The 144179-nt window shown below is 40.0% G+C and overlaps 5 protein-coding genes and 1 pseudogene across 5 annotated transcripts; 4 read left to right on the top strand and 2 right to left on the bottom strand.

The window, feature by feature from the left end:
• The first annotated feature begins 5278 nt into the window (after positions 1-5278).
• LOC138903053 (serine/threonine-protein phosphatase 7 long form homolog) lies at positions 5279-5731 on the top strand. The gene has a single exon (XM_070190966.1). The coding sequence runs from the start codon at positions 5279-5281 to the stop codon at positions 5729-5731; it is 453 nt and encodes a 150-aa protein (XP_070047067.1).
• A 71782-nt stretch (positions 5732-77513) lies between these two features.
• Positions 77514-80224, top strand: LOC138903052 (uncharacterized). Its single transcript, XM_070190965.1, has 3 exons — positions 77514-77666; positions 78472-78542; positions 79636-80224. The coding sequence occupies exons 1-3, from the start codon at positions 77514-77516 to the stop codon at positions 80222-80224; spliced, it is 813 nt and encodes a 270-aa protein (XP_070047066.1).
• A 7430-nt stretch (positions 80225-87654) lies between these two features.
• On the bottom strand, positions 87655-89729 carry LOC138903051 (uncharacterized). Its single transcript, XM_070190964.1, has 4 exons — positions 89588-89729; positions 88092-88178; positions 87928-88043; positions 87655-87837 (listed from the first exon to the last, which is right to left on the bottom strand). The coding sequence occupies exons 1-4, from the start codon at positions 89727-89729 to the stop codon at positions 87655-87657; spliced, it is 528 nt and encodes a 175-aa protein (XP_070047065.1).
• A 17278-nt stretch (positions 89730-107007) lies between these two features.
• On the bottom strand, positions 107008-111089 carry LOC104087203 (probable xyloglucan glycosyltransferase 12). Its single transcript, XM_009591614.4, has 5 exons — positions 109366-111089; positions 108839-109147; positions 108375-108665; positions 108159-108272; positions 107008-108060 (listed from the first exon to the last, which is right to left on the bottom strand). Exons 1-5 carry the CDS (start codon positions 110086-110088, stop codon positions 107428-107430), a joined length of 2070 nt encoding a protein of 689 aa, XP_009589909.1. The 5' UTR covers positions 110089-111089; the 3' UTR covers positions 107008-107427.
• Positions 111090-123077: 11988 nt separating this feature from the next.
• LOC104087210 (squalene epoxidase 1-like) lies at positions 123078-139746 on the top strand (annotated as a pseudogene).
• A 1437-nt stretch (positions 139747-141183) lies between these two features.
• Positions 141184-142225, top strand: LOC138903050 (uncharacterized). Its single transcript, XM_070190963.1, has 2 exons — positions 141184-141878; positions 141952-142225. The coding sequence occupies exons 1-2, from the start codon at positions 141184-141186 to the stop codon at positions 142223-142225; spliced, it is 969 nt and encodes a 322-aa protein (XP_070047064.1).
• The last annotated feature ends 1954 nt before the right edge of the window (positions 142226-144179 follow it).

Here is a 144179-nt window from a genome sequence, read left to right as displayed (position 1 = left end):
TCGGTATTTTTTCAGATTTTCTTTTATTATTTTATTATTTTTTAATTAAAAAGAATTCTCACTTCCCATTTTTCTTCTTTTTTAAAAAAATAAATAATTCCCCACTTTACTTTACTTTTCTTTTTTTAATTTCCCACCTTTTACTTTTCTTTTCTTTTTTTTTTTTAAATTTTTCACTTATTTTACTTTTCTTTTTTTTAATTTCCACTTATCTTACTTTTCTTTTTTTTAATTTCAACTTTCTTTTACTTTTTTATTAAACAAATTCAGCAACCTTTACTTTTATTTTTTAATTCCAACTTCTTTTACTTTTAATTTTTTAAATTTTTATATTCTTTTACTTTTATTTATTTAATTTTCCACTTTCTTTTACTTTTTTTAAAAAATAATTTCCACCTACTTTTAATTTTACTTTTTTTATTCCATACTTTTAATTTTTCTATTATTTTATTCCTATCCGAAAATTAAAATACATATTTAATTTTTTTCGTTTTTTTAAAAAAATAAAGATAAAAAAATAAAAATAATACTAATAATAATAATTTGACCTTTTAAATTATTTTTAATTCTTACCCTATATATAAAAAATGTAACAAAGCTAAAAATATATATATTAAATTTCTAAAAATAATTACATAGTAGAAGGTGGTAAAAATTTAAATATAGTCAAAACTTAGGTGCTCACAATGGTATAACTCAAAATAACAGGAAAACATGTTGCTGCTCGGTAAGAAAATCGGGTTTTACCACAACTAGCCCGTGTACGTACTCGTCACCTCACGTACACAGCGCTCACATAGCACAATAGTTGCAAATCTTAAGGGAATTTCCTCCACACAAAGTTAGACAAGCCACTTACCTCGAGTCAAGCTCAATTAATCGGTCACAATGTCGTTCCTACGAATATCCGGCTCTGAATGCCCCAAATCTAGCCAAAAGAAATTATGTATCATAAATATAACAATAATAGACTCATCTAGTTAACAAAATCAACATTTAATGAAAATTCCGAAATTTAACTCAAAAATTGCCCGTGGGGCCCACTTGTCGGAATCGGATAAAATTCATAAAATACGAAAGCTCATTCACTCACGAGTCTAACCATATCAAATTTACTAAAATCCGACACCAAAATCTCGATCAAAACCCCAAAATTTGGCCTAAGAAATTTTCTTAATTTTTCACCCCAAATCCAAATTTAAACGATGAATTCAAGCATAGATTAGTGTAATATAACCATAAGGGAGTTAAGAATCATTACCCAAAAACTTCCCCCAAAAATCTCTCCAAATTTCGCCTTCTACGGAGCTCTCAATCAAATTTGTGAAGTGAACTTCAAACCCTCGAATCTGCCCCTTTTCTGCCCAGTTATTCCGCATCTGCGGACCTTGGGTCTCACCTACGACGCCGCACATGCGGAATTTTCTTCGCAAGTGCGGAAATGACTTAAGGGCTGGGTCCGCTTCTGCGAAAAATGGGCCGCACCTGCGAGTACGCGCTGCAGACTATTGTCCGCTTCTGCGATCTCCTCCGAGCCTGCGGGTCCTTTAGCGCATCTGCGGGCATCGCAGATGCAGTATTTCCCTTTCGCACCTGCGACCCCTGACCACACATCCCAAATCCGCTTCTGCGCTTGCCTCTCTGCATGTGCGATCACGCACCTGCGGTCTCTCCACCGCAGGTGCGAAAATGACAGATGCCTGAAGACTTCAGCAGCAACACAAATCCAACTTTTGATCCGTTAAGCACTCGAAACTCATCCGAGCCCCCGGGACCTCAACCAAATATACCAACCAATCCTAAAACACCATACGAACTTAGTCGAGCCCTCAAATCACATTAACTAATGCTAAAATCACGAATCACCCTCCAATTCAAACTTAATGAACTTGAAACTTCAAATTCCTACAACCGATGCCGAAACCTATCAAACCACGTCCGAATGACCTCAAATTTTGCACACAAGTCATATTCAATATTACGGACCTACTCCAACTTCCAGAATCGGAGTCCGACCCCGACATCAAAATTTTTACTACCGGTCCAAATCTCCAAAAATTCGATTTTCGCCATTTCAAGTCTAAATGAGCTACGGGCCCCAAAAATATATTCCGGACACGTCCCTTAGTCCAAAATTATCTAACGGAGCTAACGGAACCAACGAAATTCCATTTCGGAACCATCTTCATACAGTTCCAACTACGATCCAAATTCTAAGGCTTAAGCCCTCGTTTAGGGACTAAGTGTCCCAAAACACTCCGAAACTCAAAACCAATCATCCCGGCAAGTCACAATAGCAGAAATAGATATGGGAAAAGCTGTTAATAGGGGTTCGGGGCTCTAATTCTCAAAACGACCGGCCGGTTCGTTACATTGCACTTCAGACCTTTTGGCCTTAAGTGCATCTGAAGTGCAATTTCTTACTTCAGACTTATTGGCCTTAAGTGTAGAAAAACCTTTGTTGCACTTCAGACCTTTTAGCCTTAAGTGCATCTGAAATGCAATTTTTTACTTCATACTTATTGGCCTTAAGTGTAGCAAAATATTTGTTGCACTTCAGACCTTTTGGCCTTAAGTGCATTTGAAGTGCAATATTTCACTTCAGACTTATTGGCCTTAAGTGCACAAAACCATTGGTTACAGTTCAGATCTATTTGGTCTTAAGTGCCTCTGAAGTGCAAATTTTTACTTCAGACGTATTGGCCTTAAGTGAATGAAAATGTTTGTGGCACTTTAGACTTTTTGGCCTTAAGTGCATCTGAAGTATAAATTTTTACTTCAGACTTATTGGCCTTAAGTGAATGAAAACATTTGTTGCACTTGAGGTGCAAATTTTCACTTCAGACTTATTGGCCTTAAGTACATCTGAAGTGTAATTTTTTACTTTAGACTTATTAGCCTTAAGTGCATGAAACCATTGGTTGCACTTCAGACCTATTTGGCCTTAAGTGTATTTGAAGTGCAATTTTTTCACTTCAGACTAATTTTTTTTTTAACTTCGGGCCCGATAAGTTCGAAGTTGATCGTAAAGTGGGTACGCTTGCAAACATTTTTGCAAAGTGGGTATAGGTTCAATTGTGACCCCAAAACCGAGTATAGATGCAAAAGCCCCTAATTAATAAGTCGAGCAAGCTTTGCTATTTGACAACTAAAACTATAATATTGTCAGATTTAGTCCATGTATTAATCTTATTATTTTACTAAGAAATTAATTAAGTTCCTTATAAAAAAATTATTATTGTTTATATAGATGTTCATCCAAATTAAACATAAAAAATATATTGACAATATGAAAGTAGTTACTTTTGTGAGTCTAAGCTGAAAATTTCCCAATCCCTTTACTAAAATGCTTGTTATGAAATTACATTAATTTTTTTCTTAGTTTAATTGGAACATTACTTTACAAAATTTACATTACAATAACTTTCTTAAGAACTACTAAAGCTTCAATAACCGAACGAACATTGTCTTAACCCTTTTTGTTAAAGAAAAAAAGAATGACACTAAATTTCTTTACTTTATTTACCTCAATTTGTCTGGCACTACAACTCCTTGCAAAATCAAAGCGTCGTACTTAACTACTTTTTCTTCTATTTCCAAATACTTTTAACTATAAATTTGTGATAAATTATTGTTTATTCAATTTATAAAGTTGTGTATATTTTATTTCAAAATGTTAAGAGCATACTGCGTGGAGTGTGGGCATATCATGCACAAGGAATAGTTGTACTATGCCGGTGATGACACATCAAATAAGGCACATGTATGAACAGTGGCGGAGCCACATGCACTTAAAGGGTGTCAACCGAGAGTCCAGAATCCATTTGTTGTTCTTTTTGACAAAAAATACGGAAATACTTGTAAAAAAAAAAAGAGTTACCTAACTATATATAACGCTCTTTTAAAGAGCACTGTACCTTAACGGGCGTTTTGGACGTTAAGGTATAGCGCTCTTTAAAAGAGCGTTATAAATATATAACGCCCTTATAAACCGCGTTATGCCTGGGCTGATAAGACAGATAACGTTGTTATATACCGTGCTATACATAGATAAAAACGACCCCCTTCCCTTCTTCCCCACGATTGAAACCAGTCCCCTTCCCCCCATTTTTTTAAAAATCTTCAGCCCCCCCTCCCATTCTGTCGATAAAAAATCCGAGTGGATCCCACCCGTCCCATAAAAAGACAAGATTGTTGGTCCCACATCCTAGCCATCAATTCCTATTGTTATGGTTTGCTTGTTTCAGACTCAAATATTCAATTCTTCAACTTTCTGAAAAAATAAATCGAGGTATTCCGATTTAGTTTATGTCGAAACTCATATAAATAATGCATATTAGGTGTTTTGAATATGTTCCATGTTGTTTTGTATTTTTTTGCGTTTAAACTGGTATGTTATTTTTATCCGGACTAAGATATTAGTGTTCTAAAAAAATATGTAAAAATTGAGAAATCATTATTATTTGTTAATAAAAATGTTAATAAATTACTTTTATTGTTTTATATGTATTTTCGTGAATGTTTTGTGATTAAAATGTATTTGTTGATTTTATCTAGTTTAGATTATTTATTTGTTTAAAGACTAGCAATATAGTGCCCTTTTAGCTTAGTAAAATGTAGAGCCTTTTAGTGTAGTATCTCTGTTGTTTAAGTATATCTTATACTGATAGATCAAACACAGACTCTGTCCAATATACAAAAATAAATTATTTAATTTACAAACAAACATATAAAATTATGAAACTAACATGTAAAATAATAAAATTGACACACATAAGAATTCAGGATAGCTTGGTGCTACTTGGCCTCAAATATCGAGCCTGGAACCCATATGTGAATACTTTGTCCAATTAAATATTGTATAATTATAAAAAATAATTATTTAATTTATAAATCAAACATACAAAATTATGAAACTAACATGTAAAATAATAAAATTGACACATACAAGAATTCAGGATAGCTTGGTGCTACTGGGCCTCAAATCGAGCATGGAACCCATATGTTAATACTCTGTCCAATTAAATATTGTATAATTATAAAAATTAATTATTTAATTTACACAACAAACATACAAAATTATGAAACTAACATGTAAAATAATAAAATTGACACATACAGGAATTCAGGATAGCTTGGTGCTACTGGGCCTCAAATATCGAGCCTGGAACCCATATGTTAATTCTCTATCCAATTAAATATTTTATAACTATAAAAATTAATTATCTAATTTACAGAACAACATACAATTAATGTTGTTTAATTTACAGTAGACGACATGGACGTGCCGCCTATGCATCCCGGACCTTTCTACGATGAGCTATTAGTGTTACAGGGCGATCATAAGTCCGCCCACGTATGGGAGGGAGAGTTATTGGCCCAGACTCTCCGCGCCAGGAGAGTGGACGACATGTGGGATTTTATGAAGGACAGAGATCTCCATCCCCGTGTAGTCCAGCGCCTGCAGGTTACGGGTTTCTACAGGATTTTGGAGATCGGGCGGCTGCAACTCGACTGGTCTTTGGTCATGGCCCTGATAGAGCGGTGGCGACCCGAGATGCACACATTCCACCTGCCCATTGGTGAGGCCACCATCACGCTGCAGGACGTGGAGGTTTTATATGGGCTACCCGTTGATGGACTGCCTGTTGCATTGCCTCAGGCCATGAGAGAGATGACGCGTGGGCAGTATTTGGACATGCTGCACCAGCTCACTGGTTTCAGGCCATAGGATGATATTGCACACTCAAGGGCCAGTCGCATGAGTTTGACAGCTATTCGACAGCATTTGGAGATATTGCACCCCGACATCACTAGCGAGACAGATGAGGCTTGGCATAATCTCCCCCTTTGCAGGGATTTGTGGGATATGCTGGAGGGCGTACAGGTAAATGTATACCTAAGTTTACTTGGTATAGCTTCACATGTGTTGCGCATACTCACATTTTCTGTTGTTATTTAATAGTTCATCTGGACGCCATACAACAACGACTTGATAGGTGGCCTGCCTGATTATTGCTCGGCCGACCGACTGATTTGGAGCACTTTCGTCCCGCCGATGTGCCTCGATATTGTGGAGCATCAAGACACGGAGCGGGTACTTCGCCAGTTTGGCCATCCGCAGCTTGTACCAAGAGGGCCCACATGGGAGCCCACACATTATCAACGGGATGATCGTTCCAGGGTGGATGACGCATATGTGGCATGGCTAGAGGCGCAGGTCGATACTTGGGATCGGCGAGCTGACCTGATTCAGCCCCCCTTCACAGAGCCGGACGGATACTACTCATGAGTATATGCCCTAGTACCGCCGCGTTACCCGATTTTTCGTCGGGAATCCCATTCATCGAGCTGGCGATCGGTACGTTCCATACGCTGGGCGGCACGAGGCCCTGATATATTTTCTGGTATTATTACTTATATAACTGTAACATAGTGTTCTGTAGTTTATATTTTATATGTTGTGCAGGCTATTGGCCTACATATAGTCTACCAGATGGGATTGCAGATGCAGCAGTATGCCGACGAGGGAGCGGCTGCTTTGTACGATTATGGCCTGCAGGTTGCAGAGGTGGCTGCCCGGACACTACAGCGAACCCGAGAGGATCAACACTTAGGACACGACCCTGCTTATGTGGCACCAGAGCAGTACCAGCGAGGTAGGGGTGTCCCACGAGGTAGGGGTGCCCCACGAGGCAGGGCTTCCCCACGGGGTCGTGGTGGGCGGCGACGAGGTGGTCCCCAGCAAGGGGGCGTTGAGGCCCCTGCTGATGATGTTGATGCTGATCTGCCGGGTGACCTTCATGAGCCGGACGAGTATCCCAACAGTATGTCGTCATACAACCTTGGGCTGCAGCTCACTCCATGGACTTTGCAGGTGACCCCGTCAGGTCCATTATTTATCATGGGCACGGACATTAACGGAGAGCATTGGGATGCATACTTCCCGCTCCCATCGACCGCTGCTGAGGATCGGCCGACCCGCGATGTGGATAGTGGGCGCCGACTGAGTTATGGCTCATCATCGAGGGGTGCTGGGGAACTTTCACATGCGCAAGTATGTTTTTATTAGTATTTACTTTAAATTTATTTTTTCTTTTCTCATTTATTTTCCATAAATAACTTTATTAATTTTCTTATTAAGGCTTCATCCTCGCCCGTCATGGAGGCCGCTTTGTGCGATGCTGACCTGGCTGCAACGGATGATTATATTCAGGAGCCCGACGAGATCGTGGTAAGACAATTTAAATTTTTGTGACTTAATATATATTTTCCTATACTGAGCTGACTTATTCTTCTGTAGGTTACTATTGGACCGACGACCCCTTCTACCGATCCTGCCAGCACTACCGATAATCATGCTGCAGCGCATCATGCTATAAAGAGGCGACGTAATGAGGATGATCCTGATAGCATAGCCGGGTAGGATGGGATGCGCCTCAGGCCAGCAGCTGCATTTAAGCACACAAGCTGTGGAACATATTGAATTTTTTTTTTTTGTATTTGATGTAAATATTATTTTATGTAAATAATAGCAACAATTTTTATTGTTTTCGTTATATGCGCATTATGTATATATTTCCCGAGTTCTTCGTTATTTTAATACTGCAACACAAACACAAACACAACAACTTAACATAATTTAAATTCGGCACACATAATGAAAATACATGACATAGAAAGCATAAAGATAAAATACAACACTAAACACATACATTGGTTTGTTTAGTCAACTATTCTCTTCTTCAACCACTCAAATTGATCCAACAACTTATTTTTTCTTCTTCCACCTCTTTTAGTTTCTCCTTCAACGCCGTAATTTCTCGTTTATACATAACCTCATCACGTTCGTATCTTTTGTTCAAATCATGAATATACTGCAAAGTTTGTTTGTAGCATTCCTTCTTACATGGTTCATTAATCCATACCTCAAAATTGCAAAAAGGTTCATCGGGAATCCCATAAAACTTGTTCACACACATCCAGTATCGGCGCCCAACTTCACCATCATCCCAACAGTCCGCCATCATATATTTTTTGCCGCATTGGCACCTTGGTACATAAAGGTGTTCAGACATTTGTTAAAGCGAAAAAAAACCCTGCTTTTATGGAGAGTTTTGCTATTGGTTATTGTTAAGCGCAGAAAATAACTAGAATGCGCCCGTTATTTATAGGCAAGACAATACACATAACGTAGTATTTAACAGCGCTATGCTTACATATAATATAGTATTTAACCGCGCTATGCTTCGCGTGTTAAATATTCTTTGAGATACAAAACATCTTTTTCGCAGGCGGGTAACTTTTCAGTTCGACAAGACAACACACATAATGTAGTATTTAACCGCGCTATGCTTCACGTGTTAAAGATTCTTTCGGATACAAAATAGCTTTTTCGCAGGCGGGCAACTTTTTAGTTCGACAAGATAACACACATAACGTAATATTTAACCGCGCTATGCTAACAAATAACGTAGTATTTAACCGCGCTATATATATTCACATATTTATCAAAAATCTTCCTCCTCTGACAGTGTAGTTTTCTAATAATAATTTTAGCGTGAAATTCGAAGGTCTACTAAAAACTTTACTATTTTTTAATCCAATACTATTTTTAATTACATGAACGGGAGGGAGAAATTCATTAATTTAGTCAACTGAAAAATGGACCATTATCAATAAGATTTAACAACAATGGAAACATAATTTTATATGATACATCTTGCAACATAAACAAGTACATACATTTATTACAACTACATTACAAAACCCAGTTACTACGTGTATCCTTGATAGTTGGGCACATTAGAAGAACTCCCACCAGGAGCTGGATTACCACCGCCACCCAAACCAGCCGAAGGAGATTTTCGATGGTCATGTCCTGTATGCGAGCATATACCACATTTGCGCGCATAAATGGTATCACTAACATCCATTTGGTTCCATATACGCGTTCTCTTCTGCACATGTATTCGACGCAAAAACTCCTTGTTACACACCATTTTAAATGGTTCTGGCGGCCAATAATGCTCAGCACTCACTAGCTGCAACTGCCCACTATAGGTGTTTAAGTATGCAGCAACACTATATTGCTTATCAACATAGTTGGTTGGCCCTAAACCAACATGTTGAAAGCACCTGATAGCATGTGAGCACGGCATGTGGTAGATGGACCATTTCCCACAAGAGCATAACCTTGTAGATTCATTTATGGTATGTACATTATTGTAACGACCCGACTTCTCATTTTAAGAATTAACGCCCCGTGAGGTCTCGAACAGTTTCGCAATATGTATTATGACCCGCCGGTATGGTCGAGTTTGATTTACTGAAGATTCAAAATTTTATTTAAAGAACAATTCTTATTTAGAAACTTAAATGAAAAGAGTTGACCAGAGAGTTGACTTTTGAGCAAACGACCCCGAAATAGAATTTTGATTATATCAATAGCTTCGTATGATGATTTCGGACTTAGGTGTATGTTCGGATTTGGATTTGGATGTCCGTAGGACAATTGGACGCATTTTGGCGAAAGTTGAAAAATAGAAGATTTTTGGAAAAAACAAATCCTATCGAAGGGTGAATTTTTGATAACGAAGTCGGATTTCAATTCCGGAAATGGGAATAGCTTCATTAAGTCAATTATGACTTGTGTGCAAAATCTGAAGTCATTCCAGATTGATTTGATACGTTTCGGCGTAAAACATAGAAGTTGGGAGATTCGAAAACTCATAACTCCATTCGAGGCGCAACTCGTAATTTTGACGTTGTTTGATGAGATTTGAAGCCTCCACTAAGTTCATATTGTATTATGGAACGTGTTGGTACATTTGGTTGAGGTTCCGGAGGCCTCGGGTGTGTTTCGGGTGAGTTTTGAGCGAGTCCGGGCATTACCGGAACTGAGGCATGGTTCTGGTGCTTAATTTTTCGCGGACGGCAGCAAAGTTTCGCTGAGAGCGGCAAAAATTCCGCTGAGGGCGAAGGAGGGGGCACGGACCACGTAAATTTGGTCGCAAAGGCACTCCAGGATGTTCTGCAGACCCGCTGGTTCGACTTCGGAAGCCTATATCTTTTGATCTACAAGGAATTTTGAGATGATTTAAAACTAAAAGTTGTAGCCCTTCGTGTCTAGTTTCCAGAAAAGTAAAGAAGTTATCATTTAGACATCTGTAGAGAAAGTTATGGCCAAAATACTAAAGCCTGGCAGTACTGCCCCAAGAATTTCGCTGCCGCATCATTTTTTCGTTACCGCGGGACCTGGGGTGCGGCCGCGGTTGGAATTTTGCGGACAACATAGGGGAGTTCAGAGGGTGCACTATAAAAATAGGGTTTAGGGCATTATTTCACATTTTGGACCTAGAGAGCTCGGTTTGTGGCGATTTTCGAGGGTTTTTCAAGAAATTCATCGGGGTAAGTGATTCTATCTCGGATTTGGTTAATATACATGAATATATCACTGATTTCATCATTTAATTAGTACTTTGAGATGAAAATTTAGGGGGAAATAGTAGAAATTTCGTAAACCACAAATTTAAGATTTGGAGGTCGGTTTGTTATTGGAATTCAATAAAATTGGTATGGTTGAACTCGTATCGGAATGGGTGTTTGGATTTCATGAAAATGATGTCGGGTTCTGAGGGACGAGCCCCATGTTGACTTTTGTTGACTTTTTGGAATAAATTTCTAAGTCGACATTTTATTATTCGGAATTGTTTTCGATGAATTTTAATGAAGTTATACAACTGATTTGAATAGATTTGAGTGGTCTGGAAGCCAATTCAAGTAAGAAGGCGATTTTGGAATATCGGCATAACTTCAAAAAGGTAAGTGTCTTGCTTAACCTCGAGTGGGGGAATTACTCCTTAGACATTGAGTCTTATGTGCCATTTGTGAAATGTGAAAAGCAGTGTACGTGAGGTGATGAGTACGTACTCGGACTTATACGTGCAAATTCATTGAATTAAAGTCTTAGGCATTATTGTGTAGTAAATTGGAAAATTGTGAAAAACTATTAAATCATTTGTCTGCCATGCCTAAATCCTTATTGTTGAATTTATTTTTATATGATAATTTGATGTGATTGTTACTTAAAATATTTATGAAATTTAGTGAGTTTTGTTGGTTTAATATTTCTTGGAAATAAATTCCAATATGAATTTTCTTATACAAATAATTAATTTAAGCGAGCTTAAGAAGAAGTGTTAATATAATTATCTAAATTTGCATTAATGAAGGTTTTTCTTTATGCCGAGTAATTTCTATCTATATTGATTATTTTTGGGTGTTATATACATTGTGTGGAGCCTTGGGCTATTTGTTGTGAAATTAATTGATTTTGTTATATCTTTGGAATTTGGTTGTGGTCATTGGGAAAATTGTGATATGAAATGATTTTATTATGTTGCCGTGTTAATTTTCGGTGTAAATTATTGTGTTGTGTGAGTTATTATTTTGGGGATATAAGGGTGGCATTTCACCGTTGATATTATGTGGGTATAAGGGTAGCATTTCACTATTGTTGTGTTTGTTGGAATATTGTCTGGGCAAAACGACAAGGGTGACTATAGGAGCGATAAGGGTGGAAATAGGAGTGATAAGGGTGGCTATTGATATTGTCTGGGTGGAGTGATAAGGGTGGCTATAGGAGCGATAAGGGCGGCAATAAGAGCGATAAAGGTGGTTATTGTCAGGGACGATATGTGACGATGTGGGGTTGTGGTGTTGATAATTTTTATGTGATGTTGTGATTTGTTTGTGTTTATTTTTATACCTTGTGTAATTTGTCTTGTTGTTGTTAAATTGATTACAATCTGATTTATGTTGAAATTGAGAGCCTGTGGCCATTGCCAGTGTAACGACCCGGCCGGTCATTTTAAGAATTAGAGCCCTGATCCCCTAATATCTGCTTTCCCCACATTTGTTTCTACTTTTGCGAATTTCCGGAGTGATTGGTTATGGAATTCGGGGAGTTTTGGGACACTTAGTCCCTAGTTGTGAGTTTAAGCCTTAGAAATTGGATCGTAGTCGGAACTGTGTGAAAACGGATTCGGAATAGAATTCCGTCAACTCCGTTAGCTCCGCTGAGTGATTTTGATCTTAGGAGCATGGCCGGAATGTGTTTTGGAGGTCTGTAGTAGATTTAGGCTTGAATTGACGACAGTTAGATTTTTCGGCGATTTCGGCCGATAGTGAAAATTTTGATATCAAGCTCGGAATGGATTTCCGAAAGTGGTTGTCGGTTCGTAGTGTCATTTGTGACCTATGTGTAAAATTTGAGGTAATTCGGACTAGATTTGACGTGGTTCGGCGTCGTTTGTAGAATTTGGAAAATTCTAAGTTCTTAGGTTTGAATCCGTGCTTAATTCATGATTTTTGGTGTTGTTAGATGTGGTTTGATGGCTCGACTAAGTTTTTATGGTGTTATAGGATTGTTTGGTAGGTTTGGTTGAGGTCCGGGGGGCCTCGGGTGTGTTTCGGATGCTTAACGGAATGAAATTGGACTTAGGAAAATCTGATGCTTTTGCTGGTTCTGCTGTAATCGCACTTGCGCAAGGCTGCCCGCAGGTGCGAGCAAATTGGCGCAGAAGCAGGAAAATGGAGGAGTACCAGGGATCGCATGTGCGAGGTGTTTTCCGCATCTGTGATGCCCGCAGATGCGTTAAGGGTCTCCGCAGGTGCGCAAGGTCCGCAGAAGCAGAAGGGAATTCCGCAGGCGCGCACGCGCAGATGCGGCCCTTTCATCACAGGTGTGAAGGCAGATGGGGCAAGTGAATTGCGCAGATGCACACAATTTCCGCACAAGCGCACTCGCAAGTACGAGCCCAGGTTCCGCAGGTGTGGAAATACCTGGGCAGTGGTTAAACCGAAAGGCTTCGTGATTTTTGTCATTTTTGACTTTGCAAACTCGGTTTAGGGCGATTTTTGAGAGCATTTTCGAGACATTTCTTGAGGTAAGTCCCTTATGCTTATTTTTTATCAATAATCATGCTTTTCCATGTATTTTCCCACCTAGTTAGTGTGTATTTAAGGTGGAAATTAAAAGTTGGAGGCTAGGGATTTGGAAGTTTGATTTGTGGATTTGGAGGACCATTCGGTATCGAAATTTAGTAATTTTGGTATGGTTAGACTCGTGGTGGAATGGGCATTCCTATTTTGTAACTTTTACCTGATTCTGAGACGTGGGCCCCATGGGCAATATTTGAGTTAATTTTTGGATTTTTGTTAAAGTATTGATTTCATTAATTAGATGAGTCTATTATTATTGTATTTATGATATGTAATTTCTTTTGGCTAGATTTGGGCCATTCGGAGCCGGATATTCGCGAAAAAGGCATTGTGACCGATTGATTGAGCTTGGTTTGAGGTAAGTGACTTGCCTAACTTTGTGTGGGGGAAATCCCCTAAAGATTTGGAACTATTGTGATATGTGAGTGCTGTGTACATGAGGTGACGAGTACGTACACAGGCTAGTTGTGGTAAAACCTAATTTTTCTTACTGAGCAGCAACATGTTTTCCTATTATTTTGAGTTATACCATTTTAATGAGTACTAATCTATTTTTATTCTTAATTGAGTTATTTCAATATGTGTAGCTATCATGTTTAGTCTAATACAACATGTCTACGTGTCTTAATTGTTTATGTGAATTATGTGCAACATGCTTAGTGAATTTTCTGCTTCTTCCCTGACTGGTTCTTAGTAAATTGATAACAATCTGATTTATGTTGAAATTGTGAGCCTGTGGCTATTGCCAGGCGGATTATAAAATAAAATGTGGGCACGAGGTGCCGTGAGTAAATAATGAGAATATTTGAGACGTGAATTGTCCGTGTAGTTGTGATATGAATTGTGGGTACGAGGTGCTGTGATGAAATGATAATGATAATTGGCATGTGAATTGTCCGTGCAGTTATGATATGAAATGAGGGCACGAGGTGCAGGGAAAATATGATGATTTAATTATGGGCACGAGATGCCGTGAAAATATGAAAATGGGTTGATACCCGTATTTTTATGATTTTGAAATAAGGTGTCTCATGGTGACTTTTAATTGAAAGAATTATATTCAAAAATATTTATTTGGAAGGATTTTTATTCAAAAAGAATTATATGAAAGAATTGTATTTGAAAGATACTTATTTAAGGAAATTATATTTGAAGATACTTATTGAAAGAATTTTATATTCGAAAGATGTTTATTTGAGCAAATTATATTTGAAAAAGAGTTTTATTTGTAAGAATTTTGTGTGAAAGATATGTAATTGAAGAACTTGAACTAACTGGGTGTAAATGTATTTATCAATTGTTGAGCGATATTAATGGTGATTTTATTGTCTTACTGTGCACATCACTAGTTGTTTTATGTTTCCTTTATTGTTATTCATTTCCTATTATTTTGTATATTATATTGCACAGGTTATTAGACTAGTGAGTGTCTTGACTGTACCTCGTCTCTACTCCATTGAGGTTAGTTTTGATACTTACTGGGTACCGACCGTGGCGTACTCATACTACACTACTGCACATTTTTGTGCAGAGCCAGGTATTAAAGATAACGGACTTGAGCAGAGTTAAAGCGGGATCGTAAGGATTCAAGGTAGAGCTACTTGGTCGTCGCAGTCCCTTGGAGTCTTTTCATTTCATTGTACTGTTAACTTGTAATCAAATAGTATTGTATATTCGGTCCTCGTGATCATTCTATGTATTCAGTTAGAGTTCGTGACTCAGTACTACCAGTCTTGGGAGGTTGTATATTCATATTTGTTCCGCTGTCAGTTTTGATTATTAATTTAATTAAAAAAGAATGGCTTCAAAAGGTAATTGAAATCGGCTTACTTAGTCTTAGAGACTAGGTGCCATCATGACGCATGTGGTGGGATTTTGGGTCGTGATAAGTTGGTATCAGAGCTCTATGTTCATAGGTTCTACGAGTCACGAACGAGTCTAGTAGAGTCTTGCGGATCGGTACGGAGACGTCTGTTCTTATCTTCGAGAGGCTACAGAACTGTTAGGAAATTTCCATTTCTTTCATTCCTGTCGTGCGGAATTTGTTGAATTTGGAATTTGAACCTTTGTATCTCTATTCCTTCACAGATGGTGAGAACACGTGCTACTAGGTTAGCTGAGAAGGCATCCTTACATACTGCTAGGGCTGCAAGAGGCCGGGGCCGAGGTAGAGGCCGAGGTAGAGGTCGAGGAAGGGCACGTGCTGCGACTAGAGCACCTGTCAGAACAATAGTTGAGGAGCCGCCAGTAGCTCTAGTTGGGGGACGGGTACCAGAAGCACCTGTTGTTACCCCCGGACTTCAGGAGACTTTAGCACAGTTCTTGAGTATGTTTGGTACATTAACTCAGGCGAGATTGATCTCTGTTACACCAAATATTCCGTAGATTGGGAGAGTAGCTCAGACTCATATCACAACTCCAGAGCAGCAGGTTCATGTTGGTCAGGTTCCGGGTATAGGACCGGTACAACCTGTTATTCCGGTTCGGCCTGAGGTCAGGCCCGAGGCATCAGAAAAAGAAAAAAAGAAACTAGAAAGGTTTAAGAAATATGATCCACCAACTTTCCGTGGCATAACTACAGAGGATGCCCAAGGATTTGTGAAAAATTGTCACAGTATTTTCCGCACCATGGGTATTGTGGAAGTGAGCGGAGTTGCCTTTACTACATTTCAACTGTCAGGCGCAGCGTATCGGTGGTGGCAAATCTATGAAGAAGGTAGACTAGCCAACGCCACACCACCAACTTGGGCTCAATTTTCGAAAATATTCTTGAAAGTGTTTGTTCCCCAGACTCTTAGAGATGCATGGCGCGCAGAATTTGAACGGTTGCGTCAGGGCACTATGACAATGTCAGAATATGCTATCAAGTTTAGTGAGTTAGCCCGTCATGCACCTATCTTGTTTCCTACAATCAGAGAGCGGGTCTGCAGATTCATTGAGGGGCTCGAATATGATATTAAAATATGCATGGCTCGAGAATTGCAAACTGCTACTCCATTTCAACAAGTAGTAGAGATTGCAAGGAAGATTGGGGGTGTTTTAGGCGAGGAAATGGAGCCTAAGGAGGCTAAAAAGTCTCGAAGATCTAGAGGGTTCAGTGGATTTTACTCTTCAGCTAGAACCCATTTTAGTGGAGGCTCGAGCAGTCGGTCAGCTCAGTTCACACATCAGATTACTCGGAGTGCTCCAATTTATAGTGCACCACCGACACGAGATTCTTATAGTGGTTATTCCAGTTATTTGGCACAGACTCAGTACGAGCAGCCGCGACCTCAGAGGGGTTGTTATGAGTGTGGTGATACTAGGCATATCATGAGAGATTGTCCCAGACTTGAGAGGGGTGGATTTCATCAGAACACTCCGGCTACAAGCTTTATTCTGGTCGATACTCCACGTGCATAGTCAGCTAGAGGTGGAGGACAAGCGGGTAGTGGGCGCCTAAGAGGTGGAGGCCCGACCCGTTGATTTAATCACTATGATTTGGCTGAGGCCAATACATCAGATGGTGTCGTTACTGGTACGATCCTGATTTTTATTATAAAAGGATATTTCCCTTAATTTGATTGGGTTCTGAATATTGAGGTGAGTCCTCCTATTATGCTCCACTTATGGGTGAGCTTCGTAAATTTGTGACCCACTTATATGTTTATCCCTGTTGGGAGATTTAAGGATGTGAACCCGTGTCTGTTATTTTATTTTTGTACACCTGTGAGGGATATAAGTCCAAAAGTAATTTTTATTATTCATTACTGTGGGTTTAATGTGTTTTGGAATAATTGATTCCAATTTTTATGAATTATATGCCCTACCGGTAGGAGGGTTCATTATATGTTGTGAAAATTGTTTATGAAATATATTGAAAAGAAGAAAGAAAGGAAATTGAAAATTTCAGTTGGCACAATGTGAAACATACTTGTGATTCGGAGTTGAGGATGAGATCCTCGCATATTTACATGATGTGAAATATTTAAACCGGGTTGCAAGCCATGGTGGAAGTTATGTAAGAGCGAGGTCCTTGTGGGGAAATATTTATGAGTTTAAAATTCTTCCTTTGTGAAATGTAATTTGTACAATAATATTAATAGGGAGTCATGCCTGTTAGGCTTATATGATAATTCTTGTATATTTTCTGTGCATATTCAGCCATTTTTGTGCTGTAAACATTGAGTTTTAACCTATAAGATGAATGTCCAGGTGACGTTAAATGTGACTCGTTAAATCGGGAAAATAGTTATGCGGTCTTTATGCCTCACATTCCGTTGTCAGTGTTGTGAAAATTCGAAATGAGGTGGTGGTTAATATGAGATTAATTGATGATGCTGAAATTAATTATGAACAGCTTTTAAGACCATAGATGTGGTGAGGAGCATGCATGTGATGTGCTTCATGTCCTGATATCATTATGATAATGTAGTACTTATAATGCTGAGATTGGTCTTATTGATATATACCTCGTGGTATTGTGTTGGGTTATGGATGTGTTGTTAGGAGTTATTTAGGTGTTACTTTGGCATGTGGATAGGCCTAATTATAGGGGAGACTCTGCCGAAATATTTTTTGAAAATTTTGGGAGTTAGAAAAAAATTTGAAGGATTGAGATTTGCAAAGGAAGAGATAAGTTATGTTATGTGTTTGAGGGCGAATGATCCTAAGCGGGGGAGAATGTAACACCCCAGAAAATTTGTGAAGTACTTCAACACTATCAAGAAAACAAAATTGTCTGAGCGGAGTGATAAGGGTGGCTATAGGAGCACTAAGGGTGGCAATAGGAGCGATAAGGGTGGCTATAGGATTGATAAGGATGGCAATAGGAGCGATAAGGGTGGCTATTCTCAGGGACGATATGTGATGATGTGGGGTTGTGGTGTTGATAATTTTCATGTGATGTTGTAATTTTCTTGTGTTTATTTCTATACCTTGCGCAACTTGTCTTGTTGTTAGTAAATTGATAACAATCTGATTTATGTTGAAATTGTGAGCCTGTGGCTATTGCCAGGCGGATTATAAAATGAAATGTGGGCAAGAAGTACCGTGAGTAAATAATGAGAATATTTGGCACGTGAATTGTCCGTGCAGTTGTGATATGAATTGTGGGCACGAGATGCTGTGATGAAATGATAATGATAATTGGCACGTGAATTATCCGTGCAGTTGTGATATGAAATGAGGGCACGAGGTGCCGGAAAAATATGATGATTTAATTATGGGCACGAGATGCCGTGGAAACATAAAAATGGGTTGAGACCCGTATTTTTATGATTTTGGAATAAGGTGTCTCATGGTGACTTTTAATTGAAAGAATTATATTCAAAAATATTTATTTGGAAGGATTTTTATTCAAAAAGAATTATATGAAAGAATTGTATTTGAAAGATACTTATTTAAGGAAATTATATTTGAAGATACTTATTGAAAGAATTTTATATTCGAAAGATGTTTATTTGAGGAAATTATATTTGAAAAAGAGTTTTATTTGTTAGAATTATGTGTGAAAGATATGTAATTGAAGAACTTGAATTAACTGGGCGTAAATGTATTTATCAATTGTTGAGCGATATTAATGGTGATTTTATTGTCTTACTGTGCACATCACTAGTTGTTTTATGTTGCCCTTATTGTTATTTGTTTTCTATTATTTTGTATATTATATTGCACAGGTTATTAGACTAGTGAGTGTCTTGATTGTACCTCGTCTCTACTCCATTGAGGTTAGTCTTGATACTTACTGGGTACTGACCGTGGCGTACTCATACTACACTTCTGCATATGTTTGTGCAGAGCCAGGTATTGAAGATAACGGACTTGAGCAGAGTTAAAGCGGGATCGTAAGGATTCAAGGTAGAGTTGCTTGGTCGTCGCAGTCCCTTGGAGTCTTTTCATTTCATTGTACTGTTAACTTGTAATCAAATAGTATTGTATATTCGGTCCTCGTGATCATTCTATGTATTCAGTTAGAGTTCGTGACTTAGTACTGCCAGTCTTGGGAGGTTGTATATTCATATTTGTTCCGTTGTCAGTTTTGATTATTTAATTAATTTTAAAAAAATGGCTTCAAAAGGTAATTTAAATCGGCTTACTTAGTTTTAGAGACTAGGTGCCATCACGACGCCTGTGGTGGGATTTTGGGTCGTGACAGATCCCCCTGCACATTTACGTTTGGGACTACGAGACGGTATCTCGGGAGATCCCATGTTGTGTTTCTGTGTACTAAGTTGTTACCTTCTATGATTTCATTGTTGTTAAATTTCAGCCTTTATTTTATTGCGGTATTACACTCTATATTGTTTTATTATATATTTACCAGTAGGGCCTTGACCTGACCTCGTTACTACTCGACCGAGGTTAGGCTTGGCACTTACTGGGTACCGATTGTGGTGTACTCATGCTATTCTCTGTGCATGTTTTTCGTGTGCAGATCCAGGTGTACCTTATCAGCCTCACTATTAGTGAGCCGGGACAGCATTGGAGACTTCAAGGTATATCTGCCACGTCCGCAGACCTTAGAGTCCCCTTCTACTCTTTCTCATGTCCATTATCTTCTGTATTTTTCCTTGTTAGATTCTAATGTATAGAGGCACTAGATTTTTTCTTCTATAGTTTGTGATTCACGAAGTTCCAGGTTTTGGGATTTGTTGTGTATTTTTGAATAATTAATTAAATTTATATTTTTATTTTAATATTCCGCAAAATGTTAGGCTTACCTAGTTGTAGAGACTAGGTGCCATCACGACGTCACACGGAGGGGAAATTGGGTCGTGACAACCGGGCGGATTATAAAATGAAATGTGGGCACGAGATGCCGTGAGTAAATAATGAGGGCACGTGAATTGTCCGTGCAGTTGTGATATGAAATGTGGGCACGAGGTGCTGTGATGAAATGATAATGATAATTTGCACGTGAATTGTCCATGCAGTTGTGATATGAAATGAGGGCAAGAGGTGCCGGGGAAATATGATGATTTAATTATGGGCACGAGGTGCCGTGAGAATATGAAAATGGGCTGAGACCCGTATTTTTATGATTATGAAATGAGGTGTCACATGGTGACTTTTTAATTGAAAGAATTATATTCAAAATATTTATTTGGAAGGATTGTTTTTCAAAACGAATTATATGAAAGAATTGTATTTGAAATATATTTATTTGAGAAAATTATATTTGGAAAGATTTATTGAAAGAATTACATTTGAAAAATAATTATTTGATAAAACTACATTTGAAAGAGAGTTAGTTGGAAGAATTATATGTGAAGGATATTTATTTGTAAAACTTGAATTAATTGGGCGTACATGTTGTCACGACCCAAATTTGCCCTCCGTAAGGTGTCGTGATGGCACCTAGTCTTTACGACTAGGTAAGCCTAATATTACGAAAAATATAAAGAAAATACAGCATTTTTAAAGATAAACAACATATTATGAATAGCCAAGAGTAGTACCACTCGGCATATACAAAATAATTTTCCAAGACCCGGAATATCACTAAGTCACAAGCTGCTATAATCTATGTAGCTCTATACAAAAGTCTGAAGATAATAAAGAAAGACTCTAGGCGAGGGAGTAGAAGTGGACTCCGAAGATCTGCGGACGCAAGTAGAAGTACCTTGAAGGCTCCTAGAATCAGCAGAACGTACTAACCCCGAGGCTGATAGCTCGCACCTGGATCTGCACACGAAAACATGTGCAGGAAAGGGCATGAGTACACCACAATGGTACCCAGTAAGTGCCAAGCCTAACTTCAGTCGAGTAGTGACGAGGTCAGGACAAGGCCCTACCAGAGTAAATATAATAAATTAGACAGTAAAAGATATAAGTAAAATTTATGGTAACACAATTAAAGAAATTCTCGAAAATTTAACAGTTAAGGGAGCCCTCGGCTTAGAATAAGGTAAACACAGTTGGAAATCTCTCGGGATACCGTCCCGTAGTTCCAAATGAATATGCAGTACAGGGGAATCTCCTGGAATACGTCTGTAGTCCCAAAGTAAATATACAGTGCTGGGGGATCTCTCGGAATACGTCCGTAGTCCCAAAATAAATATGCAAGACAGGGGGATCTCCCCAAATACGTCTGTAGTCCCAGTTAAAATATGCAACGCAAGATGAAATGGCAGGTATGGCATCGAGTTATACAATTTATACTGAACACAGATAAGGAAAATAGGGACTTAACTAAGCATGGCGCACAAAATGTGAAATAGGCAGTTAAAATACGTAAGCATGCTCCTCTAATCTAAGATAAACAATTAAACGTATTAGTGCAATTTAATAAGGGAAAACAGTTTATGATTTAGAAAGGAAAAATGGGATTTTTGCAATAATAGCCCATGTACGTACTCGTCACCTCACGTACATGGCGCCCGCACATCAATTAATATCAAACATCTTATGAGAAAAGTTTCCAACACAAGGTTAGGCAAGCCACTTACCTCGAACCAAGCTCAATCAATCAGTCACAATGCCCTTCCCATGAATATCCGGCTCCGAATGGCCCAAATCTAGCCAAAAGCAATTACATATCATAAATACAATAATAATAGACTCTTCTATCTAACGAAATCAACATTTTAACGAAAATTCCGAAATTAACTCAAAAAAATCGCTCGTGGGGCCCGTGTCTTGAAATCATATAAAAGTCACAAAATACGAACACCCATTCGCTCACGAGTCTAACCATATAAAATTTGCTCAAATCTGACAACAATTCCCTTTAAAACCCGAAATCTTTGTTGAAGAAGTTCTTCCAAATTTTTTCCAATTTCAACCCCAAAAATCAGAAATTAAAGAGAAAATTAATGATAGATTAGTGGGATATAACCATAAAGGAGTTAATATCGCTACCAAATCGATATCTCTGAAAATCCCTCAAAATCTCTTCCAAATCCGAGCTCCCTATCTCAAGTTTTTGGTAAAATGGCAAAACACCCGTTTTTGGAAACTTTAACACTCCCCACCGAGTCCTTAATCGCGATTGCGGAAATAGCCTCGCGATCGCGAAGAACAACTTTGCTGCCCCAGAAATTACTCTACGCGATTGCATAAAACACCACGCAAATGCGATGCTCTGGTTCCCCTAATCACGCGACCGCGAACATCCGCACGCGTTCGCGATGAGCAAAGCGCGTGGTCCAGCTTTGGTACACTTAACCCTACGCGATCACTATCTTGTCTCTGCATTCGCGAAGCACCACCTCACATCACTACGCGTTCGCATGTCCATGTCCGGGAATGCGAAGAAAAATTCCATCATCTGCCCATCTAAGCCTACGCGATCGCGGATCACCCCACGCGATCGCGTATAAGGAAACCAGAACTCAGACACCAGAAAACTTCAGCAACCTCCTAAGTCCAAAAATCGATCCGTTGGGCGCCCAAAACTCACCCGAGGCCCCCGGGACCTCGACCAAACATACCAACCAATCCTAAAACACCATACGAACTTAGTGGAGCTCTCTAATTACATCAAACAATGCGAAAATCATGAATCACCCTCCAATTCAAATTTAAAGAACTTGAATCTTCAAAATTCTATAACTGATGCTGAAACCTATCAAATCACGTCCGATTGACCTCTAATTTTGCGCAAAAGTCATAATCAACATTACGGACCTACTCCAACTTCCGAAATTGGAAAACGACCCGATATCAAAATTTCCACTACCGGCCCAAAACTCCAAAAAAATTGACTTTCGCCATTTCAAGCCTAAATGAGCTAACGGACCTCCAAAACACAATCTGGACATGCCCCTAAACCCAAAATCACCTAACGGAGCTAACGGAACCGACAGAATTCCATTCCGGAGTCGTCTTCATATAGTTCTGACTACAGTCCAAATCCTAAGGCTTAAGCTCTCATTTAGGTACTAAGTGTTCCAAAACACTCCGAAACTCAAAACCAATCATCCCGGCAAGTCACAATAGCATAAATAGATATGGGGAAAGCAGTTATTAGGGGATTGGGGCTCTAATTCTCAAAACGACCAGCTGGGTCGTTACATCCTCCCCCCTTAAAACAATCGTTCGTCCTCGAACGAGTATAAAGACATACCTGAAACTGTGAAAAGATGAGGGTACTGGCTGCGCACATCCTGCTCGGTCTCCCAAGTCACCTCCTCGACCGGCTGACCCCTCCACTGGACCTTTACTGAAGCAATATTCTTTGACCTGAGCTTTCTGACCGGCCTATCCAAAATGGCTACTGGCTCCTCAACATAAGATAGATCTTTGTCCAACTGGACTGAGCTGAAATCCAATACATGAGTAGGATCACCGTGATACTTCTGGAGCATAGACACGTGGCATACCGGGTGAACTCCTGCTAGGCTGGGAGGCAAGGCCAGCTCATAGCAACCTCCCCAACTCACCGCAATATCTCAGTAGGACCAATGAACCTCGGGCTCAGCTTGCCTTCTTCCCGAACCTCATGAGGCCCTTCATAGGCGATACCCGAAGCAAGACCCGCTCACCAACCATAAATTCCAAGTCATGAACCTTCCGGTCAGCATAACACTTCTGCCTAGACTGGGCTGTGCGAAGTCTCTCCTGAATCACCTTTACCTTATCCAGGGCATCCTGGACCAAATCTGTACCCAACAATCGAGCCTCACCCAACTCAAACCATCCCATTGGGGACCTGCACCGCATACCATACAAAGCCTCATACGGTGCCATCTGAATGTTGGATTGGTAACTGTTGTTGTAAGCGAACTCTGCAAGTGGCAAGTATTGGTCCCATGACAATCCGAACTCCATCACACAGGCACAGAGCATATCCTCAAGAATATGAATCGTGCGCTCTGACTGCCCGTCTGTCTGAGGGTGAAAGGCTGTGCTCAACTCAACCCTAGTACCCAACTCCTGCTGTACGGCTCTCCAAAACCGTGATGTGAACTGTGCACCTCTATCTGAAATGATGGATACTGGAATACCATGAAGGCAGACAATCTCTCTGATATAAATCTCAGCCAACCTCTTAGATGAATAAGTGGTCAACACTGGAATAAAATGAGCTGACTTGGTCAGCCGATCCATGATCACCCAAATAGCATCGAACCTCCTCAAAGTCTGTGGAAGTCCAACTACAAAGTCCATGGTGATCCGCTCCCACTTCCACTCTGCGATCGATAACCTCTGAAGAATCCACTCGGCTCTGGTGCTCATATTTGACCTACTGACAGTTGAGACACTTTGCCACAAACCCAACTATATCCTTCTTTATCCTCCTCCACCTATAGTGCTGTCTCAAATCCTGGTACATCTTCGCGGCACCGGGATGAATGGTGAACCGCGAGCTGTGGGCCTCCTCGAGAATCAACTCCCAAAGCCCATATACATTGGGAATAGAGATCCGGTCCTGCATCCTCATCACACCATCATCACCAATAGTCACATCTCTGGCATCGCCTCCCCGAACCCTGTCCTGAAGAACTAGAAGATGAGGATCATCATACTAGCGTTCCCTGATATGGTCATAAAGAGAAGACTGAGAAACCACACAAGCTAATACCCGACCAGGCTCTGAAATATCCAATCTCACGAATTGACTGGCTAAGGCCCGAACATCCAAGGCTCAGGGTCTCTCAGCTGCCGGAAGATATGCCAAACTTCCCAAACTCTCTGCCCGGCGACTCAAGGCGTCAGCCACTACATTGACCTTCCCCGGGTGGTATAATATAGTGATATCATAGTCTTTAAGTAGCTCCAACCACCTCCGTTGACGAAAATTAAGGTCCTTCTACATGAACAAGTGCTGCAAAATCCGTTGATCAGTGTAAATCTCACAGGGAACACCGTACAAATAATGACGCCAGATCTTCAGGGCGTGAACAATAGCCGCTAACTCGAGATCATGAACCGGATAATTCTTCTCATGCACCTTCAACTGTCTAGACGCGTAGGTAATCACCCTACCATCCTGCATCAATACCGGTCCAAGGCCAATTCTCGAGGTATCACAATAGACAGTGTAGGACCCCGAACCTGTAGGCAATACTAATATTGGGGCTGTAGTCAAAGCTGTCTTGAGCTTCTGAAAGCTCTCTTCACACTCCTCAGTCCACCTGAACGGAGCACCCTTCTGGATCATCTTGGTTATAGGTGCTGCAATGGATGAAAATCCCCCCACAAAGCGATGGTAAAATCCCGCCAAACCAAGGAAACTGTAGATCTCCGTAGCTGATGACGGTTTAGGCCAACTCTGCACTGCCTCCACCTTCTTCGGATCTACCTTGATCCCATAACAAGACACTATGTGGCCTAGGAATGACATTGAATCAAGCCAGAATTCACACTTAGAAAATTTTGCATACAATTTCTTCTCTCTCAAAGTCTGAAGCACGGTCCTCAGGTGTTGCTCATGATCTTCCCGAGACCGGGAATATACCAGGATGTCGTCAATAAACACAATAACGAACGAATCAAGATAAGGTCAGAACACACTGTGCATCAAATGCATAAAGGCTGTTGGGGCATTGGTCAGCCCAAATGACATGACAAGAAACTCATAGTGACCATATCTGGTCCTGAAAGCAGTCTTCGGGATATCCGACTCCCGAATCTTCAACTGATGATAACCTGAACGTAAGTCAATCTTGGAAAACACTCTGGCACCCTGTAACTGATCAAATAAGTCATCAATATGAGGCAATGGATACCTGTTCTTCATTGTGATTTTGTTCAACTGGCGGTAATCAATACACATCTGCATAGAACCATCCTTCTTCTTCATAAATAAGACAGGAGCACCCCAAGGTGACGCACTAGGCCGAATGAAGCCTTTATCAAGAAATTCTTGTAACTACTCTTTCAACTCCTTCAATTCAGGAGGAGCCATACGATATGGAGGAATAGAGATGGGCTGAGTGCCCGGCAACAAATTAATGCCAAAATTAATATCTCTGCCGGGCGGCATGCCCGGAAGATCAGCTGGAAACACATTTGAAAAGTCCCTCACTACTGGAACTGACTCAACTGTAGGGGTATCAATACTGACATCTCTCACATAAACTAGATACACGTCACACCCCTTCTCAACCATTCGTTGAGCTTTAACAAAAGAAATAACTTTGTTGGGAGTATACTCTAAGGTACCTCTCCACTCTAATCGCGGTAAACCTGGAATAGCCAGCATCACGATTTTAGTGAGACAATCAAGAATAACATAATGGGGCGACAACCAATCCATGCCCAAAATAATATCAAAGTCTACCATGCTAAGCAATAATAAATCGGCTCTGGTCTCAAAACCACTAAGAGCAATCAAACACGACCGATACACGCAGTCTACAATAAGAGAATCTCCCACATGAGTAGATACATAAATAGGGAAACTCAAAGAATCCCGAGATATCCCCAAATGTGGATCAAAATAAGAAGACACATATCAATACGTAGAGCCTGGGTCAAATAATACTGATGCATCCCTATGACAGACAAGGATGATACCTGTGATGACTGAATCTGAAGCAACGGCCTCTGAATGGGCTGGAAGGGCATAGTACCTGACCTGGCCTCCCCCTCTAGGGCGGCCTCGACCTCCCCGACCTCCACCTCGAGTTGGCTGAGGAGGTGGGGTGGCAGCTGGGGCTGGAAGAATGGCCGGAGGACCCGGTGGAGCATGTGGAGGCTGATAAGTCTGTGGAGGTGCACCCCTCCTGGCTCTGGGGCAATCTCTAACCATGTGACGAGCGTCACCACACTCAAATCAACCCCTCGGAGGACGCGGCGGCTGAGACTGACTCGGACATGGCCTGCTGGACGAGCAGGTAATAGCACCTCGCATAGGAGGCATACTGGATACTGGCGGTGCATAATAGGCTCCTGAGGTCTAGGAGGAGCTGGAACACCACTGGCTGCTGGAAGAGCTGAATGAACTGGGCGACTCATAAAAACCCTACCATAGCGTGCTGTTGGCGCACGAGCTCCTGAATAATGACCAGTCTCTCGAGACCTCTTGGCCTCTCTCTCCTCTCTATCCCGGGCGAACATGCCCTCCACTCTCCTGGCAATGCTCACTGCCTACTGATAAGTGATGTCCATCTCCAACTCCCTGCCCATATTGGTCCAAATACTGGGGTGGAGTCCCTCAATGAAGCAACGAACCTTCTCTCTGACTGTAGCAACCAGAGCCAGTGCATGGTGAGCTAACTCACTGAAACAGACTGCATACTCTGACACAGTCATAGCACCCTGACGTAGCTGCTCAAACTCTGCGCGCCAAGCATCCCTGAGGCTCTAGGGAACATACTCACGCAAGAACATCTTTGAAAACCGAGTCCAAGTGAGTGAGGCTGCCTCGTCTGGGCTACTCAGCTCATAGGTACGCCACTACTGATATGCTGCTCCCCTCAGCTGAAAAGCGGTGAAAGAAGCCCCACTCGTCTCCGCAATGCCCATAGTGCGGAGAATACGATGACACTCCTCAAGAAAGCCCAGAGCATCATCTAAAGCTAGTCCGCTGAAAGTAGGTGGGTGGTACTTCTTGTACCTCTCAAGTCTGAGTTGCTCTGCCTTAGAAGCAGCTACCCTGATCTCATGCAGAACCGGAGCCACTCGGGGCATAGGAATATACTATGGGGACTGATCAACCTGGACCCTCTACTCAGGAGTGTAGGTTGCGGGAGTCTGTGCCCCTCCCCTGGCCTGAGATGTAGCGGGAGATATCGGAAATAGTCCAGCCTGAGCCAGAGTGCTGAACATGCTCATGAACTGAGCTAAAGTCTCTTAGAGGGCTAGAGAAGCAATAGGGATCTCCGGTGCTGGCCCTCCAGCTGTAGCTGCTGGGGGCTCCTCTGACGCAGCTCTTGCAGGTGCTCGGGCTGCACCGCGTGGTCATCCTGTACCCCGACCCCGGCCTCTAATGGCTCTGACAGGGGGCTTGGGTGCCTGATCGTCGGTCCTCCCGGTACGGGTCCTCACCATCTGTGAGAAAGAATATAATAGAATCTTAATTTTTTTTGTGTCAATAACTCGCACGACAAGGAAATCAAAGAAATATGATCGTTCTTAACAGTTACATAGCCTCACGAAGATCGGTTACGGTAAAAGATATAAGTAAAATTTACGGTAATACAGTTAAAGAAATTCTCGAAAATTTAACAGTTAAGGGAGCCCTCGGCTCAGAATAAGGTAAACACAGTGGAAAATCTCCCGGGATACCGTCCCGTAGTTCCAAATGAATATGCAGTACAAGGGGATCTCCCGGAATACGTCCGTAGTCCCAAAGTAAATATACAGTGCTGGGGGATCTCCCGGAATACGTCCGTAGTCCCAAAGTAAATATGCAGTGCTGGAGGATCTCCCGGAATACGTCCGTAGTGCCAAAATAAATATGCAAGATAGGGGAATCTCCCTGAATACGTCCGTAGTCCCAATTTAAATATGCAACGCAAGATAAAATAGCAAGTATGACATCGAATTATATATTTTATACTGAACACAGATAAGGAAAATAGGGACTTAACTAAGCATGGCGCACAGAATGTCAAATAGGCAGTTAAAACACGTAAGCATGTTCCTCTAATCTAAGCTAAACAATTAAACGTATTAGTGCAATTTAATAAGGGAAAACAGTTTATGATTTAGAAAGGAAAAATGGGATTTTTGCAATAATTGCCCATGTACGTACTCGTCACCTCACTTACATGGCGCCCACACATCAATTAATATCAAACATCTTAAGGGAAAAGTCCCCAACACAAGGTTAGGCAAGCCACCTACCTCGAACCAAGCTCAATTAATCGGTCACAATGCCCTTCCCACGAATATCCGGCTCCGAATGGCCCAAATCTAGCCAAAAGCAATTACATATCATAAATACAACAATAATAGATGCTTCTAATTAACGAAATCAACATTTTAACGAAAAATCCGAAATTAACTCAAAATTATCGCCTGTGGGACCCACTTATCGGAATCGGGTAAAAGTTACAAAATACGAACACTCATTCGCTCACGAGTCTAACCATATAAAATTTGCTCAAATCCGACCACAAATCCCCTCCAAAACTCGAAATCTTTGTTGAAGAAGTTCTTCCAAATATTTCCCAATTTCAACCCCAAAAATCCGAAATTAAAGAGGAAATTAATGATAGATTAGTGGTATATAACCATAAAGGAGTTAAGAATCGTTACCCAATCGATATCTCTGAAAATCCCTCAAAAGCTCGTCCAAATCCGAGCTCCCTATCTCAAGTTTTTGGTAAAATGACAAAACCCCCATTTTTGAAAACTTTAACACTGCCTAGCGAGTCCTTAATCGCGATCGCAGAAATAGCCTCGCGATCGCGAAGAACAACTTTGCTGCCGTAGAAATTACTCTACGCGATCGCGTACAACACCACACATACGCGATGCTCTGGCTCCCCTATTCACGCGACCGCGAACATCCGCACGCGTTCTCGATGAGCAAAGTGTGTGGTCCAGCTTTGGTACACTTAACCCTACGCGATCGCGACCTTGTCTCTGTGTTCACGAAGCACCACCTCATATCACTACGTGTTCGCATGCCCATGTCTGCAAATGCGAAGAACAATTCCATCCTATGCCCAGCTAAGCCTACGCGATCGCGGATCTCCCCACGCGATCGCGTATAAGGAAACCAGAACTCAGACACCAGAAAACTTCAGCAACCTCCTAAGTCAAAAAATCGATCTATTGGGCCCTCGACCAAACATACCAACCAATCCTAAAATACCATACGAACTTAGTCGAGCTCTCAAATCACATCAAACAACGCTAAAATCACGAATCACCCTCCAATTCAAACTTAAAGAACTTGAAATTTCAAAATTCTACAACTGATGCCGAAACCTATCAAATCACGTCCGATTGACCTCAAATTTTGCGCACAAGTCATAATCAACATTACGGACCTACTCCAACTTCCGGAATAAGAAAACGACCCCGATATCAAAATTTCCACTACCGGCCCAAAACTCCAAAAAATTCGACTTTCGCCATTTCAAGCCTAAATGAGCTACGGACCTCCAAAACACAATCCAGACACGCCCCTAAACCCAAAATCACCTAACGGAGCTAACTGAACCAACAAAATTCCATTCTGGAGTCGTCTTCACATAGTTCCGGCTACAGTCCAAATCCTAAGGCTTAAGCTCTCATTTAGGGTCTAAGTGTCCCAAAACACTGTGAAACTCAAAACCAATCATCCCGGCAAGTCACAATAGCAGAAATAGATATAGGGAAAGTAGTTATTAGGGGATTGGGGCTCTAATTCTCAAAATGACCGGCGGGGTCATTACACATGTATTTATTAATTGTTGATATTTATGGTATTCTTTTTGTCTTGCTACACATACCACAAGTTGTTTTATCCTGCCCTTATTGCTATCTATTTCCTAGTATTTTGTATATTATATTGCACAGGTTAATAGACTAGTGAGTGTCTTGACTGTACCTCATCTCTACTCCATTTAGGTTAGTCTTGATACTTACTGGGTATCGACCGTGGTGTACTCATACTACACTTCTGCACATTTTTGTGCAGAGCCAGGTATTGGATATATCGGACTTGAGTAGAGTTAAAGTGGGATCGTAAGGATTCAAGGTAGAGTTGCTTGGTTGTCGCAGTCCCTTGGAGTCTTTTCATTTCATTGTACTGTTAATTTGTAATCAAACATTATTGTATATTCGGTCATGGTGATCACTCCATGTATTCAGTTAGAGTTCATGACTCAGTACTACTAGTCTTGGGAGGTTGTATATTGTAATTATTTCCGCTGTTAGTTTAAAAAAAATGGCTTCAAAAGGTAATTAAAATCGGCTTACCTAGTCTTAGAGACTAGGTGACATAACGACGCCTCTGCTGGGATTTTGGGTCGTGACAAGCTGGTATCAGAGCTCTAGGTTCATAGGTTCTACGAGTCACAAACGAGTCTAGTAGAGTCTTGCGGATCGGTACGGAGACGTCTGTACTTATCTTCGAGAGGCTACAGAAGTATTTGGAAATTTCCATTTCTTTCATTCTTGTCGTGCGGAATTTGTTAAATTTGGAATTTGAACCTTTGAATCTCCATTTTCTCACAAATGGTGAGGACACGTGCTACCAGGTTAGCTAGCAGACATCCGCCCATACTGCTAGGGCTGCAAGAGGCCGGGGCCGAGGTAGAGATCAAGGAAGGGCACGTGTTGCGACTAGAGCACCTATTAGAACAACAGTTGAGGAGCCACTAGTAGCTCCAGTTGGGGGCAGGTACCAGAAACACCTGTTGTTACCCCCAGACTTCAGGAGACTTTAGCACAGTTCCTGAGTATGTTTGGTACATTAACTCATGCGGCATTGATCTCTGTTGCACCAAACATTCCGCAAATTGGGGGAGTAGCTCAGACTCCTACCACAACTCCAGAGCAGCAGCTTCACGTTAGTCAGGTTTCGGGTGTAGTACCGATACAACCTGTTATTCCAGTTCGGCCTAAGGACAGGCTAGAGGCATCAGAAAAGGAACAAAAGAGACTTGAAAGGTTTAAGAAATATGATCCACCTACTTTCAGTGGCACAACTACATAGGATGCCCAAAGATTTCTAGAAAATTGTCACTGTATTCTCCGCACCATGGGTATTGTGGAAGTGAGCGGAGTTGCCTTTACTACATTTCAACTGTCAGGCACAGCGTATCGGTGGTGGCAAATCTATGAAAAAGACAGACCAGTTGATGCAACACCACCAACTTGGGCTTAATTTTCGGAAATGTTCTTAAAAGAGTTTGTTCCCCATACTCTCTGAGATGCGTGGCACGCAGAGTTTGAACGGTTGCGTCAGGGCACTATGACAGTGTCAGAATATGCTATCAGGTTCAGTGAGTTAGCCCGTCATGCACCTATCTTAGTTCCTACAATCAGAGAACGGGTCCGCATATTTATTGATTGGCTCGATTATGATATTAAAATATGCATAGCTCAAGAATTACAAATTGATACTCTATTTCAACAAGTAGTGGAGATTTCAAGGAAGATTGAGGGTGTTTTAGGCGAGGAAAGGGAGTCTAAGGAGGCCAAAAGGTCTCAAAAATCTGGAGGGTTCAGTGGATTTTACTCTTCAGCTAGAACCAATTATAATGGATGCTCGAGCAGTCGGTTAGCTCAGTCTGCACCTCAGATTACTCGGAGTGCTCTAGTTTATAGTGCACCACCGACACGAGATTCTTACAGTGGTTATTCCAGTTATCCGGCACAGACTCAGTACGAGCAGCCGTGACCTCAGAGGGGTTGTTATAAGTGTGGTGATACTAGGCATATCATGAGAGATTGTCCCAGACTTGGGAGGGGTGGATTTCATCAGAACACTCCGGCTACAAGCTTTATTCTGGTCGATACTCCACGTGCACAATCAGCTAGAGGTGGAGGACAGACGAGTAGTGGGCGCCTAATAGGTGGAGACCCGACCCATTGATTTAATCACTATGATTTGGCTAAGGCCAATACACTATATGATGGCGTTACAGGTACGATCCTAATTTTTATTATAAAGGTATATTTTTCTTAATTTGATTCGGTTCTGAATATTGAGGTGAGTCCTCCTATTATGCTCCACTTATGAGTGAGCTTCGTAAATTTGTGACCCACTTATATGTTTATCCCTGTTGGGAGATTTGAAGGTATGAGCCCGTGTCTGTCAATTCTTTCTGTACACCATTGAGGGCTATAAGTCCAAAAGTAATTTTTATTATTCATTACAGTGGGTTTAATGTGTTCTGGAATAATTGATTCTAATTTTTATGAATTATACGCCCTACCGGTATGAGGGTTCATTATATGTTGTTAAAATTGTTTATGAAATATACTGAAAAGAAGAAAGAAAGGAAATTGAAAATTTCAGTTGGCACAATGCGCAATATACGTGTGATTTGGAGTTGAGGACGATATCCTCGCATTTTTTTATATGATGTGAAATATTTAATCCAGGCTGCAAGCCGCAGTGGAAGTTATGTAAGGACGAGGTCCTTGTGGTAAAATATTTATGAGTTTAAAATTTTCCCTTTGTGAAATTTAATTCGTATAATAGTATTAATAGGGAGTCATGCATATTAGGCTTGTTTGATAATTCTTGTATATTTTTCTTTTCATATTCAGCCATTTTCGTGCTGTAAACATTGAGTTTTAGCTTATGAGGTGGTGGTTAATATGAGATTAATTGATGATGCTGGAATTAATTATGAATAGCTTTTAAGACCAGAGACGTGGTGATGAGCATACATATGATGTGCTTCATGTCCTGATATCATTATGATAATGCATTGCTTGTGATGTCGAGATTGGTGTTATTGATGTACACCTTGTGGTATTTTGTTGGGTTGTGGATGTGTTGTTATGAGTTATTTTTTGTGTTACTCTGGCAGGTGGATAGGCCCAATTACAGGGGAGACTCTGCCGAAATTTCTGAAAAATTTGGAGGATTGGGTTTTTAAAGGAAGAGATAAATATGTTATGTGTTTGAGAGCGAATGATCCTAAGCGGGAAAGAATGTAGCACCCCAGAGAAAGTTTTGAAGTACTTCAACACTATCGAGAAAATTGATGTGTGCATAGGCACGAGTTTTTATAGCAAGTTGAGACTAATACTATGCGTTGTTGTGAAAAATCAGGCCTTTTGAAAATGTTAGAGTGTAAGAAAATGGCTTTAAAGATTTCAAATATAGATAAAAGAAATAATCTCAAATGAGATGATGTTGTCACGCTTATCTCAAATGCAGTAACGTGGGATCAACCATGAGTATATGTGTAAAAGTAAATTCATCAATTTGGTAACCTCAGAATAATTCTTAGAACGTTAGAGGACGAACATTTGTTTAAGAGGTGGAGAATGTAACGATCCGACTTGTCGTTTTAAGAATTAACGCTCCATTCAGTGACTTGAGGTCTCGAACAACTTTGCAATATATATTATGACCCGCGGGTGTGGTCAAGTTTGATTTATTGAAGATTCATAATTTTATTTAAAGAACAATTCTTATTTAGAAGCTTAAATGGAAAGAGTTGACCGGAGAGTTGACTTTTGACCAAACGACCCCGAAATAAAATTTTGATGATTTCAATAGCTTTGTATGATGATTTCGGACTTAGGCGTATGTTCGGATTCGGATGTCCGTAGGACAATTCGACGTATTTTGGCAAAAGTTAAAAAATAGAAGATTTTTGAAAAAAATAAATCCTACCGAAGGATGAATTTTTGATAACGAGGTCGGATTTCGATTCCGGAAATGAGAATAGCTCCATTAAGTCAATTATGACTTGTGTGCAAAATTTGAAGTCATTCCGGATTGATTTGATACGTTTCGGCGCAAAACATAGAAGTTGAGAGATTCATAAACTCATAACACGATTCGAGGCGCGACTCGTAATTTTGACGTTGTTTGACGAGATTTGAAGCCTCCAGTAAGTTTCTATTGTATTATGAAATGTGTTGGTATATTTTGTTGAGGTTCCGGAGGCCTCAGGTGTGTTTCAGGTGAGTTTTGAGCGAGTATGGGCATTACCGGAACTAAGGCATGGTTCTGGTGCTTAATTTTTTGCGGACGGCAGCAAAATTTCGCTGAGGGAAGCAAACATTCCGCTGAGGGCGTAAAAATTTCGCTGATGGCGGAGGAGGTGGCACGGACCACGTAAATTTGGTCGCGGAGGCGCTCCAGGAAGTTCTGCAGACCCGCTGGTCCGACTTCGGAAGCCTATATCTTTTGATCTACAAGGAATTTTAAGATGATTCAAAAAAGAAAGTTGTAGTCCTTCGTGTCTAGTTTTCAGAAAAGTAAAGAAATCATCATTATGGCCAAAATACTAAATCCTGGCAGTGCTGCCCCAAGAATTTCGCTGCCGCATCATTTTTTCGCGACCGCAGGACCTGGGGCGCGACCGCGGTTGGAATTTCGCGGACTGCGTATGGGAGTTTAGAGGGTGCACTATATAAACGGGGTTTAGGGCATTATTTCACATTTTGAACCTAGGGAGCTCGGTTTGTGGCGATTGTTTGAGGAGTTTTCAAGAAATTCATCGGGGTAAGTGATTCTATCTCGGATTTGGTTAATATACATGAATATATCACTAATTTCATTATTTAATTAGTACTTTGAGATGGAAATTTTGGAAAAAATTGTAGAAAATTCATAAACCACAAATTTAAGATTTGGAGGTCGGTTTGTTATTGAAATTCGATAAAATTGGTATGGTTGAACTCGTATCGGAATGGGTGTTTGGATTTCATGAAAATTATGTCGGGTTCTGAGGGACGAGCCCCGTGTTGACTTTTGTTGACTTTTTGGAATAAATTTCTAAGTCGACGTTTTATTATCCGGAATTATTTTTGATGAATTTTAATGAAGTTATACAACCGATTTGAATAGATTTGAGTGGTCCGGAAGCCAATTCAAGCAAGAAGGTGATTTTGGAATATCGGCATAACTTCAAAAAGGTAAGTGTCTTGCTTAACCTCGAGTGGGGGAATTACCCCTTAGGTATTGAGTCTTATATGCCATTTGTGAAATGTGAAAAGCCGTGTACGTGAGGTGACGAGTACGTACTCGGACTTATACGTGCAAATTCATTGAATTAAAGTCTTAGGCATTGTTGTGTATTAAATTAGGAAATTGTGAAAAATTATTAAATCATCTGTCTGCCATGCCTAAATCCTTATTGTTGAATTTGTTTTTATATGATAATTTGATGTGATTGTTACTTGAAATATTTATAAATTTTTGTGAGTATGTTTGGTTTAATATTTCTTGGAAATAAATTCCAATATGAATTTTCTTATGCAAATAATTAATTTAAGCGAGCTTAAGAAGAAGTGTTAATATAATTATCTAAATTTGTATCGTGAGTATTGTGATATGAATTGATTTTATTATGTTGTCGTGTTAATTTCCCATGTAAATTGTTGTGTTGTGTGAGTTATTATTTTGGGGAGATAAGGGTGGCATTTCACCGTTGATATTATGTGGGTATAAGGGTGGCATTTCACTGTTGTTGTATTTGTTGGAATATTGTCTGGGAGGAGCGATAAAGGTGGCTATAGGAGCGATAAGGGTGGCTATTGATATTGTCTGGGCGGAGCAATAAGGGTGGCTATAGGAGCAATAAGGGCGGCAATAGGAGCGATAAGGGTGGCTATTGTCAGGGACGATATGTGATGATGTGGGGTTGTGGTGTTGATAATTTTCATGTGATGTTGTGATTTGCTTGTGTTTATTTTTATACCTTGTGCAATTTGTCTTGTTGTTGGTAAATTGATAACAATCTGATTTATGTTGAAATTGAGAGCCTGTGGCCATTGCCAGGCGGATTATAAAATGAAATGTGGGCACGAGGTGCCGTGAGTAAATAATGAGGGCACGTGAATTGTCCGTGCAATTGTGATATGAAATGTGGGCAAGAGGTGCTGTGATGAAATGATAATGATAATTGGCACGTGAATTGTCCGTACAGTTGTGATATGAAATGAGGGCACGAGGTGCCGGGGAAATATGATGATTTAAATATGGGCACGAGGTGCCGTGGAAATATGAAAATGGGCTGAGACCCGTATTTTTATGATTATGAAATGAGGTGTCACATGGTGACCTTTTAATTGAAAGAATTATATTCAAAATATTTATTTGGAAGGATTTTTATTCAAAATGAATTATATGAAAGAATTGTATTTGAAAGATATTTATTTGAGGAAATTATATTTGAAAAGATTTATTGAAAGAATTACACTTGAAAAATAATTATTTGATAAAACTACATTTGAAAGAGAGTTAGTTGGAAGAATTATATGTGAAGGATATTTATTTGAAAATCTTGAATTAATTGGGTGTACATGTATTTATTAATTGTTGAGCGGTATTTATGGTATTCTTGTTATCTTGTTGCGCATACCACGGGTTGTTTTATCCTGCCCTTATTGCTATCTATTTTCTAGTATTTTGTATATTATATTGCACATGTTAATAGACTAGTGAGTGTCTTGACTGTACCTCGTATCTACACCATTAAGGTTAGTCTTGATACTTACTGGGTACCGACCGTAGTGTACTCATACTATACTTCTGCACATTTTTGTGCAGAGCCAGGTATTGGAGATATCAGACTTGAGCAGAGTTAATGCGAGATAGTAAGGATTCAAGGTAGAGCTGCTTGGCTGTCGCAGTCCCTTGGAGTCTTTTCATTTCATTGTACAGTTAATTTGTAATCAAACAGTATTGTATATTCGGTCATCGTGATCATTCCATGTATTCAGTTAGAGTTTGTGACTCAGTACTACCAGTCTTGGGAGGTTGTATATTGTAATTATTTTCGCTGTTAGTTTAAAAAAAATGGCTTCAAAAGGTAATTAAAATCTACTTACCTAGTTTTAGAGACTAGGTGACATCACGATGCCTGTGGTGGGATTTTGGGTCGTGATAATTATTCCCCCGGTTTTGATAGATAGCGGTGCGAACTTCAAAAACATTTCTGTCGTGATCATACTATAAAAATGAATGCCAATGTGCTCGCCGCCTGTATTTCTCAAATCTCTTCATCGGCAGTGGCATAAATTCAACACCCCTTTCCATCAATGACATTGTAGCTGCAGCCCTTTCAACAAACCTCTCTGCCATCTACTTGAACGACATGCGCACCATGGTAGTGACAGGCAATCCTTTTGCCGACTTAAATAACCCGTTGAAAGACTCTGACACATTTGTAGTCAGAATTACCCATCTTCTTCCACCATCCGCATGCAAAGTCCACTTGTCAAGCTCATGTCGCATCAACCAACGATAGGCTATCTCGTCTTCCTGCCTGATAGATTACATGTGCCTTCGGAATTTATGCTCTTGGTGTTCTGTTGCTGCCATCCACATCAAATCATGCAGATCCTTGTTGGGATGTGCCTTCTTAAAATTGGCCTTCAGGTGCCTTACACAGTAACAGTGGTAGGCATAAGGTTCTTGCCATGCAGGCAAATGCTGTATAGAACTTAAGATACCACCATGCCGATCAAATATTAGACAAATACCGGAACGCTGTTTGACAACGTGCTCTTTCAAATGGTTCAAAAACAACGTCCATGTCTCTTGGCTTTCATTAGCACAAATAGCAAAAACTAGAGGAAATATTTGTCCATTAGCATCTACTGCAACGATGATCAACAACTTGATATCATACTTTCCATAGATATGAGTGTCGTCTATGGATATTATCAGCCGGCAATGCGGAAAACCATCAATTGCTGGTTTAAATGCCCAGAACTCGTAATTGAATATATATTCTGGTCTTCCCGTACTCCGCTCAAGCTTTCATTCAACAACCGTCCCGGGGTTGCAGTGCGTCCATGTACCTGGGTAGAGCTGCAAATGACTTATCCCAGTTACCATAAATAATTTCAAACGCACGTTTGCACCCGAGAAATGCTTTTCTTTTGATAATGGTATGACCATATTTCTGGTGGACTTATGTAATGCGCTCTTTGATTTTATACCTTATGGACGCTTCAAGGTATGGAATAAGGACAAGAGAAATCAAGTCAATATCCAAGTTGTAGTGATTCCCATTGAATATGTCCACTTCACATCTGTGGGTGGGAATATATTTACCCACTTTCCAAAGACCTGTGTTCTTTTTGCTCGCACGCAGCATCCAATGACAACCCGTAAACCATCTGCGGCAAACAACCTTGTATACATCCGGACTTAACTCCCATACCATCATCTCACGACACTCTTTTACGCTGTACATTTTTGCCGCCCTGCTTAGGCGCACTTTATCAAGAAAAAGCATGCCTTTTGCCAGCACCGTTGGTCTAGAATCATCCCACATTGCTGTCCGAATTTCATCAAAATCCCTTGTCAGAGCATCCACATCCGGCATACTTGGCAAATGATCAAGGTAGGGAATCTTCCTTGAATGAAATGGCACTTGGGACTCGTACACTCTTGGTCTAACGGGGGGTGGAGCATACTCCCTCATCAAATCAGGTCCTTCATTCTCTTCCTCCTCATCACCATCCTCACGAGGAATGGGTGTGTCATCTCCGGAATCATCGGCATTGTTGTCATAATCACTGTTCTCTTCCTCACTTTGTGCATCTGCCAGATCCCGATTTAATATGTCGTCTTCGGGCAATTGAGTCAGGACAGGTGGTTCAACTTGCTCGTTTTCACTGCAGAAACAACAAAATAATAAGCTACTGAAATTAATAAATACTTTCCATATAGCTGTATCACTTCACTTATAAGTCGTAATGTGTTGACATTCCTTGATGGACATTATCCTGTTGGTGATGACTCTCGGATGGACCACCGTGATCCAACACACCAGAACTACGCATATTCCAACTGGCTGTGGGTTCATAACTTGTAAAAGTCATATATGGCCGGTACCCCCTGTGGAATATATGAGCGTTAATACAAATTCAATACAACAAAAATATACATCGTAACACAAAGAAAAATTGAAGTTTACCACTCGTCTTGTAGATTATGTAAAGCAGGAGAGAAATTATTTCCTCGCTCCTCATTCGCCGGTGGTAATAAGTTTAAATCAGGGCAAACTCTTTCATCCGGAACCTGTCCGGCAAAAACTGCTCCAGAATAACCACCCGATGACTGAGGGTTATCCCTACTATGCGCAACCTCATTATTACAAACGTCTTTGACCTTGACGTACATTTTCAAGATTTTTATCACAAGAAATTCCCGGTATTCATACGGAGTCCTCAAAAAATCCCTCAAAGTTTCATCATCGTAGATGTTAAACTCAGCGTAACAAGCAACCCCTTGCAGAGTGACGGAATACGGATATCTTCCGGTTACTTTAAGGTTCACCGAACGTTTTCTCACACTCATTTTATTACATAACAACGATACCAATCTATCGTACTCCATTGTAAGTGGCAACTTAACATGACACTGTGAAGATAAACTATAGCTCACAGAGTTATTCGCCACCACAACCTCACCCCCCCTCCCCAATATCAATATAATGAAACCCTTACTTTTCGCTCTTCAGACATTATGAAAAAATGCTTGAGAATTTAACAAGAAGAAAAATTTGAACGGGAGTTAGGAATATTTTTGAATGGATTTTTGTAAAATCCTAACGCCTTTAAATAAGGCAATGCCTAGCTCGAGGGGCTGAATTTATTTAGGTATAGCGCTCTTTTAAAGGGCGCTATACCCATTTGAATTATTGTTATGTCAGTTAAACGCATGAAACTTATTGGTGGGCCCACAAAACATGTATAACGCTCTTTATAACTACGCTATACACATATAGCGCTGTTTCTAAAGGCGTTATATGTATAACGCTCTTTTAAAGAGCATTATACCTTAACGGACGTTAAGGTATAACGCTTTTTAAAAGAGCGTTATACATAGTTAGGTAACTCTCTTTTTTTTTACACGTATTTCCGTTCTTTTTGTCAAAAAGAACCACAAATAGGTTCTGGACTCGTCAATCGACCCCCTTCATCGAAAAGTTACATTGTATAGTTAGGTAATTTAAAAAAATATATGTATATATTATATATTGACACTCCTTAACTTTTGGTGAGTTTATTTTTTTAAATTTTGACTCCCATTAATAAATACCCTTTCAAGCTAAAAATGTAATGAGGGACGCACTTTTTCAGCAAGTCTTACGGATATGAAAGGAATTAACAGAAGTTGCTTATTTTTTCAAAAACATAGCAGTCAAAAATAGGTAAAATTGTATGTATCAGCTACAGTAATACATGTGTAGTAACCAATGAAAAGGACAGCATAATCGAAATTACTAAAGCAACCTTCAAAGCTCACACAACAACCAAGAGGAGCTTGGCTTTCCTTTATGTATAGTAGAAAAAAGAAAAGAAAATTGAAATTAAACTATTATTCTTTCTAGTCTTTCAGTATTGTTCTAGAAATTGTTTTTCACGTGCTTAGAAATTTTTATCCACATAGTCCAAATCTTGATCCTTCTGACGAGAATCATTTGGTTTGTCTCAAAAATCTGGAAAACTTGTATATGGAATTTCTTTTAATTATTTGTAAAATTTTTTTTTTCAATCAATTACTAAAAAAGAAAAGCTTTTCATTTTTTGCATTTAAAAAAAACAACTACTACTTTTGAGAAGCTTTTTATGGTTTTTCATATTTTGTAAAAATTAAAAAACTTTCTCACTTCTTGGTATCTGGTTAACATGTGTTTTTTTATTTTTAAATGTATAATCTTTTGGTTGAAACTATTCTTCAAATTCTTATTTTCCTTCTTTTAAAGAACTAGCAGCTCCTTATGACTCCGTGAGTTTATGATAACATTCACAGTAATCACGCAACAAAACATTCTTCATTACTAGGAAGTTTTACTTAAAGCTATGACTGAGATAATATTTTGCAAAAAAGAAGATGAGCTTAAAAGCATAGATCCAACTTAAAGGTGAAATAGTGTGCAACAGAGTTTAATAAAACTCAACAGAAATATATATACGTAATATTAGTTTCAATTGAGAAAGACCATGTATATTTTTAGCCATGCCAAGCATTATTAATAAAATTAGTATGACACTAGGATTCCTGTCCTTAGCGTTTGATTGAAAGGAGACAACTTATTAAGATCAGCAAAAAGTGATAAAAAGGAAAAAAGAAACTTATTAAGATCTATCGATGGAAGAGGTTAGATTTAGAGAAAAACCAAGATCATTTCTGTAGAGAGTAAGCCAATAATCTATTAACAAAATTAAAGGAAAAGAAAAGAAGGAATGACAACTAAGAGGACTTAAAATTAAAGCATCGACATTGTTTATGTGTTGTTTGACCCAAAATTTAGATCTACATTTAAACAATTAAATTTAATAAAATAGATCATCAATCTTAGCCAATATTAATATCCAAAGAATATGTTAACTAAGTTTGGTCTTAGGACATATGTGTATTATCCAAATGACAGTAAATGTTGATAACACTAACAATATTCAATGACCCAAAAAGAGGGGGATATTATTAAATAACAATAAATAGTAATGAATGACATTTAAGTAAATGAGAATATGTGAGTCACCCGCAAAGCGATGAGATCTATGGATATTCCTTTGAAAATGATGAATTATTCAATGGGCAGACCTTATTAAAATCGTACTGGTGACACGTGGAAGCCCATGAGGGCCTTTTTACTGCTAATACTCCTTGATCATGTCAAAGGTAATTTTTGATCCATACAGTTAGTCCATCCGCTTATTAAGATTGTCCTCGCGGACGAGTTCAATGAGTGAATAATAACGCTCGTGGTCAAACTTATCGAGTAGACCGCATGAGTCGTAGTCGTCATGGCGAGCATGCAACGTGGCCCTCTGTGGGCTGCATATTTCAAAAATTTTCTGGTTTACCGAGTAATTATTTGGAGCTATCTTGTCCAAGGGTTAGGGTGACGTCATGACATCATGCGTCATCATGACGCATGTTCCCGATGCGTCACTTTGCTTTGTGTGTGATCCTTAAATGGATCTGCAGTTTCGATTTTGGTGCCAATTATGACGATCCGTTTTGGGTTTAGTGCCATGGTTTCTATATATAGAGGTTGTTAGACCTGAATTCGAAGTTTTGCTCTTCTAACCTTTCGAAATACCAGCCTTCTTCTCTAATTTTTCTTTCTTTGAATCTCCTTTCTCTGTCACGTTGCTCTATACCATCCCCAGTCTCTCCTTTTTGTATTCTTCTTCACTATCTTGAAGCATGTCAAACTTTCCCTCAGATGTCATCGAAGGGAGTCGCATTGCTCCCTTAGCGGTTATGTTTCCCTCCCATGGGGAGGGTGTTCTGCCATTATTGAGGATGGAGCTTTCCCGTCAGTGGAGGAGATAATCCCCCGTAACCCGATGTCAGGTCTAATCTCACCAGATCACCTGACGCGACACCCGATGTTTCTCTATCGATGATGACGTCCAAAGAATTGGAAAAATTCAAAGCCAAGTTTGGTCTTCCCAACCACGTTGAATTGATCCCGACCGAAGGGGACGTGGTACACGTTCATCGTCCCGAGTACTGCTTTTATACGCTTACGCCTTCCTCATCAGTTACTCGTTCCCCCTTCTTCCATTGGTGGAAGAAATTTTATCGTCACTACGGCATTTTTCCTACTCAGCTTGCACCGTATGTCTACAAGATTATCAGAATTTTGACTAAATTTGTCGAGCTGACTGGGGTCGAACTGACGCTGTAACATTTGGTGCATCTATTTGCCCCTAGTTTTTATAGGTGAACGATGCATAACCTTCGCCAATGTGGAGGAAAATGCTTTGTGGTGAATATGGACGACAAGGCCAGTCGTCAGTTTTGGCTTAACTTCTTCTACGTCAGGACTGAGGACTTTGTGACTAATGTCAATGGCTTTCCTGAGTCTTGGAACTATACACGTAAGTGCCATGTTTTTATCTGTATTCCTTTACTTGCTCTGAGTCAGTTGAAGGACTTTCCCTTTCTTACAGACAATAACTAGCCTCCCCTTTTAGTCGCGCGCATCTCCGATTGGGTCGAACAAATCCTCCCCATGTCGTAGGGATCCACAACCAGCCGAGCTTTTTCAAGAAGTTCAAGCCGGATTTTCCTTTAAAAGGTAACTTCTTCTCTCTGGCCGTGGTCGTTTCATTTTTTGTTGTATGTCGATTCGTTCTACTAACTTCTACATTTGTATTTTTCCCAAGCAGGAGATCTACTCAGTGAAGTCGGGCGCCTGTGCCTTCTTTTCGGAGGAAAGCTGTTGTGCCTTCGGCTTCTACCCCCGTTGCAGTTGATGTACCTTCCGTACTTGCCCCTGCCTTTGTTGCTGCATTTCATGAGCCTATCTCCGCCCCGTCTTCTGCTTCTGCACCTCAACTCTTTTCGCTGATTGACGAGGACGACGACGTCTCCCCTGATGATAGGGGTATAATGCCTCGTAAGAGGAGAGCCGTATAGGTGGGAGGATAAAGACCAATGGCCGTTGATTTGGAGGAGGGAGACTTCTACCTTCGAGAGACAACTATAATACATGTTTGAGAGAGTACTAGGGTGGATTCCGAAGCCTCGCACCTGGAAGAGAGGAATGTGGATGCACCGGTGCATCCTGAAGGGGAGACGGTCAAAGGGGGTTGCTTGACGATGGCCTCGCACTTCCGAGGCAAGAGGAGGCTTCGACCTCTAGGGCTACAGTAGATGCCTCCCCGTCTGCCGGTGACAGAGGGAAGACCATTGATGATGAGGATGCGAGATCTGATTCTGATATAGATCTGGACGGGTTGAGGATAATTGATGAGGCTGAGGTTGGAGGGGGGTTCTAAGACTATTACAATCCCAATGGATCATAATCTAATTGTAAATACCGAGGAGGAAATCCCTACCTTCAGTCCTCTCTGTTATGAGATCGAGTGTACGGCCCTCGAGAAGATAAATGAAAGTACGACTATCATTTGTTCCTTTCCTTATGCCTTAGTTTCTTTGCAAGTTCTAGCATCTTTTCTTCGTTTTGTAGACGTTTATTCTAGAGATTGAGAGTGCTCAGTAGGAGAGGAGACGTAAAGAAATTTATGTGAAGCTAAAAGATAAGTATACAACATGCCTTGGAAATTACCAGGAGCTACATGGTCGATTTCGTGAGGGAGGCGATGTGCTAGCTTTGAGGGAGGATTTAAAGAAAATCGATGAAGAGCTGATGGCACTTGTGGAGTGTTTCAGCGTTTGAGGGGATGTTAAGGGCCAAAAAGGAGGAGCTGGAATTTAGCAAAGGCATGGAGGCCCAATGTAGCGACCTTCAGGCTCAAGTAGCCCATCTGCAAGGTCAATTAGACGAGTTCTAGTTTCAGGTGGAGGCTCTCAAGGGTGAGATTGTCGAGAAACAGGAGGAGCTTGACAAGGCAGAGTCTTCTCAGTTGGAGTCCCGGAGGAGAGTGGAGTTCCTTGAGTTGGCAAACCTAACCCTTCGTTCTAAGCGGGAGAATGACATATCAACGGCGAGGGCCAAGGACGATCGCCTCGAGGAGAGGATCATGGAATTAGAAAAGGAGACCTCCGACCTTTATGATCGAGTTGCTGCTTTGGAGACCGAGAAGGCCCAACTACTTGCATGACCTTCTTCGTCTACTGCTTCTAGCTTCCCCAACATCCCCTGTGAGCTGTATGAAGAATGGATTTAAGCCGAGGCCCGACTGGATGTGTTTCGTGAGTTACATGCGATTGGCTCTATTTCTAGGGCGGCCTTTGAGGATGCTCGAGTCAAGCCTCGCGAGGCTCGGCTTGATTGTGGCTATGACCCTACTATGCCTCGTCCTAGTGAACAGGATGATAATGGGGATGATTCCATGGATCATCTTGAAAAGGAATCTTGGTACTACTCTATTTACCCTCAGGGCAAGGATGGAGAGGATGCTGGAGGCCGAGACGGTGATGGTGTCCTCAGTTAGGATGGTGGTGCTGTCGAAGGTCGAGCTGATGAGGGTATTGTGGATCGTGATGGAGATAGCCAGTAGTTCTTTTTTGACATTTTTTATATGTTTTGGTTTGGCATCTCCAAGATCCTTTGTAACAAACTTTAATCTATCAATATCAAAGTTGATTTTTGTTTTCACTTGTGCCTTTCTTATTTGCTGTGATTCGTTTTTGTACTTGCATGTTTTGCTCCATTATATTTTTGTTTGTTGACCTCTAGCTGACCGTAGTCCTTGGGCTGAATAGCCATAGGCCGAATCATCCCTTTGTCTATGTAGACCGAGTATGTCTCCTTAGTTGAGGACAGATAGACGTTTATTCGAGCTTACGCAAACTTTGTCCATTAGCTATGTCGTGGCCGAGGTCCGATAGATGTTATTCAGGCTTGGAGAACTTAATATTTCATTAAATTGTAGCCGAGGGCTGGTAGGTGTTGTTCGATCTTGGTCAAACTTAACCTTTTGTTAAATCGAAGTCGAGGGCCAATATATGTTGTTCAAGCTTGGTGAACTTAATCTTTCGTTAAATTGTGGTCGAGGGCTAGTAGGTGTTGTTCGAGCTTGGTCGAACTTAACCTTTTGTTAAATCACCGTCGAGGGTCAGTAGGTATTTGTTCGAGCATGGTCGAACTTAACCTTTTGTTAAATCGCGGTCGGGGGCTAGTAGGTATTTTTTTCGAGCTTGGTCAAACTTAACCTTTTGTTAAATAGCGGTCGAGGGCCGGTAGGTATTTGTTCGAGACTGGTTGAACTTAACCTTTTGTTTAGACAGTTTTGATAAACATAAGTGTCTATTACTTTGGCATTGTTGCTCAGATTACATAATTGGAGAAAGTTACAAACTTTGGGTATTGGCTGGTGTTCCAGTCCTGGTCTATCTAGTCCCTTTATTGTTCGACTGGGAGAGTCTTAAGGAGTCGGGCAATGAAAGAGAAATCAATTCATTCTTTGCATACTTTGACTTGAAGTGTCCCTTCCATCTCCTCGTTAAAAACCTTCTTTAGAAAATCCTAATGGGACAAAACTCAAGTGAGGGAAAAATAGTACTACTTGGGGGCGCTTTTTTCTTTTAGAAGTTGAAGTATTTTAGGTGGCTGATATTCCAATTATTTGGCAATTGTTTTCCTTTCATTGTCTCTAGTTGGAATGAACCCTTATTTTCTTTGGCTATAATTTTTTATGGACCATCCCAATTTTCCTTCTCATGGATCTCTCCTTGCTTGGATTTTGGCTTTGAGTACGTAGTCTTCGACTTTGAGCGGACGAACCTTTGCTTTCTTTTTATAGTAACATTCCCTTTGCTGCTTTTGGGAGACCATTCTTATGTATTCCATATCTCTTCGTTCGTCAATCTCATCGAGCTCTTGCTTTCTACTCTTGTAATTGCTAGTGTCGCTTCCATGGGAGTACCTTAGGCCTAGTTCTCCAACCTCGACTGGTATAACTGCTTCAGTTTCGTAGGCCATAGAATAGGGTGTCTCTTATGTACTTGTCTTCGGGGTAGTTCTATATGCCCACAATAAGGAGGATCGCCTCGAGCATAGGAACATGAAATTGGAAAAGGAGACCTCCAACCTTTATGATCGATTGGTGCTTTAGAGGCCGAGAAGGCCCAACTTCTTGCACGACCTTCTTCGTCTACTGCTTCTGGCTTACCAAAAGTCCCCTGTGAGCTGTATGAAGAATGTATTCATGCCGAGGTCCAACTGGATATGTTTCGTGAGTTTGATGTAATTGGCTCTGTTTCTGGGGAGGCCTTTGAGGATGCTCGGGTCAAGGCTCGCGAGGCCCATCTTGCTTATGGCTACGACCCTGCTATGCCTCATCCTAGCAAAGAGGATGAGGATGGGCAAGATGCCATGGATCATCTTGAGGAGGAAGCTTGGTACGATTCTATTTATCCGCAGGGCGAGGATGGAGAGGATGCTGGAGGCCGGGACAATGATGGTGTCGACGATCAGGATGGTGGTGCTGCTGAAGGTCGGGCTGATGAAGGTACTGTGGATCATGACGAGCGATAGCCAGTAGTTCATTTTTGACATGTTTTGTATATTTTGGTTTGGCGTATCCAAGAGCCTTTGTAACAAACTTTAATCTATAAGTATCAAAGTGGATTTTTGGTTTCACTTGTGCCTTTCTTATTTGTTGTGATTCGTTTTTGTACTTGCATGTTTTGCTCCTTTATATTTTTTGTTGTTGACCTCTAGCTGACCTATTCCTTGGGTTGAATAGCCATAGGCCGAATCATTTATTTGTCTATGTAGACAGAGTATGTCTCCTTAGTTGAGGACCTATAGATGTTTATTGTGGCTTACTCAAACTTTGTCCTTTCGCTATGTCATGGTCGAGGGCCGATAGATGTGGTTCGAGCTTGGTGAACTTCATCTTTCGTTAAATCGCGGCCCAAGGTATTGTTCGATCTTGGTCAAACATAACCTTTTGTTAAGTCACAATCGAGGGGCGGTAACTGTTTGTTCGAGCCTGGTCGAACTTAACCTTTTGTTAAATCGAGATCGAGGGTCGGTAGGTGTCTTTTCGAGCTTGGTCGAACTTAACTTTTTGTTAAATCGCAGTCGAGGGCTGGTAGGTGTTTGTTCGAGCTTGGTTGAACTTAATCTTTCGTTAAATCGCGGCTGAGGGCCGGTAGGTGTTATTCACGCTTTGTCGAACCTAACCTTTTGTTAAATCGCGGTCGAGGGCCGGTAGGTATTTTTTTTGAGCTTGGTCGAACTTAACCTTTTGTTCATCGCGGACGAGAGCCGGTAGGTGTTTGTTCGAGCCTAGTCGAACTTAACTTTTTGTTTAGACAATTTTGATAAACTTAAGTTTCTATTACTTTGACATTGTTGCTCAGATTACATTATTGGAGAAAGTTACAAACTTTGGGTATTGGCTGGTGTTCCAGTCCTAGTCTATCTAGTCCCTACATTATTCGACTTGGAGAGTCTTGAGGAGTCGGGAAATGAAAGAGAAACCAGTTCGTTCTTCGCATACTTTTACTTGAAGTGTTCTTTTCGTCTCCTCATTAAAAGCCTCCTTGAGAAAACCCTAATGGAACAAAACTCAAGTGAGGGAAAAAGAGTACGACTTGGGGGGCGCTTCTTCCTTTTAGAAGTTGAAGTATTTGAGGTGGCTGATATTCCAATTGTTTAGTAATTGTTTCCCTTTCATTGTCTCTAGTTGGAATGAACTCTTGTTTTCTTTGGCTATAATTTTGTACGGACCGTCCCAGTTTGTTCCCAGTTTGCTTTCTCGTGGATCTCTGCTTGCTTGGGTTTTGGCTTTGAGTACGTAGTGTTCGACTTTGAGCGGTCGGACCTTTGCTTTCTTGTTATAGTAACGTTCTGTTTGCTGCTTTTGGGCGACCATTCTTATGTATGCCATGTCTCTTCATTCATCAATCTAGTCGAGCTCTTGCCTTCTACTCTCGTCATTGCTAGTGTCGCTTTCATGGGAGTACCTTAGGCTAAGTTCTCCGACCTCGACTGTATAACTACTTCGGTTCCGTAGACCATAGAAAAGGGTGTCTCTCATGTTCTTGTCTTTGGGGTGGTTGTATATGCCCATAATACTTCTGGGAGTATTTCCTGCCACAGTCCCTTGGCGTCTTTGAGTTTTTCTTCATGATATTTAATATGGCCTTGTTGGAGGATTTTGCCTGCCTGTTGCCCATCGGTTGATAAGGGGTTGAGAGTATCCTCTTAATGTGCCATTTTTCGAGAAATTTGATGGTTTTCTTTCCCGTGATTTTGGGGTCCGTTGTCGCAGCTGATCTCCTTGGGTAAGCCGAACCAACATATGATGTTTTTCCATATGAAGATGATTACCTCTTGCTCGCGTATTTGGGAGAACGCTCCTGCTTCTACCCATTTAGAGAAATAATCAGTTAAAACTAAACGAAGTCGCACTTTACCTCGTCCTGCCGGGAGGGGACCCACGATGTCCATTTCCCATTTGATGAACGACAATGGAAAGGTGACTGAGTAGAGATGTTCGCCTACTCGGTCAATTATTGGGGCTTATTTCTGACATTGTTCGCATTTCTTCATAAATTCTAAGGCGTCCTTTTCATGGTCGACCAATAGTATCCTGCCGTAATGAGGCACCTGACAAGTGTTCAATCACCAGAATTAGCATCGCAGTGGCCTTCATGGACTTCTTTGAGAACACGCTGGGTTTGGTTTGGACCCAAACACTTCGCCAGAGATCCGCTGTATGTTCCCTTGTATAAGTCGTTATGAAGGAGGTTTTATCTGGATGCTTGCATTCTTAGTTTATAGCCTCTTTTTTGTCGTTTGGGAGTTTGTCATCCTGCAAGTAGGTGATAATACAATTGTGCCTATCCCAAGTTAAACTAATAGATGTTACCTCGATTTGGTCTAACGACTAGTTGAGGAGGTGAACTACACTTTTATCCCTGAATTTGATGCTTGTGGTTGCTACGGCAAGTTTGGCGAGGCCGTTTGCTTTGATATATTGGGCTCGTGGGATCTGGTCGAGCTGGCACTCATTGAAATTAGGCAGCAGCTTACAGATCTTGGTTTGATAATTTTACAACCTCTGTTCTTTGATTTGGTAAGTCCCTATGACTTGGTTGACTACGAGTTCTGAATCACAACCGTGTTTGAACCGCTTCGCTCCATATCTGAATACTAGTCTTAATCTTGCAATTACGGCCTCATACTCGATCTCGTTGTTAGTCATATCTGGGCACCTTATGGACTGGAGAATTACTTTGCCGGTAGGGACTTCAAGTACAAGTCCCAGTCCGGATCCGAAAATATTGGATGCGTCGTCGGTGTATAGGACGCAGAGGTCTTGTGTTTGAATAGAATCTTGGGCAACTTCCTTCTCGACCTCAGGAATTATTTTTGTGCTGAAGTCTTCGACGAAGTCGGCGAGCACTTGCGACTTTATCGTTGCTCGAGGCTGATATGTGATTCGTGCTCGCATAGCTCGATGGCCCACTCGGCCAGCCTCCTCGACAATTCAGGTCTATGCAGAATTATTCTTAAAGGAAAGATGGTAACGACTGAGATAGTGTGGCACTGGAAACAGGATCTATGCTTTCCTGAAGCTACGACTAATGCCAGGGCTAGTTTCTCTAGGTGTGGGTACCTCATCTCGGCGTCGACGAGTGTTTTACTGATGTAATAAATGGGAGATTGTGTACCTATATTTTCTCAAACCATGACCACACTTACTGCCACTTCGAAGGCGGTGAGGTAGACGAGGAGGCGTTTCACAAGTTCAGGATTTGAGAGAAGAGGTGGTGACGATAGATACGCCTTAAGTTCTAGCAGAGCTTGTATGCAATCAGGCGTCCATTCGAAGTCGTTATCCTTCTTGAGTATGCCAAACAACCTGTGACATATGTCGTACGACCGCGAGATAAATCTCGATAGGGTAGTGATTCGGTCAGTCAACCTTTGGACCTACTTCTTAGTAGTCAGATGTTCGAGTATCCCTTCGATAGCTTTGATTTGGTCTGGGTTGACTTCGATCCCTCGTTGTCACACTAAGAAACCCAAAAACTTCCCCGAGGCTATGCTAAATGAACATTTCTCTAGGTTTAGTTTTATCCTGTACCATCTTAGTTTGTAGAAAGCTTACCTCATGTGGTCGATATGATCTTCTACCCTTACGGATTTGACCAGCATGTCGTCGATATATACCTCAATGGTCTTGCCAAGTTGGTCTTTGAACATTCTTGTGACCAATCTCTGATAGGTGGATCCTGCGTTCTTCAACCTGAACATCATGACCCTGTAACAATACGTTCATCGGTGGATGATGAACGTGGTTTTATCCTGGTCCTCTTCTTCCATGAGTATCTGGTTATTGACCGAGTATGCATCCAAGAAACTCAGCAGCTCGTGTCCGGCCGTTGTGTCGATAAGTTGGTCTATATGTGGCAAGGGGAATGAATCTTTCAGGTATGCTTTGTTTAAGTCTGTGAAGTCTACACACATCCTCCATTTCCCATTTTTCTTTTTGACCATTACCATGTTGGCTATCCGCTTGGGATATTTCTACACCCTGATGGAGCCATTTTCTAATAGTTTTTTGTCACGACCCAAATCAGAGGGACGCGACGGGCACCTAGTACCTTACAAAACTGAGTACCCACGTAACGTATCTTTCTTATTATACCATCATGCATAAATGGACTGGAAAGGCAGTCATGAGATAACCAAAATAAAACATAAGGAAATAATCGACATAGGAGGTTTGAGTGATTGTGAGGCATGAGTGACTACGAGGATTGAGTGACTGGGAGGACTGAGTAACTGTGAGGATTGACTGACTGGGAGGACTGAGTGAAATGATACTCTGAGAGTATGCATATGGTTTTATCACCGAGGTGCATCGCATTGACTTGAACACTTGACATACATGCATAGAGATGCATTTTCCTCATGATGTATGGTATCACGTCATTCATGACTTCTCACACATATTGGAATATGGGCATAGTGATGCATTTTCCACTGGCTATGTGGATAGAAAATGAAACATCTTATTTATTGTTGAAAGTAATTTTTGGAAAGATCATAGTTTTCAGACTTACTCATATTTTTGGTGATTTTCGGCAAAGGATTTGAGTTTTACTGTTATACTTGAAAAGAAAATATTTATTTTCCGGAATTGTATACGAGCTGAGCATTCTATTATTGAGTTATTACTTATTGGTTATTGGAGTGGACTCTAACCTTGGTGCAAGCTCGTCACTACTTTCAAACTAAGGTTAAGTTTGTTACTTATTGAGTACATGGGGTCGGTTTTACTCATACTACACTTCTGTACCTTGCATGCAGATATTAGATGTTGATATTGCTGTGATCGACGGGAGCTGGATTTGAAGATGTACCTGTGTTCCAGTCATAGATGCCTCTTGTTCATGGTAGCCTTAGATTTATAAGAATTTGTTTATGTACATTTCGAACAGATGATGTATTTATTTCATACCAGTTTTGTAAATTCTAATCTTAGAAGCTCATGATTTATACTATTAGTACTTGGGGACTGTGTTAGAGTCAATTATATATTAATTGAATAGGATTATGGTTATTTGGCTTACCTAGCGGGTGAGGTTAGGTGCCATCACGGCTAGTTGGATTTTGGGTCGTGATAGCTTATATTATGATATTCCTTATTTGCAACCTTGATCTAATTCTCAAATTCTGAATCCCTTGTATACATAGTTTTGGACCTCATTTATTGATTGCCATCTTCTTATTACCATATACATTTGATGTATTCTTCGTTGGTTAGGTTCCGATTTATAGAAGAAACTGACGTTGTGAAACAGATTACCTTCATACTGCTTCTTTCTAATTCATCCTTTCCTTATTGTCTATCCCAAGTCTTATCCTTAATGTTGACTTTATTGTTTCCACTTTGATGGTTTCTCTTTAGATTTTTCTTTCCTTGAAATATTGTACTAATTCCCTTGTTCTTGCTGTCGTCTCGATTATCCATCATGGTTGCAGCATTTAGACATTACCATGATCTATCTTTAATTTCAAGAGTCATCGTACCCGGGTCCCTTTCTAACTCCTTATAATTGTTCTTCCTTCTCCTTTCAATCTCAGCAATTTCTTTTGGAGTTATATCTTCCAACTTAAACTAATTCTTCATGTTAACATTCTCATATATAAAGTGTTTGACAATGCTTGTCGTCTATTTATAAACCAATATTGTCTCTTTTCCATATCCTTTGTACCCGTGCGTTACTTTAAAATTGCTTATACGCTTTTCTGTCCCAATCTTCCAATCTTTTTGTTGTTAAATAAAAATGCTCTTGGCTTAGTGCTTTACCACCTTGTCTTCCCCCCCCCCCAGGAAAATAGTTCAATGTTTCATGCTTGAAGTCCTATTCATCTTTCCGCCTTCCGTAGGTCTGTATTACTAGTAGCTTACGATTGTCCTATGGGTACCTTTTCTTCCTCTGAGACAATTTATAGGGGTCGTCTATATATGTAGGGAGTCATACATTCTTGCTGGCATGCCTTTTTTCGACGAGTTTAACTTTAGTTCACGTGGTTTGTGAAGGATATCTTTACCAATTTTTTAGGGTTCTTCTACCACTAATCCTCTTCCTCCTTATGCTTATTCACTCTTTCTATCATTGCAATGCTAGCTAATGTGAGAATCCTTTGAGTCTATAATCGGTACCTTAGTTCTAGTTCATCCTAAGTCATCATCTGATATCAGCACCTCACATTTGTATGGTTAAATTGACCTTCCGATAATCCCCATTAAAATTACTAATCCACTTTTAATGAAAACGAGGCCCATATTGCTTTATAACCTTAGAGCTCACGTGTCTATGAATCTTATTGTACTCCCATACTTTAACTTATGTCCCTTAATAGACTTCTATATTCACTCATATTGATCAATTTGGTTTCGCACAAACCTTTCACAACATTCCACTTCTCGTTTCTTTCGAAGTAATTTCAACAAAACATCCTTGATTCTCAACTTATCGTACTCTAACAGGCCTCATTCTTTAGTTGTGAAATATTGCTTTACTTATTTGATCACGCGCAAGTCACTGTGCAAACCCAAATTGCTATAACCTACCACCATCAACTATCCTGGCTCTCTTAGTCCATCCCATAGCTTCATCAAAATCATCTCTTGGAAATATAGACGACTTTTGCTCTCTGAGCTCCTTAGGTTGTGAATTTCCTGACCTTTCAAGGGCTCTATCACTATCATAGGCCCTCGGATGACACCAATCCTGAGAGACTACCAACTGCGTCAATACCTATACTGTTGTTCTTACATAGACATGGTTGGTGGTGGAACTCACAGAGTTCATGATGCTAGAGCTTCCATCATCTCCTTTAGTACTAGTGGAATCGGGACTATATGAGGGAGTGACTCACCCTGATCCTCATAAAGATCTGTAATAGAGGGTGTGTATCTTATACCCACTCCCAATACTTCCTTAACATTCGTACTAGCCACAACTCTTCTGGGTAATGACATCTTTGTACAACCTATATCAATGCATACGTTAGACTCGATTACCTACACCTCCGCTCTTTTGCACAATCTAGAATATGAATGGAATGTAACAATCCTAACTGTCCCGCAGCCTCCAGTTTATAAAAACAAGACTTTACTAGACACGGCTTGTAGACATCCCTAGGACATACCTGCTCTGATACCATTTGTACATTCAAAAAATATGCCGACAAGGACTTACCAGCATACATATATATGACATTTTACCACAAGCCTCTAAGAGTACATAAACCTCACAAGTGTCAGTACCGGGTCCCTCCATATCAATCAGTACATCTCCAAGACACACTGACCAAATAGGCAACTCCAGAGCAAGTGGAGTGCACTAACACCTTCCGCTGAGTTGATAGCCTACTAGGAGGACCATCAACCTGAAACACAATATCCCCAGGAGAAAAAGGACGTTAGTACTAATAAAGTATCGAGTATGTAAGGCTGGAAAGCATAAATAAAAATAGTAATATAAAGAGAGATAGAGAAGATATAACCTATAACATCTGAGTACCTCTGAGGGCTACTAACATAAAATGCATGATACATATATATACATAAGCATATAAAAACATTCGCCTCTATGGGCATCAACATCATCATATCGTACCCGGCCATAATAGGCTCGAGAAAAACGTAACTGACCATCATCATGATAGGTAGAATCGTACCCGGCTATGAGGACCTCGGTAAACCCAACAGATCAGTGGTTTCACAATATGTGTTGTAACCAGCCGACTATAGCGCGGCTCGGTAGAGTAAAATATATATATATATATATATATATATATATATATATATATATATATATATATATAATGGATGATGGACTCATGGAATAAAGTTCTAAACCTTTCGGAGTGAAGTAGGGTCGTTGCACCTTCGATTAACGTTATGGGCATCCATAACAATAATATGAACCTCAATAGGATTCAAGGATCATGTATGCATGCTTAGACTAACTTTATAAGGTAAGAACAACATGGGTAACCTTGGTTGCTAGGAGTAGATCCGTTATGAAATAGCGTATCATTTACGTTCATTTCGCTTTAGATCATGCCAAAATAAATAAGGAAGTTCCTTAACATACATGTATGATCTCTTCCTTATTCCTCAACCAAGCTCAACACATCTTCTTGCGTCTATAACAAGTGAAATGATATTGTCGTCAACATATAATGTCGTACCATCGTATTTGGCTAGTCGTATAGCTTACGAAAAATTGGGCAGCAACTCCCATATTTTTACTACATCCCAAAGACCACTAAGGGTCATCAACAACCCAACAACAACAAAAATAACCACTACCACCAACAACAACAATAAAATCCAAAATGAGTTTCTCCGATTATCTTAACAATCATATTGAGCGGCAAGATCGTTCTTACTAATAAATTGAATCCAACTCGTATTCCATAATTTGGTTCACAACCCTCAGAACATTATACTTATATGTACTATATGATTCCTAGTTTATAACATCCACAAAATGACTTCCAAAACATCCCCATACGCCTAGCATCCTAACTTTTATCGTCAATTGTCACGACCCAAAATCCAACTAGCCTTGATGGCACCTAACCCATCCCGTTAGGTAAGCCAAGTTACAAATCTAATTCAAATAATATTTAACTGACTCTATTAAACTCTCCAAGGACTGGTAGTACAAATCATGAGCTTCTAAGATTAGAATTTACAAAATTGGTATGAAATAAATACATAATCTGTTCGAAATGTACATAAACAGATTCTTATGGATCTAAGGCTACCATGAACAAGAGGCAGCAATGACCGGAACACATATACATCTGCAAATCCAGCTCCCATAGATCACAACAACATCAACATCTAATATCTACACGCAAGGTGCAGAAGTATAGTATGAGTACAACTGACCCCATGTCCTCAATAAGTAACAAACCTAACCTTAGGTTGAAAGTAGTGACGAGATGGAACATAAGTCGGGGTCCAACACCAATAGCCAACAATATTTCATAACAATATAATTTAAAGCAGCACAAGTAATAATTCAACAATAACATGCTCAACTTAATCATGATTTCTGGAAATAGCTCTGCCTTTCAAGTGTATCAGTGAAAACTCAAGTCTTTTACCGAAGTTGCCAAAATTATGAGTAAGTTTGAAAAGGTAATTTTTCCAAAATTTCTTTCAACAATAAATAAGATGTTTCATTTTCTTTCCACATAGCTAATGGAAAATGCATCAATATTCCCATATGCCAATATGTGTGAGAAGTCATGAATGACGTGATACCGTACAACATGAGGAAAATGCATCTCTATGCATGTATGTCAAGTGTGCATGTCAATACGAAGCAACTCAGTGATAAAACCATATGCATACTCTCAGAGTATCATTTCACTCAGTCCTCCCAATCACTCAGTCCTCACAGTTACTCAATCCTCCCAATCGCTCGGCACTTGGCACTCACACTCAGTTGGTACCTGCACTCACTCGGGGTGTGTACAGACTCCGGAGGGTCTCCTTCAGCCTAAGCGCTATAATCTGCATAGACAACTCACGTGCTACAGTATCAATATCTGTATCCGCACGGATAACTCACATGCTATAATAAACCAATCTGGCATGTAGCCCGATCCCATAATAATAAAGTATATAAAGCTAATATGGCCTACTGCGGCGTGCAGCCCGATCCCATAATTATCCTCACAATCAGAACCTCGTCCTCACTCATTCATCAATCTCTCCAGTCTCTCGGGCTCACAATGTCATGAAACTAGCCCAGAAATGATGATATGATGAATCAATAAATAGCAACAGAGACTGAGAGATGATATGAAATGAATAAACATGACTATGAATTTACAATTTAAACAAATAAATTGACAGTAGAAATGACCTCTGTGGGTCCCCATAATACCAACATTTGCCTAAGCATTATTTCTAACATGAGTCACAACTCGATAACTCTAGTACTTAGAGATTTCATTATTATAGATAAGTTCAAGTAACTATACAGTACAATAGGAATAACAGGAGTCACAAATCATACGGTGTAAGCCCACACGCCCGTCACCTAGCATCTGTGTCACCTTAACACTAAACACATAACACGTATAATGAGTTTTCATACTCTCAGCCCCAAGATTAGAAGAGTTACTTATCTCGAGCAAGCCAAATCCAATACCGAGCAAGATGTACAATACTCCAGAAATTTCATTCCGCACGTATCAACCTCCGTACGCCTTCCTATCTCCTCAATTCAAGCCAAACGACTCGTATTAATTCAAACAACGTGCAAATTAATCACAACTTACTCTAATGCTTACAATTTAACAATTTACAAAAATTCCCAACTCCGCTCGAACAATCGACAGTGGGTCCCACGTATCAGAATCTGATGTAACTCATAAAATCCGAATACCCGTTCCGATACAAGTCCAACCATACAAAAATTATCAAATTCCGACATCGAATTGACCTCCAAATCTTCATTTTATATTTTTGGAAGATTTTATCAAAATATGATTTTCTTCCATAAATTCACGGATTCATGATGTAAATGAATATGGAATCATGAAATATCAAAAATATAGGACAAAGAACACTTACCTCAATGTTTTTCCGTAAAAATCGCTCAAAAATCGCCTACACCGAGCTCCCCAAACTCAAAAATGAGTAAATATGGAAAAACTCCCCGTTTTATGGGGGTTTTACATCTGTGGCACCATAGGTGGCGTGGGGCGCTACCTGTGGCGCCCTTTCCAGTACCTCCAGCAGTCCCAGCACCAGGGATAGCGCCCCACGCTACCCTGGGCGCTGATGCCGACAACAAATCGTTTTCGACACAGAAATGGGCAAAACTCTCTCATACGATGTACGAATTCGACGATTCTTTTTGCTATGGCTCCGTAATTTCAATATGGATCTAATGCTTCAATAAAAACTGAATTTGGAGCTCATTTGATTAATGTGATACCACGTGTTCTTTTAGAATCGACTTCGAACATTCTAGGAATATCCAACTTACATTCAGTTAACCATCCGAAATCCACCCGAGGCCCTAGGGGCCTCAACCAAATATACCAACAAGTCCTAAAATATCATACGAACTTAGTCGATACCTCAAATCAGTCAAATAACACTAAAACTTTGAATCATACCCCGATTCAAGCTTAATAAACTTTAAATCTTTCAACTTTTAAACCTCACGCCGAAACATATCAAATCAATCCGGAATGAAATCAATTTTTGCGTACAAATCATAAATGACATAAAAAAACTATTCCAATTTCCAGAATATGATTCCGATCTCGATATCATAAAGTCAACTTCCCGGTCAAACTTCCAAATTTTAAATTTTCTATTTTCGTCATTTCAAGCCAAATTTAACTACAGACTTCCAAATAATTATCCGAACACACTCCTAATTCCAAAATCACCATACGCAGCTATTGGAACCATCAAAACTCCATTACGGAGTCGTTTGCACAAAAGTCAAACTCCAGTCAACCCTTTTCATTTAAACTTCCAACATGAAATTCATTCTTCCGAACTAATCTCGAAACACCTGAAAATCAAAATCGACAATTCACACACGTCATAATACATCATATGAAGTTGTTCAAGACTTCAAATAGTAGAAAGGAGAGTAATTACTCAAAACGAAAAGTCGGGTCGTTACATTCTCCCCCACGTAAACATACGTTCGTCCTCGAACGTGCCAAGAGTTGTTTACAAGCCATCAAATCACTATTCCATCTTACCACGCACACACCCATGGGTGATCCCAAGACACCCTATTCCATATAGTCATGACAACACAATACAATTGAAGATCATTACTTTAACCTTAGTCCGTAAAACTTAGAGCCCAATTTCCAGCATCCAGAATTTCTTACAAGACCCGAGTCTCACATCTGCACACTGTATAAGTTTGAACAAGTTGTATCAAGCCATAACCATAACCCTAGATATAATCACATAACATACCACACAACTCGCATACTCGCAGCATCATTCCCGATCACAGTAACTACTCAAAAATCAACCAAGTACTAGTATAAAATCCCATAACAAACAAAACCTCGTTTCAAAACTTTCGTATATTGCTAATAATGAAAGAAACACGTGAAATCTTATTCCATGGAGCTCTCTTATTCCAACTAGAACCATAATCACTTGCTAAGCCGACTTTCAATATTATCCTTCCGAATATACTGTAATCAAACCTGATAGTACCCATTCTAGGTCCAATGACCTTATATTATTAAACACAATTATCCAACAGACAAGCCACATCAATATAAATCCAGCCATAATTGCGCAATCCGTGTACCCAAATATGGGAGATGTCTCAAGGAAGAGAACCGTATTGCAAGTTTAACAAGCACCACCACAACCACATTGTTACAACCTACTCCTCAGATTTCATGAAGAGGATAACCGTAGGCACATGTGCAGAATTGTAGAGGAAGGAAATTAATGAATCAGATAAATTATCATAGAAATAAAATTCCCACACACGGCACGGACAACTCATGTGCTAATAATATGAATCGCCTGGCTTGGTCACAGGCCTCTAGTCCCAGCATATCAAATAGGAGAAATTAAACAAGTACACTAGTATATGATAATGAAATAAGATTATCATGCTCCTGGACTGGTATAAATAGCACGCCAGAGTGTAAGAATGTGCAAAGTTTGCTATCACACTTCAAATCGGCAATTTAACGCAGAAATAGTAACTACCCCATTTATTAAGGGAATTAGCCTTTTGTAACCTCAAGTGTAGCCCAGATAGTTCTCAACAAAGGTAAGAACATGAGAAACATTATAACTTTATGCTTAACAGTCAACTCTAGGCATATCATAGCCTAAGTATTCTTTCGAGTATAAATACTTTCCCCGAGGCCCGCACATTGGCTCAAACCTCACATATATACGCACTCATAGCGTGTAGCTGTCCCAAATAATTAACGCAACTAGTGCCTCCACTGGATTTAAATAAAATACTCACTTCAAACAGGTCACAACCTTGAAACAATATGCTTTTGAGAACTCCAATCTCCAAATTCATAGGACGCATGAATCACCATAACTGATCCCAACTCTAGCGTTTGAATAACTAACACATCTCTCATGCACAATCATCCCACGAGGAATTGTTCCAAAAAATTTTCGTGCCACATAGCAATAATGACAATATCAGCAGTCTATCAACCAGGTGAGTACTGCAATACCGATGAACATATGTAAGTCAAAACACAATGCGCCTTCTGAAATGTGTACCCTTCTTAGGGATTACCGAGCAGTTATAACATTCACCAAAATATCTGAAACCGACCATGTTGTCCAAAATTCTTGACCTTCCCTTCAAGACTGAACTACCAACTTGTACATGTAAATCTTAACCCCGCACAACACACCACATCTATCATGCCATCATGTGAAAAGCACGAGAATCTCATTATCAACTCTAAATCACCAACCAATTACATGCCCGGTTAGTTAGAAACCTTTATCTTGCTTCCTTCCAGGAGCAAATCACAATACATATCATGTCCCCCACACCGGTAGAAAATATCTGGTTCAAACCATGGTAGAAACTATCAAGATCACTTTGAAATTCATTTGCACATAACAAAGTTATCAGAATTGAGTTCCTCTAACTCGACCAAGCCACATAGGTTACCAAACCTAAGAATATTGCCACCAAAACATCTGTAGAGCCTCACCACATCATAATTACCCCAAAAGAACCAAACATACTATTACCATACTAGTCCAACTTGTTACCCATTTGTCTTATTTTCTCCGAATTTCTTCTGAATTACCCTCAAGTTGACGTTTCTCCTTGTCAGAACACTACTATTCTTACCCAAAGCTCACTACAAGACATTCTAACATAAAACCACACCACACTAGGGCCCATAAGACATTGTATTTTTCTTAAGCACCCCCATAAATACCACAACCGAGACACCCACTCTGAAAATATCTTATTTTTGTCTAAAGTCATTTCCTTCACCTTCCTGATATCGAAATGTAAAATCCATAATGATAAAAATAAATGGCACAAGTATCGACACCATCCAACTTAAATCTCAGATTCTAGCCATATACAAATCCGCCAAAAATTCTCAGTTGCTACGTATTAATCTTGAATCCATTAGAACTTTCTCGAGAGTCACCCACTTTGCTCAAATCTAAATTGCTCCACCCAAACGGGCCAAAAGACATGTGCCCCATTAGCACAACAACACTCAAAGAAGTAATTCTACTTTAATTCCACCGATCAAATTCATACCCGGTGCGCACTACATCCTTCAAATAACCACTTAATCATTCCATGATTTTCATATTTTCATAAAGTGTAATATAACCCGTATCCAGAAATTTCCTTACTTGAGTCATCCCCAATCTCAACCTCTACATTCATAACTGATCTACAAGTATGTCTCAGACCAAAACTAAAATGTAACATATAACTAGGAAATCAAACCGTCAATAGTAGGCTCCCCCACATGGCTCAAAGCCATAGATCATTTTATTTTATAACTCACAACACCCATACCGTATTACTTCCATGATACTGCAGTGAGATTCAACAAAATTCTTCACAGGCTCATGCAACACCAACCATAAAATACCTCAATCATCCGCTAAGCTCGCATTTATTCTCTTGACAGTAAAGTCAACTTTCTCACCCAGATTCAAATTCAGATCTCAACACATACACTCCGCTGGTAGAAAAGAACTCTACGCTCAACATTATAATGACCGCACATCTGTAGTTTACCTCGCAGGTGATAACCCACCTGCTTAGCTTCTAACTGACATCTCTCTGTAGCCTTTCACAGCCATAACTACTACGCCATCATTTAATCTTCATGGGCATGAACTTACTACAAGACATGAAAAATCTACTTCATTCCACATTTAAATAACATGAAACATATTTCAACACACTCATAACTCGAGACTATACATCACATCAATATAGAAATCAAGCACCCAATAGTCTTTTTCACATCCCAAACAAACTCTTCCCGTCATATTTGAACCATCTGGACACATCCCGCAGTCACATCATACTTCTCATATAGCCATTCAACCGCTCATCGATCCACAAATTCCACTCATATGGACATTGCCGGATATATGAGTCCAAATGTACAAGTTCACACAACTGAAACTACCGAGCCTAAGCTGCAGTCTAAACCTAGCCTCAAGTCCTCCAGACTCGCCCATCACCAAAATACAGAATACACATCTCGAACTTTGTTTATAGAATCACAAGTCGGCGATGAACATCTGATACCGAGAGTTCACATGCGCACACGAATGCATGGAAGGAATTCAAAATTATTATGCTTCAAGCTGAATCAATACAACACGATAAGGAAAGAAAGATGGGAAATTTATCTTAAATTCCATGTAGCCTCTCGAAGATAAGTATGGACGTCATCATACTGATCTGCAAGACACTACTAGACATTTTCTCATGACTTGTAGAACATATGAACCTACAGCTCTGATACCAACTTGTCACGACCCAAAATCCAACTTTCCGTGATGGCACCTAACCCAACCCGTTAGGTAAGTCAAGTTACAAATCTGATTCAAATAATATTTAACTGACTCTATTAAACTCCCCAAGGACTGGTAGAACAAATCATAAGCTTCTAAGATTAGAATTTACAAAATTGTTATGAAATAAATATATAATCTGTGCGAAATGTACATAAACAAATTCTTATGGATCTAAGGCTACAATGAACAAGAGGCAGCAACGACCGGAACACAGGCACATCTGCAAATCTAGCTCTCGTCGATCACAGCAACATCAACATCCAATATCTGCACGCAAGGTGCAGAAGTGTAGTATCAGTAAAACCGACCCCATGTACTCAATAAGTAACAAACATAACCTTAGGTTGAAAGTAGTGACGAGCTGGAACACAAGTTGGGGTCCAACACCAATAGCCAACAACATTTCATAACAATATAATTTAAAGCAGCACAAGTAATAATTCAACAATAACATGCTCAACTTAATCATGATTTCTGAAAATAGCTCTGCCTTTCAAGTGTATCAGTGAAAACTCAAGTCTTTTACCGAAGTTATCAAAAATATGAGTAAGTTTGAAATAGTAATTTTTCCAATATTTCTTTCAACAATAAATAAGATGTTTCATTTTCTTTCCACATAGACAGTGGAAGATGCATCAATATATCCATATGATAATATGTGTGAGAAGTCATGAATGACGTGATACCGTACAACATGAGAAAAATGCATCTCTATGCATGTATGTCAAGTGTGCATGTCAATGCGATGCAACTCAGTGATAAAACCATATGCATACTCTCATAGTATCATTTCACTCAGTCCTCCCATTCACTCAGTCCTCCTAGTCACTCAGTCCTCACAGTCACTCAATCCTCCCAATCGCTCGGCACTCGCACTCGGCACACGACACTCGCACTCAATAGGTACCTGCACTCACTGGGGGTATGTACAGACTCGGGAGGGGCTCCTTCAGCACAAGCGCTAGAATCTGCATGGACAACTCACGTGTTATAGTATCAATATATGTATCCGCACGGACAACTCACGTGCTATAATAAGCCAATCTGGCCTGTTGCGGCGTGTAGCCCGATTCCATAATAATAAAGTATATAAAGCCAATATGGCCTGCTGCGGCGTGCAGCCCGATCCCTTAATTATCCTCACAATCAGGCCCTTGGCCTCACTCATTCATCAATCTCTCTAGTCTCTCGGGCTTACAATGTCATGAAACTAGCCCAGAAATGATGATATGATGAATCAATAAATAGCAACAGAGACTGAGAGATGATATGAAATGAATAAACATGACTATGAATTTACAATTTAAACAAATAAATTGACAGTAGAAATGACCTCCGTGGGTCCTCATAATACCAACATTTGCCTAAGCATTATTTCTAACATGAGTCACAACTCGATAACTCTAGTACGTAGAGATTTCGTTATTATAGATAAGTTCAAGTAACTACACAGTACCATAGGAATAACAGGAGTCACAGATCATACGGTGCACGCCTACATGTCCGTCACTAGCATGTGCGTCACCTCAACACCAAACACATAACACGTATAATGAGGGTTCATACCCTCAGCTCTAAAATTAGAAGAGTTACTTACCTCGAGCAAGCCAAATCCAATACCGAGCAAGATGTACAATACTCCGGAAATTCCATTTTGCGCATATCAACCTCCATACGCCTTCCTATCTCCTCAATTCAAGCCAAGCGACTCGTATCTATTCAAACAACATGCAAATTAATCTCAACTTACTCTAATCCTTACAATTTAACAATTTACAAAATTTTCCATATCCGCTCAAAAAATCGACAGTGGGTCCCACATCTCAGAATCATATGAAACTCAAAAATTTCGAACACCCGTTCCCTTACGAGTCCAACCATACAAAAATTATCAAATTCCGACATCGGATTGGCCTTCAAATTTTCATTTTATATGTTTGGAAGATTTTATAAAAATTTAATTTTTCTTCCATAAATTCACGGATTCATGATATAAATGAATATGGAATCATGAAATATAATCAATATAGTATAAGGAATACTTACCTCAATATTTTCCCATGAAAATCACCCAAAATCGCCTACACCGAGCTCCCCAAACTCAAAAATGAGTAAAAATGACAAAACTCCCCGTTTTATGGGGGTTTTACGTTTGTGGCGCCATAGGTGGCGTGGCGCGCTGCCTATGGCGCCCTTTCCAGTACCTCCAGCAGTCCCAGCACCAGGGATAGCGCCCCACGCTACCCTGGGCGCTGACGGCGAAAAACAATCGTTTCCGACACGGAAATGGGCATAACTCTCTCATACGATGTCCGAATTCGACAATTCTTTTTGCTATGGCTCCGTAATTTCAATACGGATCTAATAATTCAATAATAACTGAATTTGGATCTCATTTGCTTAATGTGATACCACGTATTTTTGAAGAATCGATGTCGAACATTCTAGGAATATCCAACTTAAATTCCGTTAATCATCTGAAATCCACCCGAGACCCTCGAGACCTCAACCAAATATACAAACAAGTCCTAAAATATCATACGAACTTAGTCTATGCTTCAAATCATATCAAATAACACCAAAACCATGAATCATATCCCAATTCAAGCTTAATAAACTTTAAATCTCTCAACTTTAAAACTTCACGCCGAAACATATCAAATCAATCCGGAATGAACTCAAATTTTGCGTACAAGTCATAAATGACATAACAAAGCTATTTCAATTACTAGAATATGATTCCGACCTTGATATCAGAAAGTCAACTCCCCGATTAGACTTCCAAATTTTAAATTTTGTATTTTTGCCATTTCAAGCCAAATATAACTACAAACTTCCAAATAATTATCCGGACACACTCCTAAGTCCAAAATCACCATACCCAGCTATTGGAACCATCAAAACTCCATTACGAAGTCATTTGCACAAAAGTCAAACTCTGGCTAACCCTTTTCATTTAAACTTCTAACATGAAATTCATTCTTCCGAACTAATCCCGAAACACCTGAAAATCAAAATCAACGATTCACACACGTCATAATACATCATATGAAGATGTTCAAGACTTCAAATAGTAGAAAGAAAGGTAATTACTCAAAATGACAAGTCGGGTCGTTACATCAATCACTTGTGTTTCATGTATTCTTCTTCAATAAACTTAGTTAACGCCTAAAAAAGCATAACAACAGCAGCCACAACATTCTCAATTTATTTCTCATAATTTCCAGCCATCACAAAGCATATATGTGGCCAAAACATAGTCCAACCAAAAAGATAACCATGCCCTATGTTCTTTCAAGTGCTATCTTATGATTTTTCACTCAAACAACACAAACAACACAAGATTAACCTTAGGAACAATCAAGAAGATGTTAGACATACCTTGGACATCAGCTACAACTCGAAACCCCATCTCAACTTCTCAATAGCCCTCAATCACACCTCAACATCATAGAAGCATTCTCTTGTAGTCTTTAACACTTTTGATGATGATTTGAGTTGAATTCTCTTGAGTTTGGTTCTTGGGATCTTAGGGTATGTTAGAGAGGGTTTTGGAGGTATTTTGGGTGAGCAATGAACCGAAATGAGGCTGAAACATCTTTTAAAAGAAGTAAGGTCAGTGGCCGTCTCAAGTGGGTCCCAACAGGAGTTGCTTGCACAGTCCCGCAAAAATACGAATACCTCTCTATTCTGATGTCATATCGACAAACGGTTTAATATGATTAAAACTAGACTCGTAGATCTTCAATTTAGTGGATATATCACCCCCATTAATCTAAGTAAATTGAGAGAAAAACTCAGTAGCATGTAACTTGCGATAGCTTTTGTCAACTTTTATAACTCGCTTGGCTTCAAAACTTAACACACGACTATCACACGACTAAGATACCTCATAACATTACCTTCTTATCATCTTAAGCACACTAGTCTCACCCCACAAGTATGGGTTGACTTTTGACGAAACTTATTTTCTTTGATTAGATTAGCTTCTTAACCTTCCAACCCTCACGATACTCCTTAAAACTTATTTTAACCCATCATTATATTTGTAAAGTACTTTAATTCTATAACTCATATTGATTCACTTAAGATGAATCTAACTTGAATGCACAGGGTGCAACATTTTTCTACCTCATCGTGGACGGCATCATTAATGGTGGGATTGAGCTTTCGTTTGACCTACCTTACCAGGGGATAGAATCGTTCGACATTAAATTTATGTGTTGTGATCTCCTTGGGGATGCCCGGCATATCTGCATGGTTGAAGGAAAATAATTCTGCATTAGTTATTAAACATTGGCTAAATTTACCTAGTTCTCGGAGTTTGCAGCCGATGTATAACTTTTTTTTTGGCGTCGCTGGTATATAATTGAATGGGGTCAAGGTCTTCTATAGTTGAGTTTGTGGCTTCGACTCTTTCAAGGTCCATGATGACGTCTCTGGCCTCTTCATGTGTCGACCTCGACTCTGTTGATTGCTATGCTTCTTTTTCCTTATCTTTATTTTGTTGGATTGTTGAGCCATCCATGGCGATGCGGTAGCATTAATAGGATGTGCGTTGTTTCCCACGTATGCTGAATAATCCCCAAAGAGTTAGGAACATAATCACTTGGTATAAGCTGGCGGGGACAACTTTCATGAGATATATCCATGGTCGTCCTACTATGGAATTGTATGCAGTGGCCTGCTCTACGATGTGGAACGTTGTCTCCACAGTTATGCCACCGATGAGAACGGGGAGTGTAATTTCTCCCGAGGTTCGTTCAACTTCATTATTAAAATCGGTTAGTATGATGCAATGTGGCACTATCTTATCCTTGAGTCTCATCTGGGTGAGGACTCGGGGATGGATAATGCATGCTCCACTTCTATCATCCACCATGATACATTTGACATCAGTATCTAAAATTTGTAAATTATGACAAGAGCATCGTTGTGAGGGAAATTCAAACGGTCGACATCTGACTCGTCGAAGATGATACTTTCTTTGAGTTTGTCATACCATTTGTGGGTGATCGATCTTTTGAGATTATGAGTGGCAGTGAACTTGATGCTGTTAATGGAGGCATCATCAATGTCGCCGATAATCACTTTGATGGAACGGGACGGTGAGGGCGGCTTCGGTAGCCCTTGATGTTAACGACCTTTGGCGAAGTTGTTCCTCCCCTTGTCGCTCAGCAGCTCTTTGAGGTGTCCTTGTTGCAACTTGTTCATAACTTCTTGCCTTAGGGCGATGCAATCTTCTGTCTTGTGTCTGCGTTCCTGGTGGAATTCATAGAGGGTGTCAGATTTTCTGGTACTCGGGTCGTTCCTCATCTTTGGCAGCCATTTCACCTTCATTCCGAGTTTCTCCAAGGCTTAGACTATTTCTATAGGTGATACACAAAAATTGTGAGTAGATAACTAGGGTGAGTCCTGGTCTAGTCCAAGTCACACCTCTATTCGGGGTTGTGAAATGGTCGATTGTAATAATAACACCCAACAAGGAGTCGGGATCGAATGCACAGGGAGCTGAGATGGGACTAGTGGTATATATTTGGATAAATCACGTGAAGTATCCTGGTTGAACTTCCACAAATATAGTTTTGTTTTTACTTCTAAAATTACGTTAAGGATAACAATTCTACAGATATAAAACTAGATAATATTGTTTTTGGATGGTTTTCAAATATATAAAAAGTCCTAGGGGTATGACCTTCACCTAGGTGTTTGCCTAACGGGTTGTAAACTTTAAAGCTTGTTCTGTTGGTCAGGGTGTATTATAGCAATCAACACTCAAATACCCACTCAATACCTCTCGGTAAGAGAGTGATTTTGCACAATTTGGCTTTCTCAAGTCCAAATGGGTATTGAACAAAACAGTTGATAAAATGCTCAAGTCGGGTTTTACTATCTCTAGATTAAACCCTTTAATTGGGACTATTAATCTCTTGATTTTATCCCAAATTCTTGTTAGCCAAGTTTTCCTAGACTAAGTCTCTCTTTCTCAAGTAGAGACCAAGTCAAATAGGCATAAACTAATGTTTGCAACCATTAATTCTACAATTAAAGGCAAGAACAAGGCTAAATAATAAATACCCAACCATAAATAAGCCATAAATCAAACACCCATTAGGTTCACACACTAGGATTGGGTCACAACCCTAGATAAAAATCTAGCTACTCATAATGGGTATAGAGAAAAATAGAGAAGAAAAGATGATAAAACTCATACTGCAAGATTAAAAGATAAAAAGCAATTGTTAAATCACCAAAGTACGTTAAAGTTTCCCAAAGGGGTAAAGAAAAACGGCTATAGTACTTTCAATATTCAAAACTTGACCTAATTTCATGAAAGTAGTCTATTTATACAAAGCTAGAATTTTCGGACAAAATTGCCCTTTCGGAAGTTCTGAGGCCGCACAATTATATGTGCGGTCCGCACTTCTCTTTAGATATTGATAGGAGTTGACTCTACGGCCGCACAATTCTGGATTGCGGCCGCATCTCTCATGTATGCGGTCCGCACAATTCTGGGTGCGGCCGCACAATTATTGTGCAGCCCGCATTTCTTCTTGAGCTTTAAATGAAACTCTCTGAACTTTGTCTCTTACGTAGCTTCTGTGGCCGCACAATAATTGTGCGGTCCGCACTTTGAACTGGGGCTCTATTGATTTTCCTTCATATTCTGCGGCCGCAGATAGAAATTTGCGGTTCGCACTTGAGCTTTTGTGCCTGATTTTTGTCCTTGTTCAGATCACTCCTTCTTGAGTTGGATTTCATCGTAGTGGCTCATTTTCAATACTCCTTTAGGTAAGACTATTTCATCAGTTTTTGGGAATACAATTAGACACTTTTGGACTAAAACGAAAGCTAAAAACCGCTAATAAGTAGTCAAAATTCCCACTTATCAAGTCCCCGCCCTAGGCCTAAATGGGCCATCATCGTAGCGGGAGGAAAGAGGGACGAGGGCCCTAACATAAAGCTGATGTAGTTCCCTATTTGGCCATGATACTGGGTGATCCCTCCTTATGTTATCTCTTCGTTCTTTCTTGGGCTCGGTTTGTACCGAGATGAGCCGTCGAGTCGGGCCGCTAAGGTCATCATCGTCTGCTCGGACTTCAGCACAATAAACATTATGGATTTTGTCCCAAGTAGCTGGAGGGTATTTCATTAACCGGCTCAGCAGTTGTTTGGTCGCTCTTGAACCCTCTCTGCTCAACCCGTTCTGAAAGGATGCGACTGACATCCCTTTGGACACATTTGGTAAGGTCATCCTAACCCTATTGAATCGGGCTAGGAAGTCCCTAAGTCCCTCTCCTAGGGACGTTTTGATGGCGAAGATGTCATTTACTCTTTTTCCGGCTTTCTTGGCCCCAGCGTGTGTCATCACGAAGTTATCGGCCATTTCTTTGAAGTTTTCTATTGAGTGGGCTGGTAGCTGTGAATACCATGTTAATGCCCCTCCCGTGAGGGTTTCACCAATTTTTTTCAGCAAAATATAGGACACATGTTCCTTGGTGAGATCATTTCCCTTCACGGCGGTGACATAATGAGTCACATGAGGGGTCGGTCATTCTATCATATATCCTAAGATATGGTGGCATTTTGAAGGTCTTTGGCATGGCATGTGGGGATGCTTCCTCGCTATAATTCTACGAACCTGTTGGCGTCCCTCTTTGGTAGTAGCTTAGGGGCGCCCGGTATCTTGTTAACTCGTTCTTGGTGTTCTTTCATTTGATCTCTGAGCATTTGTTTCTCATTTTCCATTTCTTTTATCCTCTTCAAAACAACGGCGAGGACGTCGTCACCTGCACTATTAGTAATATTATGAGTTATACCTGGCATTGGAGGGTCTAGTTGATCACCTTGTTCGTCTCCTCGTTGTACCGTGTAGGCTCTAGCGGTCTCTATTGACGTGCATGGAGCTTGCTTGTTGAGCACACTTACTAATGTGTTGGTCAATCACGCTTCGAGGAGCTTTTTCACGGCCGGTGGTGTTCATTCTCCTGTGGACGTGGAGGCCCCTTTTCTATTTGGTTTTGTTGTGCTACAATAGGGGGAGGCGACCTCTCGCGCCTGGGGGAGGTAGTGGGTGTCACGTCATCGCCCAGTGTCGCATAGCTCTTGTTGATAGCATTCATGAGGATGTCAGGGATGTCACATGTCACTTTAGTCCTGTCTCCTTGGTAACCTGCCATGTAAATTTTTGTACGTGCAGATAAAAAGAAAAGACTTGTGGTTTATCAGGTTAGAACTTTACGTGAGTTGTAGATTTAAAGGAAACTAAAAGATTAGCTAAGAAATCCCCACATACGGTACCAAACTATTTGACCCCAAAATTTAGATCTAGGTTTAAGCAATTAGATTTAATAAAATTAAGTCAATCTTAGCCAATATTAATATCTAAATGATATGTTAACAATAAATAGAAATAAATGATATTTAAGTAAATGAGAACGTGTGAGTCACCCGAAAATGGGTGAGATCTATGGATATTTCTTCTGACAATGATGAATGATTGATGAGCCTTCGAATGTTCAGACTGTTCTTGGATCAAGTGAAAACGTTAGGCGAGAATCTTAGGAAAAAAGTATTTGTTGTATGTTATCAATAAAGCCAGATTCTCTATAGAAAGTCATTGTGTTTTCTTACAAGTGAATATCACATGTCCCCTATCCTTGTGTCTCTTTCTATTTATAGGGAACATATACCTAAAAAACCCTAATAGTACATGTACAGAGAATATCTACTAAAATATTCTCTTTGGATGTCTTATCCTAAAACAAGTCGTTAATCACTCTGTCTATGGTGAGTGCTCGACCTCGACCCTAATCCTCTCTGACTCTTCGACCTTGATCTTCAATAACTTCATCGGCTCTGCCATTTGCTGCTTTTGAGACCACTTCGACCTTGGGCAGGCATTTATCAAAATCGTACTGGTGACACGTGGCAGCCCATGAGGGCCTTCTTACTGCTAATACGCATTGGTCATGTCAAAGGTAATTTTTGATCCATACATATATGTCATACAATTTTGTTTTCTCTTTCTGTGAACAAATATTTGTGGTTTGACAACTAGTACAAATAATATAGAGTAAAACATAAAAAAATTTACGTCACTTTTCAATTTTGTGTGTCTTGTTGGGATCAAAAATAACAAGGCGTCATGAAGAAGCTAATAGTTTGCAAACCTTGAGCACGATAATCATACGACAAAGAAAACTATATTAAAAGAAGCATAGTCTATTAATATGGTTTGGTCAAGTGACCTACATACGATTTATTAAAATAAAATAGAAAAAAACTTATGAGAGAATAAATTCTCTCCTTAAATAAAACATTCGTACGAACTATATTGTGGAGATTCTTCTATGTTCTAGTTCTGGGAAGGATGTCTTAAATCTATAGATGTTCAAACCTTTTTTCCCAGACAATGAATAACCAAATATGAAAGAGAATTATATTTTCCTTTCAGGAAAAGTAAAAACAATTATGATAATATGATAAGAGAAAAGTAAAATTCAAATATGATAAGAAAATCAATGTAAAACCCTAACAAATCTTCCCTTTTTTGCCTGATTTTGGGATAAGATTTGATTCACATTCTTCACGTGCATTGTCTTCTTCACTGTTGCTTGACATGTTTTAAAAATAGAACCCTTGCGGGTTAAAAGTATTGTAACCCTTTCGGGTTAAAATTTTTGTAGCTCTTTACAAGGTTAAAAATGAGCCCTTTCTAGGGTAAGTGAGCCCTTTGCATGGTTAAAAATAAGCCCTTTGCAGGATTAAAAATGAGTTTTGATTTTAAAGATGTAGCAGTAGCTTTTTTTAAAATATGGTTGAAAATTCATCTCCACATGTAGCTCGTCAGACTTTTTTTAAAAAAACTTGTTTGATAAAAAATCTTCATTACCGTCAATAGGCTGCAACTTGATCTGAATTTTCTATGTACTTGTTTTTCACCTCGTTGAACCATTAGCTCTAATACCATTTGCTGGGATTGAAAATAACAAGGCGTCATGCGAAAACTAATAGTTTGTAAACCTTGAACACTATAATCAGACGACAAAGAAAACTATATTAAAAGAAGCATACTCTATTAATACGTTTTGGTCAATTGACCTACATATGATTTATTAAAATAAAAGAGAAAAAAACTTTATGAGAGAATAAATTCTCCCCTTAAACAAAACTTTTGTACGTACTATATTGTGGAGGTTCTTTTATATATTTTAGTTGTGGGAAGGATGTCTTAAATTTATAGATGTCCAAACATTTTCTCCTAAGACAAAGAATAACCAAATATGAAAGAGAATTATATTTTCCTTTTAGGAAAAATAAAAGCAATTATGGTAATATTTTGACTTTCCTTTAAGACAAAAGTAAAATTCAAATATGATAAGAAAATCAGGACAAAAACCCTTACATGTGTAAGAAAGAAAATGCAAAACATATATAAACAGTGGCGCGGGTGCAAACGATCTAACAAGAGATTCATTAAATTTTCAAACAAATATTAAATCTGAATAATGTACAATTTTAAAGTACAATGGTTTCCATTTAAGAACATCACATGCCGAACCTATTAAATTTAATCCTGAATCCACCTCAGTATATTAATTTGATTTTTCCTCCAAAATTTTCCGTCAATAATTTTAATTCAAATTGTATAAGAAGTGCCTAAAACACCTTCTTTCCTTTAATATCCTATCAATGAATAGGACAACTTGCATTCTTTTCCTTCTCCATATTCACTGACAACTACTAACAGGCAGTGGCGGACCTCATAGGATGACACCCCTTGCGGGAAAAGTACTGTGTAGCTAGGTAAAAAAATAAATTATATGTATATATATTATGTATTGACTCTCCTTAATTTTCTGGTATTTTTACTTTTATATATTTTGACACCCCTTAACGAAAATTCTGGCTCCGCCACTACTAACAAGTCATATAAAAGATCAGCACTCAACTAGTGTAGAAACGAGACGGACTGAAAGAGAAAGAAGGAAGCAAAAACAAAATTAGATCATTATATTATTGTATCTTAGAACAAAATTTGGACTATTTTGCAGAGTGCATTTAGGGAACAAAATACACAAGTATCATGTCTCAAACTTGAGAACGTTCCTTGCCGAGTTTCTGAGTCTGTAATTCGTTACTTTCTACTACCGATCTTCTCCCTCTGTTGCTACTGGATATCGACGAAGTCCTCTTTTCTCCCTTAACGATCTTGAAATAGGTAGTTGTGACAAGTTGATAACACTTTCTTCCCTCACACTGCATGAATGCTTACATGAAAAAACAGACATATTATTGTTCTTTTTCTTCATCCCAAAGTACCCAAAATCATCCTTGCTTAAACCACCCAAAAACTTCCCTTTTCTTGAGGTTTTTGTGCACTCTTTATATGCTATCAAGAATGGATCATCATCTTGTTTCTTAAAACCCCTTCTTGAGGAACTTTTCAACGGCGGCGGCCGCTGGTAAAAACACGGCGGAGGAGGAATTTTTATGTCATGAAAAGCTACTGCCTTTGTTTTTTCAGGCAGTTGCGAAAGATTTGGTGAATATTGGCCTGCAGCATAATCTTTTGTTGGTTTCACCTCATTTCCTTTGGAATATTGGACCTTGTTCTTGTGACTAAAACTACTCATATTTTGGAATAAAGTGAATGTATATCAAATTAAGCCTTGGGTAATTTTGAATATATATTGAAGAAATTATGAATAAGTTATGGATTTATAAAGGGACTCTTCATGTACTTTTTGCCCTCTAACGGCAAATCTTTCCTTTTGAAGAAATAAATAAAACGTGAAGGGAAAAAGTGAGTAAATACAAAAAAGTTTGGTACTCAAAAACTACCAACAGAAAAAGATGATGATGGTGTAGAAAAATGGGGGAAAAGATTAGCAAAACGCTTAGTTCTATAACTTTTTTCCTTGCATTTTTTTTCAGTTCCACGTCAAGATAAGGAGTACATCAAAAGTATGACCAAAGAAGAAGTTAGGAGAAACATGACAAACACTTAGACTTGGTCATGCAAAGATATTTTAATTAGTTCAATTTATTTCTGTGCAGGATAAATTTAGGAAAACATACACCTTGTTTCAAAAAGATTGGCATAGTTCGGAATATGAGAGTCAAAGTACTTTAATATAAAATTTATATTTTTGGAAACTACATAAAAAGTATTATATATATATAAGTCAAAATAATTTAAAATATTTATAAAATATTTGAGAAAAATGTAGTCAAAGAACAACATCATAGATTTCCCAAATAGTAATAGTGCCAATCTTTTTGAGATAGAGGAAGTGTGTATATATATATATATATATATATATATATATATATATGAAGAGGACAATTACAGAAAAAATTTGGTGGGGTTGCCTTGTTTGTGCTTTGGGGTAATTAGGCGGCTAATAAGCTTACATATGTTTTATTTGTTTGGTAGATGATTAGAAAGAAATTAAAGTAATTATCCATTTGGCTGTGTGATCTAGTCAAAATGATTAATTATAATAAAATAAATTGGCATGAATTTCGTAAGGATGAAAATTATAACGAAAGTGAAATTTTAAAGTTTGCGTTTAGGTGATTGCTAATTCTCTCTTAAACTTTAAACCACAACCTTTTTTTTCCAAGTTATTTTTTTTTTGTTGTTGAGAAACTGAGTCCCTATTCTTTTTAAAAGTAAAATAAATATTTCATAGGCACCCATGATCAAATGAAGAATTGTTAGGTGGGAACCATCGGGGGGCATGATCGTATGGTTGGAATCTTCACTCTTAATCATTTGGGAATGAAGAGCCTTTCAATAGGCAATGATGTACTAATAAATAGGTTTAATCCACGTGAATTCAAATTAGTTAAGGTCAGTGGATTTTGAATACTGAATACTAAAAGAAGAAGAAAAAAAAACAGTTGGGGCGCACAACGCCCACAAAATATGGTGTAATTAAGTTAAGAGTTTTTAAATTTGTATAATTTACAATTAGAGAATGCTATAAAATAATAGCAGAACATACATTTCTAACTGACCAATTTGTTGATTGTCTAGACATGAAGAAAAAAACAGAAAAAGGTAAAGCAGTACAGCATACGTAATAGTTTCTCATGCTTAGCAGCCAAAGCATGTTATTTCTAGTATTGATTTTTCTGAAGATAAGCAGCCATTCTTCAATCAAATTACATACTTTATTTGAATTTCTTTTTTAGTATATTTTCATTTGACCACCTAGTAATTCAAGAACCAACCTAGGAAATCCCTTCCATATATCCTTGAAAGAATGAGCTTAAAGTAATAAGACTATCCGCCTGATTTTAACATAGGAAATAACATTCAGCGGTTTATCAATGAAATAGGGTACTCGTAAAAAAGAAAAGAAGAAAAAGATGACACCGAATGAAATACTATATCGTATGTGCTTTAAGGTTTTTTCACAGCTCGCAAGAATAATATTTAATAGTCTTAATCATAAGATTATTTGTCTAATAGATCTAATATGCCTCTCCCTATGGCGGTTGTCCAGGTCGGATTGAATTTATACGCGGTTTTAAGGATACGTGATATCACTTGATACAAATTAAGGAAACAGATTAAAATTGAAATTGACGATAAAAAAATTAATGCAAACTGCACGAATCGAACAACCTTATACCAAACTGTTTGCCAAATCAAACAGCCTTGGCCCTCGAGTTCGATCACCCTTGATCGGAGAGATGTCTCAACTGGATGTATGAACAGAATAACAAGATGATAAAAAGCTAGAAAATGACAGTATATTGCTTTATGTTGCGTAATGTGTCCGCTTATAAATGATCAGACCCCCTTTATATAGTAGGAGAGTCCTACTCTTGATACAATTCTATACAAGGTAAGAAATCTCATGATTTGCTAATCAATCGATCTATCCTTGATACGTGCCAAGATTTTCGCCGTGATCTACAACCGATCACGGATATTTCGTCCTTCTGTTATTCGACTTGGTAAATTTCCCTCGAACTCGTCTGATCTCGATTTTGTTCGATGACATGGTCTCGAGTTTAACGATATAGCTTCGCACCTCGGTTCGATATAATTCGAGATTGACCTTTAACCTACCATTTTTCAGTCTCGATTAGTTGCACAAGAGGCGAACCTGATTTTGACCGTATACAGATAGTCCCCTCATTTCTCGGAGAGAAGATGACGAGAAATGATATGAACTTCTGAATCCCCTCTCGATGGGCCATGACGTAAGCGACAAACGAATATCGAAACGTCCCGTAGGCCCAGTTACTAAGGCATCAAATGCCTGTCAGTTGCTGGTCGGCCACTACAGGTTCTGAACCGTCATCAGCAAGCTATAAATACCCTAACTTTCATTTATTCAAACTTTATGTTCAAAGCTCCTCCTATTCTTGTTGTTCAAAAATCCCTTTGCTCTCCAACTCTTGCACCCAAATTTCTTGAATTTTTAGCAAACCGCTAAACATACCTTCCTAATTTCCTTTTCTTCACTTCTGCAATGGCGAAAACTTCTAAGATTGTCCCACAAAAGGAGGCCGCCTCTTCATCACGGCTCGCCGGCAATGGGGCTGCGGCGGAACCACACCCTGAGGAGTTCGTTCCTGCAGGGTGCCCGACCGTTGCCGATTTTAAGATTGAAAAAACTTCCTCGGTACCGGGTCGATGCGAGCCGGTCTCGAGGTACATATGTTCAATCATCGATGATCTCCTCACCAAGGTTAAAGAAGATTGCAACTGGGCCAATAAACATGTGGTGGTGCCTTCGCCTGAGGAGTCAATTACTACCCACGTGGAGGGTTTTTTAAGAGTTTACACTTACCCCTTCACGTTGGGTCCCTTAGACCCGATCATTATTGCCTTCTGCAAGATGTATGACGTGACTCTTGGCCAGATTCACCCTTCGGTCTAGAGAATAGTGATTCTCCTTCGATCTTTCGTAAACAAAACTGAAGGATGTTCTTTCACCCTCGATCACCTTATGCGTCTCTACAGTCCCCGACTCTATCGAGGGGGGCTACTCGAGCTTGCTCGCCGGGCTAGTAGGGCCCCGTTCTTGAGTATAGATGAGGCTCGAGACCGAGGTTGGATGGGCCATTTTGTTCGAATAAAGACTTCGGATTTGATCCCTGCCGAGGACATGCCATTTTCCGAGAAATGGAAGATGAAATGTAAGTATTACTTTGCCTTGAAGATTTAATCTATTGTTTCTCCTCTTATCTCCTTTTTTATGGGTGTTTTTGGTGTTGCAGTTGCGGCCCAGATGCCGGACGTGATTCCTCAATTCAAGGAATGGGTCTAGGGCCTTGTGTCACAGAGGCCATATTTTGAGCGTGCTTGGATGGAATTATCGAAAGGTCGATGGGAGGCTTGTAATCATGGTAAGTTTTCTTTCCTGATGTAATAATGTTTGATTTACTCCTTTCGCTGTCGAATTCTTAACTATTTTCTCTTTTAAGTCTCCCAAGGACGTTGCTATGAGGCCTCCATCCGGTAATGAGGATGTGCCTCTCGAGTCCCCTGCTCCGAGGTAGGGTGATGAAAAGAAGAGAAGAAGGGCTCTGAGTTCCCCGAACTCGGAGAAGAAAAAACCAAAGAGGAGACTAGTGAGTAAAGCTAAGGAAAGTACCAGCGCCCTCCCACCGGACTCGATCCACCGACTAAGGGATGAATCTAAAGAAGAATATAACTCCGAGCTAGTGGCTCGGGTGCAGACCGCTTTGCCCCAAACTGAAGAGGATGTTGAGAAGGTATTGGCCGGTACCTGCGAACCGGAACGGGGTGCGGCTGCTTTGCCCCAGGCCAGGGAGGTCGAGAAAGAGACCAAGGCCGACACTTCTCGGGCAGAGGGAGGTGCCCCGAGGGATGAGTTGGAGCGATCAACCTTATCGGGTCCCCTCAGATATCAAAAGCCATGATACGCGAGGCCGGTATGCTAGAAGGTCGTTCTTATGAGGGGCCTCAGGGGGCGACTGATATCCACAACTTCTTGGATGGGTTAGAGTCCACTGCTTCAGAAGATTTCTCCGGGCTTGGTGACTTGTCGGTACCAAGGAAGGTACCATCATCGGGTGCCAGTGGGTCTTCATCGAGCCCGAAGCTAGTGGATCAGTTCCCGACCCCAAGTGTTAACCTTGATCGTAGGCGGTCGATAGTTTTCTCTGTCTCGGAGGATGTCCGGGTTTTCTCTGCCCTCGTGAGGGTTGCTAGCTACCTTAGTTGCTTGGTGACCGAAGAGGACCAAGCCGTGAGGGACGTCGTGGAAGCACCTTGCCTATTCAATGAAGCCCAACACGCTTTGAATCGAGTAACTTCGAGTGTCACTCAATTATTTATTTTAAATTTGAAGTTGTAAATAATCCTAACACCTTTCTTTACGCTTACAGTCCTCGGTATTGCACCATAAGACTTTCCTCCGAATCCGGGAGGAGTTAACCCAGCACGAGGCTGAGGTTCAGGAGCTCACCGAGAAGAGGGATACTTATAATCTTCTGAGTGAGAAGCTTCAGACTGAGTTAGAAGCGGCTCGGAAGGAGCATACCGAGTGGGCCGAACAGGTAAATCGAGTAATTGAAGATAGTGACAACGAACTGGACTCAGTGGCAAACGATCCGATCCTGCAGGTTTGACAAAGGCTTGAACAAATCGGGCAGCTCCAGGCAGCTCCAGGCGCAGATAGACGCGATACAAATTGAGGCCGAGGAGTTCAAGAAAAATATGGACCTCATAACCTCGCAAAAGGAATCTGTCCAAACACAACTGGCGTTGGCCGAGGCTCAGCTTCGGGATGCAAAGGAGAAGACCTCGGTGCAGGCCAAGAGGATCGAGGAGCTCCAATCTAAGCGTAATTCGGCTGTTTCTAGCCAAGAGAGCCTGGCCACGAAGCTCGAGGCAGCCAAATCTAAGGTGGCCATAGCCAGTACCAAGGCCGATGCTAAAGTGGCCCAATTCAAGGTTGACATCGAAGCTATTCAGGCACAAGCCAAGAGCATGGTGGATCATGCAAGGTGGGAAGCTCGAAGGGAAGCCCTTGAGGGAGTCCATGCTCAGGGCTTTGACATACTGGCAGAAATCGAGAATGCCAAGGTAGAAGAAGCTAGGGCTCGGAAGCTGGCTTTTCCTGAGGAAGACTCCGAGAGCTTAACTGAATCTGAAGGTAGGGAAGACCCAGAGGATGAAGAGGCTTCCCCCGAAGAGGACCAAGCCGCTTAGGCCACCTAGGACTTTAGATGTTTTTTTTGTTGCTTTTTGCATCTTTTTGAGGTGCTTTGGCCATTGTACATTTCTATATCGGGCCATTCTGGTCTTTGTAAAAAGATTATATATACAAGGCTTTCTTTCCCCTTTGGCTTTCAAATGTTTCCTTTACTTTATTACTTGTATTCATAAGGGCCGAAACGCCTTAACATAAAGTAATTTAGGCTGTGTTCGAAAGTTTGTACAAACCTTGCCCGTTACCAGAACCTTTGCCTAAGTAGGTAGCCGAGATTGTAGTTTGCCGAGGGTAGCCTTTAGAAACGGTTGTGAAATTTTCTTTTTCGAAGGCCTAGTTTTTTGGCCGTAGCCTTTTAGTTTGGGAGCAGCCCATTGCACTTGTTTTCCCGAGCTATCCAGGCTTGCCCAAGATAACAGTCCCCGAGTGGGGTGGCCGTTGCCTTTAAAAATCGGAGAGTTTCCTAATAGGTCTTATGCCCCTGAGGCCTAGTGACTTGGGCTTGTTCGAGTTTTTCGGACTGCGGTCCCCAAGTGAGGGAGTGGTCGTTCATATTCCTGTTATAGACCACCCTTGGGCTCGTTATTTTTAGGAGATTGGAAGTACGCAACTCTTTAAGTGATGTAAAGAGGAAAATTTTTTAAAACATGAGACGATTGAAAGGAAAGTACTTCTCTTTATTATTGTGCAAAGCAGTCATACATGCGTACATGTTTTATCCTAGGGTTCGAGTAATCAATATGGGCACGGTTTGTTTGACCGTTTGGCCCTTACAATAAATCCTACCTATCGAGACCCTTCCTTTACAAAGTAATTTCCTCGCTAAATTTGATATCCGAAGGTAATGCATATACGAGGGTAATACCTCCCCCCCTTAGTATTCGAGGTTGAATGTAGAGGGACCTCGGATATTGTTGAATTGACCTTCGATATCGATTCATGATCGGACTTGATTCTAAATAAGCACGATCCATTGTTGCCTCGTTAAAAAACTTGCCGAAAAACCCATTTGGGACAAAACCGGTCAAAGGAAAAAAAAGTGCAACGCGTGCTTTCAGACCTAAAAACTTCGTGCCGCTTCTTGTTGATCACCTGCAAGTGTTAGTCCGAAATAAAAAGGAAATGAAATGGGGTTGTACCTTAGCAGCAATATCGTATTATGTGGGATATATTCCAATTGCTCGGTAGTTGTTCTCCGTTCATAATTTCGAGCTTATAGGATCCTTTCCCGGTGACCTCGAGAATCTGGTACGGTCTTTCCCAGTTCAAACCCAATTTTCCTTCGTTCGGATTTCGGGTGTTTAGGCTGACTTTCCTTAGCACTAAGTCCCCGACATTAAAGTATCGAAGGTTGGCCCTTCGATTGTAATACCTCTCGATCCGTTGTTTTTGGGCAACCAATCGAACAAGGGCGGCCTCACGCCTTTCATCCAATAGTTCCAATATCATATTCATGGCCTCGTCATTTGACTCCTTTGTTGCATATCGGTATCTGATACTTGGTTCCCTGACTATGACCGGTATTAAGGCTTTGGCGCCATAAACCAATGAAAATGAAGTAGCCCCAGTACTGGATTTCGCAGTAGTGCGGTATGCCCAAAGGACTTCGGGTAGGATCTCCTTCCATTTCCCTTTGGCGTCAGTTAACCTCTTCTTACTATTTTGGATCATGGTTTTGTTGGTCGATTCGGCTTGACCATTCCCGCTAGGGTGATAAGGTGTCGATAAGATTCTTTTGATCTTATGATCTTTGAGAAACTTGGTCACTTTGCTGCCGATAAACTGTTTCCCATTGTCACACACAATTTCGGATGGCATCCATAACCGACATATGATGTGGTCCCAAATGAAGTTGATGGCTTCCTTCTCCTTAACCTTCTCGTATGCATATCCTTCAACCCACTTAGAAAAATAGTCAGTCGTAAATAAGATACATTGAGCCTTACCTGGTGCCCATGGAAGAGGTCCAACGATGTCCATTCCCCACTTCATGAATGGCCACGGTGACAGGACTGAATGTAGCAGTTCCCTAGGCTGGTGAATCATTGGAGCATATCTTTGGCAATTGTCACATTTTTGAACAAAATACTTCGCATATTTTTCCATGTCGATCCAGTAATAGCCGACTTTAATTATCTTTTGACACAATGATTCGGCGCCTAAATGATTTCTGCAAGTGCCCTCGTGAACTTCCCTCAGAACACACTCGGTATCTCCCGGTCCCAGACATATTACTAGTGGGCCATCGAACATTCTTCTGAACAAGGTTACGTCTTCAGACAAGGTGAATCGGGAAGCCTTTATGCGCACGGCCCTCGATTCTTTTGGATCTCAGGGAAGTTTCCCGGTCTTCAAATATTCTACGTATTTATTTCTCCAATCCCAGGTTAAGCTCATGGAGTTTATCTCGGTGTTACCTTCTTCGACTACTGACCTCATGACTTGCACGACGGCCCCTGAGTTAAGCACATCATCCTCGACCGACGACCCTATGTTTGCGAGTGCATCGGCCTCACTATTTTGATCTTGAGGTATGTGTTTCAAAGTCCATTCTTTAAATCGATGTAAAGTTACTTGTAACTTATCTAGGTACCTCTGTATTCATTCTTCTCTAACTTTGAACGTTCAGTTAACCTGATTCACCACAAGGAGGGAGTCATACTTAGCTTTGATCACTTCTGCCCCCAAGCTTTTGGCTAGTTGGAGACCTACAATCATGGCCCCATATTCGGCCTCATTGTTAGTCAATTTCACTGTTCTAATTGATTGTCTAACCACGTTGCCTCTGGGTAGCTTTAGTATGATTCAAAGTCCGGACCCCTTTGTGTTCTACGCACCATCCGTAAAGAGGGTCCAGATTCTAGAGGACGTCCATGAGTTTACCAACAACTCTCTTTCGACCTGGGGTATTAGGGCCGGCGTGAAGTCTGCCACGAAGTCTGCCAAAATTTGATAATTAATGGTTGTTCGGGGTCGATATTCAATATCGTACCCGATGATCTCTACAGCCTACTTGGCCAATCGCCCCAAAATCTCGGGTTTATGCATTATATTTTGCAATGGGTAAATTGTCATAACATATATAGGGTGACATTGAAAGTACGGTTTCAGTTTCCTAGGTGCTTAACGAAGCGAGCGCCAATTTTTCTAGGTAGGGATATCTTGTTTCGGCTCACCTAAGGTCCAGCTAACATAATAAATCAAAAATTGCGTACCTTGTTCTTCCCGAACTAGGACTCCACTTACCGCTATCTCTGATACTGCCAAATATAAGTATACTTGTTCGTCTGCCCTCGGCGTGTGAAGTAGTGGCGGGCTCGACAAGTACTGCTTAAGTTCTTCCAGGGCCCGTTGGCATTCCGGAGTCCATGTGAAGTTATTTTTCTTCCTCATCAATGTGAAAAATCGATGACTCTTATCGGAGGACCTCGAGATAAATCGCCCTAGGGCGGCTATGCGCCCAGTTAGCCTCTGCACGGCCTTCACGTTGTCCACTACCGTGATATCCTCGATAGCTTTGATCTTGTCACGGTTGATCTCGATTCCTCGGTTGGATACCATGAATCCGAGAAATTTACCTGACCCAACTCTGAACGCGCATTTTTCTGGATTCAACTTCATGTTGTACTTCTTCAATATACTGAAGGTTTCCTGCAAATGCTTCAAATGGTCCTCTGCTCGTAGGGACTTAACTAACATATCATCGATGTAAACCTCCATAGATTTCCCTATTTGTTCTTCGAACATCCGGTTTACTAGGCACTGGTAAGTGGCACCAGCAATTTTTTAATCCGAATGGCATTACATTATAGGAGTATGTGCCATACTTAGTGATGAACGAGGTCTTTTCTTGATCATCCGGGTTCATTTGAATTTGGTTGTACCCGGAATAGGCATCGAGAAAATTGAGGATCTTGTGGCCGGCAGTGGCAACGATCATGCGATCGATGTTAGGCAAAGGGAAAGTTTAAATCCTTGTAATCCACACACATTCTTAGTTTGTTTCCTTTCTTAGGGACTACTACTACGTTTGCTAGCCATTCAGAGTATTTCACTTCCCGGAGGGACCTTATTTTAAGAAGCTTAGTGTCACGACCCAAACCGATGGGCAGTGACGAGTGCTTGAGTTCTACTTATCGAACACCCCTAAGAATTCGTCTAAGATATAAACATAAAATAAGTATAGGTCATGCATAACGTCTGGAAATAAACTACTAATTCATATGAACAACCTATGTGGGAAAATATGCCCAAAAGACATATATATATATATATATATATATATATATATATATATATACGAAATACGGTAGGGCGAGCCGACAAGGCCACATACTATCTAACTATACATGACTGTCTACAGACCTCTATTAGAGTGTACAACTGTATAAAGAACAGGACTGGGCCCCGTCGTACTCATATATGTATGCAAATACATCGTACCAAAACTCAAAGCAGATCCGGATCAAATGGAGCAGACCAACTTTCCCTAATCAAGGATTCTAAGAAGGGGGATCGTCAGCCTGTCTACCTGCACTTGCGGGCATGAAACACAGCATCCCCAGGCAAAAGGAATGTCAGTATGAATAATGTACTGAGTATGTAAGGCATGAAAATCAGTACATAAAAGACATAGATGAAACATGGGGTAAAGAATTCCACCTGTGAGTCTAAATAACTTTGTGAATCCTGAAACATTTATAATGTTATGCACGTGCATGTAAATATCGTATCATGCATAGGTATAGGTGTACATAACATCATCAAGTCTCTGAGGGCATCCCATCATATCATCTTGGCCACTGTGGGCAAAATCATCAAGATATACAGCTGATCGGGTGGTGGTGCGTATATAACGCCGTAACCTTTTCCCATATCCTATATATATATAATATACGCATATATAACGCCATCTGGTCATGGGTCAATATACATGTATAAATGAATAAAATGCATAATAAATACGTTAATAAGATTTTTCGGGATATTATAAGATCAATATGCCCTTCGGATAAACTTTATCAACTACGTATTTTTTTGAGACCCATGAATTGAAGATATAATAATAATTCACATGGGGAATCAAGAACATAAGCATCTCTAGTATTTTTATGAATAGAGTCATTTATGAAAGTTGTGCGTTTACTCATTTCATTTGTATCGTATGGATCATACCAAAAGAAAAGAAGGTATAGCCTTAACATACCTCAAGTCGTCAATGCAACTCAACAACTAGCTTATGACAACTAGCGTGCCAACCCTATAACAAAGAAATACGTGTACAATTTAGATGGCGGTAGTATATTACGTATCTCAAACGATAACTCGATTCTAAAATAAAACGGGCAGCATTTCCCCTGATTTTACTACTCCCTCAAGCCTACTATAGGCGAGATACAAGCGGAATACAATCAGCAACTCAAAACCAACCTAATTACAATCCGGGACCTTCAGTACAACAAAACCCCCAAATATACCATAATACACCCAATCAACAAGTTATCAATTAGCCTGTAACTACAACGAAGAGCGACCAACCTACTACCCTACCACATGTGGCGTTTCTCCACGCCCTTTTTATCCTTCCAAACTCCATAAATCAGCAGCACAATAGACAGCCCAAAGCAACACAAAACAGTCCACTACAAGTCAAATAACTCAAACTCACAGCTTCCGATCACTGCCCCGTGAGGTCTAACTATTAGAAAACGAATTTATCAACTTTTGAAAAGTCAAAGAGGTGCTAGCTTGGCACCCTCTCATTCGCCCATCTTCCGACGCTTATATCTTTTTATCCAGATGTCGTATGAATGAACAGTTAAGAGAGTTGGAAAACTACATTCCAATACCTTCAAATTGGTATATAATATGCCCAAAAAAGACCTCATATAGCACACGAAATTTATTTCTCAAAAAGCTCTGTTACAGGGTAAATCCTTAGTTGGTTTTTTCGCAACTTTAATCTGATTTTTCTCAAACTTTATATGTTTTATCCAAACATCATATATAGTCATATTATGACTTTAAACTCATTTAAATCATGATTAACAAGTCTCATACTCATTATACATCTCCTTGGGATGCACAGGGTGTAACAATCTTCCCCCCTTAGAAACATTCGTCCTCGAATGTTAAACTACTAGATATTTAGAGAAATTTTGGTAGAGTCTCCTCTGTAATGGTACCATTATCAACTTGTCAGACAGAAAATCGAACAATACAAAGCCACACAGAGCCACAATCATCAATAACACCAATGGTCTCACACGACCAATGACAATAACTAACATAAGAATCAATACCATATACGTACCTAAGGCTATGATGTCTCAGTCCGATCCTCCTCCAGAAGCGGAAACAAGTGAGGATACCTAGACTTCATGTCTTCTTTAGCTTCCCAAGTCATCCCCTCCACATTATTGTTCCTCCAAAGTACTTTAACCGAAGATACGTCTTTAGTTCTCAATCTCCGAACCTGTTTATCTAGTATAGCAATAGGAGCTTCCTCATATGATAGATGCTCTGTGACCTGAACATCATCAGCTGGAACGACTCTAGAAATATCTCCAATACACTTGCGGAGCATAGACATGTAAAAAACTGGATGTACTGACTCCAAGTTGGAAGGCAAGTCTAACTCATATGCTACCTGGCCTACTTTGTGTATGATCTTATAAGGTCCAATGTACCGAGGGCTAAGCTTTCCTTTCTTACCGAATCTCATAATGCCTTTCATCGGTGATACCTTTAGGAATACCTAGTCATCTACCTGAAACTCCAAGTCTCATCGTCGATTATCTGCATATGACTTCTGACGACTCTGAGCTGCTAATAGCCTTTCCCGTATAAGCTTAATTTTCTCAACTGCCTGTTGTACCAACTCTGGTCCTACTAACTTAGTTTCTCCAACCTCGAACCATCCGATAGGTGACCTACACTTCCGTCAGTAAAAAGCTTCGTATGGAGCCATCTGAATGCTGGAATGATAACTATTATTATATGCGAACTCAATAATTGGAAGATAATCATCCCAGTTACCCCTGAAGTCCATCACACAAGCCCGTAGAATATCCTCCAGTTTCTGAATAGTATGCTCAACCTGACCGTCTGTTTGGGGATGAAATATTGTACTAAGACTTACCTGAGTCCCCAATCCATTTTGGAAGGACCTCCAGAAATTGGTTGTAAACTGAGCACCTCTATTTTAGATAATAGATATAGGGACACCATGAAGTCGTACTATCTCCTTAATGAAAATCCTTGCATAATCCTCTGCTGAATACGTAGTCCTGACAGGCACAAAATGGGCTGATTTTGTAAGTCTATCAATAATAACCCAAATAGAATTGGACTTACGCTGTGTACGAGGTAAGCCTATGATGAAATCTATGTTAATCACTTCCCATTTCCAAGTCGGAATCTCTATAGCCTACAATAATCCATCGGGTTTCTGATACTCAATCTTAACCTGCTGACTATTAGGGAACTGAGTAACAAACTCTACTATATCCTTCTTCATTCCATTCCACCAGTATATTCCCCTGATATCATGATACATCTTCGTCGCTCCTGGACGAATAGAATTACGAGAATAGTGAGCTTCTCCCATAACCTGCTGGCGCAACCCTGCTACATTAGGAACACATAATCGACCTCGATATCTGAGGACTCCATCTCATGTAATCTCCAATGGTGTCTTCACCTTTTGAGGGGTTGTATCTCTGTAGTGATCTAGCACAGGATCTTCATACTGGCGTTCCTTCACTTCAGTTACTAGAGAGGATGTTGCCGTGTCCTGAATAGTAACTCTGGTACCACCTGAATCAAGTAATCAAACTCCAAGATTAGCTACCTGATGAATCTCACAAGCTATCTCACTCTTCTCTGGCTGTAAATATGATAAGCTACCCATAGATCTATGGCTGAGGGCGTCGGCTACTACATTCGCCTTTCCTGGATGGTATAAAATATCAACATCATAGTCTTTTAGTAGCTCTAACCATCCCCTCTGTCGTAAAGTCAATTCCTTTTGCTTGAATATATACTGAAGGCTCTTATGGTCCGTATAGATATCAACATGAATGCCATACAAATAGTGCCTCCACATCTTTAGTGCATGAATCACCGCGGCTAACTCTAAATCGTGGGTCGGGTGATTCTTCTCGTTGTTTCTTAGTTGTCTAGAAGCATAAGCTACAACCTAACCATATTGCATCAGTACACAACCCAATCCAATGCTCGAAGCTTCACAATAGATAGTATAATCATCGGTCCCTTCTGGAAGTGTCCGAACTGGTGCTGACATCAATCTATCTTTTAATGCATGGAAACTCTGCTCACAAGCATCAGTCCACTGAAACTTAGTTGCCTTCTGAGTCAACTTTGTCAATGGTGCTGAGAGGGAAGAAAACCCCTCTACAAATCTCCTGTAATAACCTGCCAAACCCAAGAAGCTACGAACCTCTGTCGGTGTCGTGGGTCTAGGACAAGTCTTCACTGCCTCAATCTTCTGTGTATCAACCCGGATACCCTCACCCGAAATAATATGACCAAGGAAGGCTACAGAATTCAACCAGAATTCACATTTAGAGAATTTTGCATACACCTTCCTTTTTTGTAGATCTCTAAGCACAATACGCAAATGATCTGCATGCTCAGCCTCTGAACGAGAATAAACCAAAATATCATCTATAAATACAATCACAAATAGATCTAGAAAGGGTCTGAACACACGGTTCATCAAGTCCATGAATACCGTTGGGGCATTGGTCAAACCGAACGACATAACACGAAACTCAAAGTATCGTATCTGGTCCAGAATGCTGTCTTTAGAATATCCTTCTCTCTAACCCTTACCTGATGGTACCCCGACCTCAAGTCTATCTTTGAGAAACACCTGGCACCCTGCAACTGATCAAATAAATCATCAATCCTAGGGAGCGGGTACTTATTCTTGATCGTCGCCTTATTCAACTATCTGTAATCAATACACATCCGCAAGGAACCATCTTTATTTCTCACAAATAACACAGGTGCTCCCCACGGTGATGTACTGGGTCTGATAAAGCCTTTTTTAAGAAAATCCCTCAGTTGTTCTTTTAACTCTCTCAGCTCTGCAGGTTCCATTCTATAAGGAGGAATAGATATCGGCTGAGTATCTGGTAATGTGTCAATAGCAAACTCAATCTCCCGCTCTGGTGGAAGGCCTGGAAGCTCATCAAGAAAAACTTCGGGAAACTCATTAACCACCGGGATAGATTGAAAGGTCGGTGACTCTGCTTTTATATCCTGTACCCGAACTAAGTGATAAATATAGCCCTTTCTGATCATCTTCCTTGCCTTGAGATAGGAACTAAACCTACCTCTCGGCGATACAGTATTACCTTTCCACTTTAGAACTGGCTCCCCTGGAAACTGGAACTGAACCATCTTTAATCTACAATCAACACTGGCATAACAAGAAGCCAGCCAATCCATACCCATTATAACATCAAATTCTACCATATCTAGCTCAATCAAGTCTGCTACTGTAGAACGACTAAGAACTACTGCTATACAATCTCTATATACTCATCTAGCTATCACTGGATCCCTAATAGGTGTAGACACCTCAAAAGGTTTAATCAACTCAGGTTTTATCCCAAACTTGCTAGCAACCAAAGGAGTGACATACGATAAGGTGGAACCTCGATCAATTAATGCATATACATCATATGAGGATACTGATAATATACCTGTAACAAAATCAAGTGATGACTCCTGATCCTGTCGACCTGCTAATGCATAAATGCGGTTCTGAGGACCGCTCGAGCTAGATGCTCCACTTCTGCCTCTACCATGGCTGGCTGGTGCCTGTGATCCTTGCCCGGGGGGGCGTACTGGAGATGACGAACCAACTATAGATCCCGCTGGCTGAACTATACCTGCACCACCTCTCGTCAGATAATCTCTCATAACGTGGCATGGATAACCACATGTATAACAAATACCCAATCTCACGAGGCACTACCCGACATGCTTCTTACCACACTGAGCACATCATGGCAAGGGTGTCCTCATCTTACTTGACTCGCCCCTATACTGAAAACGAGAGGCCTTGGAACTCTGACTAGGCCCTGAATATGTGGAACGATCAAATCTCCTACCGAAAAACTGAGGGGCTGCACTAGCCGATGGCTGAGCTGGATACCTCGGGTACTACTGTCTCTGACCACCTCAAAACTCACTAGAAGAACCTGAAGATCTCACTCTCTTACTCTGGCCCCTATCATGCTCACGATTGGCCCTCTACTTCTGCTTACGCTCCTTTACACCCTGAGCGTATGCCTGAATACGAGAAATATCAATGCCTGGATGAAGTGAGACCGACATATAGTCATTGAGCAAGTGCGACTCCAACCCCATCACGAACCGGTGAACCTGATCCTCCATCTTAGCTATAATAGTGGGAGCATACCTAGCCAAAGAATCAAACTGAAGGTTGTACTCCCGAACACTCATATTACCCTGTCGAAGGGTCAAGAACCTATTAACTTTGTCCCGTCTAAGCTCTGATGGCAAATAATGACGAAGAAAAGCCTCTGTAAAATCCTGTCATACTACTGGAAGGGCATCCTCACCTCTGGACAACTCCCAAGACTCGTACCAATTAATTGCAATATCTCAAAGTCCATAGGAAGCTAGCTCAACTGACTCAGTCGCAGTAGCCATCATTACCCTCAAAGTCCTTTGCATCCTATCGATAAATACATGAGGGTCCTCATTTGGATCTGCTCCAGTGAATATCGGAGGGTCCAAATTAATGAAATCACGACCCTCGCACTAATGGCCCTATCTGCATGACCAAAACCCCACTCCTTGTGTCGAGCCTGTGCGGACACTAATCGAGTCAATAGCTAAATACCATCTCTCATCTCCTGACCCGGTGCATCTGGATAAGGAGTTGGGGGTACTGGAGCGGGTGCTGGAGCTGGTGCCCCTAGGATCTCCTCGGGAGAGGGCAGGGTATGTGAAGTCTGAGATGGAGTCTCACTATGCGACTCTCCCCGAGACCTAGTAACTCGTGGCGCTCTACTTGTAGTGTCATCATCCACGGACGTGCACTTCTGGGCGGCTGTAGCCTTCTTGGGCATCGCTGAAAACATAACATATCGTTAGGAAAATGAATTCTTATATCGCACGATCTAAAATAAGAAAAAAGCGTAACCATCCTAAATATCTAGTAGCCTCTTGTCTATAAGTGTGGTGCACAACACACCCATAAACAAGACTCTACTAGACACGGTCTGTAGACAACCCTAGGACAGAACTGCTCTAATACCACTTTTGTCACGACCCAAACCGATGGGTCATGACGAGTGCCTGAGTTCTACCTATCGAACACCCCTAAGCATTCATCTAAGATATAAACATGAAATAAGTGTAGGTCATGCATAACGTCTGGAAATAAAATACTAATTCATATGAACAACCTACGTAGGAAAACAGTCCCAAAAGACATATATATATATATATATATATATATATATATATATATATATATATATATATATATATATATATGGAATACGGTAGGGCGAGCCGACAAGGCCCATAATATCTAACTATACATGACTGTCTACAGACCTCTATTAGAGTGTACAACTATATAAAGGACGGGACTGGGCCCTGTCGTACCCATATATGTATGCAAACACATTGTACCAAAACTCAAAGCAGCTCTGGATCAAATGGAGCACACCAACTCTCGCTGATCAAGGATCCTAAGAAGGAGGACCATCAGCCTGTCTACCTGCACCTGCGGGTATGAAATGTAGCGTCCCCAGGCAAAAGGGACGTCAATACATAAAAGACATAGATGTAAATGTACTGAGTATGTAAGGCATGAAAATCAATACATAAAAGACATAGATGAAACATGGGGTAAAGAATTCCACCTATGAGTCTAAATAACTTTGTGAATCCTGAAACATTTATAATGCCATGCACGTGCGTGTAAATGTTGTATCATGCATAGGTATAGGTGTACATAACATCATCAAGCCTCTGAGGGCATCACATCATATCATCTCGGCCACTGTGGTCAAAATCATCAACATATACCAGCTGATCAGGTGGTGGTGCGTATATAACGTTGTAACATTTTCCCATATCTCATATACATATAATATACGCATATATAATGCCATCTGGTCATGTGTCAATGTACATGTATAAATAAATAAAATGCATAAGAAATACGTTAATAAGATTTCTCGTAATGATATAAGATCAATATGCCCTTCGGATAAACTTTATCAACTACATATTTTTTTGAGACCCATGAACAGAAGATATAATAATAATTCACATGGGAAATCAAGAACATAAGAATCTCAAGTATTTCTATGAATAGAGTCATTATGAAAGTTGCGCGTTTACTCATTTCGTTTGTATCGTATGGATCATGCCAAAAGGAAAGAAGGTATAGCCTTAACATACCTCAAGTCGTCAATGCAACTCAATAACTAGCTTATGACAATTAGCGCGCTAACCCTATAATAAAGAAATATGTGTACAATTTAGATGTTGGTAGTATATTACGTATCTCAAACGATAACTCGATTCTAAAATAAAACGTGCAGCATTTCCCCTGATTTTACTGCTCCCTCAAGCCTACTATAGTCGAGATACAAACATAATACAATCAGCAACTCAAAACTAACCTAATTACAATTCGGGACCTTCAATACAACAAAACCCCCAAATATACCATAATACACCCAATCAACAAGTTATCAATTAGCCTGTAACTACAACGACGAGCGACCAACCTATTACCCCACCACATGTGGTGTTTCTCCACGCCCTTTTTATCCTTCCACACTCCATAAATCAGCAGCATAATAGACAGCCCAAAAGCAACACGAAACAGCCCATAAAATAGTCCACTACAAGTCAAATAACTCGAACTCACGGCTTCCGATCACTGTCCCATGAGGTCTAACTATTAGGAAATGAATTTATCAACTTTTGAAAAGTCAAAGAGGTGCTAGTTTGGCACCCTCTCATTCACCCATCTTCCGACGCTTATATCTTTTTATTCAGATGTCGTGTAAACAAACGGTTAAGAGAGTTGGAAACTACATTCCAAGACCTTCAATTTGGTATATAATATGTCCTAAAAAGACCTCATATAGCACACAAAATTTATTTCTCAAAAAGCTCTGTTACAGGGTAAATCCTTAGTTGGTTTTTCCGCAACTTTAATCCGATTTTTTCCAAACTTTATATGTTTTATCCAAACATCATATATAGTCATATTATGACTTTAAACTCATTTAAATCATGAATAACAAGTCTCATACTCATTATATGCCACCTTGGGACGCACAGGATGTAACAATTTCCCCCCTTAGAAACATTCGTCCTCGAATGTTAAACTCCCAGATATTTATAGATATTTTGGCAGAGTCTCCTCTGTAATGGTACCACTATCAACCTATCAGACAGAAAACCCAACAATACAAAGCCACACAAAGCCACAATTATCAATAACACCAATGGTCTCATACGACCAATGACAATAACTAATGAAAGAATCAATACCATATACGTACCTAAGGCTGTGATGTCTCTGTCCGATCCTCCTCCGAAAGCGGAAACAAGTGAGGATACCTAGACTTCATGTCTTCTTCAGCTTCCCAAATCATCTCCTCCACATTATTGTTCCTCCAAAGTACTTTAACCGAAGATACGTCTTTAGTTCTCAATCTCCGAACCTGTTTATCTAGTATAGCAATGGGAGCTTCTTCATATGATAGATGCTCTGTGACCTGAACATCGTCAACTGGAACGACTCTAGAAATATCTCCAATACACTTGCGGAGCATAGACACGTGAAAAACTGGATGTACTAACTCCAAGTTGGAAGGCAAGTCTAACTCATATGCTACCTGGCCTACTCTGTGTATTATCTTATAAGGTCCAATGTACTGAGGGCTAAGCTTTTCTTTCTTACCGAATCTCATAACGCCTTTCATCGGTGATACCTTTAGGAATACCCAGTCATCTACCTGAAACTCCAAGTCTCGTCATCGATTATCTGCATATGACTTCTGACGACTCTAAGCTGCTAATAGCCTTTCGCGTATAAGTTTAATCTTCTCAACTGCCTATTGTACCAATTCTGGTCCTACTAACTTAGTTTTCCCAACCTCGAACCATCTGATTGGTGACCTACACTTCCGTCCGTAAAAAGCTTCGTATGGAGCCATTTGAATGCTGGAATGATAACTATTATTATATGCGAACTCAATAAGTGGAAGATAATCATTGCAGTTACCCCTAAATAGTACGCTCAGCCTGACCGTCTGTTTGGGGATGAAATGTTGTACTAAGACTTACCTGAGTCCCCAATCCTTTTTGGAAGGACCTCCAGAAATTAGTTGTAAACTGAGCACCTCTATCTGAGATAATAGATATTGGGACACCATGAAGTCGTACTATCTCTTTAATGTAAATCCTTGCATAATCCTCTGCTGAATACGTAGTCATGAAAGGCACAAAATGAGCTGATTTTGTAAGTCTATCAATAATAACCCAAATAGAATCGAACTTACGCTGGGTACGAGGTAAGCCTATGATGAAATCCATGTTAATCACTTCCCATTTCCAAGTCGGAATCTCTATAGCCTTCAATAATCTACCTAGTTTCTGATGCTCAATCTTAACCTGCTGACAATTAGGGGACTCAGTAAAAAACTCTACTATATCCTTCTTAATTCCATCCCACCAGTATATTCCCCTGATATCATGATAAATCTTCGTCGCTCCTGGACGAATGGAATTACGAGAATAGTGAGCTTCTCCCATAAACTGCTGGCGCAACCCTGCTACATTAGGAACACATAATTGACCTCGATATCTGAGGACTCCATCTCATGTAATCTCCAATGGTGTCTTCTCCTTTTGAGGGGTTGTATCTCTGTAGTGATCTAGCACAGGATCTTCATACTGGCATTCCTTCACTTCAGTTACTAGAGAGGATGTTGCCGTGTCCTGAATAGTAACTCCGGTACCACCTGAATCTAGTAATCAAACTCCAAGATTAGCTACCTGATGAATCTCACAAGCTATCTCACTCTTCTCTGGCTGTAAATATGATAAGCTACCCATAGATCGATGGCTGAGGGCGTCGGCTACTACATTCGCCTTTCCTGGATGGTATAAAATATCAACATCATAGTCTTTTAGTAGCTCCAACCATCGCCTATGTCATAAATTCAATTCCTTTTGCTTGAATATATACTGAAGGCTCTTATGGTCCGTATAGATATCAACATGAATGCCATACAAATAGTGCCTCCATATCTTTAGTACATGAATCACCGCGGCTAACTCTAATTCATGGGTCGGGTAATTCTTCTTGTGGTTTCTTAGTTGTCTAGAAGCATAAGCTACAACCTAACCATATTGCATCAGTACACAACCCAATCCAATGCTCGAAGCTTCACAATAGATAGCATAACCATCGGTCCCTTCTGGAAGTGTCAGAACCGGTGCTGACGTCAATCTGTCTTTCAATGCTTGGAAACTCTGCTCACAAGCATCAGTCCACTGAAACTTAGTTGCCTTCTGAGTCAACTTTGTCAATGGTGCTGAGAGGGAAGAAAACCCCTCTACAAATCTCCTGTAATAACCTGCCAAACCCAGGAAGCTACGAACCTCTATCGGTGTCGTGGGTCTAGGACAAGTCTTTAATGCCTTAATCTTCTGTTTATCGACCCGGATACCCTCACCCAAAATAATATGACCAAGGAAGGCTACAGAATTCAACCAAAATTCACATTTAGAAAATTTTGCATATAACTTCCTTTCTTGTAGATCTCTAAGCACAATACACAAATGATTTGCATGCTCAGCCTCTGAATGAGAATAAACCAAAATATCATCTATAAATACAATCACGAATAGATCTAGAAAGGGTCTGAACACACGGTTCATCAAGTCCATGAATACCGCTGGGGTATTGGTCAAACCGAACGACATAACACAAAACTCAAAGTGCATGTATCTGGTCCTGAATGCTGTCTTTGGAATATCCTTCCCTCTAAGCCTTACCTGATGGTACTCCCCTTAAGTCTATCTTTGAGAAACACCTGGCACCCTTCAACTGATCAAATAAATCATCAATCCTCGAGAGCGGGTACTTATTCTTGATCGTCGCCTTATTCAACTATCTGTAATCAATACACATCTGCAAGGAACCATCTTTCTTTCTCACAAATAACACAGGTGCTCCCCACGGTGATGTACTGGGTCTGATAAAGCCTTTTTTAAGAAAATCCCTTAATTGTTCTTTTAACTCTCTCAGCTCTGCAGGTTCCATTCTATAAGGAGGAATAGATAGCGGCTGAGTATCTGGTAATGTGTCAATAGCAAACTCAATCTCCTGCTCTGGTGGAAGGCCTGGAAGCTCATCGGGAAAAACTTCGGGAAACTCATTAACCACCGGGATAGATTGAAGGGTCGGTGACTCTGCTTTTATTTCCTGTACCCGAACTAAGTGATAAATATAGCCCTTTATGATCATCTTACTTGCCTTGAGATAGAAAATAAACCTACCTCTCGGCGATGCAGTATTACCTTTCCACTTTAGAACTGGCTCCCCAGGAAACTGGAGCCGAACCATCTTTGATCTACAATCAACGTTAGCATAACAAGAAGCCAGCCAATCTATACCCATTATAACATCAAATTCTACCATATCTAGATCAATCAGGTCTACTACTGTCGAACGACTAAGAACTACTACTATAGAATCTCTATATACCCGTCTAGCTATCATTGGATCCCTAATAGGTGTAGACACCTCAAAAGGTTTAATCAACTCAGGTTTTATCCCAAACATGCTAGCAACCAAAGGAGTGACATACGATAAGGTGGAACCTGGATCAATCAATGCATATACATCATATGAGGAGACTGATAATATACCTGTAACAAAATCAGGTGACGACTCCTGATCCTGTCGACCTGCTAATGCATAAATGCGGTTCTGAGGACCGCTCAAGCTAGATGCTCCACTTCTGCCTCTACCACAGCCAGCTGGTGCCTATGATCCTTGCGCAAGGGGCGTACTGATAATGATGAACCAGCTATAGATCCCGCTGGCTGAACTATACCTGCACCACCTCTCGTCGGACAATCTCTCATAACGTGGCCTAGATAACCACAAGTATAACAAACACCCAACCCCACGAGGCACTGCCGACATGCTGCTTACCACACCGAGCACATCGTGACAAAGGTGGCCTCATATAACTTGACCTACCCCTATACTGAGAACGAAAGGCCCTAGAACTCTGACTAGGCCCTAAATATGTGGAACGATCAAATCTCCTACCGAAAAACTGAGGGGGTTATAGCCGATGGCTGAGCTGGATAGCTCGTGTACTACTGTCTCTGACCACCTCGAAACTCACCAGAAAGACGTGAAGATCTCGCTCTCTTACTCTGGCCCCTATCATGCTCGCGATCGGCCCTCTACTTCTGCTTACGCTCCTCTACACCCTGAGTGTATGCCTGAATATGAGAAATATCAATTCCTGGATAAAGTGAGACCGACATATAGTCATTGAGCAGGTGCGGCTCCAACCCCATCACGAACCGGTGAACCGGATCCTCCATCTTAGCTACAATAGTGGGAGCATACCTAGCCAAAGAATCAAACTGAAGGTTTTACTCCTAAACACTCATATTACCCTATCGAAGGGTCAAGAACCTATCAACTCTGGCCCGTCTAAGCTTTGATGGCAAATAATGACGAAGAAAAGCCTCTGTAAAATCATGCCATACTGCTGGAAGAGAATCCTCACCAATAAATACATGAGGGTCCTCATTTGGATTTGCTCCAGTGAATATCGGAGGGTCCAAATTAATGAAATCACGAACCCTCGCACTAATGGCCCTATCTGCATGACCAATACCTACCTCCTTGTGTCGAGCCTGTGCAGCCACTAATCGAGTCAATAGCTGAATAACATCTCTCATCTCCTGACCTGGTGCATCTGGATGAGGAGTTGGGGGTACTGGAGCAGGTGCTGGAGCTGGTGCCCCTCGGATCTCTTCTGGAGAGGGCAGGGTATGTGAAGTCTGAGATGGAGTCTCACTATGCGACTCTCCCCGAGACCTGGTAACTCGTGGCAATCTACTTGTAGTCTCATCATCCACGGACGTGCGCTTCTGTGCGGCTGTAGCCTTCTTAGGCAACGCTGAAAACATAACATATCGTTAGGAAAATGAATTCTTATATCGCACGATCTAAGATAAGAAAAAAATGTAACCATCCTAAATATCTTGTAGCCTCCTGTCTATAAGTGTGGTGCACAACACACCCATAAACATGACTCTACTAGACGCGGTCTGTAGACAACCCTAGGACAGAACTACTCTGATACCACTTTTGTCACGACCCAAACCGATGGGCCGTGACGAGTGCCCGAGTTCTACCGATCAAACACCCCTAAGCAATCGTCTAAGATATAAACATGAAATAAGTGTAGGTCATGCATAATGTCTGGAAATAAACTACTAATTCATATGAACAACCTACATGGGAAAACATGCCCAAAAGACATATATATATATATATATATATATATATATATATATATATATATATATATATATATAGTGTGTGTGTGTGTGTGTGTGTGTGTGTGTGTGTGTGTGGAATACGGTAGGGCGAGCCGACAAGGCCCATACTATCTAACTATACATGACTGTCTACATACCTCTATTAGAGTGTACAACTGTATAAAGGACGGGACTGGGCCCCGTCATACCCATATATGTATGCAAACACATCGTACCAAAACTCAAAGCAGCTCCGGATCAAATAGAGCACACCAACTCTCGCTGATCAAGGATCCTAAGAAGGGGGATCGTCAGCCTGTCTACCTGCACCTGCGGGCACGAAACGCAGCGTCCGCAGGCAAAAGATACATCAGTACGAATAATGTACTCAGTATGTAAGGCATGAAAATCAGTACATAAAAGACATAGATGAAACATGGGATAAAGAATTCTACCTGTGAGTCTAAATAACTTTGTGAATCCTGAAACATTTATAATTTCATGCACGTGCATGTAAATGTCGTATCATGCATAGGTATAGGTGTACATAACATCACCAAGCCTCTGAGGGCATCCCGTCATATTATCTCGGCCACTGTGGGCAAAATCATCAACATATACCAGCTAATCAGGTGGTGGTGCGTATATAACGCCGTAACCTTTTCCCATATCCCATATACATATAATATACGCTTATATAACTCTATCTGGTCATGGGTCAATGTATATGTATAAATGAATGAAATGCATAAGAAATACGTTAATAAGATTTTTCGGAATGTTATAAGATCAATATGCCCTTCGGATAAACTTTATCAACTACGTATTTTCTTGAGACCCATGAACAGAAGATATAATAATAATTCACATGGGGAATCAAGAACATAAGCATCTCAAGTATTTCTATGAATAGAGTCATTTATGAAAGTTGCGCGTTTACTCGTTTCGTTTGTATCGTATGGATCATGCCAAAAGGAAAGAAGGTATAGCCTTAACATACCTCAAGTCGTCAATGCAACTCAACAACAAGTTTATGACAACTAGCGTGCCAACCCTATAACAAAGATATACGTGTACAATTTAGATGGCGGTAGTATATTACATACCTCAAATGATAACTCGATTCTAAAATAAAACGGGCCGCATTTCCCCTAATTTTACTGCTTCCTCAAGCCTACTATAGGCGAGATACAAACATAATACAATCAGCAGCTCAAAACTAACCTAATTACAATTCGGGACCTTCAATACAACAAAACCCCCAAATATACCGTAATACACCCAATCAACAAGTTATCAATTTTCCTGTAACTACAACGACGAGCGACCAACCTACTACCCTACCACATGTGGCGTTTTTCCATGCCCTTTTTATCCGTCCAAACTTCATAAATCAGCATCACAATAGACAACCCAAAAGCAACACGAAACAGCCAACAAAACAGTCCACTACAAGTCAAATAACTTGAACTCACGGCTTCCGATCACCGTCCCGTGAGGTCTAACTATTAGAAAATGAATTTATCAACTTTTGAAAAGTCAATGAGGTGCTAGCTTGGCACTCTCTCATTCACCCATCTTTCGACGCTTATATCTTTTTATTCGGATATCGTATGAATGAACGGTTAAGAGCGTTGAAAACTACATTCCAATACCTTCAATTTGATATATAATATGTCCCCAAAAGACCTCATATAGAACATGAAATTTATTTCTCAAAAAGTTCTGTTTTAGGGTAAATCCTTAGTTTTTCCGCAACTTTAATCCGATTTTTCCCAAACTTTATATGTTTTATCCAAATATCATATATAGTCATACTATGATTTTAAACTCATTTAAATCATGATTAACAAGTCTCATACTCATTATACGTCACCTTGGGACGCACAGGGTGTAACACTTAGTTACCTCGTCTTTGATGAAGGCATGCTTGATCTCGGACTGTGGTCTCCTTTTTTGTTTCACCAGATGGAATTTCGGGTCCAAGCTCAATTTATGGGTGGTGATCTTAAGTGGGATACCTATCATGTTGAGATGGGACCAAGCAAAAATAATCCATGTTAGCTATAAGAAATTGAATGAGTTTTTTCCTGAGCTCGGGAGTTAATCCCGTGCCTAGGTATACCTTTCGATCGGGCAGATGTTCAATCAGTATGACCTGCTCCAGCTCTTCGAATGTTGATTTGGTAGCATCGGAATCATCGGGGACTATGAAGGATCGAGGAACCCCATAGTCATCGTCTTCATCAGTCCCTTGCTTATCTAGTTAGGTCGAGGCCGGCGTCTGTGATTGCTATTTGGCTTCCTATTTTACTTTTGAATCTGACTCCTTTGTCGATGAGAGTGTTGATATTAGAATCACTTCATCAACTACGAACATTTCCTTCATGACGGGCTGCTCCCCGTAGATTATTTTGATCCCATCTGGTGTTGGAAATTTTAACACCTGGTGCAAGGTCGAAGACACAACCCTCATGTTGTGGATCCACGGTCTCCCGAACAGGGCGTTATATCCCATGTTCCCTTCGATCACATAAAACTTGGTCTCCTGGATGGTCCCGGTTGCGTTTACTGGCAACGTTATTTCCCCCTTAGTAGTTTCACAAGCCATGTTGAATCTATTTAGCACTCGGGCCGCAGGCACGATTTGATCTTATAGGCCGAGCTGTTCTACGACCCTTGATCGAATGATGTTGGCCGAACTACCCAAATCAATTAACACGCGTTTAACTCAAGTTTTATTCAAGAGTACAGATATTACCAGTGCATCATTATGGGGCTGTATGATTCCTTCTGCATCCTCGTTGTTGAAAGATAAGGTTCCTTCTGGTATGTAGTCCCTTGTTCGTTACTCCCTCGTGATTGACCCCTTAGTGCGTTTTAAAATCGGACTTTGGGAACATCGACCCCTCCGATAATCATATGAATGACATGTTAGAGGTTCTTCTTGCTCGTTTTGTTTATTGGAATCCCTGTTTCTGAATGATTCTTGGCTCGATCACTCAGAAACTCCCGAAGGTACCCGTCGTTGAATAACCTGCTACTTCTTCTCTCAATTGTCGACAATCTTCCATTCTGTGGCCATGGGTGCCATGATATTTGCACATTTGGTTGGGATTTCTCTGGGCTGGATCGGTTTGTAAAGGTCGAGGCCATTTTGTATCTTTCTTGCGTCCGATAGCCGATACGATATCGGCTGCGTTAACATTAAAGTTATATTTTGTTATTTGTGGTGCCTCTTTAGGTTCGATAGGCCTGTCGAAGCTGTTCTTACTCATAAGCCCTCGGAGCTTTGGCCTCTATCACTCCTCCTTTCATTTCATATAGGATTTTCGCTGCTCCTACGATCTCCATTATACGACCGGTACCAATCTCTGTTCAACCTCAGTTCTCGGTCAATGTCCCTCTTGATTCTATCAACGGGCCTGATAGGATAAACGGACCCGGAAGGAGCACCAAGCTGGTCATCTTCGACCCTGATCTTTGATTGATATCGATTGTGCATATCGGCCCAAGTAACAGCCGGGTATTATACCAAATTCTGCTTCAACTACTGCGAAGCCACTGAACTTCGAACATTGAGACCTTGGGTGAAAGCTTGAACAGCCTAATCATCAGCAACTAGTGGCAAATCCATTCATTCCATTTGGAATCGAGACACGAATACTCTGAGCATTTTGTTGTCCTTCTTCCCTACCTTGAAAAGGTCCGACTTCCTAGTTTTGACCTTGATGGCCCCAGCGTGTGCCTTTACAAAAGAATCTGTAAGCATAGCAAATGAATCAATAGAGTTAGGTGGTAAATTGTGGTACCATATCATAGCTCCCTTTGACAGGGTTTCCCCAAATTTCTTTAGCAAGACATATTCGATCTCATCATCCTCTAGATCATTCCCTTTGATAGCACATGTGTAAGAGTTAACATACTCGTTTGGGTCGGTCGTTCCATTGTATTTAGGAATCTCGGGCATGCGAAACTTCTTGGGAATCGGTTTGGGAGCCGCACTCAGGGGAGAGGGTTTTCGCACGAACTTTTTGGAATCCAGACCCTTCAATATTGGTGGTACCCCCAGGATTTGATCGACCGTGGAGTTATAAGTTTTTACCTTCTTATCGTTTGCCTCTATCTTCTTTTCCCCAAACTCAACTCGTTTTGTCAGCTCTTCGAGCATCTTCATGATTGCAGGATCAGCCCCCGATTCCTTCTCGTTTGATTTCCTTGAAACCGATTCGACCCTATGGACAACTTTCTAGGACGGCTCGGGTTCGATCCTGCTCGGTGGGTGATTCTGGTTTTGGAGTTTGGTTAACGCTGCTTGTTGAGCCTGCAACATTTCGAAGATCACCTGCAGGCTCATCCCGCCCTCTTCGCTGCCACGTGTGCTTTGAGCGGCTGATCGAATGGCTCTACGGATGCTGCTCTCGGGATCGACGGCCAAATTTGCATTGATGGCTAGATGTGAGTTGACGTCAATTGGATCAACAGTCGGAACTCCATCGAGGCCAACTGGAGGTACGTCGTTCCCTGATGCTATGTTATCATTTTCGTCGTGGTGACCCAAATCATTGTCCACGTGTAGGGGTGTTGACTGAGAGTTCGACATTTTGGTCCTGGGGTCAAAGATGCTCCAAACAACAAGTGCAAAATAGTGTGTGTTATGAAAGTTTATACCAGGTAATCACTATTATCCTTATCCCCACGGTAGGCGCCAAACTGTTTACCCTAAAAATCGGATAACAATTAAATTTATACGCGGTTTTAAGGATACATTATATTACTTGATACAAATTAAGGAAACAGATTAAAATAGAAATTGACGATAAAAGAATTAATGCAAACTGCACGAATAGAACAACCTTATACCAAACTATTTGCCAAATCGAACAGTCTTGGCCCTAGAGTTCGATCACCTTGATCTGAGAGATATCTCAACTGATGTATGAGCAGAATAACAAGATAATAAAAAGCTATAAAATGACAGTATATTGCTTTATGTTGCGTAATGTGTCCGCTTACAAATGATCAGACCCCCTTTATATAGTAGGGGAGTCCTACTCTTGATACAATTCTATACAAGGTAAGAAATCTCATGATTTGCTAATCAATCGGCCTATCCTTGATACGTGCCGAGATTTTCGCCGTAATCTACAACCGATCGCGGATATTTCATCCTTCTGTTATTCGACTTGGTAAATTTTTCTCGAACTCGTCTGATCTCGATTTTGTTCGATAACATGGTCTCGAATTTAACGATATAGATTCGCACCTCGATTCGATATAATTCGAGGTTGAACTTTAACCTATCATTTTTCAGTCTCGATTAGTTGCACAAGAGGCGAACCCGATTTTGACCGTATACATATATATATATATATATATATATATATATATATATATATATATTCTCTGTAATAATTTAAAGTATGTCCTTGAATGATTACAAAGGTTCAAATATACCCCCGCATGGCTTTCACCTTATCAATCAAATCTGAGGCACAAACCACAAATATTATGAACAGTATTTTAAAAGGCAAGGCGGCAAGGGGGGGCTAATTGATACGCGGTGAGGCATAAGCTTCGAGGCATTGGGCATAAGCCTCATAGATCAGCAATTTTAATTATTTCTATAAATTAATATGAGAAAAATAAATATTTTTAAAAAATATAAAATTACATACTCCATCCGTTTAAAAAAGAATGAACAATTTACAATTTGGGAGTCAAACAAGATTTTGACCATATTTTTTGTAAATAGTTTTAAAATATTTTAAATTGTTAACTATAGAAACTTTTAGTACTTTTTATGTAATTTCTAAATATATAAAAAAAAATTAAAGAATCAATATCTGAATTCACACTGAAAATTAGTTACTTTGACCTTCTTACTCGTAAGAGGTTCAAACAAGTTGAAACGGATGGAGTAAAAAATATAAAAATTTCAAGAAAATATAAAATAAGTGAAAATATATATAGAACTGCTTCATTTTAAGCGTTAATCACAATCAACAATTAACTAAAAAACCAATCAGAACTACTTCGTCTAAAGAAACTAATTAGGCATTGAAAAAAAACCCGACATGAACTAACTTGAAAGAGCAAAACAACATGAAAAGAAGAAAGTGAAGAAGGAACTAACTTAAAAGATCAATTTGCTTTATAATTTGCAAATTGATCATTTGCCCATTTACCGTTCGAAGATGAAAAGAAAGAATAGAAATTAGGGTTAAGAATTAAAAATCTTGATTTTTTAAGTTTTTAACTTTTTAGAATATATTAAAAAGTTGAATTTTGTATTTTTTTTGATATTAAGCACTTTTTAGCAATTTAATTTTGATTTAATGGGATTTTCTAGGCTTATGCCATCACGAGCGCTCAATGCCTTGCAGTACGCTCAGAACAATGGGCTTACGTCTACCACGATACTTTTGCCCCCCAAGATCGCCGCGGTGCGTTTTTAGCAAATACCCATTCGGCGAAAAATATTTACCCAGCCCCTACCCATACCTTTTTTCCCTACTATCTAATTTTTTTAATACCCAGCCAAATAAAGTCAAATTAAGTTACTATAAACCAAGTCAATTTAAACCAAACCAAGTCAATTCAAGTCACGTCAAACCAAATCAAGTCAAGCCAGCCAAAATCAAGCTAAGTTAAGCCAAATGGGTAAAAAAAAATTGGGATGGGTGGGCAGGTAGTGATAATTAATTTTAATTGGGTAGGTATATATTGTAACTAGTTTTTAAAATGGGTAAGAAAGGGTAATTATTTCACACTCAATGGGTATTTTGCATAAATTGCTCTTTTTACTACGATCCTCTGTGGGGCTCACCCTGAGACTCGCCCACGCCTTTTAAAACACTGGTTATAAGTATATTTGCAACTTATTTCTTTTATTTATAAATATCTCTTTTCGATTTTGCCTTTGTATTTATATAGAAACCCATACCAGAAGCCCGGAATATGCTATTAATAAGAAATTTTAGTTGCAACAAAAAAATCCCAAAAAGCTGCATCATCAATAGGGGTGGCAAATGGGCGGGTTGGGTTGAATTTGGGCGGGTCAAAATGGGTTAGGTCAATAAATAGATCATTGCCCAACCCAACCCAAAGTGTACTTGGTCTAAGATGGGCTAAACAATGGGTCATAACCCAACCCGCCCAACTTGACCCATGTTTTAGAACCATGCTCATCTTTCATAAACAAAGTCTTTTACCTTTTTATACACATATGCATAAAAGGTAAATAAATAAATAAATACTATTAATATTTTGAGAATCAAAATATATTTTCTTAAATAACAAATTAGTATTTAAAATGTGTAAGCTGAAAAATATTTTGCGGGTGGGGTGGGTGGATGGTGCAGAAAAATAAAAAAATTAAAAATTGAAAATACAAAAACAAAAGTAAAAAAAATGCGGGGGTTGGGGGGGGGGGGGGGGGGGGAGTGCAGATAAAAATGTTCAAACTATTTTGTGCAACCAAACAATGGAAAATGAAAAATATTTTCCGGAAAATATTTTCCGTCATACCAAACACACTCTAAAACTTAAATACCTTGATTCTCATTTTTAAACTTAGATACAAAAACTAATGATGTGGCAACTAAGTAAATTTATAGATAAGTTGGGTTGAAATCCCTTTATTTTGGGGTGAGCTTCATGGGTTGTATTTGGGCTATTTCATGGGTCAGAATGGACTATAAAAATTAATGTGTTAACTTGGGCTCAGCCCAAATAAACCCATGAGCTAAAATGTTTGTAGTCCAACCCATTAATTTCTGGACGGGTTGGACTGGTTTGATGGGTTTGGGCTCAAATTGCCATCCCTAAAATCATCAGGCAGTTCTTAATCTTAATAAAAGACAGAAATTTTGAGAATGCAGATAGAACCGAGTGTTTTGCCTGGAAAAATGAAAATCATAGATACAGCTCACATTTAAGATTACAGAATCTAGCAAGAACAAATCCTGGATAACACAGATTCTTGAATAACAGGACTGCAATCATTTATGTGGAAATGTATAATCATTTATTTACAAGAATAACTTTTCGCTACAATTGTTAGGAGATATGAATTCCCTTCATAAATTAAGAATTCTCAAAGAGAAGGAAAAAAGAATGATTTATGTGTTGTGTAAATATAATTAAAAGATGCATGCTGCTATGGTGTTCAAGTTTCACTAAATTAAGTGCTTAACTTTCCACAACAAATTCTTCTTACAAAAGAATATGCCAAAAATAACAAATGAATCCATAATGTTAAGAAATTAACAGGACAGAAAGAGGGGAGGGCCTTAACTGTAATGGTGAACATTATCACCATTCTTGATGGATTTCTCCATTCAAAATATGTTGCGCGCTTTCAGGACATTTGCTCCACCAAAAATTGCTCTTCTTTTTGAGGTTGTATTTGGAGTTCAAAGTTCGGAGGAGAGGCAATATCGCCATCATCTCTCTAGAACTTAGCTTCCCCAGCTAATTTTCCAATTTAGATATCGCGCCAAGGCCAGGCTCAGTGTACTGTCTTCCGATTTGACAGTTCAGCTGAAATAAATATATCCCTATGAAGCCTATCCATATTCGACTAGTCAACCTGTTCACCGATCAAGTCTAGCCCGACAAGCAGGAATGATATCCCTTGAAACAACAAGAAGTAAAAGTGGATTCCTTGAGCTGATAGGAGGCTCCTCACTGAAGCTGTCAACAGCAAGAAAGCCAAGGCCAATTCTTTTGTGTATATTCTGTTGTGCTTCTTCTTCTTCTTCCTCGAGGACTTGCGTTCTTTCTTCTTGATTTCCTCCTTCAAGTCCCCCAAATTAGGCTCCGAAATACCTCTTTGATGTTTTGGTTTTTCCTCAACCAACAAGGAAAGGTCACCCTCAGAAGAACGTCCTGATTTCTTGGTTACAACCCATTCGTACGCGCTTCCAAGCTGGAAAAGCCCTGAGATCATGGCATTGAACTTGGTCACGGACATAGTGTTTTCGAAGAGAAGGTATGGCACAACGAAAGGGAAAGATTTAGGGGCTGGAAGTATATTGAGAAACGACATGGTGGCAGGAATGTAACAGACAACCCATGTCGGGAGTGTAGCCTCAGGAATGAACATGGTCATGGGGAGGATTATACAAAATAAGGTGAAAGAATAAAATGGCAGTATCAGCTTCCTTAGAAGGAAGAAAAGAAATATCAAGTTTCCCTTCTTCCAAATGCTTATCTGCATAAACAAAATTAAAAACATAATATGGTCAGACAATGTGCTAATTATCGTACATAGATAGATATTCTTCAAGTGCAATGAAACCAAGTATATACATTTGATTCAATGATGGCAGGCAAACAAAGACGGAATAACTGCATTGGCCCCGAATGCCATCTATGTTGTTGCTTCCGATATGCTTCATATGATTCTGGTAATTCACAGTGGCACTGAAAATCCAAGAAAGTCTTTCAGATTCAAACGAAACAGATACTTGCTAGAAGTAATAAGTGACCAAATATCGGTGAACAAAGTGTCTTGAAATGAAATACCTCTACATCATTGAGAAAGATGAATTTCCACCCGTGGAGATGTGCCCGAACAGCAATGTCCATATCCTCAACTGTTGTCCTCTCCAACCAACCACCAGAACCTTCTAATGCCTTAATCCTCCATACTCCAGCAGTACCGTTAAATCCAAAGAAATTTAGAAAAATCCCATTCACCTGTTGTTCCACTTCAAAATGAAAGGCCAAATTAATAAGCTGCAGTCTTGTTAGAAGATTTTCCTCCTTGTTCACAAAGGACCACCTTGCTTGAACCAACCCTAGGTCCTCATTATCCTACAATTCAATGTCAAAGGAGACAATTAATAAAACAAACTACATGATCATATTTTACACATAAATAATGCATCAACAAATCATACATACTGTACACACAATGTGATTCTATACAGGAAATGAAGAACATCACATGGAGAGAATCAAGCTTGGAGCTGGAGGGTATTGAATACCTTAAAATAAGGAACAGTTCTCTTAAGAAAATCAGGTGATGGCTGAAAATCTGCATCGAAAATGGTAACAAATTCATAGTCTTTGACATAGCTGCAATTCATGGCTGACTTAAGATTGCCAGCTTTGTAACCTTCTCTAATCACCCTATGACGATATACAATGTTTGCACCATCCTTCTGCCATTTATGCACCTCCTCTTTGATCAACGTCTGAGTCATGGAATCGTCAGAATCATCAAGAATTTGAATCAACAGTTTGGATTTAGGCCACTCCAAACTGCACACAGCTGCAATGGATTGCTGATAAACCTGATACCAATTGCCACCAACACTCAATTTCCAGACCAACAATAAAAACAAAATTTGACACGATGACAATAACTCTTCTTCAATCCAAACTAATAAAGGTCGATTATATGAATCCTTAATATCCATTTCATTCTATTTGGACCCTTTTCATTCCAATACTCAATAATTTGACAACATTTGGAAAATTCAAGAAAATATTGAAAAATAGAACAAATTACCTCTTTTTCATTACACATGGGGATTTGAACAAGAACCATGGGATAGTAACCACCACCATTACCAGCCTCAAGATCCACTGGACCCTCTTTCAAAACTGGCCTAATATTCTTTATCTTGATCCAGAAACAACCCAAACACAAGATTAACCTATCCAAACTCTGGATAAGAAACAGGACAATGCACACATTGGCTAATAATTGAAGAGGGGGAGCAAGATACTCCACCCTAATTAAAACCCACATGGAATAAAGAGAATCAAACACACCCTTCACAGCTAATGGATTAGCCAATGTGTATAAACCCTGAATTTGAAACTCTGAAGCACTAAAGTGCCAACCTTTATAATATGCAGCTATTTCAAAACCTAACAAGATTAAAGATAACCAAAGGAAGACCTTTATACAAATATAAAACCGGCTATTAACGGTGGAAGAATCTGTCCTTCCGGTGGCAATACGGCGGTGGATAACAGAGCCAAGACTGAACAAAGCAGAGGCAATTGAAGTTAAGCAACCTGCTGCTTTGTGTGCCTTGAGAAGAAGAACCCATGTGAGCTGCTTTGCATTCTTGTTTTTCACCTTTTCACCTTTTGTTAACAGAAAATCATCATCTGATGGACTTTGTAACTCAACCATGGACCAGTTATTTGGGTTCTCCATTTTCACCACCACAGGGGTACACCTTTGAATTTCTTTACCCCACCAGCTAAAGGATTGTGCCATTATTGATGCCTTTTGGTGAAGACCCTTTTGGCAATTTTGGCCTAAAATGTGTTAAAGATTGAAACTTTGGGTTGATTGTAGCTCAAATGTATTAATGAATGAAACCTTTGTGTTGATTTTAGCTCAAAATGTGTAAAGAATGAAACTTTGGGTTGATTGTAGCTCAAAATATGTTAAAGATTGAAACTTTTGGGTTGATTCTGGTCCAAAATATGATAAAGATTGAAACTTTGGGTTGATTTTAGGACAAATGAATACAATGAAGGTACAAATTCTTGCCCAGCAAATGCTATGATGATACCATTGAAGAGACAGTGCATATGTAAACGAATGATATTTTGCAACAGTATAATGAATGTGGATATAGATATTATATATATATATAGAGAGAGAGGGGGGGGGGAGGGGGGACCAGAAGGGACAAAACTCAAAAAGAATGGAGAGGCTATGATTTGGCAAGAAAGTACAAAAGAGCGAAAGAGTACTTTGCCTTGGATTACTCACAAATTGTAATAAGGGAGAAAAAGTGTGAGGGAAAAAAATAATAGAATGCTGTTGTTATGGTAACAGCTTATTAACACGTCTTTGATTCTGATTCCAGTCTTGAAAAGAATGGAAAATCAAAATCAAAAACAAGAAATAGACATCAGATTCAATAGCTCCTTCCTCCTGTGATGGCGTGTGAATTAGATTAGTTTTCTAACAATATTATCAATCAAATATATATGTATGTATGTATATATATAGAAAGTGTAACAATATTAATATTGAAACAGATAATAATTACGCATGCATGCGCTTTTGTTCTTATCAGACAAGAAAAGAAAGGTTGAAGGAGGATGAGATAAAATGATCCTATCTAATCATCATCCTTTCATTGGCAAAGACACTAGACAGAAAAAGAGGATTGAAAGAGGAGATAATATATGTGTTTGAGGTTTTCCTTTATTTAATATTTATTAACAAACTCGTTATCGTTAAGAAGAATTTTTTCTCTTTTTTCTTTTCTCTTGCTTTTTATTAAATCATGGTAGTCATCGAATTCGTTAATGAAAAATTGCCTGGTAAAAAGCAGTGAAGTAAATAATAGAGAATTGAAAATGTGCTACTTTTTACAAACTTATAGTACGTTTTTATGGGGAAAATTCTTACTCAAATATGATGTCAATATTATCGTAATTAAGAGATAAATCGAAACAATAATACATTATTATTTAACCATAAATAATTAATAATAAATTAGTGTAAATTAAAACAAGGTGTAAATAAGTTTTTTCCGTCATTGTAGATTGAATATGGCGAAGATTAAACCATCATTCGAATTATAATGCCATAAATTAAAAGCACTAATCTCATTGCCATAGAGAGGGAGTGGTCATTTCAGAAGTAGTCAATTTTCTATTTCGTCTTAACCGGCTTGTGTTTTTGTTGGGTGTTTTTGACTACTTTGCTTCTTTCACGCTTGCCCAAACAATCACGCATAAAACCAGAACTCGCCATGTCATCATATGAATCTCCGAAATTTTTTAGTTGTGGGAATTTGGGTAATAAATATTAAACCAAATTCTTTTCTATAATATATTAAAAAATACTTGAGTTGCAATGAGAAAAGTGGAGCTATATTATATTGCGAGAAAGCTGGAATACATTAGAACGAAAAAAGTGTGGAAAATGTAAAATCGTAATACACATAATTAGAAATTTAGGGTAGTTTAGTCTAAGGGATACGGAAATTTAATCTCAGTATAAAACGCTGCGTTACTTGTACAATGTTTAGTTTCTAGTATGTAATCATGCATTACTAATATAATCTTCCATAACTAAATTATGGCGCACAATTTAATACCGAAAACAAGGAAGATAAACTGACGTAAAACTATAGTTGAGTCAAATTAGCTGGTTTAAAGGAGAAAAGTAAGCAGGGGAACTCTAAAAAAGGTTCATTTAGGTTGCATTGCGCAACAAACAACGCTTGCATGTGAGAAGGGTTCACGTTAGCTAAGTAAACTATGTTTATATTAGCAGCGTATTTAGTCAAGATTCTTGCTGATTTCCTATATGAGTAGGAGTATAAACTCATATTGATAAGTTTGAGTATTAACGGTAGTAGCATCAAGCATACCCCTTTTTAAGAAGATTAATAACCTTTCAATTGACCAGACTATATTAACATATCAAAGTCCAGTAGTCCACCCACAGGCGGATCCAGAATTTAAATTATATGGGTTCAACTTTTAAGATTTTTAGCATTGAACCCACTGTATTTTTAAAGTTATGGGTTCATATCCACTATTTTTGCAGTTTTAATATATTTTTACATATAAAGTTTTACACCGCGTCGAAAATTATGGGTTCAGTTGAACCCGTTAGTTGTTCACTACATCCGCCTCTGAGTCTGTTTACCCGAAAAACGGATAGAGTTGAATTTATACGTAGTTCTAAGGATACGTGGTATAACTTGGTACAAATCGAAAAAATAGGTAGAAATATATCGAATATTGACCGTAAAAAAGGAATGAAATACAAACTAAATTGAGTAGAGAATGATTTATAAACAAGCAAGATGAATTAATATCCAAAGCCCAAAAAAGGATAATCTCTGTTATATTTCTCTGTAAAATCAATAATCTTTTAGAAGTGAGAATGTATTGATGTCTCAATGTTCAATATGTTCATACAGAAATGATAGCCACTCTCTATATAGTGGAGAAATCCTACTTTGGATATAATTAAAAATGCATAGTGGGGATCCCATGATAGATTAGTTAATTGACTTTTCCTTAATTTTCGCCGAGATTCTCTCCCCTGGTGCGGCTACAACGGCTCTTTGTCTCTTAGCTCGATCTTGGCCGGTTTTGATAATGGTCGATCTCTGGATCTCGAGCTCGATATTGGCTCGAGCTCGGTATTGATTCGAGCTCGATATTGACTTCGAGCTCGGTATTGATCGGTCCCTGAATCTTGAGCTCGATAACCTGACTTCAGATCTCATCTCGATATTATGATGACGACCCTCGATCCATGATGTTCCAATCTCGACTAAATACGTGAAGGGCAAAACCGGTTTTAACCGTATACAGATAGTCCCCTCGTTTCTCGAAAAGAATGTGGCGAGAAATGATATGATTTTTTCAACCTCTAACTAGATACACACTGACGTTTGCGTCGAGCCTGGTTATGACGTATGTGATAAATGTCTCGTCGGTTCAGTTACCAAGGCATTAAATGTGCGTCAGACAATGGTCGGTCACTGCTGATTTTGAACCGTCATTGCCAAATCTATAAATAGCCCCCCTTCTTCATTTTTTAAACCTTTACCTTCAACTCTTCTTATTCCAACCTTCACAGCTCTTTGCCTTCTCCAAAGTTCTCTATTTCCAGTTTTAAGAATTTCTTTGCTTGTTCTTCGTCAAACACCAAAATATTTCAATTTCCCATCTTCCTCGTTCTTGAAAATTTAGATGGCCAAGATATCTAAAATTGTTCCTCAGAAAGAAGCTGTTTTTTCATCTTGGCCGGCCAGTGAGAAATCGGTGGTGGAGCCACGCCTCGAAGAACTCGTTCCCGGGGGATGTGTTATCGATTCCGACTTTAAGGTCGAGAAACTTTCGTCGGTTGCTGGTCGATGTGAGCCGGTATCGATATATATATGCTTGATACCTCAAAGCCTTATTGATTTGGTAAAGAAAGATTGTGGTTGGAAAAACAAAGAGGTTGTGATACCGGCACCGGAAGAAGCGATCACTACCCACGTGGAAGGGTACTTGAGTGTTTACACTTATCCTTTCACGCTGGGTCCCCTCGATCTGATCATCATCGACTTCTGCAAAAAGTACCAAGTAACCCTCGGCCAAATACATCCTTCTTTCTGGAGGATTGTAATACTGCTCTGTTTCTTTGTGAGCAAAATCGACGGCTTCCTTTCACTCTCGACCACCTAATAAGATTATATAGCCCTCGTCTTTAGTGAGGGGGGCTAATAAAGCTCCAACACCGGGCCACCAAGGTGTTCACCTCGAGTATTGATGAAGAAAAAGATCGGGGTTGGATGGGCCGGTTTTTTCGAGTGAAGACCTCAAACTTAATCCTGGTTGAGAGTATGCCATTTCCCGAGAAATGGAATATGAATCGTAAGTTTGATTCAGTTTTTAGCTTTTGTAATTTTTACTTCTTCATCTTTACTTATCAGTGCTTTTATTAACATAGTTGTTGCTTGGATGTCGGGAGTGGTTCCCCATCTCGAGAACTGGGTCAGGAGCCTGGTTTCGACGTCGATATATGCTTAGCGTGCTTGGCGCGATTTGTCAAAGGGTCGATGGGAAGCTCGTACTCATGGTAAGCTTTCATCTTGGTCTACCGATTCGTTTGTCGTTCGAGGTGATATGTTTATTCGAAGCATGAGTTTACTTATCTTCTCCCTTCGCAGGTCTCGAAAATGATGTGGTCATGAGGCCCCCGTCTGATGGTGAGGAAGTTTTATCGCCTGCCTCGAAGCCGTTGAAGGAAAGTAAGAAAAAGGACTTCGGATTTCGAGAGTCAAAAATCAAAGAAGAGGACAGTTCGAAAGCCCAAGGGAACCATAATCCCATTGACTATGGAATCGGTCCTGCATCTAAGGGATGAAGAAGAAGAAGAAGAAGAAGAAGAAGAAGAAGAAGAAGAAGAAGAAGAAGAAGAAGAAGAAGAAGAAGATAACTCTGGATTGGTGGCCCGTGCTCGGGCTAACACCGATATTTGTAAAGCTTTGGGACCGGTGGGGATTGATTTTGCTTCACCCAGGTCCGACGAGGTCAAGGATAATACTTTGAACCGAGTTCCCGAGCAAAGGGAGGTCGAGGATGTTTTACCTCAAGGCAACGAATCCGTCGAAGAGGTGGTTGATGATGGTGTAGGAACCGAGTTTGAGGTTCCCCGAGATGGAGGCGGCGCCTCGAAAGACATAATTGTGGCAATAGAGATCGGCGATTCCCTTTCTTTTCCTTCATTTTCACAGTCTATGATACATGACGCCCAAGCTGTGGAGGTTTATCATGGGGAGGGAGCCCATGGAGAGGAAGATATTTTCCGTGGTTATTTTGTTGGAGTAGAAGATGCTACCGGTCCGAGCGATTTGGAGGCTTCGAAGAAGAGCTCGGGCAAAGCGGGGATTCCTCGTATATTCAATGAAGCTCAGCAAGCCCTGAATCAAGTAAGTTCGCTTTCTCTTTGTCAACTTTCATACTTGTATTTTTCTTCTTTTGTATAACTCTTTTTTATTTTTTGTAGGCTTCTGCGCTTTATCACGAGGCATTTTTCCAATCCTGAGGGGAGCTAAGCCAGTTCGAAGCCTAAGTTCAAGGGCTTACTGAGGAGAGAGATACCTTCAAGCTTCTCAGTGAGCTGAGGGAAGGAGAAGCAAGAGGACTTCGAGCCAAGCTAGAAGCAACTCGGAAAGAACAAACCAATTTGTCCGAGCATGTAAAAGAGTCTTTGAAGTTAATGACACTGATTTGGGCATGAAGGTTAACAGTTCGGTCCCGCAGGTTCAGCAAAAGATCGATATGATTGGGCAGTTTTGCACCGAGGTAGATGCAGTGAAAGAGGGGGCCGAGGAGTGGAAAAAGAACATAGACTGCCTTGCTTCTGAAAAGGAGATTTCCCGGGCTCAACTAGCCTTGGTCGAGGCCCAACTCTGAAGCTCGAAAGAGAGAGCCATGGTGCAAGCCAAGAATATCGAGGAGTTCCAGTCTTGGTTGGGCTCAGTGACTTTTGATCAAGAGAGATTGGTCTCGGAACTGGCAGCGGCCAAATCGGAGGTCGAAATAGCCATGGCTAACGCTGATGCAATGGTGGCTGTTTACCGATCTGATGCTGAAGCAGCTCAGGTTCGAGAAAAAGAAGTCGTGTTCAAGCTCGAGAAAATTGGGTTGCCAAGCATGCTAAATGCCAATCTTGGAGGGCGACTTTAAAGGATATCCACGCTCGTAGCTTCGATCTTTCAGCCGAGATAGAGAATGCAAAAGAGCTCGAAGCCGAAGCCAAAGTGTTGGCCTTTCCCGATGATGATGATACCAGGAGTATGAGCGGTTCTGAGAGCGAGGGAGGCCTCGAAGGTGAAGATGCTGCTCCCGGAGAGGACTAAGTCCTTTTAGTATTTTTCTTCTTTCTTTTAAGACTGTTTTGGTCTTTTATAGAAAAACTTGATCGGGCCATGGTGCCCTTGTAAATGATTTCTGGTATATATATAAAACTTTCTTCCTTTTATGGCTTCTGAATTTTTTGCCTTTCTTGTTAATTTGTACAAAGGCCAAAAAGTGCCTTAGCACGGGATAATTACTTGAAGGTCTGAGTGAATGTTCAAACTCGGCCTTTTCTTATAGGTAGTCCTCGAGTGAATGTTCGAACTCAAACTGAGATAACTTCTAGACTTTGACGAATAAAGTTCAAGCGAAATGATTTGCTCCAATTCGAGCTAGGGTAGCCTTTAGGCTATTCGATCGAGTGAGAGTGATTTCTTGAACTTGAACTAAGGTAGCCCTTTAGGTTTTACGGTTGAGTGAAAGTGTTTTATCGAACTCGAATTAAGGTAGCCCCTTAGGATTTATGGTCGAGTGAGTGTTTGCTCGAACTTGATTTAATGTAGCCCTTTTAAGCTTGATACGTAGTCCTTAGTTCGGGGTAATAGTTCGAACTTGAATTAATGCAGCCCTTGGGCTTTGTGATTGAGTGAGAATGATTTCTCGGACTCGAAATGAAAAACAACCCCTAGACTTTATGGTCGAGTGAGTGTTTGCTCGAACTCGAACTAACGTAGCCCTTAGGATTTATGGTCGAGTGAGAGTTTGCTCGAACTCGAATTTAGAGTAGCCCTTAGGCTTTATGGTCGAATGAGTGTTTTCTCGAACTCGAAGTAATGTAGTTGTTAGGCTTAATGGTCGAGTGAGTGTTTGCTCTAACTAGAAGTAATGTAGTCCTTAAGCTTAATGGTTGAATGAGTGTTTGCTCGAACTCGAAGTAAGAGCAACCCTTAGGCTTAATGGTCGAGTGAGTATTTTTCTCGAACTCGAAGTAATGTAGCCCTTAGGCTTATTGGTCGAGTGAGTGTTTGCTCGAACTCGAAGTAAGAGCATCCCTTGGGCTTAATGGTCGAGTGAGTGTTTGCTCGAACTCAAAGTAATGTAGCCCTTAGGATTAATGGTCGAGTGAGTGTTTGCTCGAACTCGAAGTAATGTAGCCCTTAGGCTTATGTGGATCTTAATCTCGTTGATTTTTTGGTTGGCAGTCCCCGATTTATGGGGTAATGTTTCAAACTCCGGTCATGGTCGGCCCTTAAGCATGTTTGCATAATAGATCATGAAATAGAAGAATCTTTCTGAGATATGAAATATCGGTAAAGAAGAAATTTCTCTTTATAAGCCATTATACATGTGTTCATATTTTGCTCCAGGGCTCGAGCAAACTACACAGGCATGGTTCGTTTTGACCATTTGGCCCTTACAATTTTTCCTATCGAAACCCTGTTGCCATGAAGTAACTTTCTTGCATCGAACTTGATAATTGAATTTGATATATTCGAGGGTGATTGTAAAGAGGCCTCGGATACGGCTGAATTGTTCTAAGTTAGCACGATCAATGGTTTCCTCATTAAAAACCTTAGCAAAAAAACCATTTGGGATAAAACCGGTCTAAGGGAAAAAGAGTGCAACGTGTGCTTTCAGACCTAAAGGCTTCGAGTTGAATAATCTGTCCATGTTTCTGGTCGAATACCTGCAAAGGTTAATTTCGAAATACAAATGAAAATTAGAGGGTCGTACCTTAGCAGGAGTATCATTTTAGGTGCGACAAGTTCCAATTGCTCGGTAGTTGTTTGCCGTTTATCACTCCGAGTTTGTAGGATCCTTTTCCGACGATTTCGAGAACCTGATATGGTCCTTCCCAGTTTGGGCCCAGTTTCCCTTCATTCGAATTTTGGGTGTTGAGGGTAACTTTCCTTAGTACCAAGTCCCCGATTTTGAAATGTCGAAAATTGGTACTTCGATTATAGTATCTTTCGATCCGCTATTTTTGGGCGGCCAATCGGACGAGAGCGGACTCTCATCTTTGTCCAATAATTCTAGGCTCGTGTTCATGGTCTCGTTATTCGACTCCTTTGTTGCATATCAAAACCTGATTCTAGGTTTTCTGACCTCAACGGTATCAAAGCTTCGGTGCCATAGACCAACGAGAATGGCGTTGCTTCGGTACTGGATTTAGATGTTGTGCGATATGCCCATAGGACCTCGGGTAGTATTTCTCTCCATTTTCCTTTGGGTCAGTCAATCTCTTCTTAAGATTTTGGATGATGGTTTTGTTGGTCAATTCGGCTTGTCCATTTCTGCTGAGATGGTACGGTGTTGATAGGATCCTTTTGACCTTGTGATCCTCGAGAAATTTAGTTACTTTGCTGCTGATGAATTGTTTTCCATTATCGCATACAATCTCGGCTGGCACCCTGAATCGACATATGATGTGGTCCCAAATAAAGTCTATCACTTCTTTTTCTCTGACTTTCTCGAAAGCCTGTGCTTCAACCCATTTAGAGAAATAATCAGTCATAAACAAAATAAACTGAGCTTTACCTGGGGCCGATGGGAGGGGCCGACGATGTCCATTCCCCATTTCATGAAAGGCCATGGAGATAGGACCGAGTGGAGTAACTCCCCGGGTTGATGAATCATGGGCGCATGTCTTTGGCATTTGTTGCATTTTCGAACGACCTCCCTCGCATCTTTGCCCATATCGTTCCAATAATACCCTACTCTGATTGCTTTGTGGACCAGCGAATCGGCACCGAAATAGTTTCCACAAGTGCCTTCATGAATTTCCCGTAGGATGTAATCGGTATCTCATGGTCCCAAACATATTTTCAATGGTCCATCGAACGTCCTTCTATACAGCATTCCATCCTCGGACAGGGTGAACTGTGCTGCCTTTATGCGCAAAGCTCTTGATTCCTTTGGATCTAATGGAAGCTTCCCGTTCTTAAAGTATTCTATATATTTATTTCTCCAATGCCAGGTTAGACTTGTGGAGTTTATCTCGGCGTGACCTTCTTCGACCATCGATCTTATGAGTTGTACGATAGTCCCCGAGTTGAGTTCGTCATCTTCGACCGATGAACCTAAGTTCGCAAGAGCGTCGGCCTCGTTGTTCTATTCTCGGGGTACATGTTGCAAAGTCCATTCTTTAAATTGATGTAGAGTCACCTGTAATTTATCCAAGTACCTTTGCATTCAATTTTCTCGGACTTCAAAAGTCCCATTAACTTGGTTTACCACGAGGAGGGAATCACACTTAGACTCTACGATCTCCGCTCCTAAGCTTTTAGCTAGTTCGAGACCTGCAATCATGGCCTCATACTCGGCTTCATTGTTAGTCAATTTTGTAGTTCTGATAGACTGTCTAATTACGTTACATGTGGGTGATTTTAGCACAATGCCTAATCCGGACCCCTTCGCATTCGAGGCACCATCCGTGAAAAGGGTCCAGACTCCCGAAGAGGTACCCGATTTTATCAGTAACTCTTTTTTGATCTCGGGTACGAGGGCCGGTGAAAAGTCAGAAACAAAGTCCGCCAAGATTTAAGATTTGATGGCGGTTCAGGGTCGATACTCGATATCGTATCCAGCGATTTCTATGGCCCATTTGGCCAATCGACCCGAAAGCTCGGGTTTGCACAAAATATTTCGAAGAGGATAATTTGTTATAACATGTGTCAGATGAGATTGGAAATATGGTTTTAATTTCCTAGAGGCGCTTATTAAAGCAAGCGCTAATTTTTCTAAGTGTGGATATCTAGTTTCGGCCTCGCCTAAGGTCTGACTAACATAATAAATAGGGAATTGCGTACCTCGTTCTTCTCGAACCAGGACTCCACTTACCACTATCTCCGAGACAGCTAAGTACAAGTAAAGTTGTTCGTCCACTTTTGGGGGTATGAAGCAGAGGCGGGCTCGATAAATACCGCTTTAGTTCTTCCAAAGCCTGCTAGCATTCCAGAGTCCATGCAAAGTTGCTTTTCTTCTTAAGCAGGGAGAAAAATTGGTGGCTCCTATTTGAGGATCTCGAAATGAATCGTCCCAGGGAGGCTATCCTCCCTGTTAACCTTTGCACGACCTTCATAGCTTTGATTTTATCAGGGTTGATCTCGATTTCTCGGTTGGACACTATGAAACCAAGAAACTTACCCGAGCCAACCCCGAATGCACATATTTCGGGGTTGAGCTTCATATTGTACTTCTTTAGTACGTTGAAAGTTTCCTGCAAATGATTTAAATGGTTCTCTGCTCGCAGGGACTTAACTAACATGTTGTCAATATAAACTTTCATAGATTTTCCTATTTGTTTTTCAAATATTCGATTCACTAGGCATTGATAAGTTGCACCAGCAGTTTTTAGACCGAATGGCATTACGTTATAATAATAGGTATCGTACTTAGTGACAAGCGAGGTCTTTTCCTGATCCTCTGGGTTCATTTATATTTGGTTGTACCCAAAGTAGGCATCGAGAAAACTAAGAATCTCGTGGCCGGCCGTGGCATCGATCATACGATAGATGCTAGGCAAAGGAAAGGAATCCTTAGGGCATGCTTTGTTCAAGTCTTTATAATCTATACACATTCTAAATTTGTTTCCTTTCTTAGGGACTACAACCATATTTTCTAGCCATTCGGGGTATGTAACTTCTCGAATGGATCATATTTTAAGAAGTTTAGTTACCTCGTCCTTGATGAAGGCATGTTTGACCTTGGATTGGGGCCTTCTTTTTTGCTTTACCGGATGGAATTTTGGATCCAAGCTCAGTCTATGAGTGGCTATTTCCGGTGGGATCCCTGTTATGTCAAGACGGGACCAAGCGAAACAGTTCATGTAAGCTATAAGAAATTGAATAAGCTTTTTCCTGAGTTTGGGATCTAACCTCGTGCCTAGGTATACCTTTCGCTTGGGCAGATGTTCGATTAGCGCGACTTGCACCAGTTCTTCAACCGTTGATTGGGTAGTGTCGGTATCATCGGGGATCACAAAGGATCAAGGGACCCCATAGTCATTGTCTTTGTCAGTCTTCTAATTCCCTAGTTGGGTTGAGGCTGACATTTGTGATTGCTATTTGGTATCTTATTCCTCCTTCGAATCTGATCCCTTTGTCGATGATAGTGAAGATATCGGATTCACTTCATCGACGGAGAACATTTCTTTTGTGGCTGGTTGTTCCCCATAGACCGTTTTGATTCCCTCCAATGTTGGGAATTTCAGAACCTGGTGAAGGGTCGAGGGTACTGCTCTCATGTTGTGGATCCATGGCCTCCCGAACAAGGCGTTATATCTCATATCGCCCTCGATTATGTGAAAATTCATTTCCTGGATGGTCTCGGATATATTTACTGGCAAGATTATCTCGCCCTTAGTAGTTTTACATGCCATATTAAATCTATTCAGTACCAGGGTAGTGGCTACGACCTGATCCTGTAGACCGAGTTGCTCTACGACCCTTGATCGAATGATGTTGGCCGAACTACCTGGATCAATTAACACACGTCTAACTTGAGTTTTATTCATAAGTACAGATATTACTAGTGCATCGTTATGGGATTGCATGATTCCTTCCGCGTCTTCGTCACTAAAGGACAAGGTTCCTTTAGGTGTGTAATCCTGAGTCCGAGATCGATTTTCTCTTATAATAGACATCTTAGTGCGTTTAAGCACCGGTCCCTTGGGGACGTCGATCCCTCTGATGATCATGTGGATGATGTATTGTGGCTCTTCTTGTTCGTTTTGTCTATTGAAATCTCTGTTTTTGAAATGGTTTTTAGCCCGGTCACTTAAAAATTCTCGAAGGTGCCCTTTATTGAATAAACGGGCTACCTCCTCTCTCAATTGCCTGCAGTCTTCGGTTTTGTGGCCATGGGTGCCATGATATTTGCATATTTGATTGGGTTCCTCTAGGCTGGATCGGACTGTAGAGGTCGAGGCTACTTAGTATCTTTGATGCGTCCGATAGCCGACACGATGGAAGATGCATCGATGTTGAAGTTATATTCTGATAACGGTGGTGCTTCCTTAGGTCTGATATTCCTGTCGAACCCATACTTGTTCATCATCCCCTGAGACCCTTGGCCTCGATCACTTCTCCTTTCGCCTCGTACGGAGTTACGTGTAGGTTCATTCCCCTACGATCTCCGTTATATAGCCGATATCGGTCCCTGTTCGACCTTGGTTCTCTGTCGACGTCCCTTTTAATAGCGGACCCAGAACCCAACTGGTCATCTTCAACTCTGATCTTCGATTGATATCGATTGTGCACATCGGCTCAGGTAATAGTCGGGTACTCGACCAAATTCTGGTTCAGCTGTCGTGAAGCCATCGAGCTTCATTCGTTCAGTCCTTGAGTGAAAGCTTGTACAGCCCAATCGTCCGTGACCGGTGGTAGATCCATTCGTTCCGTTTGAAAACGAGATACGAACTCTCTTAGCATCTCGTTATCTTTTTGCTTTACCTTGAAAAGGTCCGACTTCCTGGTCTCGGCCTTTATGACTTCGGCGTGTGCTTTTACTCGAAAAATCAGATGATAATTGTATGTATGCTAAGGTTGGCGGCAAAGAGTATAGCCTCTCTCAGGCTTGGCAATATAAGAGCACGCACGAGCTTGTGTGGACACTAGGTGAACTAAGGATATCGTGATTACATTCTGGAAAAAACTTGGCGGTGATCCAAAAAACAATAAAAAGGAGAAGAACGATGTGATGTAAATAAAAAGATTAACCAATGTATTATATATACTATCATTTAATTACATGCAAAGGAAATAAACATTACATGCAACACACGTTCATAGCTACTCCTCGCGGAGCATCGACAAATCCAACCATCATTTAGTTTATCTTTTTTTTGTATTTTAAAATGCCTATATATATTGTGAATGGCAGAAAAACAGAGAGATTCTTTCTAAGTATAGTCAAAAGATACGAAAAAACATGGGCGAACGACGTCGTTTTCCCAATTTCACCCTGGTGGATCATCAGAGCAGCATTGAATTAGTTCTCGCCTTTGTGTTTGGCTTCGTTGCAACTTGGTTATTTTTTATCAATAGATCAAATGATGAACGCAGCGAAAACAATGAGAGCACCACCAATACCACTACTACTACTAGTGCTATTGACGGAGAATGCAGATGGAAGGATAAAGACAACGATGTCGACGTCATCATCATCGGTGCTGACGTTGCTGGTGCTGCACTCGCTCACACGTTCGGCAAGGATAAAGAAGCAGTCTCTTGTAGAAATGCAGGGTAAGGTTGCGTACAATAGACCCTTGTGGTCCGGCCCTTTCGCAAACCCCGCGCATAGCGGGAGCTTAATACACCGGGTTGCCCTTTTAATCCTTCATCAATTTTTTAAATTTCTGTTTTAAGCTTATTTGCATTTACGTAATGAATTGAGTGTAATTGGCCATTTGGCCTAATGACTTAGATAATGTGACCATTTCTTACGCGTAAAAGAATTTGTTCTCGTCTACTTAAGCCTTGGTGGGCAGAGTTGCCCAATACTTGTGTTAGCAAGAGATAGTACCTAATGAAATTGTCGAGGTGCACGCATGCTGGCCTGGCCTGGACACCACCGTCATAAAAAAGTTACTTGTAAAAGAAATGATCTGGATGGAAAGCATTAGGTCTCAAAAGAAGGCTACTTTGCCTATAATTAAAGGCGGATTTAAGACTTAAAGCTTATAGGTGCATTTACATTTCTATCTCTAGGGTTGTCTCATGGACCAAGAAATTGGAATGACAACCTTGAAAACCAGGGTTCGATTACTGACGGAGAATACATATCAAAGGATAAAGACAACGATGTCGACGTCATCATCGTCAGTACTGACGTTGCTGGTGTTGCACTCGCTCACACGTTCGATAAGTTTGTATTTATCCGCTTATCCTTCATCAATTTTCTAAATTTCTAAATTTCTGTTTTTAACTTATTTGCATTTACGTAATGAATTGTGTGTAATTGGCCATTTGGCCTAATGACTTAGATAATGTGACCATTTCTTACTCGTAAAAGAATTTGTTCACGTCTACTTAAGGCTTGGTGGGCGGAGTTACCCAATACTTGTGTTAGACCGAGGTAGTACCTGGTGGAATTGTAGAGGTACACGCATGCTGGCCTAGCCCGGACACCACCGTCATAAAATAAGTTACTTGTAAAAGAAATGATGTGGATGGAAAGCATTAGGTTTCAAAAGAAGGCTACTTTGCCCATAATTAAAGGCAGATTTAAGACTTAAAGCTTATAAGTGCATTCCCATTTCTATCTCTAGGGTGGTCTCGTGGCCCAAGAATTGGAATGACAACCTTGAAAACCGGGGTTTGATTACTGACGGAGAATGCAGATCGAGGGATAAAGACAACGATGTCAACGTGACATCGTCAGTGCTGACGTTGCTGGTGTTGCACTCGCTCACACATTCGGCAAGTTTGTATTTATCCTCTTATCCTTCATCAATTTTCTAAATTTTAGTTTTTAACTTATTTGCATTTACGTAATGAATTGTGTGTAATTGGCCATTTGGCTTAATGACTTAGATTACATGACCATTTCTTACTTGTAAAAGAATTTTTTCTCGTCTACTTAAGCTTTGGTGGGCGGAGTTACCCAATACTTATATTAGCAGGAGGTAGTACCTGGTGGAATTATAGAGGTGCACGCATGCTGGCCTGGCCCGGAAACCACCGTCATAAAAAAGATACTTGTAAAAGAAATGATCTAGATGGAAATCATTAGGTCTCAAAAGAAGACGACTTTGCCTATAATTTAAGATAGATTTAAGACTTAAAGCTTATAGGTGCATTCCCATTTCTATCTCTAGGGTTGTCTCATGGACCAAGAAATTGGATTGATAACCTTGAAAACCGGGGTTCGATTACTGACGGAGAATGCAGATCGAAGGATAAAGACATCGATGTCGACGTCATTATCGCCAGTGCTAACATTGTTGGTGTTGCACTCGCTCACACATTTGGTAAGTTTGTATTTATCCGCTTATCCTTCATCAATTTTCTAAATTTCTATTTTTACCTTATTTGCATTTACATAATGAATTGTGTGTAATTGGCCATTTGGCCTAATGATTTAGATAATGTGACCATTTCTTACTCGTAAATGAATTTATTCATGTCTACTTAAGCCTTGGTGGGCGGAGTTACCCAATACTTGTGTTAGCAGGAGGTAGTACCTGATGGAATTGTAGAGGTGCATGCATGCTAGCCTGGCCCGGACACCACCATCATAAAAAAGTTACTTGTAAAAGAAATGATCTGGATGGAATGCATTAGGTTTCAAAAGAAAACTACTTTGCCCATAATTAAAGGCAGATTTAAGACTTAAAGCTTATAAGTGCATTCCCATTTCTATCTCTAGAGTGGTCTCGTGGCCCAAGAATTGGAATGACAACCTTGAAAACCGGGGTTCGATTACTGACGGAGAATGCAGATCGAGGGATAAAGACAACGATGTAAACGTGACATCGTCAGTGCTGACGTTGTTGGTGTTGCACTCGCTCACACGTTTGGCAAGTTTGTATTTATCTGCTTATCCTTCATCAATTTTCTTAATTTCAGTTTTTAACTTATTTGCATTTACGTAATGAATTGTGTGTAATTGGCCATTTGGCCTAATGGCTTAGATAATGTGACCATTTCTTACTCGTAAAAGAATTTGTTCTGGTCTACTTAAGTCTTGGTGGGCAAAGTTACCTAATACTTGTATTAGCAAGAGCTAGTACCTGGTGGAATAGTCGAGGTGCACGCATGCTGTCCTGGCCCGGACACCACTCTCATAAAAACGTTACTTGTAAAAGAAATGATCTGGATGGAAAGCATTAGGTCTCAAAAAAACTCTACTTTACCCATAATTAAAGGCAGATTTAAGACTTAATGCTTATAGGTGCATTCTCGTTTCTATCTCTAGGGTGGACTAGTGGTCCAAGAGTTGGAATGACAACCTTAAAAATCGGGGTTCTATTACTGACGGAGAATGCAGATCGAAAGATAAAGACATCGATATCGACATCATCATCGTCAGTGCTGACGTTGCTGGTGTTACACTCGCTCATACGTTCGTCAAGTTTGTATTTATCCGCTTATCCTTCATCAATTTTCTAAATTTTGGTTTTTAACTTATTTGGATATACGTATTGAATTGTGTGTAATTGGCCATTTGACCTAACGACTTATATAATGTGATCATTTCTTACTCGTAAAAGAATTTGTTCTCGTCTACTTAAGCCTTGGTGGGCGGAGTTACCCAATATTTGTGTTAGCAGGAGGTAGTACCTGGTGAAATTATAGAGGTGCACGCATGCTGGCCTGCCCCGGACACCACCGTCATAAAAACGTTACTTGTAAAAGAAATGATGTGGATGGAAAGCATTAGGTCTCAAAAGAAGACAACTTTGCCCATAATTAAAGGCGGATTTAAGACATAAAGCTTATAGGTGCATTCCCATTTCTATCTCTAGGGTGGCCTCGTGGACCATGAATTGGAATAACAACCTTGAAAACCAGAGTTCGATTACTGTCGGAGAATGCAGATCGAAGGATAAATACATCGATGCCGACGTCATCATCGTCAGTGCTGACGTTGCTCGTGTTGCACTAGCTCATACGTTAGGCAAGTTTGTATTTATCCGCTTATCCTTCATCAATTTTCTAAATTTTGGTTTTTAACTTATTTGCATTTACGTAATGAATTGCATGTAATTGGCCATTTGGCCTAATGACTTAGATAATGTGACCATTTCTTACTCGTAAAAGAATTTGTTCACGTCTACTTAAGCCTTGGTGGGCGGAGTTATCCAATTGTACCTAGTGGAATTGTCGAGGTGCACTCATGTTGGCCTGGCCCAGTCACCACCGTCATAAAAAATTTACTTGTAAATGAAATGATCTGGATAGAAAGCATTAGGTCTCAAAAGTATACTACTTTGCCCATAATTTGAGTCGCATTTAAGACTTAAAGCTTATAGGTGCATTCGTGTTTATATCTCTAGGGTTGTCTCATGGAACAAGAAATTGGATTAACAACCTTGAAAACTGGGGTTCGATTACTGATGGAGAATGCAGATCGAAGGGTAAAGACAACGATGTCGACGCCATTATCGCCAGTGCTGACGTTATTGGTGTAGCAATCGCTCACACGTTCGGCAAGTTTGTATTTATCCACTTATCCTTCATCAATTTTTTAAATATCTGTTTTAAACTTATTTGCATTTACGTAATGAATCGTGTGTAATTGTCCATTTGGCCTAATGACTTAGATAATATGACCATTTCATACTCATAAAAGAATTTGCTCTCGTCTACTTAAGACTTGGTGGGCGGAGTTACTCAATTGTGTTAGCATGAGGTAGTACATGGTGGAATTATCGAGGTGCACGCATGCTGGCCTGGCCTGGATACCACCGTAAAAAAAAGTTACTTGTAAAAGAAATGATATGGATGGAAAGCATTAGGTCTCAAAAGAATACTACTTTGCCCATTTAAAGGTAGATTTAAGACTTAAATCTTATAGGTGCATTCCCGTTTCTATCTCTAGGGTGGTCTCGTGGTCCAAGACTTGGAATGACAACCTTGAAAATCGGGGTTCAATTACTGACGGAGAATGCAGATCAAAGGATAAAGATAACGATGTCAATGTCATCATAGTTAGTGCTGACGTTGCTGGTGCTGCACTCGCTCACACGTTCGGCAAGTTTGTATTTATCCGCTTATCCTTCATCAATTTTCTAAATTTCGGTTCTAAACTTATTTGCATTTACGTAATGAATCATGTGTAATTGGCCATTTGGCCTAATGACTTAGATAATGTGACCATTTCTTACTCGTAAAAGAATTTGTTCTCATCTACTTAAGCCTTGGTGAGCGAAGTTACCCAATACTAGTGTTAGACGGAGGTAGTACATGGTGGAATTGTCGAGGTGCACGCATGCTGGCCTGGCCCAGACACCACCGTCATAAAAAAAGTTACTTGTAAAAGAAATGATCTAGATGGAAACATTAAGTCTAAAAAAAAATACTACTTTGCCCATAACTAAAGTCGAATTTAAGACTTAAAGCTTATAGGTGCATTCCCGTTTCTATATCTATGGTGGTCTAGTGGTCCAAGAGTTGGAATGACAACCTTGAAAATCGGGGTTCGATTATTGACAGAGAATGCAGATCGAAGGAGAAGCACAATGATGTCGATGTCGTCATCATCAGTGCTGATGTTGCTGGTCCTCCACTCGCTCACACGTTCGGTAAGTTTGTATTTATCCATTTATCCTTTATCAATTTTCTTAATTTCAGTTTTTAACTTATTTGCATTTACGTAATGAATTGTGTGTAATTGGCTTTTTGGCCTAATGGCTTAGATAATGTGACCATTTCTTACTCGTAAAAGAATTTGTTCTTGTCTACTTAAGCCTGGGTGGGCGGAGTTTCCCAATTGTGTTAGCAGGAGGTAGTACATGATGGAATTGTCGAGGTGCATGCATGCTGGCCTGGCCCGAACATCACCGTAATAAAAAGGTTACTTGTAAAAGAAATGATTTGGATGAAAAACATTAGGTCTTAAAAGAAGACTATTTTGCCCATTTAAAGGCGGATTTAAGACTAAAAGCTTATATGTGCATTCCCGTTTCTATCTCTAGGGTGGTCCCGTAGTCGAAGAGTTGGAATGACAACCTCGAAAATCGGGGTTCGATTACTGACGGAGAATGCAAATCGAAGGATAACGACAATGATGTCAACGTCATCATCGTCAGTGCTGACGTTGCTGGTGCTGCACTCGCTCACACGTTCGGCAAGTTCCTATTTAACTGCTTATCCTTCATCAATTTTCTAAATTTTGGTTTTTAACTTATTTGCATTTACGTAATGAATTATGTGTAATAGGCCATTTGGCCTAATGACTTAGATAATGTGACCATTTCTTACTCGTAAAAATATTTGTTTCTTGTCTACTTAATCCTTGGTGGGCAGAGTTACCCAATACTTATGTTAGAAGGAGGTAGTACCTAGTGGAATTGTCGAGGTGCAGGCATGCTGGCATGGCCCCGACACCACTGTCATAAAAAAGTTACTTATAAAAGAAATGGTCTGGATGGAAAGCATTAGGTCTCAAAAAATACTACTTTGCCCATAATTAAAGGCGGATTTAACACTTAATGCTTATAGGTGCATTCCCGTTTCTATCTCTAGGGTGGTTTAGTGGTCCAAGAGTTGGAATGACAACCTTAAAAACCGGGGTTTGATTACTGAAAGAGAATGCAGATCGAAGGATAAAGACAATGATGCCGACGTCATCATCGTCGGTGCTGACGTTGCTGGTGCTACACTTGCTCACACGTTCGGCAAGTTTGTATTTATTCGCTGATCTTTCATCAATTTTCTAAATTTTGATTTTTAAATTATTTGCGTTTACGTAATGAGTTGTGTGTAATTGGAGATTTGGCCTAATGACTTAGATAATGTGACAATTTCTTACTCGTAAAAGAATTTGTTCTTAACTACTTAAGTCTTGGTAGGGAGAGTTACCTAATACTTGTGTTAGCAAGAGGTAGTACATAGTGAAATTGTCGAGGTGCACGCTGGCCTGACCCGAACACCATCGTCATAAAAAAGTTACTTGTAAAAGAAATGATCTGGATGGAAAGCATTAGGTCTAAAAAAAATACTACTTTGCCCATAATTAAAGGCGAATTTAAGAATTAATGTTTATAGGTGCATACCCATTTCTATCTCTAGGGTGATCTAGTGGTCCAAGAGATGGAATGACAACCTTGAAAACCGGGGTTCGATTACTGATAAAGAATGCAGATCGAAGGATAAAGAAAATGATGTCGACGCCATCATCATCGGTGTTGACGTTGCAGGTGTTGCACTCTCTCACACGTTCAGCAAGTTTGTACTAATCCGCTTATCCTTCATCAATTTTCTAAATTTCAATTTTTAACTTATTTGCATGTACGTAATGAATTGTGTGTAATTGGCCATTTGGCCTAATGACTTAGATAATGTGACCATTTCTTACTCATAAAAGAATTTGTTCTGGTCTACTTAAGCCTGGGTGGGCGAAGTTTTCCAATTGTGTTAGCAGGAGGTAGTACATGGTGGAATTGTCGAGGTGCATGCATGCTGGCCTGGCCCGGACATCACCGCAATAAAAAAGTTACTTGTAAAAGAAATGATCTGGATGAAAAGTATTAGGTTTTAAAAGAAGACTATTTTGCCCATTTAAAGGCGGATTTAAGACTTAAAGCTTATATGTGCATTCTCGTTTCTATCTCTAGGGTGGTCCCGTGGTCGAAGAGTTGGAATGACAACCTCGAAAACCGGGGTTCGATTACTGACGGAGAATGCAAATCGAAGGATAAAGACAATGATTTCAACGTTATCATCGTCAGTGCTGACGTTGCTGGTGCTGCACTCGCTCACACGTTCGGCAAGTTCCTATTTAACCGCTTATCCTTCATCAATTTTCTAAATTTCGGTTTTTAACTTATTTGCATTTACGTAATGAATTATGTGTATTAGGCCATTTGTCCTAATGACTTAGATAATGTGACCATTTCTTACTCGTAAAAATATTGGTTTCTTGTCTACTTAATCCTTGGTGGGCAGAGTTACCCAATACTTATGTTAGAAGGAGGTAGTACCTAGTGAAATTGTCGAGGTGCAGGCATGCTGGCATGGCCCCGACACCACTGTCATAAAAAAAAATTACTTGTAAAAGACATTATCTGGATGGAAAGCATTAGGTCTAAAAAAAAATACTACTTTGCCCATAATTAAAGGCAAATTTAAGACTTAATGCTTATAGGTACATTCCCGTTTCTATCTCTAGGGTGGTCTAGTGGTCCAAGAGTTGGAATGACAACCTTGAAAATAGGGGTTCGATTACTGACAGAGAATGCAGATCGAAGGATAAAGACAATGATGTCGACGTCATCATCGTCGGTGCTAACGTTGCTGATGCTGCACTCGCTCACACGTTCGGCAAGTTTTTATTTATCCGCTTATCCTTCATCAATTTTCTAAATTTCAGTTTTTTACTTATTTGCATATTCGTAATGAATTGTGTGTAATTGGCCATTTGGCCTAATGACTTAGATAATGTGACTGTTTCTTACTCGTAAAAGAAATTGTTCTCGTCTACTTAAGCCTTGGTGGGCAGAGTTGCCCAATATTTATATTAGCAGGAGGTAGTACCTGATGAAATTGTCGAGGTGCACGCATGCTGGCCTGACCCGGACACCACCGTCATAAAAAAGTTACTTGTAAAAGAAATGATCTGGATGGAAAGCATTAGGTCTCAAAAGAAGACTACTTTTCCCGTAATTAAAGGCGGATTTAAGACATAAAGCTTATAGGTGCATTCCCATTTCTATCTCTAGGGTGGCCTCGTGGACCATGAATTGGAATAACAACCTTGAAAACCAGAGTTCGATTACTAGTGAAGGGAACACCAAAGTGAATGTTTCCTATTTCCCTTAATTTTGGTGGACAAAATTACCAAGTGTCTTTGTTGCTAGGAGGTAACACGCGCTCATGGATTAGTCGAGGTTCGAGCAAGCTGGTCGGATGCTACCATGAAAAATATGTATATAGAATGCGAATTTGAGATAATTATTTATTAGATCCGCCTCTGAACTGATTACAACCGGTTTTGACAATGGTGATACAATAGACACTAAACTAAGAATTTCAAGGTTACACATGAATTGTTAGAAGGATAAATACGGTTAGAAGAAGAAAGGGGTGATTAACAATTGAAAACTGAGTGTATATGCTGATTTTGAAATGGTTTTGAAGATTCTTGCTTAGTATTGCTTCATAAGTTATTAATCAAAAAGGGCAATTTTTGTGGCTACAAAGGAAGTTTAATAAAATTCTTAATGCTAGGTTTGAGTATTAATGCAATTCTTACTTATTTTAAAGAAAAAGGAATGATGAAAGAAGAAAAGAAGCATTCTCTTTGAAATGGTATACTTATACATTTTGGATTTCAGGATAGGCGTTGAGTACATGTGATTGAAAGAGATTCGGCAGAGCCTGATCAGATTGTGGGAGAATTGCGACGGCCAGGTGGCAACCTCAAATTGCTTGAGTTGGGACTAGATGGTTAGTAGCCACTTGTCTAACTTACATAATGAAATTCATTTGTCATTATGGTCAGACATTACTTCTCCCTGGATGGAGAAAAAAATGTTCTTTAGAAGTTTTACACCCCATTTGTCCTTCTGAGGAGAGTATAAAGAGAAGATTGGTATAAGCACCCTAAGACTTGGAATTGAGATGTAGATGATTGATTGATTGATTTTTCATTTTTTCTTGTACAGAACTCCATAATATTCTCTTGCTAAATAGAGATTGTGTGGAGAATATTAATGCTCAGCGAGTTTTTGGATATGATCTTTTCAAGGATGGGAAAAACACCTGGCTATCTTATCCCCTGGAGAAATTTCACTCAGATGTTTCCGGAAGGAGCTTTCACCATGGGTGCTTCATCCAAAGAATGTGAGAGAAATCTGCGTCTCTACCCAAGTATATATCTCCTCTCCCTATTTATTAATGACCTAGTTTGTAAATTCTCCGTGTAAAACATCTTCATTGGTGTTATGCTCTTTCATTGATTAATGGCTACTCCATATGCTTTTGATTATCTGACAGTGTCAAACTAGAGCAAGGAACAATCACTTTTCTGCTTGTAGAGAGTGAGACCACTAAAGGTGTACTGTACAAAACTAAATCTGGTGAAGATTTGAAAGCTTGTGGACCATTAACCATTGTGTGTGATGGTTGTTTCTTGAATCTGCGACGTATGCGTTGCAACCCAAACGTAAGGGCAGCTACTAGAGTTTTAAATTTTTGCTTGGGGGGAATGTTGAAAATAACTCAGTGGTTGACGGGTTCAAGAGCTCATTCCTACTAATCTTTTGCTTATTTTCTTATTCTACAAATAAGAATTGGGTGAAACATATTAAGGTATGATTGGAAAAAGTAGTCGAGTATGTGAATATCAACAATTGTTTTCTATGTACTTTATTTTTGGTGTTTCTTTATTAATCCTTTCTCCTGAAGCTCATTGATGTTATCATATCCCACAGGTAGATGTGCCTTCTTGTTTTGTTGGTTTGGTCCTGGAGAACTGCCAACTTACTCATGCAAACCATAGTCAATGTTATTTGGCTAACCCTTCACCTATTATCTTGTTATATCCTATTAGCAGTACTGAAATTCGTTGTCTGGTTGATGTACTTGTGTAATATGGCCAAATTTTCATGACATTTATCATGACATAATATTCATTATAAAAAATTTGTGGTTCATGACATTTGGCATGACATAATATTCATTATAACAAATTTGTGGATCATGACATTTGCCATGACATAATATCCATTATTAGACCAAGGATTTCTTGCTATAAATAGAGGAGTTTCTCCTCATTTGTAAACACACCAATTCAAGAGCTTTTCACTCTTGTCTTTCTTTCTTCTCCTTTATTTCATTATAGAGTATTTTGTAAGAGAGTGAGTGTTGAGAAATACTTGTGTGAACCCTTTCTTTTGAGTGATCTTGTGAGGTTATTCTCTTGGGGTATTTGGGATTAATTAGAGTATTTACTCTAATTTTGTACTCTCTTTTGTACTCTTGTTGATATAGTGAAATTGCTCCTCTCCGCTTGTGGACGTAGGTCACCTTGACCGAACCACGTTAAATTTGTGTCTTCTTTATATTCTTTAATTTCCGTTATTATCAACATCCATTGTCTTTGTTATTGTAATTATACCGTTGTTTGGCTAAATTCCGCACTACCCGGGTTCCCGATCCTAACAAATTGGTATCAGAGCCAGATCTAACCGGGTTAGTTTAAATAGCCAAAAATGACTCTAACAAAGTCTTATGTTGAGAAATTTGACCGAAGTGCAAACTTCGGAATGTGGCAATTAAAGAGATGGAAGCTATCCTAATTCAGGATGGCTTAGATTTGGCACTGCAAGGAAATGAGAAGATGCCGGATAAAATGACGGGCGAGGAGTTTGCCGTCATACACAAAAAGGCAAAAACATGTATTATTTTAAATCTTTCAAATGAGGTTTTGCATGAAGTTGCAGCAGAAAGCTCAACCAAAGACATATGGGAAAAGCTTAAAACCCTATATATAAAAAGAACAGTAGAAAGCAGGCTTTACCTAAAGCAAAAACTCTACACTTTTCGTATGGCTAAAGGTACCTCTATACTTACTCATCTTGATACTTTTGATTCTCTTCTTATGGATTTAAGTAACATAGATGCTGAAATCAAAGATGAGGATCAAGCTGTGTTATTGCTTGTTTCCTTACCCCAGTCGTTTAAACATATAAGAGATACTATGCTTTATTGAAAGGATAATATCTCTTATAAAGATATCAAATCTATTTTGAAATCAAAAGAACAAATAGATAGAGATATTGCTGGGGAAACTAGTGGGAACCAAGGGGAAGGCTTATTCATAAGAGGTAGATCCAATAAGAAAGATTCAAGTAGTGAGAAACCTAAATCAAGATCAAAATCCAGATACAGAAATGTCATGTGCAAATATTATCATAAGAAAGGTCACATTATTTCTGAATGCTTTAAATCGAAAAACAAAGAAAAGCATACAGAAAAGAAAAATGAGCACAAAAATATTAACACTGCCAAAACAAGTGTAGCTGTTGATGAGACTGAGGGAACTATTTTTTTAGCAACTAATAATAGTTTCAAATCTAACAATGAGTGAATTTTAGATTCGAGTTGTTCTTATCATATGTGTCCCAGTCGGGATTTATTTACCACATATGAATCTATTGGAGGTAAAGTTGTCTTGATGGGCAACAATGTTGCCTGCAAAGTTATTGGAAAAGGTACAGTCCGAATCAAAATGCACGATGGTGTGGTGAGAACTCTCACCGATGTTAGACATGTTCCTGACTTGAAGAAAAATCTCATCTCTTTGGGCACTCTAGAATCTCTTGGGTGCAAGTACACAGGTGAAGGTGGAGTTCTGAAAATTTCTCATGATACTCTTGTGATCATGAAAGCACGCAGATTTGGTACGTTATATACTCTTTTGGGATCTACTGTTACAGGTGCTGCTGCAGTTTCAATATCAGATAAATCAGATTCTGATATCACCAAATTATGGCATATGTGATTAGGGCATATGAGTGAAAAAGGTCTTTCCATCCTCAGCAAAAGAGGTCTCTTATGTGGCCAAAGTACAGGAAATATGGAGTTCTGTGAACATTGTGTGTTCGGGAAGCAGAAAAGAGTCAGCTTCAAATCTCCAGTGATTCATAAAATAAAAGGTACTTTGGATTACATTCATTCAGATCTTTGGGGTCCTTCACGTACCCCATCAAAAGGTGGTGCCAGGTATATGTTAACTTTCATTGATGATTATTCAAGAAAAGTTTGGGTTTATTTCCTGAAAAATAAAAGTGATGTTTTCTTAAATTTCAAACAATGGAAAGTTTTGATTGAGAAGCAAACAGGAAAACAGGTTAAGCGGCTTAGAACAGATAATGGCTTGGAATTTTGTAATGATGAATTCAACGAATTTTGCAAGAATGAAGGAATTGCTCGATATCATACTGTGAGAATGACACCTCAGCAAAATGGTGTGGCAGAAAGGATGAATAGAAATCTTTTGGAAAGGGCTCGTTGCATGATTTCAAATGTTGGGTTGACAAACGCCTTTTGGGCAGAAGCTATCTCTACAGCTTGTTATATTGTCAACCGAGCTCTTTCTGCACATTTGAACTTTAAGACTCCAGAGGAAATATGGTCAGGTACTCCTGCTAATTATTCTGATTTAAAGATATTTGGTTGCCCTGCATACATGCATGTAAATGATAGAAAATTAGAGTCAAGGGCTAAAAAGTGCATTTTCCTTGGGTATCCATTTAGGGTGAAAGGATACCGACTATGGTATCCTGATCCCATGGCACCAAAATTTATAATTAGTAGAGATGTAACCTTTGATGAATCCTCTATGTTATATTCTAGAAAAGAGTCTTCTAGTTCTTGTGATACAGATAAAGGGAAGTGTACACAGAACCAAGTGGAGATTGAGATTGGCATTCCTTCTAAGTCAAGCTCATCAACTTTGGAGCAAAATACAGTTGAAACTCCTGAAGTTGAGACAGAAGCTGAAATTCTTGAAGTTGAGACTCCTGAAGTTGAACCAGAAGAAGAGGAATATTCTATAGCCAAACATAGACCAAGAAGAGAAGGTAAACAACCATTAAGATTTGGAGATTATGTTGCATTTACTTTTTCAGTTGCACAGGAAACTGAAGAAATTGGAGAACCATCAAAATATTCAGAAGCAGTTTCTGGTGCTGACTTAGCCAAGTGGCCGATTTCAATGAATGAAGAAATTGAGTCTCTTCACAAGAATGGTACTTGGTCTCTTGTGAAGCCGCCATCAGGAAAAAGAATTGTTGGTTACAAATGGGTTTTCAAGAAAAGGATGGTATTCCAGGGGTTGAAGATGCGAGGTATAAGGCACGATTAGTTGCAAAGGGCTATAGTCAGGTACAAGGAGTTGATTTTAATGATATTTTCTCACCTGTTGTTAAACATTGCTCTATTCGTGTCTTGCTTACCTTCGTTGCCATGTATGATTTGGAATTAAAAACAACTTGATGTTAAGACAGCTTTCTTACATAGCAAACTTGAGGAATAAATATACATGCATCAACCCGAAGGATTTGAAATTGAAGGAAAAGGAGATCATGTTTGCTTGTTGAAGAAATTCTTGTACGGATTAAAGCAGTCTCCAAGACAATGGTATAAAAGGTTTGATTCCTTTATGTTGGGTCATGGTTATTCGAGGAGCATGTATGATAGTTGTGTTTACTTCAGGAAGTTAAATGATGGTTCATTTGTGTACCTATTATTATATGTTGATGACATGCTCATTGCTGCTAAGGATTTAACAGAAATTCACAATTTGAAAAGTCAGCTGAAAAGTGAATTTGAGATGAAAGATTTGGGAGCAACTAAGAAAATCCTTGGCATGGAGATCAAAAGAAATCGAAAAGCCAACAGGCTATTTCTGACCCAGAAGACGTACTTGGAGAAAGTCTTGGAGAGGTTTGGCATGAAAGATGCTAAACCAGTTAGTACCCCTCTTGCTGCTCATTTTAAGTTATCAGCTGCTCAGTCCTCGCAGTCAGAGGAAGAAGAGAGGTACATGGCACAGGTTCCTTATTCCAGTGCAGTCGGCAGTATTATGTATGCAATGGTTTGTACATGTCCAGACATTTCACAAGCAGCGAGCGTGGTAAGCCGGTATATGGCTTGCCCTGGTAAAGCACATTGGCATGTTGTGAAATGGATTCTCAGATACTTGCGAGGTACTTCAAACACATGTTTGGAGTTTGGGAGAAATACTAACACTTTGGTTGGTTTTGTAGACTTAGATTATGCAGGTGATCTTGACAAAAGAAGATCACTGACATGCTATGTATTTTGCATCGGTGGTTGCGCTATTAGTTGGAAAGCTACATTACAACATATAGTAGCTTTATCTACTACCGAATCAGAATATATGGCAGTGACCGAGGCGACCAAAGAAGATTTATGGTTGAAGGGTCTATTTGCGGAACTCAGTTTACACCAAAGTGGTATTACCATTTTCTGTGATAGTCAAAGTGCCATTCACTTGACTAAAGATCAAATGTATCATGAGAGGACGAAGCATATTGATATAAAGTATCATTTCATCCGAGAAACCATTGCTGAAAGAAAAGTCTCTGTTCAGAAGATCAACACTAGAGACTTTGGCCGTAAAATGCAAAAAACAAGGAACGGTCATGGCGGGGCGGTGACTATGGTTCCTTAGGTCCTATTTAATTGCCCAGAAAATTTTTAGGCGATCCAATTCCGGGGGGGCCGAGCTCAGGACGCAGGACATGGTAGGACGTGGCCATGGCAGGACGTGGCCATGGCACGGCGTCGGACGTGCCAGGACATGGCCATGGCACGGAAGCTTGTGAAGGAAGCTAGACTGACGAACCGGTTTTCCCAGACCTCTTTCTTCTTAAACCGCTCAAGGTCGACAACTGTAGTATCTCCCGAGGCCCCTGGGACCTCAACCCAATACACCAACAAGTCCTCAAACACCATGCAAACTTAGTCGAGCCCTCAAATTACATTAAATAGCAAAAACGTGAATATCTCTCTATTCTGAGATCGTATCGACGAACGGTTTAATGCGTTGGAAACTAGACTCATAGATCTTCAATTTGGTGGGTATATTACCCCGTAATTCTAATATTGCTGACATGTTCACAAAACCTCTTCCAGTGTCCAAGTTCAAGCTTTGCCTGAACTTGATTGGCGTTTATGAAGAATGATTTTGCCCATTGGGATTTTTGCGGAGAAGGTGGAGCAAATTTACTATATATAAGCCGAAATTAGGCCAAGGTGAAAATTTGTAATATGGCCAAATTTTCATGAAATTTGCCATGACATAATATCCATTATAACAAATTTGTGGTTCATGACATTTGCCATGACATAATATCCATTATAACAAATTTGTGGATCATGACATTTGCCATGACATAATATCCATTATTAGACCAATGATTTCTTGTTATAAATAGAGGAGTTTCTTCTCATTGTTAAACACACCAATTCAAGAGCTTTTCACTCTTGTCTTTCTTTCTTCTCCTTTATTTCATTATAGAGTATTTTGTAAGATTGTGAGTATTGGGAAACACTTGTGTGAACCCTTTCTTTTGAGTGATCTTGTGAAGTTATTCTCTTGGGGTATTTGGGATTAATTAGAGTATTTACTCTATTTTTGTACTCTCTTTTGTACTCTTGTTGGTATAGTGAAATTGCTCCTCTCCGCTTGTGAACGTAGGTCACCTTGACCGAACCACGTTAAATTTGTCTCTTCTTTATATTCTTTAATTTTCATTATTATCAACTTTCATTGTCTTTGTTATTGTCATTATACCGTTGTTTGGCTAAAGTCCGCACTACCCGGGTTCCCGATCCTAACAACTTGGTTAAAGGGTTCCTTATATTTCCAATGGTGAACTGGCAAAATACTTAAAAACTGGTATTGCTCCCTAGGTAAAGTATGATGAAACTTTCTTCTGATTGCCATACAACATAGGTGTATGTTACTTCAATTCTATGGCATTCAATGAGATGTTTACCTTGTTTTTCTAGGTCCCTCCTGAGATACATGATGCATTCATTGCCGCAGTTGATAAAGGAAACACCAGGATAATGCCAAACCGAAGCATGCCTGCTGCTCCTCATCCAACTCCCGGTTCTCTCCTCATGGTCGATGCACTCAAAATGCATCATTCGTTAACTGATGAAGGGATGATTGTTGCACTGTCTAATATAGTTGTGCTCCGTGATCTTCTCAAACCCTTTGTAATTTGAACGATGCACCTACTCTCTGCAAATGTCTTAAGTCCTTTTACACCTTTTGCTATGTATATTTTTGCTATATGTTAACTGCTATTGTTGGTATTATTTCGATCTTTATAAGTGAAAACTACCGCTTGGTACTTTCCCTTGATGGAAATTGTTGGGCCATCAAGAATTAGGAACCACAACACTAAAGCACCTCTAATGGTGTCACTTGCTTAAGTTCTAAATACCAACGTCGGGAAAGAAACACAAGAAAATAAGCTATCTCTTCTACTGATGATGTGAAAAATGCGTGATTCATGAAACTAAAGTGTTTTAGGGTTTTCTACAAAACAACTGAACCTCTTATGATCTCATATGCTTATAAGTGACATTTGCCAACAGTGACTCATTAAATTTACCTTTACCAACAATGACCTATTAAGAGAATGTACATTTACCAATGGTGATGTGAAAAGGCTTCGGTCATGATCGATGGTATTCCCCAACCGTTGATTCTTGTTTGTCATTTCTTTGATATGGCAATCTATGGTGTTGGCCGGTTGCTGCTTCCTTTCCCATCACTCAAACGCATGTGGATTGGTGCCCGGTTGATTTCAGTAGGCATCAATGTAGCCTTTAATTTGCTTCAATATTTCTTAAATCTTAACATCTTTTGTTTGAATACTTTTATGCTGATAATTTTCTATGAGTCAATACAGAGAGCATCTGGACTCATTTTTCTCCCTATTATCAAGGCAGAAGGGGTTAGGCAGATGTTACCTGCGACTGTTCTAGCATATTATAGGGCTCCTCCTGAAGTGAAGTTGCAACCACAAAAGCAGAAAAAGCTCAATATTATGCGACCTCCAGCAGTAATCTAGTCGTGGGTGCTTGCAAGTTTTTTAGCATTGTCCATTGTCCAACCTGTATCAAGAGATTAGTCCAATTGTAACATCTTTTTTGGTCCCAAGTTTTTCTTCCCTTTTCCCCTCTCATTTCAGTGATGACATTTATAAATTCCAAAAAATGAATTAAAATCCTACTCCTGCCTTCTACATAGCGCACGATAGCGTGTTTAGCTAACGTACGCCCTCGCCGGCATGGGCAGGGGATGGCCAAAAAAGAGCAAAAACAAAATTCAACTATCTGTGGAAAAAGTAAGGAAAGCAAATCGACGTCCATTAGTGATAGAATCAACAGACATTGGAGGGATTTTTGATGACCGAAAGCAAATTAGGGCTTTTACTCCAGAAGCTTCAAATCTACGGACTTAGCTGAAAATCACGCCGATAAATAACAATTCGACTATAGAGAAGATGAAATCTGCCATGCATACTCAAGAAACCCCATCTTCTAGCAACCAAAGAACTGTTGCAATTGCAGGTACCTCGACAGATGTTATGGTCGCCATTACCCAGAGCATTGGGGCTAAAGAGAGCATGCCGAGCAATCAGAATGCTATTATAATAACTCCAAAGTGTAGCAATCGGAGGAATATTGTGGGTGAAGGAACATCGTAGAACGCTAAGGTGACCGCATCGTTAAACATAGGGGTTAAAGGGGACAACTCGATTAATCAGAGCGTTATAGGGGTGGCGAACAATCGAAAAACTGTTGTTGATTAGGAAAAGATGTTAGAAGCAACAAAAACTACTAAACTGATTGAACTCCTCACGGGGAACCCGACTACTAAGGACCTGAAATGGGAAAGCTTATTTGCGGAGAATAGACTAGAATCTAGGGGCATGAGTTTGGCATATATTGCGCCGGTGATACCGGAAGGTGAGAAGATTGCTAAACTTAACCAGTTGGAGCTGGAAAAAGGATCAGTGAAGTGGAAGCAGACCGTGATCTTGTATGTTATAGGTGCTACTCCATCTATAGGTGCACTGAAAAGGTACATAGGTAAGCAATGGAACTTTGCTGCAAAACCGAAGATCTATTTCCATAATGATGGATATTATGTTGTGAAGTTTAACACCTTGGAAGACAAAGATGAAGTCTTATACTCAGGTCCTCATACAATAAATAACAAGGCAATTATAATTAAGCCATGGGAAGCAAATTTTTATTTCAATGAGGAAGTTTTGAGAATGATTCCATTGTGGGTGCAGTTTCCAAACTTGTCGTTAAACTATTGGGAAATGGAAACACTTAGTATGATCCGTAGTGTACTGGGAAATCCTATTTACACGGATGAATGCATAACAAAGGTTGAGAGGATCTCATTTGCTAGAGTTCTAGTGGAAATGGATGTAACAGTGCCCCTACCTCATGCGATCAAAGTACAGGACCCAACTGGAAGAATATTTGAAGAAGAAGTTTGGTATGACCGGATGCCAGAATATTGTGATACATGTCTCCAAGTAGGAAGGACATAATTGCAATACAATTCATAGGAAACAGATCCATGATCAGAAGAATAAGCACAAAGAGGAAAATGTTAAGAAGGTGATACATAAGCAGGAATGGAAAGCTAAACCGGGGATTGCACTTGTCATACAAAGTGATAATGGGGGTGGCAGTGAGGGGGCAGCCAAGAAAGGAAATCAGACAAATGTGGTTGAAACTCAAAGAAAACAGAGTGGTAATCAACATGAGGCAACTAAAGGAGTAAATTCAACACTAGAGAGTACAATCAAGAATGGTGAACAGTGGACTGCGGATAAGTGAGGAAGTCAAGCAGTGAATGAAGCCCAAACATCAAAGGAAAATGCCTGGTTACATGATAGAAGTAAAGCAGCTTCAAAAAACTGTGCAAGTCCTAAAACAGATATTGTTATTGACACTGATAATGGCTTTAGTCCTTTGGTGATTCAAGATATACCAAAGTACCAGGCCACTACAGTGCAAGATGGGGGACAATGTGGACAGAAGTTGGATGAGGGGGTACCTCAAGTTATTCATTATCTACATGAAGCTTGTAACTTGGAACGTAAGGGGGATGAATAAGTTGTATAAACAGAAGGAACTAAAGTATTTCATTATTGAAAATAAAATTGATATGCTTACTATTTTGGAAATTAGGGTAAAGGAACAAAAGGCTGAAAGTATCATTGGAAAAATTGCTAAAGGATGGGCATGGCATGCGAACTACCACTACAGTAATAGAGGCAGGATATGGGTAATGTGGGATATTGATAAGATCGACTTCCAACTGATATCCATGACAGATCAAATTATACATGGATATGTGAAAAGCTTAACTATGATGAGTGATTTTTATAATACTGTTGTATATGGGTTACATACAGTGCAAGATAGAAGAGGTTTGTGGATGTAATTGAGGGATTTGGCAAATGGTATTCAAAATCCCTGGCTTATCATGGGAGATTTCAACACAATCTTGCGACCAGAGGATAGAATCTACGGCAATGCAGTAGTAGAGTCTGAAACCAGGGATTTTAATGACTTTATTCTAGATATTGGGGGTGTGTGAACTGAGAACCTTTGGCAGAGAATTCACTTGCAAATGTAAAAAATAGAGCTGCACATAATCAGATTAAAAAGTTAAAGAACTCTTCTAGGCAGTGGATTCAGAATGAAGGTGAAATTGCAGAGGAGAGTATATGCTTCTACAAAGGTCTACTTGGGACAACCACAACACAGTTACCTGCTATTAGCCCAGAGATATGTAGGAGAGGCCAAGTTTTATCCAGAAGTCAACAACTATTCCTGATTGAACCAGTAACACATGAAGAAATTTACCAGGCTCCGCAGGATATAGATGATATGAAAGCGCCAAGAGGGGATGGCTTCAATGCTCTATTTTTTTAAAAAGCTTGGTCTGTGATAGATGATGACATTACTATTATTGTATTACATTTCTTTGAAACATTCGTCATGTATAAGCCAATTAACTGCACTTCAGTGACCCTAATTCCTAAAGTGAAGAATCCTTCTTCAATATAGGAAGTTAGGCCTATTTCTTGTTCCTCGGTCTTATACAAGATAATTTTCAAGATACTAACTATTAGATTGCAGAGTGTGATGGATGAACTTATTGATAATAGCCAATCATCTTTTGTCTCTGTAAGAGTGATACGTGACAATATAATTCTAAGTCATGAATTGGTTAAAGGATACGACAGAAAAGGGATATCTCCAAGGCGTATGCTAAAAGTGGCTATGCAAAAGACATATGACTCACTGGAATGGCCTTTTATTGAATAGGTATTAATACATATGAATTTCCCGAACAAGTTCATAAAATGGGTCATGACATGCCTGAAGTCAGTGTTTTATTCAATTGGCATCAATGGCTGGCCTACCGAACCGTTTGCAGCTAGAAGATGATTGAGGCAGGGAGACCCTATGTCTCCATTCCTGTTTGTTCTTGCTATGGACTACTTCTCCAGGATATTGAAAAGATTAGATGAGCAACCTAACTTCAACTATCACCCAAGATGCACAAAATTGAGCTGATTCAGCTAGCTTTTGCAGATGACCTACTACTCTTTTGTAGGAGTGGCTTAATATCAGTGCAAAAGCTTTATAATTGTTTTCAAGAGTTCTCTCAGGTTTCAGGTTTGGTAGCAAATAAAGAGAAGAGTTCTATCTACTTTTGAGGGATGAGAGATGAAGGACAGCGGGTTATACTGGCGATACTTGGCTTTTCTAGAGGGAA

This window comes from Nicotiana tomentosiformis, chromosome 12 (genome assembly GCF_000390325.3).
Source record: "Nicotiana tomentosiformis chromosome 12, ASM39032v3, whole genome shotgun sequence".
In the NCBI taxonomy this organism is placed as follows: domain Eukaryota; kingdom Viridiplantae; phylum Streptophyta; class Magnoliopsida; order Solanales; family Solanaceae; genus Nicotiana; species Nicotiana tomentosiformis.
The sequence above is the reverse complement of the archived record's forward strand: the minus strand, read 5'-3'. Positions and strand labels throughout refer to the sequence as shown.

Bases quoted from the DNA above. Each gene is read 5' to 3' on its own strand.
- LOC138903053 (XM_070190966.1), top strand. From the start codon at position 5,279: ATGGACGTGCCGCCTATGCATCCCGGACCTTTCTACGATGAGCTATTA.
- LOC138903052 (XM_070190965.1), top strand. From the start codon at position 77,514: ATGGCGAAAACTTCTAAGATTGTCCCACAAAAGGAGGCCGCCTCTTCA. The intron at 77,667-78,471 runs GTACCGGGTCGA...TTCTCTTTTAAG, and splicing joins AGATTGAAAAAACTTCCTCG to TCTCCCAAGGACGTTGCTAT. The intron at 78,543-79,635 runs GTAGGGTGATGA...CCGATCCTGCAG, and splicing joins CTCGAGTCCCCTGCTCCGAG to GTTTGACAAAGGCTTGAACA.
- LOC138903051 (XM_070190964.1), bottom strand. From the start codon at position 89,729: ATGGTAGAATTTGATGTTATAATGGGTATGGATTGGCTGGCTTCTTGT. The intron at 88,044-88,091 runs GTGAGATTCATC...TACTTGATTCAG, and splicing joins AGAGAAGAGTGAGATAGCTT to GTGGTACCAGAGTTACTATT. The intron at 87,838-87,927 runs GTGAAGACACCA...TTGCGCCAGCAG, and splicing joins GAGATACAACCCCTCAAAAG to GTTATGGGAGAAGCTCACTA.
- LOC104087203 (XM_009591614.4), bottom strand. From the start codon at position 110,088: ATGGCACAATCCTTTAGCTGGTGGGGTAAAGAAATTCAAAGGTGTACC. The intron at 109,148-109,365 runs GTAATTTGTTCT...AATTGGTATCAG, and splicing joins CCATGTGTAATGAAAAAGAG to GTTTATCAGCAATCCATTGC. The intron at 108,273-108,374 runs GTATTTCATTTC...TTGGATTTTCAG, and splicing joins TCTTTCTCAATGATGTAGAG to TGCCACTGTGAATTACCAGA.
- LOC138903050 (XM_070190963.1), top strand. From the start codon at position 141,184: ATGTTAGAAGCAACAAAAACTACTAAACTGATTGAACTCCTCACGGGG. The intron at 141,879-141,951 runs GTATGACCGGAT...TACAATTCATAG, and splicing joins ATATTTGAAGAAGAAGTTTG to GAAACAGATCCATGATCAGA.